Raw genomic sequence first — 144,179 nt, forward strand, 5'->3', positions numbered from 1 at the left:
AAGAGATTGTCTATCTCTTACACAAAAATATCACATTGGTGCACTACATCGATGTCATTATGCTAATTGGACATCAAGTGAGCAGGAAGTAGCCACCACTTGTTCATAACACATATGTGCATCAGAGGATGGGAAATAAATCCAACCAAAATTCAAGGGCCTTCTCCCTCATGAAATTCATAGGGGTCCAGTGGTATGGAACAGGCAGAGTTTTTCCTTCTAAGAGGAAGGACAAGTTATTGCACCTGGCCCTTCCCATCACCAAGAAAAAAAAAAGCACAATGTTTATAGGGCCTATTTAGATTCTGGAGACAACACATTCCTCATCTGGGTGTGTTACCCAAGCTGCTAGCTTTGAGTGGGGCCTGGAATAGGAGAAGGCTCCTCAACAGGTCCAGGCTGCTGTGAAGGCTCCTCTACCACTTGGACCATATGATCCAGCAGACCTGGTGGAACATGAGGCATCAGTGGCACAGAAATACACTGTTCGGAGCTTTTGGCAGGCCCCTACAGGTGAATAACAGAAGAGATCTTTAGGATATTGGAGCAAAGCCCTACCATCATCTGCAGATGACTATTCTTTTCACAAACATCTCTTGGCCTGTTATTGGGCTCTAGTGGAAACTAAACATCTGACAATGGGCCATCAAGTTACCATGAGACTTGAGCTGCCCATCATGCACTAGGTGTTATCTGACCCGTAAAATCATAAACCAGGGCGTGCACAGCAGCAACCCATTATCAAATGGAAATAAATGCTATAGACGTGATTGGGCCAGAAAGGGTCCTGAGGACACAAGCAAGTTACATGAAGAAGTTGTCTAACATCTCTGAGACAAACTAGAGACCTACGACAGGTTAGGCTCCTGGGAGGATATGGGGGTGACTCTAGCTGAGACTCTTAATAGCAGGGGTCATGGAGACTAAATAGGCCACCCTCTAACTAGACTGGATTCCTAGTAGAGGGAGGAGACCACCAACCCACCCACAAACACTTCAACCCACAGTTTACCCTGTCTACAAGATGTGCAGGGATAAAGATAGAGCACAGATTGAGGGAATGTCCAACCAATGCTTGGCCCAACTTGAGACCCACCGCTTGGAGAGAGCCAAATCATGACACTATTAATGATACTCTGCTATGCTTGCAGACTGGAGTCCAGCATAGCTATCCTCTGAGAGACTCCACCCAACAGCAGGTAGAAACAAGTGATGAGACTCACAGTCAAATATTGGGCAGAGTGCAATGAGTCTTGTGGAAGAATGGGGGGAAGAAAAGAAGGACCCAGGGGAGACAGGAGCTCCACAAGAAGCCTAACAGAGCCAACTAACCTGGGCCCAGTGGCCTTACATAGCATCAGCCAAAACCATGCATGGATCCTAGGCCCCTTTACATAGAGGTAGTTTGGCCAACATGTGGGTCCCCTAGAAAAGGGGAGGGAGTTGTCTCTGATATGGACTCTTGCCTGCTTTTTAATCACTTCCCCTTGGGGGGGGGGCTGCCTCACCAGGTCACAGAAGAAGATGTGCTAAGTCCTGATGTGACTTGATTTTACTGGTGTGAGTTGGTAGGGGGGAAGGCTCACCTTATCTGAGGATTAAGAGAGAAGGGATAGGGGAAGAGGGGGAGAAGATAGGAACAAAGGAGGAGAGGAGGGAGGGCCTACGATTGGGATGTAAAGTGAATCAATCAATTGATCGATTGATCGATTCATTTTTAAAAAGAAAGAAAAAGTTACCCAAATACCTACAGTTTCTGCTCTCATTACAATGTCATCTGCTGCCAAGCATGCACCTATAGCCTCATAGGGTGTGGCCTATGATTGGCTGACTGAGGAAGAGAAGGCTACATCGTGGTTTACTCATGGTTCTGCACATTATGCAGGCACCACCCCGAAATGGACAACTGCAGCATTGCAGTCCTTTTCTGGAGCAACCCTGAAAGACACTGGTGAAGGAAAATCCTCACAGGGGGGCAGAACCTTGGGTAGCACACGTGGTCATACATCTTTGTTTGGAAGGAGAAATGGCTGGATGTGCAGTTGTTTACTGGTTCATGGGCTGTAGGTGATAGATTGGCTGGATGGTCAGGTGCTTAGAAAGACCATGATTGGAAAGTTGGTGAGAAAGACATCTGGGGGTGGGGAGGAAGTAGGTGGATAGATCTCTCCAAATGGATGAATGATGTGAAGATACTTGTGACCTGTGTACATGTTAATTTAAAAGTTGACTTCAGCTGTGAAGGAAGTCAATAATCAAGTAGACATGATGACTCAGTCTATGGATAGTCAGCCTCTTTTCCTGACCATCCCTGTCATTGCCCAATGGGCTCATGAACAAACGGGCCATGGTGGCAGAAATGGGGGTTATGTATGGTCTCTACAACATATCACCAACTGACCTGGCTACATCTACTACTACTATGACATGACGGCCATGTCACAGACAAACACTGAGTCCCACATGTGGCACTACTCCCTGGGGTGACCAGCCAGTAAACTGGTGGCAGGTTGGCTACATTGGGCCACCTCCTCCATGTAAAGAACCACACTTCGTTCTTACTGGAGTAGGCACTTATTCGAGCTACGGATTTGCCTTTCCTGCACATAATGCTTCTGCCAAAACCACCATCCATGGACTTATAGAATGCCTTATTAACTATCATGCTATTCCACCTTGTATTGCTTCTGAACAAGGAAGTCACTTCACAGCTAGAGAAGTGTGACAATGAGCCCATGATCATGGAATGCACGGCTCTTACCATATTCCCTACTGTCCTATAGCAGCTGGCCTGAAAGGAAGATAGAATTGCCTTTTGAAGACACAGTACAGTGATAATTAGGTGGCAATAGCCTGGAGGGCTGGGACGGGGCTCATCAGAAGGTTGTGTGTGTTTTGAATCAGCATCCAATATATGGTATGGTTTCTCCCACAGGCAAGATGGGGGTGGTGTCTAGGAGTCAAGAACTGGAAAGGGAATATTTCCACTCACTATCATCCCTAGCGCCTCACTAGGAAAATTTTTGCCTCCTGTTCCTGCAACATTAAGTTCTGCTGGCCTAGAAGTTTTGGTTCCAGGGTGAGGAGTGCTCCTTCAGGGAGCCACAACATAGGTTCCATTGAACCAGAAGCTTAGATTTCTCCCTGGCTACTTTGGTCTTATAACACTCTTAAAACAACAAGCTAAGAAAGGAATAACAGTGTTAAGAGGGGTGATTAATCCAGATAGATTACCAAGGGGAAACTGGATTGCTTCTCCACAATGGAGGTAAGAAAGATTATATCTGGAAGATCCTTTAGGACATCTTAGTTCTGCCAAATTGTGTAATTAAAGTCAATGGGAAACTACAACAACCTATTCCAGGCAGGATGACAAAGGGCACAGACCCTTCAGAAATAAAGGTATGAATCACTTACCCAGGAAAAGAACCAAGACCTGCTGAAATGCTCACTGAGGGTGGAGAAAATACAGAACAGGTAGAAGAGGAAAGAGACATATTGTTGCAGGATATTTGATCCCATTGTGAACCCCAAAACTGTGAACTATAAAACACTGTTTTTTGTTTGCTGTGATTGAGCCCTAACACACACTTTTAATCCAAGAACTTTCTTGTTTATTGTAAACAGGTGATTACAGTGTAGTGCACTCAGCCCTAGCACACACCTTTAATCCAAGAGCTTTCTGTACACAGGACTTAATAAAGTTAACTCCAGCTCAGGAGGCAGAGCAAGAAACCAGCTGGCAGGGATTAAAGAATAGGAGAAACTTTGAGTTGAGCAGTATTAAGACATGGTGGAGAAGAAGGGCTTTTTGGGCTTTGGCTCTTTGGGGCTTTAGTTCTCTAGCTCTCTGGATTTTAAAGATTTATTTATTACTTACTTATTTATTTAATGTAATGAGTGCTCTATCTGCATGTACACCTGCCTTCCACAAGAGGTTATAGATGAATGTGAGCCACCATGTGGTTGCTGGGAATTGAATTTAGGACCTCTAGAAGAGCAGACAATTCTCATAACCACTGAGCCATTTCTCCAGACCCTATTGGTGGCATTTAAGCATCTGGGTTTGGGAAGATTATAATTCTAGGTGCTGATATTTGGTGTTGTCTTTGTTGGGTAGGTATTTTGTTCCTTGGATTCTGTAGTCTTCTCTTGTTCTTAGGAGACTGTAGTTTGCTCTGTGCTACCTAGTAAGAAATTCTTCTGGGATTCTGGTAGGATTGGCCACTGGGGGTTCCAGGCAAAATGTGTTTCTCGGTATTGGGAACTAACATTCATGAATGGGAATGGGTTAGGAGGAAGGGTTGAGGTGGCTCACAGGAGGAAGGAAAGCAGAGCGTTCTATCAGGATCTGTTTAGTTTCTTGGGAATGAGGGCAGAGAGTGAGGAGAGGCCACAGCAGAAGGTCTGCTACAGACTGTTGTGGAAAAGATGTTAGACTCTAGAGGGCTCCTCTACCCCAGCTACTTCCCAAATAATCTAAACAGAGACCTTTTGGTTTTAAAGCTTTAAAGCACAGTAACTGGGCAGATATCAAACCTCTAAACTATTTTGCTATTTTCCACCTATACACCCCAAGTTACTTGCCATAATTGTTCCTGCCTGGGCTCCTTCTGTTCCATCAGGCCAGCATCATGGCCATGTGCTCATGGTCCATACTGCCCCATGGCAACATCCTTCTTTCCCAGCTCCTCCTCCTCCAGTTCCTTGCTTTGTGGTCCCCATCTGACCCCAAGCCCAGGAACCTAAGTTCCACCCACTTCTCTTCTGCCCAGTTACAGGCATCTAGCTATTTTTATTAACTTTAATTTATTATTTATTATTAATTTATTATTTTTATTAACTTTAATTTACTTAACTTTAAATTGGGGAGCAAGGTTTTAAAAAACAAAGGCCAGTGTACATGAGGATGTACTTGTCTCAACTGCACCCAGATCTTGGGGGCCCATATTTAGCATTTGAATACATAGCACCAGACCAAAAACCAGATCTGGTGATGAAAATGGTAGGTTAGACTTGGCGCACAGGAGGGATAGTGAAGATCTGAAGCTCACCTACCTGATTTGCTAGCCTATTTGAAAGTCTATCCCTTCACTGGTGTTAGAGCCCTTTGGGATTCCAGCATATACTGAAGAGAAGAAGAGACATCCAGCCTCATGAGTGACTGAACAACAACTGGATTCTTGGACCATCCGTTGCTGGACTAGCTGACCACAGCCTGTAAACTGCACTAAATCCCAGATAGATAGATAGATAGATAGATAGATAGATAGATAGATAGATAGATAGATAGGCAGGCAGGCAGACAGACAGACAGACAGACAGACAGACAGACAGACAGACAGACAGATAGATAGATAGATAGATAGATAGATAGATAGATTTAACAAAAGATCACATCCAAAGAATTCAAAGACCTTCTACATCTATGTGATCCTGCTGGCAAGAGATCACATCCAAAGATCTTCTACATCTGTGTGACCTGGTTGGAATACAAGCATGCCTCTAATTCCAGGAGACAAAGACCAGCAGGACTCTGAGTACAAGGCCAGCCTGGTAGAGAGCAAGTTTCAGGTAAAGAAAAGCTTAGGTCCAGGTGTGATGGTACACAACTTAAATCCGAAACAATGAAGGTGAAGATAGTTGTTAGAAGGAAGCACCCGAGTTTGAAATTGATGTCTAACTGAGAGAAAGATTTGTCAGAATAGGATACACCCAACTCTCACCAGAAGAGAAAAGAAAGGAAAGCTACTTAGTGGACAATACAGAGAGAGGAGGCAGTTTTATTGGGACAGTAATAGAGAGACAGGTGGCAGAGAGAGAACTCAGGTAAAGACTGAATGAGCCAGAGAATGAGAAGGAGCCATGAGATTACAGCAGATTGTTGAAGTTAGTTTGAGGCCAAGGAGAACAATTCAGAGGCCAAGAGAAAAGCCAGATCAAATAAATCAGCTGGGAGAGGATTTTGAGACAGATCAGCTGAGTTGAACCAGCCAGCCAGAGCTCAGTAAGAACAAGTAAGGATGAACTTATTAAGTAGTAAGTCTCAGAGGCTGAAAACATTCTAGGCCTAGCTTAGATTGTTAGGAGGCTAGGAGCTTCCAGGGGTAGGCCTAGGTTAGCAGACAGAGGCAATAAGTTTCCAAGACAACAATTGAACCAGGAGAATAATTCCTTTTACAGAGAACCCTGACTAACACACTGCTTTAAGCTACTGTTGAAGCGGTTTGTTGCACAATGTTATCCTAATTAAAACATAAGCCTTATACAAGAATGATTAAATTTGGTAAAGCTACCCAGAATGAACATTAAAGATGAAATACTTGATCTCCAAAAGCATAATTTCAGTATAGAAATCTAAGTGATCAAAGATTTAATGGTAGCCCACTACAGAGACACTAGCTTAACATCCATGTTTTCTTTCTTGATGTCAGTGACCCAAAATATGATCCTAGATTAGCATCAGGAACTTATTAGGAACATAAATTTTTGGTCTCCTACTAAATGAGAAAGGAAGGATGTAGTCCGGTATCTCATTGACCACGTCTTATGAGGTGATTCTGGTGCATGTTATCATTTGAGAGCCTCCGTTCTACAGCAAGAAAACTGATGTTTAGCAGGCACACACGGCCACCTGGACGATGACTAACGCAAGGAGTTAGGAGAGGAAACAACCAAGTTCCGGCCGGTAAGAACTATGTAGAAATGGGAAGATGGGAGTTCTTTGCCCAGTTTAACTTCATACTGGTGGGAATTCAAACGTGATGGCTAGACCCCTGGAAACTGTCCTAGGCCATGAGATGATCCTGAGAAATGAATCCATGCATGTCTGAGCAACAAAACGGAAGGTTTCTAGGACACTGACACTATGAGCAGCTGTCACATTAGCCCTGGACTGACTGACTCACAACAGAAGTTCCATCCTATTTTGCCTGTTACTTCGAGTAATGTCTCACATAGTTAAGATGAGACACTAACAGTAAGGTAATTAGTTTAATCTTCATTCCTCTTACTTCCTGAGATATTCTTTAATATAAGAATATTATAGTTCATGTACCTCTCACATGTTATCTGTTAATTTTGTTGTTCTTGTTGTTTCTCTAGTTGTTTACTAACTGTCTCTGCACTTAACCTGGGGTTTCATGAGGGCAATTTGTTTCCTTTATCATTGAACAAGCCAACATTCATCACACGTCTATCCTCAATGAAAACGTGCCAAGTTGACTGGAGCGATGAAAGGGTGAATACAGGCAAGCCAAATTTTGTCCATGTTCTCAACCCTAATAAACTAAAGAAGCTTCAGCATGAGCACTTTGTTCCAATACTGTTCACTGACCACATCACACTTCTATTCCACGTTTTACTCTGAACATGAGACAACAAGTTTAGATCTAGCCTTGGAATATGCCGAGGACAATTGCAATGATGGAGAGGCCTCCTATGATGACAGTTATCTTTAAACTCTCAGCTTCATTATAGGAGAAAAGTCTGAGAAACTGTCAGAGCCAATACAGCCAAAAGAGACAAGAAAATGAAAAAGAACAACAATGGGACCCTGGTCAATAAAGCAATATTAGACAAAACCTGCAAACTTCTGCAGAAACTACAGATTTTAGGCAATAACCCTAATGTAATCTGAATTGATTCATTATAGACAAGTATTAGTTATTAATGAAGGCTGTTATCACTAGGGAAACTATGAGTAAGCCCTCTGTAGGGCAGGGAGAGACATATGAATCCCTATAGTACCTGCTCACCTGTTTAGGAAGTTTAAAATTGTCCTTAAAGTATAGTCTACTGGGGCAGGTGAGATGCCTCAGCAGGTAAGAACACCTGTCACAAAGCCTGAGTTTGATTCCTGTGATCCAACAGAGTAGACAAAAAGAGCCAACCCCCATAATGTGTCCTTTAACCTCCACGCTCATGCCATGGCCTGAATATGTGCTCACACACACCAATAAACAAGTAACTGTAAAAAAAAGTTCGCTGACAACAACAGTGTGTTCCACAGACTATTATATAACTTGTGTAAACATACATTCTCATAAAGGCCAATGCATGATGAATCCTATTTCACAGATACCTTCAGTTTTCTTTCCCCAAGTCCTGGACGAACATGCCTAAACATTTCTTCTGACTCAAACATATTTGATCCCGTCACTTACATGTGAGCTGATTATTATGTGCCAGCCGGGGACTGGATTTCAGTAACTCTCAAAGCAAAATTCCCAGCGTCAACATATAGAGGGAAGAGTGGTTTCGAACCTGTCCACTGAAGCTTAACAGTCACAGGCAATGTTTTTCAAGCATGTGCGGTTTTAAAGTGTGCCATATTTGCATGTTGACAGCACATGCCATCCTTCAACAACTAACTAGAAGGAATGATTACTTATAACGAAGTTAACAGATAGTACCTATTTTTAAGAACAGATAAATCACCCAAATAAGCTAAAAGGCTGATTCAAGTATGGGTTCGTCTCATCCCAGATGGCAATGTAGCAAAGGCCAAATTACACCCCTTTTCTATGCCGAGAGAACACCTTCAGTTAGCAAAATGTGTCATAGAATTCTCTAATGACACCCACTGCAAATTGTCATAATTTGTAATTTTAACTGGTAAACTAATTCTTCAGCCTCCTGTAACTTATAGTTCAGCAGGACATAGCATTTTCTTTACCAGCCACCTCCCTAAACAAACGTGTTTCACCATAGTTGGTAGAACCAAAATTCCTGGTCTCTTTCTACAGTAATGTGGTACACTCATACAGAAGGGTGTTAGTATTGTACTTTGAAGATACTTTCCTGCAAAGAATATTTTCATTGAGTTTGACTTTCAAAGTGAATTAATATCATGGGAGGTATTCATACTAAATAAACACCTGGAATAATAGACCCAAGTGTAATAGAATGAACGTATCCTGCCACCAAAATCATATGCTTGTTGTAAGTAAAGATTAATATTTACTAATAATTATCTTTTAGTAATGCTTGCTGTTAATCATAAACAGCTGTATAACCAAATCACCACACAGAGACTGGGTTTATTTAGTTAACCTAGAACACAATGCTGGGCGATAGTTACTCCCTCCTAAACCTCCAAGCCCTCATAGTTTCCTAACATTTAGATTTTACCCTTTATACTTGCTTTTGTGAAATCTTAGGTCTGGTTTATTCTCTCCATGCTGTTCTAAGATCTCTCTCCAGCTTGGTGTTCTCTCTCTCTCTCTCTCTCTCTCTCTCTCTCTTTCTCTCCCTTTCTCCTCCCATTCCTCAACATTGTGGCTAGTTGCTTTATTTTGGCCTGTTTACACAAAGTTGAGACAGGATGCTTAGAATAAGTATCACAATGCAATATCCAGATTGAAACCAGAGAGTGGGAGCGGGGAAAAATCAGCATTTGAATGAATAGATTTTAAAAGAACATTATACCAACATATGCTGAAATCCTACTTCTCAATATAATAGCATGAGAAGATAGTGAGGTAATTAAGTAAAAAAGGTGGGGTTCTTGTGAATGGGTAAGTGGACTATAAGGCACCCCAGAAATTTCTTTTTGCTTGTCAGAAAACATCATTAAGAGGGCACTCACTCTCAGATGTGAGCTCTGGAGCACATGGCTTTGGGCTCCTGGAGCCTCTACAAATGTGAGATTTTTGTTTGTTTGTTTGTTTGTTTGTTTTAAGACAGGGTTTCTCTGTATAGCTCTGGCTGTCCTGGAACTCACTCTGTAGCCCAGGCTGGCCTTGAACTCCTAGAGATACGACCCTCTTTGCCTCCCAAGTGCTGGGATTAAAGGCATATGCCACCACCACCCAGCTGAGAAGTAAAGTCTTAAGTCAACCAATCCATGATGCTTTGTTATAACTTATTATTATAGCCCAAATGGACCAAGACACAGGGAAGTATTTACATCTATGATTTTGTTGCATTGCATGGTTGTTTCACCTGCCCCTTGAGGGTTCAGCTGAGCCCCAAACACATTCAGTCCTTCTCACTTGCTCTATGTAGATCATTTTCGTAGTCTCCATGAACTTCCTATCTCCACCATTCTACAGTACGGCACCTGGCTTTTACGTGGGTGCTAGGGATCTGAACTTAGGAGGTCCTCCTGCTTGTATAGGCAAGCACTCTACCCACTAAGCAATCTCCCTATGCTCCAGGCTTCAGTCTATTATAAGGTGACAAAGGTATGTTTCAGGAAAGACGTGAGATAGAAGCAAATTTTAGAAGAAAGTAGGGGAGTCCTCATACTTACCTTAAGCTATCAACTGGACAAAAACAGAGTAACACAAGAAGGAACCTTGACTGAGGAACTAAGTCAGGCTGACCTGCGGTCACGCGGTCTGTGATGCGTGTTCTTAATTACTGATTAGTGTAGGAGGGTCCTTTCTGTTGTGGGCTGTGCCACCTGTAGGCAGGTGGGCATGGAGTATAGGAAAAAGGTAACTGAACAAGCTTGTGTGGTAAGCCAGTAAGCAACACCCTCCGTGGTTTCTCCTTTCACACCCCTGCCTTGAGTTTCTGCCTTGGCTTCCCCGGATGACGTGCTGTAACTCAGGAGGGGAAATACATCTCCTCTTCTGCAAAATTTATGTAATTTGTTTTGGACATTTCAGGAATCCAGTTAAGAGGCTTTGAATTTTTAGGGAGACCTTGAACTTTTAAAGTGTTGAGCTTTTGAAAGACTGTGGGGCATTTGAAGCTAGGCTATGTTTTATGCAGTGTTATTAACAGGAGATCTTGTAGACAAGCAAGAAAAGTTACGGTGTAAAGTGATGTGCTTTTATGCCAAAATGGACAACGGGTGGAATATCAGAGTTGGCTTCAGCTGTCAATTTGAAACAAACCTAGAGTCTCCTAGGACTCTCTGTTGAAGAATTGCCTAGATCAGATTGGCCTGCATCTGTGAGGCATTTACTTAATTACTGCCTAATGTTGGAGGGCCCAGCACCCTTTGGACAGTGCCATCGCCATGCAGGTGGGCCTGAGCTATATAGGAGAGGAAGCTGAACAAGAGCTCGAAGCCCGTTAGTCAGCAATGCTCTCTCTGGTTCCTGCTTCAAGCTCCTGCCTTGGTTTCCCTTAGGAGATGACTGTAACCTATATACTGAAATAAACCATCCTTCCTACCCTGCAAGTTGGTTTTGTCTGTGGTGTTCATCACAGCAACAGGAAGCAAACGAGGACAGGAGTTAATTCTACAGGTGCTTCCATGGAATAAAGCTTTCAGGGAAAAGGAACAATGATTGCCAAAGCCATCTGGTGGAAGTGTGCTCTGAGTTATTGAGAAATGTCCAAGAGCCCAGTAGGTGTGGAGCAAATGGTGTGAGAACTGAGGAAGAAAAGAACGGCAAAGCAGGGAGTGGTGAATTTATAGGTCCTGTGGGCCATGACCAACATTGGCTTTTGCTCTGAGTGAAGCAAGAAGTGGGAGTTTAAGAAGAGGAGAGCCACAATCTAACTGTTCTGAGGTTTATTCTGGCCACTGTGTTGAGAACAGAACTGCTGTATGGCCAAGACAAAAGCAGAAAAACCTGTTAAGGGGTAATTATAGGTGAGAGATGCTGCTGCTATCGGCTGAAATAGTATGAACAGTGGAAGGCAGATGCTGGATTTTGAACCTTGCTGGGTGGAATATGGGATGGAAGTGACAGAGAGGAGCCAAGAATGATGCCAGGAACTTCATTCTGAGAGGCTGCTACACTGGGCTCATCATGAACCAAGAAGAGAGGGTAATGGCACAAGAATGCAAATAGTGGTCAGCCCTGAAAACATATGCATAAATGTAACGTTGTATGGACTGAGCAGGCTGTATTTACATGTTTAAGAACATACACATACACACACACACACACACACACACGTAACATCAGTTAAGGAAAAAGAGACCATAAATTTGAAAGTGAGTAAGATGAGACTACGTGGATGGAAGATTTGGAGACAGGAAAGAGAAGGGAAGAAATGGTGTAATTATAACTTCAAAAACTGAAGAGTGTAAATAGCAGGACATGAGGAAAGAATACAAATGTGGTTGCCTGGCAACCTTCCATTGGCACTTTCTGTTAAGACAGAGCAAGCACAAGGAGAGTGGGTGTCTGTGAACTGAAAGAAACTCTGAGTCCAGCAGAGGGGCACATTTCAGATACGCCCATTGCTTTTTTCTAACACGTTCCTCATACAACAGCGGCATTGCAAGAAGAGAAGCATCGAGACCAACGTCTCCATCTAAGGCTAAAGGTGATTTCAAAGAATTGGACTCTGAACACAAAAGATTCCAAATTTGCTTTAAAATGATTTCCCTATAACTTGTCTTTTTATATACTGCACGAGAATAAAGTTTATGAGTCTAAAATTCTATAGAAGAATTTCTAGAAGTTTATCCGTAAATATAATTTTGTTGACGAGAACTCATGCCATAGTTGAAAAGACAATTAACATTTTCTTGATACATTTAACTGGATACGAAGGTAATGGCAATACATTCTATCCCTAGTCACTTACAGTGGGTCAGTGTTGTATAATGTATATGGGTCTTTTCATTTCACCATCGGAACAATCTTATGATGTCATTGTCATCATTTTCTCCAGTGAGAAAAGTTACACATCTTCTGTGTGTTCTATATAATCTTTGTACTTGAGAAAAAAAAAAAAACAAACATGTCAGTTGTTATTTAATAGAAAAGCCCTGAAAACATCAGATATTGCAGGTTTGGTTTCAAACCACCTAATGCTAATATTGCATAAAGCAGGTTCCACACTCTTTTTGTTTCCAAGTGCAAGTAAGAGTCATGTTTATACAATGAGTGTGTCAATTTGTTGTTTCTAAAAATAAGAGATGGACTTATCTTTAATGGTTAATCTTGGTTGACAGGATTTAAGACGAGCAGTAGACACGTCCATGGGGAAATCTCTAGATTAGGTTAGCTGGGTTGGAAAGACCTACTCTAAATGTGGGCTCTTCCATTCCCTGGGCTGGGGTAGAAGGAGACCACGAGCTGAGCCCAGCATTCATCTTCCTCTGCTTCCTGACTGCAGTGCAACCTGCCGCCTTCTGCTCCTGCTGCTATCCACACCATTTTCTCTGACACTGTGGACTGTACCCTCTATCTGAGAGCCAAAATAAAACTCCCCCACCCCCCTTAAGTTGCATTGGCCAGTTTTGTTTTCCCACAGAGATTGTTCAAAATTGCTCATGATCATCAGAGTCTTCAGCAAGTAGGAATCTTCTTGCTGATAAAACAGTTTTACCCGGATGTTGAAAGTTGCTGAAAGTGGGAGGATGCAGAGATTTCTTCAAGTAAGACGTCAGTAAAGTCTGAACAATATTAATTCTTCCTTTCACCATCTGTTCCTCTGTAGCCTTTGAGGCTGTTTGATAGCATTTGTTTGTTTGTTGACACAGGTCTTCAAATAACCCAGGCTGTTCTTGAACTGAATACTAAGTAAAGGCAACCTTGAATCCCTGATTGTCCTGTCCATCTTTCAAGTGATGAAATTATGGGAGAGTGGCAGCCCCCTCCATATATATATATATATATATATATATATATATATATATATATATATATATGTATATGTGTTGTATGCATATATATGTTATATATGTGTGTTACATATGTTATATGCATATTATATACATATATATGTTATATACATATGTTATATGTATGTTATATGCACATATAACATATGCTATATATGTGTGCAATTAAAAATAGATATTCTATATTATACAAAATATAAATAAAACTTTAACCACATACTTTTTTTTTTTTTTCAAAATAAGAACCAATTTGTCAAACCCTGTCACTGCTTTCCCAACTGAGGGTTATGTAACATTCAGATGTCTTGTCATTTCAACATAGTTCTCAACATCTTCGCCAGGAATAAACTTCGTGAGAGAAATATCATGAGACTATTTTCTTTGCTCGTCCATAATAAACAGCTTATCCGCTAAAGTTTTATTATGAGATTGCAGCAACCCAGTCCATTTTCAGGCTGTTTGCTTCTGCTGCCATTTCCAATGCATCTGCAGTGACTTCCTCCCCCCAAATTTTACCTGCCTCACAGACGTCTGTGAAGATTTTCCTCATGTTAATGGAATAAACGTCATCTTAAATTTGATGTTTTTTCTTTTCATTGGCTCTTTATTTCAGACATCACAACTTACTGATTCATCTCGTTAACACTGAAAAAGTCATCAAAACTGATAAGTGCAGTTTGTGTCTGTAACACTGCTGGTTGGTTTTGACTACAAAATAGTAGAAGACAGCTGTACATGAACATACATACTCCCTTTGTGAATAAACACAAATGGAGCACCCATGGTATCTCTATTCTTTCATAATGTGTGCTCAGCAGCAGGTTCACGGCCTTTTATTTTCATAGTTGTTACAACAAAGAGTAGCAAAATATAGCAACTGTTTTACTCTTGTATAAATTTTACATAAGTAAGCATACACATTTTTCAATTGCTACTGCCTAGATCCATCAGAGTAATTACTGTCTACGTGTATGTCTCTTAAATGGTAAGACTAGAGATCACAGTTATCCCTTGATGTATGGCTACAGAATGGCTGCTGTGTTAGCAGACATGAAAACATCATGAGCTTCTGTAACTCCCCCTGGAGCTGAGTTACAGGCAGCTGAGAGGGGTCTGATGTGGGCACTGGGAACCGTGTCCTCTGCGTTGGCTCCTGCCTCCGGGTTCCTTCCCTGTTCGAGTTCCTGTCCTGGCTTCCTCCAGTGCTGGGCTACAGTGTGGAAGTGTAAGTCTCACAAACCCTATTTTCCCCAACTTGGCTTTCGGTCATGGTGTTTTGCCTAACTAAGACAGGACCCTTCCAGTGAGAATCCCTGGTGATAGCGACCCACTTAGGGAGGGTTTCAGTTATAGCTTTTCACATCTTGTATGATGTAGGCCACGAGAGCATATGGTATTTGTTTAATCTTGAACTAAAGATGGTAGACCAGGTTATATAAAAGTTCTGAAGATGATTCAGTTCCAGCTTCCTGTGAAAAGCACAAGAAATTCTGACACACAATTACAAAGGCTTTCTACTGGCCCAGCTCAAAGCCTCTGCTAAAAACCAAAAGGCTTAACTAGATAGGGGACCATAACTTTTACAGAGCATTAGACAGTAATGTATTTGCAGGTTTGGTTCATGACTAGCCCACACTGGAAGATCACAGATCCATTTGAAAGACTCTGTTTATCACCTTCATTCATATTGGAGAACATATGTGCCGAAGGGTCTCTTATCTTAAAAGGACCGCAGAATGGAGGATCTATCTGCTCCAACAAACGGCTTGTGATGAAATAGATTTTTAAAACATTTATAGCAGGGGGTAGTAGACTACACCTTTAATCCCAGCACTCAGCAGGCAGAGGCAGGTTGATCTCTGTGAGTTCGAGGACAACCTGGTCTACAGAGTGAGCTCCAGATTGCCAAGGCTATACAAAGAAACCATGTCTCAAAATTCAAAACAAAACAAAAATAAATAAATAAAAAAGAAAAGAAGATGATGCTTCATTGAGGGCTGGAGAGATGGCTCAGTGGTTAAGAGCACTGGTTTTTCTTCCAAAGGTCCTGAATTTAATTTCCAGCAATCACATGGTGGCTCACAGCCATCTATAATAGAATCTGATACCCTCTTCTGTTATGCAGATAAATAAATAAATCTTTTTTAAAAAGACATTTTCTGGAAGAAACAACATTGTAGTTCATACAATGTATACAGACACATAACACCAAATCACGGTCATTTTAGACAAGTCTCCTTTTAAAGAATATATAAAATAGCAGAACATAAAAAAAAATCTGTTAAGCAGATGTCTTGCTAAGAAAAATCTCACAGAAGGGGGGACATTTGAACTCAAGATTCTGTTATTAGAGGTTCTTACTCCCACTTGTAGGAAAGCAGGCAGATTAAACACACTTCTTTTCGGTACTAGGAATGTTTTGCACAGCACGTTGATTAGAAGTGGTAATAATGTGTCATACGCTGCCAAGTGAATCTTCACTGTTCTCACCACCAATTTTAAAAAGAATGTTTGGTCATTTGAACGCTAACAGCTTATTGAACCAAATCACATGCCTCAGAACATCACTCTCTGCTTTGTAAATACCCACAGTTTTTATTTGTCAATTATACCTTTACAAAGATGGGCGGATCCCAAAAGAGAGGTAACGGCCTAGTCTTATTATCAAAGGAAATACAGTTTCAAACATTAACAGATAAAATATATTTCTTCCTATCATCATTACACACACACACACAAAAAAAAAAAACACAACAAAAAAAAACATGTCTTAAATCCCTGCAGAAGTGAGTATGAGGAGGAAACTAGTCCTGGTGGGAGGAGTTTTAAATAGAATGATACTCTCTTTTACCCCATTTGTAGATGCTACTGGTACAAATGTATCAGAAAAAGAAAACCTGAGAAAGTCTCACTAAGCATCTGAACACATAGGTTAGTTAATCACATACCTCAATGTGATTAATTAGAGGAAACACAGAAACTCCACCTTACAGGCTTAGCATGCTGTTACCCATCTCAAAAGCAGAGACTGGCTGCATCTTCCTTACATGGTATCCCATACCTAGGTTAGGCTCATCAGGATCTCTGCTAGGGTGTGAATCTGCTTTGATCTGTTTTCCAGTGTTACCAATACATCTTTCGTGACAATAAATCCCATTCCAGAACAGTTTTGTCTGATGCACATGAACTTCTGTGTTAGGACTGAGATACTGACCATTTGGATGGTTTTATTTATATACTGAAAGACATCTCAATTATTCTTAAATGTTTTCCGGTATTTTTGAAGTACGTCCCATGATAAACTGCAGTTTCACTTCAACCACATCGAAGCGTGGACTTAACTCCCTGCTTTATTTCAGCGGGTGGCATGGATAAAGCAACAAGACCCGAGAGAGCCATTCAGAAAGGAGAGAAGTTCTCCCTTGCTTTGTGTGGCTTACTGCTGGCCTTGGGCACCTGAATACTAGCTGCAGAATGAGAATAGCATGGTCATAGGCAGTATAAACCTGTTATCACTGCAAACGCCAACATCTCGGGGTCACGAGCACCGTTTGCTCATGGCTTCTTAGAAAACGGTAACACTTTCTCTGGTTTCCTTCCAGATGCCTTAGCAAAGGGACAAGGTAAAGGAAGAGAAGCATGTTGCAGACAACTGTATTACGAGGCTGGTGAGATGAAATTTCATTTAATGAAAAGGAAGGCTGATAGGAAAATGGCGGTCTCCTACCTCGCCCTTCCCATGCCCACCAGAAAGGCAGCCGTGTGGAACCCATGCCTGTCAGCACCTCTGAGCTCTCCTGCTTCCCACTCCATGCCAAGTCCTTTCTGAACAGGTTACACAGATGTCCTGCATATTTCTTTCTCTTTTTTGTATAAGAACTGCCTTTGGGATTGATTGTAATATTATTCAAAATACTCATCATTAATCTATTCAGGTGAATTACATTTTCTCTTCCCATGATGTCAGACTTGCCCAGGCTTTTTATGTCCCTGTCTAGTGAAACTCAGGAGTGACCATGTGATTTGCTTTAGCCACTGATGTGTCAATTCCAAGTATAGGCTTAACAGACAAATAATATAATTTCTTTCTTTCCCCTTTACTACAAAATTAGCACTGTCTCAGACAAGAGGAGCTCCACTGGCCTGGATTCCATTATGATAGAAAAAAGAAAGAAAGGAAAAAAGAAAGAGAAAGAAAGAAAGAAAGGAAGGAAAGAAGGAAGGAAGGAAGAAAGAAAGAAAGAAAGAAAGAAAGAAAGAAAGAAAGAAAGAAAGAAAGAGGGAGGTAGGGAGGGAAGGAGGAAGGGAGAGAGGGAAGAAGGAAGGAAAATTGCCTACACGATGGACATATTGGGTAAGAAACTAACACAAGTCATGGAATACTTGTACAATCTGTTACTACATAATTGCCTAGGGTAACAGATTCCACCCTTGTTTCATGAAAATATTTTTCTCAATTTACTACCTGCTTTGGTACTACATAGCTGCTAGCAGCCTCTTGAAAGGATGTTTATGAGGAGCAAGACCTCATTGTCTGAAAGTAACAAAATGTTGGACTTAAGACAGTATCTCCTGGTTCTCAAAATCCCTGGCTGTTTTCTCCTATTTCCTAATGCTTCTATTAGAAACTCCAGCTCTGGAGGGATCTAACACCCTCTTCTGGCTTAGACAGGTACCTCATGCACACACAAGTGAGTGCACATGCACACACATGCACATAATTCAAAAATAAATACATTTTTAAAAAAGTAAGGTTGGGGGACCGGGGAGATGGATGGTTAAGAGCACTGACTGCTCTTCCAAAGGACCTGAGTTCAATTCCCAGCACCCACATGGAGGCTCACAACTGTCTGTTACTCCAGTTCCAGGGGATCTGACACGCACACATAAAAGCAGCCACAACATCAATGTACATAAAATAAAAATAAATAAACAAACAAATAAATAAATAATTTTAAAGTAAGATTGGGCTGGAGAGAGAGAAAAAAAAAAGATTGGGCTAGGGAGATTGCTTAGTGGTTAAGAACACTTGTCCTCTTGCAAAGTTCCAGGGTTCCATCCCCAGCACTCCTATGGTGACTCAAAACTCTAACTCCAGTGTCAGGGGATCTGAAGCCCTCTTCTTGCCTCCTTTGGCACTACATACACATATTGCACTGACATACACACAGATAAAACACTCATACACTTAAAAGTAAACACAATTTAGAACTAATTAAGTTTAATCACACACACACACACACACACACACACACACACACAGGCGCATGGCACTAAAAAGACCAAGTAAAGATCTGTGTACATGACCAGGACTTAGCAACTGGATATCACCGAGGGTAACTGGAAAGTGAGCAGAAACCTCGATTGGAAAAACTTTTCTTCTGCCTTTCTCCTGACAGGAGGAGAGAGTGTGTCCACCCATCAGTACTTTACTAGCAAAATTCATAACTTTCAAATGAACGCTCTGTAGCCCTCCTCTTGCTCTCTTTTACACATAGGTGTGGCCTCCAGTTCCTCAGTTCCTTCCACAAGCTCAGACACTGGCTTCCTACTCTGTCGGGTGTGTCGTGCTTCCTCCATCCACTTCCTATTTTCCAAAACATGATAAATTATCTCAGCTGCTCTTCCCTGCCCCCACGTTAATGGGTGGTGGGGACTGACAATGTAACTATTTAACACAAACTTAATGGCTTAAAACAAAACCATATTTATTACTTATAGTCCTGGAGGGTCGGAGTTCAAGATCCATCTCATTATGCTAAAAACAAGGTAGTAGTGGCGGGCCTGCTCTTCTGACATTTCTACCAGACACCGTGTCTTTTGGCTTTTCTAGCCCTTGGAAGCTATCTGAAATTTCTTAGCTCATGGCCTCATCCTCCATCTCCAGTGTGAGCAGGAGAGCAAATTCTGATGTCTCCTCTCTAACGCTCCACTTCTCTTTTTCTCTGTAACGACCGTCGTGATCCCCCGAGCCACACAGCTCATCTTATCGCCTATCTCAAATTCCTTACTTAATCATATCAACAAAAACCCTTTCTACCAGATAAGACAAATATTTAGAAGTTTTGGTCATTAGGGCATGGCCACCAGGAAGAAACATTCCAATGTCAGAGTCTGAGGCAGTCATGGTGACCTTGTCCTTGGAAAGTGTTCTGCAGACTGTTCAGTAAGCTGGCGTGGGAGGAGGGTGGCTGGCTTGTTCTTTCCCTTGAAGAAGGCAGAGAGAGATAAGGCCCAGCAGGCTGCAAGTACATATTCATGAACTGTCAGCTATACCCTGGTGCACCAGGACCCTGTTCTCTCCTGGCCGCAAGGATTTTCTTGTTTCTCAGCTGCTTTGAAAACTGCAGAAGTGGTTAAAGATTCCCAAACTCCCTGTGGGGCTCTGCATCTTCTTTCTTTTGGTATCTTCACGGACAGTCTGAGGCTTTTGAAGCCTTGGATTCGGACAACAGTGTCTTTGAGGAGACCCGTTGCTCTGCCTCGCACAAGGTTTCTCTTTCCTTTACTGTGGAGTGTCAGGGGAAAGCAGAGCAAAAGCATATGATCAGTCAATTTGCTAGACCAGGATCCCAAATAGTTTTGGTCATGATTCCAGTCATGGAGACTCTTCTCACATCTATTCCATTCGCTATACTAAGAGCATAGATGTCGTCATAGGCGTAATCTAATCTCAGTAAAGCCCTCAGACCATTCATGAGGTTATGACTGGTCCCCGGAAATGTTTTTATAAGCCGCATGAGTGCTTGGGAAAGATGTTAACAGTAAAAATAAGAACATGAGTAAAAGTGGAAAAAGAAATAAGGGCACATGAAACTTACTTTTAAAAGAAAAGCATATGAAGATTACGAAAAGCACGCATCACTTAGTAATTTGGTGCTAACTGTGAACTAGTAGTCAGGATGGTAAAAGATGGAAAGAGTGAGGCAATATGTAAAAAGAAGAGATGGCTTCAAAGGCTAGAGAGACAGCTCAGTGGTGAAGAGCACTTGCTGCTCTTGCAGAGGACCCTGGTTCAGTTCTCAGCGCCCACATAGCAGTTTATAACTGCCTGTAATGCCAGTTCAAAGGAATCCTGTGCCCTCTAGGCCTCTACAGGCACCAGGCACACATGTAAAGCATACCAATACATGCAGAAAAAACATCCAGAGACATAAATTATTTTTAAAATCTTTTTTAAAATGATAATTTTAGCTGCAAGTTCTAAACTCAGATCTTAATTCTCAAACTCACAGTCAGATCTTGTACAAGTCTATTAAGTGTTTTCGTCATATAGCAGAAGTTGACACTCAAAGCCGTTAGCAATGAGGCCATAATATGAAAACCCAAGGGCTAGAAGGCAGCCTAAAGAAAAACATATTCATCGTCACTATTTAAAAGGTTGGACTGGTATGTAAAAGGAGCTTTTTGCCTATATCAATTGTTGTCCTGGAGGCCTACTGCCTCCTTCTGCTAACCTAGGTCTAGCCTAGAATCTTCTGGCCTCCCTATAATCTAACCTAGGCCTAAAAATGTTTTCAGCCTCTGAGACTTACTACTTAATAAGCTCACCCTTTCTTGTTTTTTCTTAGCTCTGGGCTGGCTGTGGTTCAACTCAGCTGTTCTGGCTCAAACTCCTCTCCCAGCTGACTTACTCAGTCTGGCTCCTCTCTTAGCCTCTGAATTGCTCTGTCTGGCCTAGACTAACTCAAACAATATACTCTATTCTTCTGCCTTTTCCCATTCTCTGGCTTATTCTGTCTTCAGCTGTGTTCTTTTTCTGCAACCTGTCTATTACTGTCCCTGTAAAATTGCCTCTTCTCTTTCTGCATTGCTCCTTAAGTTTCTTCCCTTTCCTCTCTCTCTTCTCGTGAGAGTTGGGCATATCCTATTCTGTCAAAGTCTTTCTCTGATTTGTCACTGTTTCTGCCACTCATTAGACATCACTTTCATACACAGGCGCTTCCTTCTACAACCTATCTGTACCTTCATTGCTTGGGATTAAAGGCATATACCACCACACTTTGATCTAAGCATTTCTTTACCTGAGACTTACTCTATACCAGGCTGGCCTTGAGCTCAAATCCCTTTGCCTCTGTCTCCCAGATTAAAGTATGCTTGTATTCCAGCAGGATCACATAGACCTAAAAGATCTTTGGATATGATCTCTTGACAGCAGGATCACACAGACCTAGAAGGTCTTTGGATATGATCTTTTGCCAGAGCAGCCATGTTCTAAATTATCATTCCTCTACGCTAGTCTAGCCACAGAAAGTGGGACATGTGTAAGTATGATTGCGGACATTCTATAGAAATACCCATTCATTCAAAAAGAATTTGCTAAGCTCTTACTATGTGCCAATACCACGCTAGGCATGAAGGATATGAAGAATAAGGCATGTGTACTGTCTGTTCAAACAGACTACTGAACTGCTACTACACATTAGACAAGCCATAAAAAGTAACTATGGCAGGGGCTTTGCTGGGAATTGAGGGCAGGTACCTGCTCTGGCATGGGGCCAGAGGAGGGATTTTAGGTAGGGGCCTCATTGTCACCAACACCTCTCCAGAACTCAACTAAAGAACAGGGGCTCCTGTAGCCAAGATGCAGGAAGAGCTTGGGAAGAGGGTTTTAAGGAGCCTGCTTCCTTGCTAGGAAAAGTAGCAGGGTCTCTTGGAGTTCTTTCACCCGACTCTAGTATCAAGCAGGGAAAAAGCAAGGGCTCACTGGAGAAGACAGTGTCTCAGTTGCTATGGTTCCTCCCAGTCATGGGATTACTTTGCTTGCTTTTGAAAGCAAGCTTCCCTTCCCCCATCCTTGCTGCATGTTACAGGCAGGACTTGGAGCTCACAAGGGAATGCATAGACTCTGCAGACAGACTCGCCAACCCTAAGGATCCAGACATAGGTCCTCTAGGACTTCTGGTTCCTCATCTGTAAAGTCTTCCCAATACCAATATTTTCTTTCACTCAGTTGTTATGACAAGTAAACTAGACAAGATATTTAAAAGTGTCTGGAGCAGTAGCTGGCACAAGGAAACATTCAGTAAATCTTTATTTGTTACTATTGTTGTTTTTAATTGCCAACCACGGGCCTCTTAAGTATTTTCAAGAAGACCAGCAGAACCTTTGACTTTACTTAAGGCATTGTTTTCGGTTGTAGAAACAGTAGAGAAGGCAATGGTACTGGGATGTTAGCATGTGAAATAATACTACAAGACAACCAGAATCTGGCTGGTCACTTCTGCAAATCCTGACTCTGAGATGTGGGAAGTTGAAAGTATTTCAGTGAGGTCCTCTCTTTCACATATAACCACCTGTGTTGAAATTGGGTCTTCAAGAAGGCAACACCGTGATGGTGCCAACAGGGTTCTGGGTGCAATACAGAAAATATAGACACACCTGGGCATGATCCGTCTGAGAGAGACCTGCAATTGGCACCAACTGGCCAGAAGGTTACAGTCAGAATTTCAACTGCATCCATTCAACAAATATCGGAGTACCAGCTGAGTATCAGCCACTCTTTTAGTTATTAAAGATAAAGTAGGGATTCCAGGGTTGGGCCTACCCTGGAGAATGCAAGCAACAAACAATGACTGAACAAACATATAGAATACCAGAGAGCCGTGGCACTATGAAGAAAAAGAAAGCAGGTATTGTCTAGCGTTTGAAACATAGCCTCCCAGAGCTGGGGCCAGGGAGAGGTGCGCAAGACTCGAGAGGCTAAGGAAACACAAGGCTTGAGAAATTCAAGAAATTCTACGATCCACAAGGCTGCTCCCCAAGGTTATATAAGCGGTGAACAGGTATGGGGGAGGTGCCAGAAGCTGCTTCAGGGAGGCAGCCTTTCTCAGCTGTCAGCCACACTGGAGATGGCTTTTGATGATGCAGTTGTCTTCCAGTCACTGACACTCCTGTAAGCCACCAAGTTAGGCTTGAGCGGAATCTTTCTCTCTCTTTCTCTCTCTCTCTCTCTCTCTCTCTCTCTCTCTCTCTCTCTCTTTCTCTCAGTCTGCCATCAGTGTTCTATCACGGATGAACAGACATTTGTTCACATTTTCCCAGGAAAAGTCGCATCAGCAGTGGGAAAAGAGAGATAAGGAGAGAAAATAAGCAGAAGGGTAGGGATGGGGCTGAGGTGGGAGTAAGCAATGAGGCAAGAGTTACCTCCTTATAGACTGTAAGGCAAGGGTCTTAGGAGTACAAGCTGCTTACAAAACCTAAGAATGAAGAGAGAATATTTTTAATTAACAGATAACAGACCTAGACAAGGTCAAAAGAAAATGAACAGAAATAACCAAAACATAGGACGTTGCCTTTGGGTGAACAGCACATGACCTTCTCCATGGTTGGGCCAAGGGACGTGCACAGTGTGTATGTGTCTGCGTGCACGCGCGCGTGAGCACAGCCATTGGTCTGACCAGAAATATGCTCAGAGAATCAACCATCCTGAATAAAAAATACCTCAGTCTTTGTCTATTCTGCAACAATTCTCAGAAAAGGCTGCTGTACCACACCGCTCAGTGATGTCTCTCTTGGGATCCTTTCCAATCTCCCGACTCTTTCTTGCTTTTTCTTAATCAGCCTAATTTCACTTTGTTAACTCCTTTGTCTGTTACGTCTCCTAAAAGTGTGAGACAACAAAGTCAAGAGCCACCAGCTTAGTGGCTTGGCTTGACCATTGCTCATCTGGCAACCAATGGTTGGCTTGACCATTGCTCATCTGGCACCTTAGTTCTCTGGGTTAAGCCCACCAGTGTAATGGAAGTGTTGGTTTCTTTGTAAACTCAGTTATGTTATATAAATACGTTTTTTGTTTAAATCCCAAGTGTGGGATTTTAGTTGGGCTTTAGTTTGTCCACAGCTGATAATTGTCTCTTGTGGGACATGGCCTTTGGCAGCTGGTAACGGCCTGCCTCCCTGCAACATGGAGAGAGGTGAGGTCTAGGGCTCTGAGGACATAAATATGAGAGCTCAGAAAGTTTGGCATGTTGTGGTGGTGTGTGGTGAGTGGCAGTTTGGAGACACCAGAAATGGAAGGTGTGATGGTTCGAAGCAGACAGATGGAAAGAGATGCTTCGGGGTGCAGCGGCTTGAAGGAGACCGCTGGCTGTGTTCGTTGTTGACAGAGACTGGAATGTCCCCCAAAGACCCATAGACCCTAAACAGCCAGGAGAAGTAACAGTTTCTGTGCCCCCTCTCTCCACTAACCTCTCTTCTACATAGGGCTTGGAAGTTGAAAGGGAGGTAGAGGTCTATACACCCCAAATAAAACAGAGTTTAAAACCAAGCACTATACACAAGCACTGCCCCCTCTCTCCACTAACCTCTCTTCTACATAGGGCTTGGAAGTTGGAAGGGAGGTAGAGGTCTATATACCCCAAATAAAATAGAGTTTAAAACCAAGCACTATACACAAGCACTGAGAAAGACCCCATCATTCCCAAGGATCTGTCTACTTTAGGAAAAACAGTGTGGTGGTTTGAATAAGAATGGGTCCCATAGACCCACAGATTTGAACACTTGGTCACCAGGGAGTGGCATTCTTAGGATGTATGGCCTTGTTAGAGGAAGTGTGTCACTAGGGGTGGGCTTTGAGTTTTCAGAAGCCTGAGTCCGGCCCAGTCTTGCTCTCTTCCTGCTGCCTGAGGATCCAGATGTAGAACTCTTTGCTCCTTCTCCAGCACCATGTCTGCCCATTTGCAGCCATGCTTCCTGCCATACTGACAATGGAAAACCTGTAAACCTGTAAGCCAGCCCCAATTAAATGTTTTCCTTATAAAAGTTACCATGGTCATGGTGTCACTTCACAGCAATAGAAACCCTAACTGATCTGCCTAGGCGGCGTAGGTGTCATGTGGATAGATAGAGGCATTTAAGAGGCAAGGAGGATATAGACCCGCCTGAGCAAAGCAATCAGACCCATGAACATGTGCAAAGTCCGTGGGAGAGACCTAGGAGACTCACCAGGCCTTTACAGCTGAATGGAGATTAGCTGGGTAGTAAGAACAGGAAGCAAATCGAGGAGGTAGTAAGATCTTGAAGGACCAAATGTAAAAGAGTATTGGCTTGACTGTTGGTGCAGAGGGAAGCTGCTAGAAACTTTTAAGTAGTCGTGGTATAGTGTGTGTATGGTTTAAATTTATTTATTAATGAAAGCGGGAGGCCAGGTTCTTATGCAAAAGTCAGAGCACAACTTGGGAGAGTTGGTTGGATCCACCCATATTTATATGGTTTCTGAGAATCCAACTCTGGTAGGCAGGCTTCTACAGCAATTTCCCTTTACTCGCTGTGCGAGCCATCTCCCCAGCTGTCTTAGGGTTTTATTGCTATTGAGAGACACCATGACCAAGGCAACTCTTATAAAGAAAAACATTTAATTGGGGCTGGCTTACAGATTCAGGGGTTTGTTCCATTCCATCATGGCTGAAAGCATGGCAGCATGCAGGCAGACATGGTGCTGGAGGAGCTGAGAGTTCTATATCTTGACCCAAAGTTGCCAGGGAGAGACTATGTGTCACAGAGGGCATAGCTTGAGCATGTATAAAACCTCCAAGCTTGCACAGTGACACACTCCCTCCAACAAGGCCACACCTAGCCCAATGAGGCCACACTTCCTAGTGCCACTTCCTACGGGCTAAGCATTCAAATACACGAATCTATAAGGGCCATACCTATTCAAACTACTATACCAGCCCATGCTTTTGCTTTAACACAGCCAACTTGGCTGTTGTGTTGAGGACAGAATATAGGCTCAGGTGTGGCTGGTAAGATCTTTGTCAAATGTAACAGTGGCCTGAAGCCACCAGCTTTCAGTAGAGATGGTCCTCTCTGTCAAAGAGAGAACGGGATTTGATTATAAAGTGTGTGACGGTGTGGAAGAGTGTTTGAGGTAGGAGGGGTGTGGCTCGATGGTAGAGCGCTTTGCCTAGGATGTGTGAAGCCATGAAAGAAAAAAAACAAAAACAAAAACAAAAAACAAAACAAAACAAAACAAAACAAAACAAAAAAAAACAGCTGCTAAATTAAACCCAGCAATTGACTGTGGGGGTTGCTCCTAACTGAGATAGTGGATGAAGGTGATAAGTAGAAAAGGTCTTGTGGGGAAAGTGCTTGTCAGCAATTTAGCTTAGACTGTAATAAAATTAGCTTAGGATACAATGAAATGGGTGGGCCGATTAAACATCCCAGAAGAGGTGTTAAAGTAGGGGAAAGCTAAGCCTGGACTTTGGATGAGGGAGCTGTGAGGGCATTCATAATTGAAGTCACAGGATTGAGAGCGCTCAGGGAGTGTCGAAACAGATGGGAAGCAGTTCAGAGGCGGAGCCTTGGGAGAAGCTTCAATATTAATTGGTCAAGATGCAAAGGAGAGTAAGAAGAGTAGTACAGGAATGAAACCAGGAGAGTGAAGCATCTTTGTGAGCTATGTAAAAAAAAAAAAAAAAAAACAAAACAGGGAGGACCAAGTGAGCAACGGTGACAACTTGACCTATAACTGATACATCGAGACAGACAGTAGGAACTGGGTTCTATACCAGAGAGAGCACTTTCTGTAGAACGCTCGGCATTAAGCTTGCTTGAGGATTTAACTCCAGAAAAAGGAACTAGAACAACAAATTCACTGTAAATAACAGAAAATAGTAGCAGAGCTGTAAGGGGAGGTAGATATCAAGGGCTGTTGATTCTTTTGGGAGCTTTACCTCTAATTCTCTCTCTTTCTCTCTCTCTGTTTCATGTTTGTTGTCTCAGCATGTATGTTCTATGTGGCTTGAATAAAAATGGCCCCCACAGGCTCAAACATTTATACGATTAGTCTTAAGGTGTGGCACTATTTGACAAACATTAGGAAGTGTGGCCTGTAGGAAGAAGTGTGTCACAAGGGGCGGGCTTTGAGGTTTCAAAGGCCCAAGCCAGGTCTAATGTGTCTCTCTCTTCCTCTTGCCTTGGGATCTGGGTGTAAAACTCTCAGGTACTTCTCCAGCACTGTTTGCTGCTGTGCTCCCCACCAGGATGATAACCGACCAGACCTCTGAAACTGTAAGCAAACCCCAGATAAATAAGTGTTTCTGTGGTCATGGGGTCTTCTCACGGCATCAGAACAGCAACTAAGACAACTAAGCAGTCAGTAACTGCTCCAGCATCATGTCTACCTATGTGCTGCCATGTTCTCTGTCATAATGATCATGGATTCCACTGCTCTTTAGAACTGTGAGCCCCAAATTAAACACCTTCTCTTAGAAGTTGCCTTAATCATGGCATCTCTTCACAGCAATAAAAAAGTAACTAAGACATTGTACATATAGGAGGCAACAGTGAATTGTGTGACTTATATTCAGTAGTGAAGACATTTGGGCCTTAAAGAAAAATATTTAGGATTTCAATTATTATTTTAGGACTTAAATTTTACTAAAAAAGGAGAAAATCCTTGGGCTGGGTCATGGTGGTGCAAGCCTTTAATCCCAGCCCTCAGAGGCAGAAGCAAGCACATCTTTGTGAGTTTGAGGCCAGCCTGGTCTACAGAGTGAGTTCCAGGACAGCCAAGGCTACACAGAGAAACTCTGTCTTGACAACAAACAAAACAAGACAAAAACAAAAGCAAAGGAAACAAAGGAGAAAATTTTTTTATATCACTTCATTTTGATTAAGGGAGTATAGACTCAAAACAGACAAGTTTCAAATTTGTTTGACAACATATAGAATATTTGTTTTGTCAGGGAATGATCCCATATATTGGCTTTTAGAACTTTAACAGGGGACCTCTCAACATTAAACATAAAATGCAATACATTAAATAGTATGTTTGAAGTCAGCTCTAGGGAGAGAGAGAGAGAGAGAACAAAGTAGAGATGCTAGAACACTGATGTGAGGATACCTGGGGTGTCCAGCTGCAATTTTGATTTGTATGAGAAAAGCCTCAGTAAGAATTTCAGAGAGACTCATTGGAAAGATCTGAAGGATGGGACAGTGCTGGCACTTGAAAAACCAACCTTGTGAGTAAAGGAACAGGCCAAGGTGCCAAAGCAGAATGTAACAGATGACACAGCAGGTTTCTTAAGATGCTTTGTAACAATCTGGGAAAGAGATGAAGGCCAGGCTCACTTGTACTAATGAGGAGTCTGTCTGGGGTTATACTTTTAAGGTACCTGTGAGGTTCCCTGCCAAACAGATGTGGAACAAAGAAGGACCAACATGTTTTGTTTGGTTAGTTTTTTGAGACAGGGTTTCTCTGTATATCTCTGGCTGCCTGGACTCAGTCTGTCTATCAGGTTTGCCTTCAACTCATAGAGATCTGCCTGCCTCTGTCTTCCAAGTGCTGGAATTAAAGGCGTGCACCATTACCACCGGGGTCAGGCCAACGTTTTAAGGCTGAAGCCATCTGATAGAAACAACCATTCTATTTTGGAAAGATTGAATCTGAAGTCTAGCGGCCATTTGTTATACCTTAGATGGTCCCAGCCTTGCTTGTGGCTCTGTGGGGCCTTTGCTACTGTCCTACTGTTTCTAGATAACTAACCTCAGGCAGTAGACCCGAAAGTACCCTGCCTTGTGTCTAGGTGATATGTCTTGAGAGAGTTGGACATCCACACAAAATAGAAGCCTGTGTGCATTACTGAGATGTAGGGAGAGTGCTGTAAGCATGCCTGATTATGCTCTCTAAGAAAATAGTATGGAGGCTTTTGCCTCAGGTTCTGCCTCCTGGGGGAAAGCGGTTAAACTGAGTCACAGTTTGAAAGAGTGATTTAGGAAGATGAAAATTCAAGTGCTGTGAACGTAGACACTGGTAGACATGATGGTCAATGGAGACCATCATGATTACTGGTTGAGAGCACAAAGGAATGAACATAAACATAGTTTGAAGATTTTGGTCCCTGTGAGAGCGGAGACAATCAGTTCTCTTCACGGCTGTCACCCTAAGAAAGTGCATGGCCCAAAGTTGGTGTTCAACAGTTCATTTTAGGTTGAATGAAGTAGATCATCCTGGTCTTGGGATCATAAGGAGTGATGGAGTTGGATGAGCAGGTTCAAGAAACTTGAACCCCCCCTTCCCCCATGAAGGTGAAAATTAGGTCTAACAGCAGAACCAAGTGAGGAAAATAACAGAAAAAGGAAGCTGTGGTTAGAGAAAAGCTCTCAAGTGTACTTTCTACTTGAAGCCTTTTGTAACCATGCCATGGGGTGTTCTCCTCTCCTTTGCCTCTTTGAAGACACTGCATCTTCTACAGTGTCAAGTTATGTACACATGGCCTACTTTCTTCTCTTTCTTGACCCCAAATATGGATGCCGTCTTTCAAAAGAGACTGAATTTGGAAAACGAAGGTGACTTCAAGTCCCAGAAACACAAACTGTGTGTTTGAAAGTTTGGCATTCCTGGTGTAGGTCTACAGTACAGACTGACGCTAAAGTAGAGTATACACATCAGGAGGCTGGATTTCAAATCTAGATTATACCCAAAAGTACAGCAAAATGCATTTCATTGAATGGATAAGGCTATGTGGGCACAGAGACTAGAAAGAAAATAACATGACTTAACTGTTTGAGACCCATCAGTCTGACAGTGTGATACAGGTAAAAATGACAAGACGGGCCTGCTGTTAGAATGCATTTTAGAACTGGCAAATGTGGAAAAAAAAAAAAAGTAAAGCATAAATAAAGGTCAGTGTGAATAAAAGGGAAAGCGAACATAAAAGCAAGTTTAAAAGTTAAGCAGGTGTCTTGGTTTTCTTCCTATTGCTGCGATAAACACTGCCCCAAACCCAACTTGGAGCAGCAGGAGTTTGCTTCAGCTTACAACTCCCGGCTCACAGTTCAACAAAAAGAAGTCAGGAATGCAAGGCAGGAACTGAAGTGGAGACCATGCAGGAGTGTTGCTTAATGGCTTGCTCTCCGTGGCTTGTTCTGGTTGCCTTTTTTAAACAATCCGGGGCCACCTGACCAGGGATGGCACTGTCTGGTGTGGGCTGTGGCCCCCACTCCATCAGTCATTAATCGAGGAAAATGCCCTCACAGACTTGCCTTCAGGCCAGTCTGATGGAGGCATTTCCTCAGTTGAGTTTCCCTCTTCCCAGATGACGCTCAAGACATGTGAAACACTGTGCTCAGTACACCTTACATTTATTACACCATTTTCATCATCACAACAGCATTATGAGGTAGGTGCTACTTTATTTAACAGATGGGGAAACTGAGTCATAAGACTAAACAACTCGCCTGAGTCATTAGGTAAGTGGCTGAACTAGTACAATGTATTGGACGTTTGTGTTCATGCTGAAATCCTACCCAGCAACATGTTGCTCATTGTGCTTTCTTATATAGCCTAGGACTATCTGCCCAGGAGTGGCCACACCCACAGTCGATTGGACACTCCCACATCCATCATTAATTAAGAATATGTCCCAAGAGCATGCCTACAGAGCAGTCTGATGGAGGGGATTCCTCCAATGAGAGTCTCTCTTCCTGGTTATGTTCAGCTGTGTCAAGCTGACAAATACTAAACAACCAGTATAACATCCTTAAGGATTTATTTAATGTGTCTTTGCCTACATATACACATGGATGTGCACCATGTGTGTGCCTGGTGCTCATGGAAGCCAGAAAAGACTGAGGAACAGTTGAAGTCCTGAGTGAATATGTGTTGTTGACACCGGCCACAGTCATGTCAAGGACACCAAAGCCTCAGACCCATGGGAATAGCAAGGCCTTCCCTTTGTTCTAAGTATGGATGTTGATTGACAAAAGGTTGTTCTTTAGCTAAGACCAGTACATGCAGAAAAATACCTACTGCAGCTTCTTCATGCCCAATACTGCAGCCTCAGACTTCTCCACCACTGGCCTCCTCTTTTGTGCTGTCTATAATAAATGTGCTTGCTGGGCCTAGTGGTGCATGCCTGTAATCCCAGCACTCATTGGGGCAGAGGCAGGAGGATTACTGTGAGTTTGAGGGCAGCTTGGTCTACAAAGCGAGTCCAGGACAGCTCAGACTCCACAGAGAAACCCTGTCTTGAAAAACCAAAATAAAATAAAACAAACAAACAAACAAATAAATAAATGTGCTCTTGCCCAGATGTTAGTAGTAAATCTCCTTCCAAGTGAAAGGCCTAGCCCACTGCAACTTTATGTTACCTGTACCTGTCATTTCTTCATTTCCTGTTGCCCCACTCAGGTCAACTGTAAAGCCATGCAAGGCTGAGGTAGAAGAGGGCGGGCATCAGATCACCTAGAACTGGAGCTGTTGCAAACTGCCATGTGAGTGCTGGAAATGAAGCTGGTTCCTCTGCAAGTGTTCTTCCTTGTTGACACATCTTTCCGCCCAGTCAGTACCCTTAAAACAGGAACCTGAGAGTTCCTGACCTCTTTTTCACATTGTGAGGAGAAAATGGCCATTTGCACTCCACACGGACATGTTCAGAGCCTGGCTCTACTGATAATCTGCTCTCAGACTTCTAGATTCCAGAACTGGGAGAAACTTGTTTACAAACCACTAAGTCTAAATGCTTTATTGTAACAACCCAAACTCACTAAGAGTCAGGATTTGAACCCAACCATGTTATTAAAAAAAATCCCAGACCCACAGAGAAATTTGCTGTTTGTCCAATAGTTAATGAGTGCTGCTCTATTCTAAATATGTTGCTAGGGTAGGAAATGAAGAAAAGCAGGCAGTAAAAGGAGAGAGGTAATCCTGCCCTATATACACATTATTAGAAAAATGATCAGATAATTACAGGTACAATGAATCAGAGAGAAACGTGACACATTACAACTTGATAAGAGTAAAGCATTCTAGGGAAAGGAGGTGTGCAAATGCCCTGAGGTGAGAGCCTGCAGTTGAAGGGAAAGCGGAAGAGCCTAGTTAATATGGCTGGAGAACAGAGAGTGAGGGAGACAGCTGGAGGTAGGAGAGCCAGAGCCAGATAATAGAAAGGAAACCACTGAAGGGCTTTATGAAGGGTAGTGTACATGACTAGATCTGTGTCGTTACAATTCGTTTGGCAGCAGAGAGGCAAATAAAACTGCAGTGAGGCAAGAGCAGTTTTAGAGAATGTGACAGTGGCCCTGCAGGACTTCCAGCAAGAGATGAAAGCAGTGTAGCCCAGCGTGCTGGTGAAGGAATGCTGTGGCATCCCCCCAAATTTCAGGAAGCAGACAATCAGGTGATCCTAACTTGTATCAGAAGAAGTGGGCTAAGTTTCTAGGGCATCTACTTGTCCTGACCCTTGACAACAGTGAGAGGAAGGTTAGGAGGGAATATGACAAGGAACGCTGAGGAGGACTAACACACTCTGGTCATCCATCCACACGGACCTGTAGCACAGGCTGCTGGAAAGATGCCTAAGGAAGGCTGGAGAGTCTGAGGGAGGGCATTTGAAGCCAGTAGATGAGACCACCGAGGTAAACAGACTATGGTGGGGCTTGTGGAGGATCAGGGCACAGACAATTCCAGCACAGGAGTTGGATAAAGGAGAAGCTAGTGGGGTCAAAAGGAAAATTGTCAGGAGAAGAGGGGAGAAGAGGTCCCACAGTCAACCGCTGGGGTGGTCATGCAAATTAAGGACCGAAAAGTAGATAGTAAGAATATGACAATTCAGAGCCACGGCCAATGGAGAGAGACCTACCGAGGAAGCTTTTATACATTATTTATTTATTGGCCACACACACTACTGTGTACTATGACGTAAGTGCTGAGGTCAAAGGACAACTTATGGGAGCCAGTTCTCTCTTTCTACCATGTGGGTTGTGGCAATTGACTTCAGATGACTAGGCTTGGTGGCAAGGGCCTTTTTTATCCATCATATCGGTCCCAGAGAGTATTTTTTTAAAGAATGGAAGAGGCATCAGCATAGTAGCAGTTCTGGTTAGAAACAAAAGGAAAATCAAGCTACCCTTCAGTGCAATCAATGTCCCTGGGAAAGCAGGAAGGGAAAGGGCACAGAATGAAGGCAAACTCAGCGTTACAAAAAGGCAATAAAGGCCGGAGTCCAGCAGGAACAAAAATTATAGAAAGAGGGCTGAAGGGTTCAAAAAAAAAAAAGGTGACGAGTGGGGAAACCTCAGAAAGCAGTTGCAGTAGCCTGGAGGCTACGGAAGTCACACTGTCAGGTTTCAGGGTGCAAAGCGGGGGGAAGCCGCACCGCACCGCCGCAGCAGGCCACCGCTGCAGAAAAAGCAACGAAGGACATTGCTTGGAAAAAAAGAGGCAGGCAGGTGCGGTGAGGGTGTATTTCGAGTGTCGGCCAGAGCAGACCACTCTCCGGCCTCAGCGTAGGACAACGTACCCGGGGGCTCTGGCTGTCGCGTGCAGCCACATGTACCATAGCTGTCGTCTCCCAGCAAAGAACCAACTCGGTCCCCTGCAGACAGTTCTGGGCAGATTCCCCTGGCTGGTGGCTGGCGTCTGCCCGGTTCCAGCGCCGCCCGCACGGGCTCTGAGCCCTCGCGGTACGTCAAATTTCCCGGGCGGTCTGCTTCCGCCGCAGGAGCGGACCGCGCGGGGTTTCCAGCAAGCCCCCGCCACCCCGGGAATCCCCCCATCTAGCCACAGACAAACCCCCGCTTCCTCCAAATTTCCTCAGCCGGCGTTCGAAGCCTCCACCGGCCGCCGTGAGGTCTCAGACCGCTGCACCCGAGCGGCTCTCTGCCGCCTTCCAAGATCAACCCCTCCGCCGCTCACGGGAGGGGCCGAAGGCTTTCGGCAAGTTCCGCCACTAGCACGGGGGCGGGGCCTCTCGAGCGCCTCCCGGCCGAGCTCGGCTGTTTCCGTGAGTGGCCGCTGCGCACTCGGCACTGGGCGGCGCTGGCTGGCTCCCTGGCTGCGGCTCCTCAGTCGGCGGCGGCTGCTGCTGCCTGTGGCCCGGGCGGCTGGGAGAAGCGGAGTGTTGGTGAGTGACGCGGCGGAGGTGTAGTTTGACGCGGTGTGTTACGTGGGGGAGAGAATAAAACTCCAGCGAGATCCGGGCCGCGAACGAAAGCAGTGACGGAGGAGCTTGTACCACCGGTAAGAGGAGCAGGAGGAGGAGGCAGGAGCCGGAGAGAGCCGGGGGGCCGGAGGGGGGCCGGGGAGGCGCCGGACACCCGCGCTCGGGGCCTTCCCCTCGCAGGAGGGGCCGCGGCAAAGATGGAGCCTCCGCCCGAGTCCCACAGCACCGCCGCCGCTCGCAGCGAACAAAGAATAATGGCGGCGGACTGGAGCCAGCGGCGGCCGGGCGGCAGCGACTCTGCCTCGCAGCCAGCGGCGGCGCTCATGGCGGGGGGCGGCCGGGCGGGGTGCGGGCGGGCGGGCGGCCGCGGCGGGCAGGCGGGCAGGCGGGCAGGCGGGCGCCCGCGTTCCCGCCGCCGGGCCGGGCCGAGCCGGGCGCGGAGCCGGAGCCGGAGCCCGAGCGGAGCCGCCCCGGGGGAGGCCGCCCGCCGCCCCCCGCGCCTCGCCGCCGCCCTCCCGCTCGCTCGCTCCCTCGCCCGGGCCGGGCCGGGCTGCTCGCCCGGGCCGCCGCCTGGGTGCCCGTGGGGGGTGGAGGAGGAGGAGGAGGAGGAAGAAGAAGAAGGCGACAGTTGAGGGCAGAGGAGGTGAAGGTGCTGCTGCCGCCTTCGCGGCGGTGCCGGCTCGGCGAGCGGACGAGCCGCAACGTCCGACCTGCTTTCTTCCCTCTCCGCTCTTTGTGCAATAAAGTTCGAAACCCAAGGTTTTCTCTGGTGCTGTATTTTATTCTTGCCCCTCTCCCCTGCTTCCACGCGGTTGGAGAAAATGCTGTTTTTCTGCCCTTGGCTGTTTGAAGGGAAAATTTTTATTTTATTTTATTTTTTTTAAACTATTTCCCTCACCCCTCGGTTTTGAAGATGGAGAAGAAAAACAACTCGGTAGTCATGGAAATACATTCTTTTGGGAAGGAAAGGGGTGCTAAGAAAACATTTGTAATAACTTTTTACAGAAACTGTCGGGATCTTGTAAAAGGGAAGCTGCTGTTTAAAGACAGTTTCGGTTTTAACCCTTTTCAATAAGATAATAATCACTTAAGGTCAATCATTCTGAAACCCTTCTTAGAAACGAATATTGGCAGAGGTGTTTTTTGTTTTATATCACTTGGGGGAGGCAGTCTTGCCAAGGTTTTTTGAGTCATCAGGCTCTCTCCTCTCGCTCACTCACTACCATGTTTCTCACAGGCTTCTGTCTAAACTTTAATGGAGGGTTGATAGAATTCTCACTCTAAAAATAGTCACTGAAACTATCCATTATTTGTGTAATCCCAGTCTGAGGTTGATGACAATTTAAGCCAGCAGAGGTTGTGGTGTTCCTTTTTTTACACCTTTATGTAGAATATTGGCAGAGGGGACCGTCAAAAAGTCATCCACACATTAGAGAAATTTTTAAAGGACGTTGCAGTATGACCTATTTAAACTTGCCGTATTTTCTCAAAAGTTGAGGTTTTGATCCTGACCTCAGTTTGCATCACATCTGTGCCATCTGTTAAAATCTTTTGCCCCCATTTCCCAGTTGAAAAGCAAAGCCCAAATCTTAGGCTCTTTGAAAGACACACAGTTGGTTTTTAAAACAAACGGTTACTGTACAATTGAATCGTGATTCATGCATACAAGGCTTCTGGTTAGGAATAAATATTGATTTGTAATAGAACCATTGTGTTTGATTTTGTGTATGTGTGTGTGAGAGAGAGAGATTAAGGACTGAAACGTAACATTGTTGCATTGCTAGTCTTTAGCACCTCAACAGTTTGCTATTGTCAAGAAAATTAAGGTGCAATTCCATAGGACTTGAAGAAGCTGTATATGGTAATGATGATGATAAAATATTTCTTTCAAAAGATTTTCTCCAAGTCAATAGATGATTCTTACCTTGTTAGAATTTAAAAAAAAAAAAAAAAAAGTCCTGATACATCCTTCCTTCATCTTGATATATTTTGAATTTTATTTATGGAGTCTTTTAAGAAGAACCAAATTGATTCTCAGCAATTGCAAATGAAATGTGGAACATTTTTTGTCTACATTAATTTTTAAGCATTCACTTGGAACCTGACAATAAATTGTAATTCTCCCAGAGGTCAGTAAAAATTACAGCAGCATCTGCTTCCCTTCTATTCCTTCTTTCTCCTTTTTTATAGTTTTGGGTAGACCTGTGCATTTAGCAATCTAATGAATTTGATAGAACTTACCAAGCGGACACTAAATGAACGTTTCCCTTTGGAATTTAAAATTAGTGTTAGCCACTTTTGAACAAAATTTCACAAAAGAGCTTGAAGAAACAAAAACCTGACCCATAAAAATTCCTTTTTCCACTTTCAGAAACTCATTTATCAGATCTGAAATTAGGAGAAATTTTAGTTTTCTTAGAGAAGTAGTTCTGTCTCATAAGGCTCATTGGTTTTGTTTGTTAGTACTTGTAGAAGACCAAGTATGTTTTTTTTTAAATCATCTCATATGCATCTTTAAAAAAACAGCAGAGACCATTGTTTACCTGTAACAATGTTCATACTAAGTCACTGAAAAGTAAAATGTTAATTATTCCATAAACATGTTGTAGATACAGCCATAGAAACTCAACCTGTTAGATATTCATGTAAACATCTTGCTGAGTTACTTCCAGTATTTGCTGCTTTATTTTTAATAGTGCTCAAATCTGAGCGTAAGAATATAAAGGATCTCGGAAAATAGATAGTTAGAGATAGTTAGAGTTTATCCTTTGTGCCTGAGTGCTTGTGTGTGTGAGTGTAAACTTGACTGCACTTCTGTAATACTTGACAGTAGTCCATGATAATTAGAATATTTAACACTTCCTTTGACAGGTAGTATAGTGAAAGAGCATCTACCTGATTTGGGAAAACCACAAGTCTGGGTTGAATCCTAACAGTGCCAGTCTTGTCACGTGCCTGCACCTGGGGAATTTTGTGACCAAGGGAAAGTGTCTACTTTCTCTGCCTCAGTTTCTTCATTTGTAAAATTAGAATAATAGCATGTACTTTTGGGGTTTTGAGATAAATAGAAAGTACTTGTCCTAAGGTGGGTCTTCAGCAAATTATAACTGTTCATCTTAGCTTTAACTGTCTACCTTTGAGGCTTTCTACAGTTGTCTTAATTTCTCCACACTTACTGTGTTTAATATACTGTGCCAGAAAAACCAACAAATTTTATTGTCTTTACTCTGAAGGAACTGTTGGGAACAGTTATTTGTCATTAGAAAAACAATCAAGAGAAAGCTCTCTTGGTGAGATAAAAGGGAGTGTTTTTGTTTTTTTGTATTTTTAGTTTTTTTTTTAATTATTCAGATGGTTATAGTACAAAACAAAGTGAAGCAAAATATCCTGTATTCAGTGGCATCCAGTGTTGCCATGTGTTTTCAGAAATACTGTGTCCATATAGAAGTAAACATGTATATACCTCCCTCTTTATACAAGTAATAGCATACTCTACAGACTGTCTTGAATTCTGTTCTCCCTTACCTGTTTGTCCTTCTGACATTTCCCAAGCTACTTATATGGTTTAACAGTTAGTTTGTATAAGCACATAAAGACATTTTTAAAAGATCATTAAGTTTTATGTGCATAAATATATATTTGAGTGTATAAATGGGCACCATGTCTGTGTAGGAGCTCAAGATGGTCAGAAGAGGACATCAGGTCCCCCGGAACTGGAGTTACAGTCGGTTGTGAGCCATGTGGATCTCGGAACCGATCCTGGGTTCTAACAGTATGCTCTTAACCACTAGGCCAGCTGTCTGTCTCTCCAGCCTGAACCTTTTAAAAGAAGCGTTTATATACGGATATGCTTAGATCTATTAACCTTTTAGTAAGCGGATTCTACTTCTAGGTTATACATTATCTTTTATATTGTAATGCCACCAAGCTTGGTAGTAGTGCATGCTGTTAATCCCAGCCCTGGCCCGGGAGCAAAGGCAGCTGGATCTCTGAATTCATGGTCAGCCTGGTTTACAAAGTAATTTCAGCCAGGGCTACATAGTTAAACCTGGTCTCAAACACATAATTGCATAGTCTGTGAGAGGAAGTTGACACTTCAGCTGCCTTATTTTTAGCTCCACTTTATAAAAGCTTTAAAAGATTAAGATGTATGTAGGGGCAAGCAAGCTGAGTAAACTTTGAGTTTACTCTTCGTTAAAATCCTCACCATCCTAGCTGGGTGTGGTGGTGCGCACCTGTAATTCCAGCACTCTTGGAGGCAGAAGCAGGGGGATCACTGTGAGTTTGAGGCCAGCCTTGTCTACAAAGTGAGTCTGGGACAGCCAAAGCTACACAGAGAAACCCTCTCTCAACAAAACAAAACAAAAAAGTCTTGGCTTTTGAACTTTCAAATATTTTTTTCAAAAAAGTATTGGAAGTTTTCTCTAGTGATAAGAACAGAATGTTTCATTTAGTCTGGTGTTTAAAAGGGAGGACGGATCTTTCTGTTTATTTTGGGTATTTGAGGAAGGTCTTGTTATATAGTTTAGACTATCCTAGAATTTATTATGTAGCCCAGGCTGGCCTCAGAATTTATTATGTAGCCCAGGCTGGCCTCAGACATCATTGTGCCTTGCCTTGTAGCCTTTTGTGTGCTAGTATTACAGTACTCAGATACTTTTTATTTTTTAAAAAGTATTTCTTGTGTAAAGAGAAAACAGATAGGTTGATGTAAATTTATTTCCCGACAACCACACTATACTGCTTTTTTTTTTTTTAATTGTTGCAAGTGCTTAGCTGGACTAATAAAATGTACTTGAACCCCAGCACTGAGCAGGTCTCAGTAGTTCTTTGTTTCCTTCTTGGTTTCTTCAGAGCAGCATTAAGCCATAGTACATTTTCGGTATACTTGTTAGAGATTTTCTGAACCATGCATGGCACTGTTTTCTTTTAGTTAAATAAAGCTCTCTTGATAGACTTAATTGTTTGTAGGGTAGAGGGATTAAGGTGAGAATGACAGCATTGAGACCATGCAGGCTACAGTCTTACAAGACTACTCTTAACTGTTACGTGGAGGTTTTTTTAGTATTATAAATTATTAACATGCTATTTCTACCCATTGCATAATTAAGGTGTATACAAAGCATTTATAGAGATTTGGGGTAGGTAATTGAAGTTTTTAAAGGCAGATCACTTCTGAGTACTTGCATGCTACCAGTAAGGTAAAGGATTTCTCGGTGTCTTCATAGTCTTCTTTGTTCTTCCTTCAGTTTAATGTTTAAAAAGGTTGTTGTTTTTGTTTTTTTTCCAGTCAGGGTTTCACCATGTGGCTCTGGCCGTCCTGGAACTTGTACTGTAGGTCAGGCTGGTCTTGAATTCAGATCCATCTGTTTCTGCTTTCCAGGTATTAGGATTAAAGGCATGACTGATTTAAAAGCATTGTTTTATGCACACAAATGCTGAGTTTAATTTTTTTATTTTTACAATAAAATAAGTGTAAACTTAACTTCATCTATAAATGTAGGTTTTAAAGTTTTAGTAAGGGTAGCCATTTAGTTTTTCACATCATTCAAAATGCATTTCTTCCTTTAATATGTGGGCACTCTTGTCTCAACTTCTGGTTTTGCTTGTCTTACCTTCTCATAATTCCTCCAGACAAGTTCATTTTAAAATATTTATTAAATTGTGTCTGGGTATTTTATTATCTATTGGATTACCTAAAAAAGATTGTTTTTCATATTCTCATTTATTTGAGCAGATAAACTTACCTATAGTTTATGCACACATTAGATGTTATAGCCATAAAAAATTGTCCAGAACTTTGTACTTAATTCTTGAGGCTATTTACTTAATGTCAAAGCAGTGACTCGGTGAGAGGACTTGCCTATCATGAACAGGGTTCTGGGTTTGATCTAAATGGATCAAAGCAAGGTTTAGTGAGATGATCTAGATTTTTTTTTTTCTGGAAAAGCTAAAGATTGATACATTGTTGAAGAAGAGTGAGTTGAGTGGGAAGAAAACATAGCTAAGTAATGACCTTGATGCAGTATTAAAGGGTGAGCCTGAAGGTTGGCTAATACAAGAGTGATGGAAAGTTTCTGTCCCACACATTAATAGATATTCTTTTGACACTAAGATATTTGTAATCTGTTTTAGTTGTATCCTGAAAAGCTGGGTATTTGCATATGATACTCTTTTGTAATTATGACATAGATAAAACAAAATATGCTTAATTCTACCAGGATATAGTAAAACAATTTTCAGAAATTTATCCCTGCTTGTTTTAGTAGTTGACAAAAAGAGACTTGTAAGTGTCTTATTTTTCATCATCAAAGTGATCATTAATCACAAGAAAATGTATTCAGGTAGTTAATAACATAATTCCTGGATGTTAAGTATCAGATGCTATCAGTAAAAAGGTCCGAATATCCTCCTGCCCACAAAGAACTTGGAAGCACACACTGTAGGTGCACACACTGGTGATGCAAGGACAACTCGCTGCTGTGAAGCCTGTAGAGTTTAGGAGAGAAGAGTTCATTGGGGAAACATCGGTGCCTAGGCAGCATTTAAATGAAGCACTGAAGAATCATAGAAGTAAACAGAGTATACTCTAGGCAGTAATAGACAACCAGAGGAGGACAGTAAAGTCCTTGAACTTAATAGGTAAACGGATTGGTGAGGAGATTGTTAGAGTAACTGCAGATTGACATGATAAGGGATCCTGAATATGAAGAATCTTCATGACACAAGTTTAAGTTTTATATAAGACACAAGATATACAGATTAACATACCATAACTACCTTAAAATGTAATTTCTTGACCTCCAGTGTATGGTATTATAAAGGACATCATAGCTTCTCTATCAACTTTATTGAAATGTTACTATGTACAATCTACCCATTTGGTAGCTATAATTCTGTGGTTTTTAATGTTGTTATCAAATCGTGCGTCTGTTGCCACAGTCAGCCCTGGAACATATTCATCACGACAGAATGAAGCCATCACCTCTAAGCTTCCCACACACCAGCCCTAGACTACTGCTAATCTGCTGTACATTTTATAAATTTTTCCATTTTTGGACCTTTGGTCTGAATAAAAGCATATAATGTATTCTTCATCGTGGTGAACTTCTTAGCATAATATTTTCAAAGTTTACCATATTGTACTTATCGGTATAAATTGTTGTTGCCAAGTAATAGTCCGTATTACACTCATTAGTTCATGGAGACTGGGGTTTTTTACTGAGTGATACTAGTGCATACATATTTTCATTCTCTCATATAGCTATCCAGGAAAGAGTGTTAGGGTGTAGGCTAACCATGTTGTAGCTATTTTGAGGAACCGCCAGGTAATTTTCTAAAACTACTGCACATATTTTACATTCTCACCAGCAGTGTATACGGGTGCTAATGTCTACGGGTGCTAATGTCTACGGGTGCTAATGTCTCCATGTCCTCATTAACGCCTGCTGTCTATCTAAAGATAGATAATCTATCTTTCCCATTATATCCCTTCTTGTGAGTGCGAAGGAAGCTATGTCGTGGTTTTGATGTGTATTTTTCTAATGATATTAGGCATCTTTTCAAATGTGTGTCGGTTCTTTATATATCTTTGTAAAGTGTATTTAGATCCTTTGCCTGTTTTTAAATTAAGATATCATTCTAGTGTAAGTCTCTTACCAGGTTTATGATTTACATATTTCTCTCTTTTATTGTTTTTTTCAGACAGGGTCCCGCTATATAGCTTTGGCTGGCCTGGAACTTGCTCTATAGACCTTGTTTACCTCAGATTTACCTGCCTTTACCTCCCAAGTGCTGGGATTAAAAGGGTGTGCCATTACACTTGAGGCATGAAAGTTTTCATTTTTATTTCTGGTTCATCAGTTTTATATTTTATATATTCTTATGTTGCTTGTGCCTAGAATCTTTTTTTTTTTTTTTTTTTAATCCAAAATGTGTTTACTGGGATGGCTCCCACTTGTCCTGAATCAGGTGCGTAGTGCTGCTTCCTCCTGAAAGAGCATCCTTCTGTCAGCCTTGCTTTTCTGCCTGTAGGCTGACAAAGAACAGTGGACTAGCCAACACACAAGATAACTGTTTGTGCATGGCTAAAGACTATTGATTTTATAGCATCCATAAAGTAGGAATTGGGGCTCTGCACCAGGCACTTTTCTTGTGTTTTTCCTCTCTTCTGGAGAGGGATAAAGGAGATCCTTTGCAAGAGGCATGTTCTTGTAGGGAGGGCATCATCACTGGAAAGGAATAATTTTTTTTTAATCTCACATTTTTCTGAATAACTCTAAAAGCCCAGCAAACAATAGGACTGTTTAATGAAAAACAACTAGCTGAATGTATATGAAGCTATATTCTGCCTCCTTTTGCTCTTCTCTATTACCTGTGTCCATATACTTAGTAACTTATGAAAGAAAATGAAGATGAAAAACCAAGAATTGACAATTTTGAATATAACGTAACAATTGACTAGTTTTTTTAGTAAATTTATGGTGTCAGTGGGTGTAGTGACTTACTTATAAACTACTTTATTTGGAACATTTAGTTTTAAACTTAATATGAGGGGAGTTTTAATGTTTTTGTTTTTAAAGAATAAGCTAGCCCTATGGAGTGTAAATGATGTAATCACTGTCATAGGAAAGCATTCAGGTTTTGTAGCAGTATCTTTGTTGAAAATGTTTTCAAGGCTCTTGTTTTATTAGTAACTACTAAAGTTTTTCTCTAAGCAGTATCAGCTTTATAAATAGCTTACTTGGAGAAAATATTCTAGTGTAGGTCGTGAAAAATATTAATTTCATTATTTTATTATCAGATCTGAATCACTAGAGAGGTCATGCCCTCCCCCCAATTTCCTTTTTTCTTTTATTCTTTCTTTCTTTTTTCTTTTTATCTTTTGGTTTTTCGAGACAGGGTTTCTCTGTGTAGTCTTGGCTATCTTAGACTTGCTTTGTAGATTTATCCATCTGCTTCTGCCTCCCTAAGGGCTGGGATTACAGGCATACACCACCATGCCCTGGTTTCTTATACTCCCCCAATTTCTTATAGTCTAGTCATTTCCAAATGGTTTTCAATAACTTTAAATAGTAATGCTTGTTTGGAGAGAATATTTATAAGTAGCCAGGTCATACTATTACTTTGTCCTTCTCTCCTTTGATATAATATTTCATCTCTAACTAGATTGTAAGCTCTTTGAGAGGATCTTCCTTTGTGTTAGCTATTACCTTTCTGCTGTTTAGCAGAACAGCAATTGTGCAGGAGCCACAGAACATTTCTTTAGTGACTTTTTCTTTGAGAGCCATAAATTTGAAAGAAAGGGTTAACAGCATTTTAAATTTGTACAAATTAAAGGAAACATTTTTACTGTAATTGCAGATTTTTCTTCCCCTGGGGCAGAATTTCTCTGTGTAGTCGTGGTTGACCTGGAACTTGCTCTACAGACCAGGCTGGCCTTGAACTTAGAGATACTTTTGCTTCTGCCTTCTGAGTGCTGGGTTTAAAGGCCTGTGCCACAGGTCTGGCTTAATTGTACATTTTATTATTTTTTTAAGCTAAAGAGGAAATTTATTTTTTGTAGCGTAAAAAAAAAAGTGTGTTGTGCTTTGACTTTAAATTAATTCTGATGCTTTACATAGTGGAATCTTCTTCTGAAGCCTGAGAATAGTGTTGAGGTTGACTTTGAGAGTCAGTGTCATGATAGTAAAAGTATGTCTCCCCGAAAGGTTGGACTGGGTGTTGGTTATTTCATGACCAAAGATAAAAACACTGAACTTAAATCATCTCAAAACTGTACATAAATAAAAATATTCTGTATGATACTATAATGGTAGATATGTCATTTATTTGTCCAGAATCATATTGTGTAACACCAAGAATAAACCCTAATGTAAAAAATTATAATAAAAATGGATAAAGTTTGTACCATTGTGTGTATGCAGTTTACCAGCTTTATAGACTAGAATGTCCATGGTCTGTTTTAAATAGAGTCTCCTATAGCTTGGGTTTTTCATTTGCTGACTAACTGGTAAGCAACATATAATTAAAGTGATTTATATATTTCTTTGCATTCTATAGAGTTTCATTGCTGCCTCTACAGACAGTTCTCTACTTTTGTAATTTGAAGGCTGTGGTGATAGCCCTGAAGCCTATAAATTCCTTACAGACCTCTCAATATCTCCAGTAGTTAGTGAGGTCAGAGCTGAAACCAGAGTGTGTGCTCTAAGACCCCTGCCCTAGCATGTAGTCTCACCTCACTGCTGCGTGTCTGACCTATAAACATTTCACCAAGAATAGCATTTCAAGACTTAACTCAATTCAAAACAACTAATGCTGTTATGTAAACTTAAAAAACACATGGGCATTCGGTGTCCATTGAACGTAGTTGTCTCATACAGTCACTTAGGTTTTTCTAACCACTTTGGATAGAACACTAAATATCTAACTTCAGCTCGTACATAACTTCGGAGTCCTTACAGTTTAGGAATTGACCTTAAGACAGCTTCACTCTCCTTCAGTGTGAAAACTGCTTTTATTTAAGAAGAAGAAGAAGAAGAAAAAAAAAACTACTTGTTGAAAGTATATAGTACTTTTTATTTTTAAGAAATGAACTTCAGGGTCCATTTTGTAGCACTTTACATGTAGACATTGCCAGAAGACTGGGCTTTCTGAAAAGGCTTAGTGTAAAAAGCAGGATGAGGTGGATATTTGCAAAGTTCACTGGGAAGAGGTGGGATAAAAATGTGTCAAAAGAGCCCAGTGGGTAAAGGTGCTTGCTGCCAAGCCTGATGACCGAAGTTCAGTCCCAGGAACCTACGTAGGAGAAGGTGAGAATCCTCTACATAGTTGTCTGCAGACCATCATACTTATACATGCACATGATAAATAATGTTAAAAACTAAAAGACACCAATACCACCATAAAAAAATGTTATGTCCAATGATACATAGTTATGGTTGCTTGCCAGGCAGTACTGTCTCCTGGTGACCAGATAGCAAAAAGCTTGTTTCAGAGCCATGTGTGGTCTTTCCTTAAAGAAAACAAGGCAAGAGAATGTTGTCAATACTTTAAAAACAAGACGAAAACTTTGGAGTTGATTTTTGACAGTTTTCTTATTTAAAGGAACCATATACTAAATATTCATAAATGACTGCCATAAGTTATACAGTTTACATAAATCATATAACATTTTCCTAGTTCACTCTTGCAGAATACTTGCAAGAGAACTATCTTTTTTTGCATTGAGAACTATCTTTTTCTTAAGCTTTGCTACATGTTAAACTTGTTAAAACTGCCATTTCAATAACCTGGTAATTACAAAACTGCGGTAAAGCATTAAATACTGAAATTTTCTTCGAGTTAAATAAATAAGAGAACTTATTAAGTAACACAGCAATGTTGCTGTTTGCTGTCTCCGTTTGGAGCAGTGGTTAGGTTACACTGGTGTTTACTCTTGGTACAGATTGCCTACGAAAGTATGAAAACTGTAAAGCCTTTCTTTTCATCTGGAGTTTATATAAGGATGTTTGTGTGCACACATACGTGTGACCCATATTTGGATACCTGCAAAGCCTGAAGAATGTGTCTTATTTCCTAAAACAGGAGTTACAGGCAGTTGTAAACCACCTGATGTGGGTGCTGGGACCTAAGTTTGATCATGGAAGAGTTAATTTAAGTCATTATATTACAGTCACCTTCATATTACAGTGCTTGCCTTTGTTATATAGCGAAGAAGCTTAAAGTATAAGAAAAGGCCCTTGATAAGAGCTTAGAAAACTTGAGGACAGAATTTAATAAACTTGGTATAGATAGCAGTTTTAGTTGATCAGTCTTTGCCTGTCTTGACTCCTTCTTTCAAAATACACACGCCTCCATTTTGTTAGAATATAATCAGTCTGACTTAAGCTCAGGTTTAGACAGTTGAGGTTAGTAGGTATTGAGTTGGATATGCATGTAAAATAGCATGCATATGATGACTGAATATGCCTTTTTCTTTTCTGGTTTCAATGAAAGGATGCTGTATTTACCACCAGGAGACTGTTAGCTGTTAGTCTCCGGTAGTTGGAATACATCTCAGTTCTGATAGCTTACACATAGAGAACAGATGAATACCAATGTTTCAAGGCTAACAGCTAGAAAGAACTGGAGGTGTGGGGGAATAAGGTAGGGGAGTGCAGGCAATGCCACAAAAGTTATTGGCTGTGGAACAACTTCTGTTATATGGAACCCGAGCTTTTGCAGTTCTTCAGTAACGCTTCAGAAAAGGAACACACACCAGAGGTGGAAGGATGGATAGGTTGATAAAGCTTAAACCCTTCAAAAAAAACAAAACAAAAAACTAAAAATAAGTACAAAAGAACTAGAAATTATTGTATCCCATGTAAAGCTGGATACACTTTGCGTGTGTGTGCGTGTGTGTGTGTGTGTGTGTGTGTGTGTGTGTCCATAGGTGTCAGATCCTTTTGGAGCTGAGTTACAGCTCAGTGTGAGCTGCTGCACACATGGCTGCTGGTAAACAAACACAGGTCCTCTGAATCTCTCTAACCCTAGTCAGTTTTTTAATTACATGCCCAAAAATATGCCTTTTGCTGAAGTTACCCTGGAAACTTGAGAGTTCTGTTTGTGTGGTTTCCTTAAATCCCTAGAATTTTAAAAGAATTGAAGATGAGTTCTGTTTTTATGTTGAGGAATCTCTTTCTCATTTTTAATTGAGGTTATTTCCATTTTAACAAACAGCATATGTTCTATTAGCTAGAAATAAATTTCTTTGAAATCTTACCTCCTCTTTAAAAGAATTAAACTTGTGGATTTAGGGGCTTAAATAGCTGGGTTAGGAGGAGGATGGACTTTTTTCTTGGTTTTGTTTTTGTTTTCTAAGATTTATTTCACTTTTAAATATGTTCATGCATGTGTGAGACTGGGCAAGATTGTGCAGGTGCTAGTAGAAGCCAGGAGATAGCTTTGGCTCTCAGAGGTTGGCATTACAGGTTATTGTGAGCTGCCTGTCAAGAGCCCTGGGAACCAAACTTGGGGCTCTGCAGGAGCATGTTTGCTCTCTGTGCTGCTGCACCATACCCAGCCCCCCTGAAGATGGGTTTATTTTTCAAAAACTTGTAGAATGTTGAAGATTTTAAGGACTAAGGTTCTTATGAAAATCAGAGTATTTTAGGAAAAAATAAGTGGAGACATACAACCTTCTTTGACTTAGTGTAAAAGTGGCAGCTTGGCTTTCTTTGATGAGCTTTAATTTGCTGTTTGATGACAGGTATTCCTATGGAATTTATTTGTGATTCAATGCTTCTGTGTAGGTATTGCTTAGGGAAATTTAAATGCTGCCTTGTTAGGACAGGTTCAGTGGTCAACCTTCATAAAACTGGTATGATAATTTAGTAAAGTTTTATGACCAGATTATTTCAGATTCCCCCACACACCCCATTTGTAAATACAGAGTAAACAATTCTGCCAAAATGATTGTAATTCCACATTTTTTAAAAAAGGGAGTTTTGAGAAAAAAGTCAATGGGTATCTCCAAATCACTGTTGAAATACAGTTTTTGGACCATAGCTCAGAAATGTTATTTATGATTTTTTATATTAATGAATTTTCTCTTAAACTGTACAAGCAGTATTGAATCTGTTCCTAGAAGGAAAATAATCTCCAACCAGAACTGATATTAAAGTATGTAAAAAGTATACCAAATGATGAGACTTGTCATTATATAAAAAATTCTGTAGACACCACTTCCATCTTAGAGTTTAATTCCCCACACCCTTTCTTTTTTCCGTGGACACAGGTTCACATCTATTATTTTACTTCTTTAAAAATCATAATTGGGATTCCCTTCTATTCACGTCATTACATTGTAGACAGGTTTCTTTTTACTGCATTAATTCTTTTCATATCCCTCCTAAAGATAGCATTTCTAATTTTGTGGTATTAAAAAGCAAATTCTACATCAGAAACCTTTGAACTACATTTTTGTAAGCTAAATATTGAGAGTTTCAAAATGACTTCTAGTTGCACTTTGGATGATATGGTAGCCATGGCAGTTGCTTCTCCCAACGTCTCAGGAGCTTTATGACTTTCAAATAACTATGTTGTTAAGTCTGTTGACTCTTTTACTTCGTCATCTGTGTTTTGTGGATACTTGTATTTCTAACTTTTTATATTAATTTCTGAAGAGACATTTATCTTCAATATAAAGTATTATAAATAATGATGTGTTAAATATTGGATACATTTTTGATAGTATGCAATGATCATAAGGATGAGTCAATTTTGATTATTAGTCTTAGAGTTGTGTGGTAAAAAGTTTCTCTGTTACATGAGAGATGAGTATAGATACTACTCGTGATAAATTAATTTCTTGTCTGGGAATATGTAGGCATTGAGTTGTAAGAGGGATACACTGTAAGCCCCCTCCCCCAAAAAATATGTAGAAAGGATTGCTTTCCTGGTTATCTGAAAATATACTAAAATCTACATGTAACTAACTTCTGTAGTTAGACGCTCATCTCCCTTGGCTTTTGCTGCCGAGAGATGCTAGAGCACTACACAAACATGCAAAACTCATAGCAAAACCAAGGTCTAAAAAACACGAGAGTCCAGTTTTGACTTATCCAGAATTTTCTGATCAAACATAGGAAAAGTTGTTTTGCTTCTTTGTGTAGTGCCGTGCTGGGCTCTGTGGTAGGCGAGGAGTTTCTTAGTGTTTGAAGTCTCTGATTAGGCTCTGGCCATTTATTTATTCTACCCTTTTACCTTTGTATCCCACTACATGGGCTTTTGAAACTTGGGCCAGTTTGTCCTGTTAGCAGTTTTCTGCTAAGGAGCAGCTTACAGTTGCTCTGTTTCCTGCTCTGACAGGAGGAAATGCCTAGAGGGATCTTTAGAATCTCAGCTCCTGCTTTCTACCCTCTTTTCTGCACCTGACTGGTGCAGCTTTGGGAAAATCAGCTTTGCTTCCACCTCTGCCCTCCTCCTCAGTAAAGGACAAGTTTCTGTTATAAAGAAACAGAAACACCCAAAGGAAGACTTTGGATTGTTTTTGTTTTTGAAGGTACTAGGATTTATAGCTGAGCAGATTGAATAGTTGAGTGAAGGTCAGCTGCATTCTGTTTTTAACTAGATTTCTAAGTGTGTTTACTAACCTAACCACCACGTAGACCTATTTATAACGTGAAGTTTGCCTTTAACGTCACGCAAGTACAAAGCACAGTAGTGCTTGTAACACTCTTCCATGTTATTGTAGGTAACTAAATGACCATGGAATCTGGAGCAGACAACCAGCAGAGTGGAGATGCTGCTGTAACAGAAGCTGAAAATCAACAAATGACAGTTCAAGCCCAGCCACAGATTGCCACATTAGCCCAGGTATAAAATAGAGATTCCAAGCTGTGTCTCTTCCAAGAGCATTATGTTTCCAAGAGAATTTAATTTTTAATAAAAATATACATAGAATGAATGAAAACTTCTTAATATCAGAATTCCTGCTTACTATTAACATTAGCTTATCCTTAGAAATGATACTAGTTAATTAACATATAAGTAAAATGCACCATTAAACATTAATATAGTATATGTAGTGACATGATCCAGAAATAATTACTTTTTTACTAACAAATGAATTAAAACCTTGATTACAACAGCTGTCTTTTTCATTGTTGTTTTTAATACCACACAGACTTATTTTGGGATCTGGAGGTGCAGATAATTTGAAAGCCTTAATTTATATATTCTAATACTAAAAAAGCAGAATAAACAAATAAATTGATGTGTGAATCAATCCTAAGGATAAAAGCAGCCTCTCTTTCCTGTGCATTTTAAATACATTTAGTCTGGTTTTAAGTATCCTGTCCTTAAGGCTTTCATCAATTTTTTTTTTTAATTAACAAATTTTTTCCTAGATGTTAGTGAAACAGTGTTTAGTATACAAACCAAATAAATATAAACCTGCTAGGGTAAAATATGGTGTTTCCTTCTCCCATTTTGGACACAGAATATTGTCTCTGGGTGTTCTCAAATACAGAGATCCACCCTCTGGATTAAAGGTATGTGCTACCATGCCTGGCTGTTTTCCTCTTTAAAGGAAAGGCTCCCAGACAAAAATAATCCTGGCCAAAGCTTTGCATTGCCTAGGTTCAGTTTCTCCAAGAGTTAAACATCTACAGTGGAAGTGGCTGATCAGAGTAAGTCCTGGGAAATACAGGGCTCCAACAGGAAGAGAGTCAAAAAGAGTAAGGCTGACTGTGTTTCCCCTGCAAATCTCATGAGTGAAACATAACCCAATATACTTGGAAATAAGTACATCAGATGAGATGGCAATTAGTCTAGGGTTAGTAAAACAAGCACAGAGAAATTGGGGCTCATTTGAGCATTTAGCTGAGCAGGTTCCTTGATAATGACAGCCTTTGGCATGTCTTCTGTCCTGGTTACCATATTCTGTCTGGCCTGGTTGTTCCCTGGGTTGACTTTAGAGAGTCATCTTGGAAATTTTTTCTGCTCTCATGACTTTTTCTTAGGGAATTTGTATTTTTGATAAGGTAGAACATGTAGCTAACAGTATCTTGAGAAGAAAAGATTAGCTGGGGTAAGGATCTGTTTTGTTTTCTGTGGTCCACTTAATGTTGCTCACAAATGTTGAGAAGACTTACTTTTACTTCTTATATCTTGTGTGTTATACCTTAGATCTCTACTTAGAATGAGTACTAATAAACTAGTTTATTTTATTCTCTGTATCCAATGGCTGTTTTATAGTGGAAACTGATGCCCTCTGTTTTGGGAAACTTCTGTCAATTAGTTGGTGGTGGTTTTGTTTTTCAGGTCTTTCAGGGTCATTTAGATCCAAACTATTAGGCTTCTGGGACTGTTTTTGGTAGTATTTGTTTCTTCATTTTCCTCATACTTTCTTTGCTATTTTTCAGTCTTTTTGCTCTACTTCCTTGGAGGTTCTTAAATCCCCTCCATCCTGGCTGCTGAATTTCTATTTTGCTATCATGTTTCCAAGAGTTCTGTTTGTTCCCTGGATAGTCCTTTGTTATTTTCATAGTATCCTATGTTTCATAAGACAGTATCTTCTTTTATCCTCAGATGAAGGGGTTTGTTTGAGGGTTGTGGGGTTTTTTGTTGTTGTTGTTCTATTCTTTTTTTAAAATTTTTATTACACTTTATTCATTTTGTATCTACCCTGTAGCCCCCTCCCTCCACTCCTCCCAATCTCTTCTTCCCTCCCACTGCCCCACACATGTCCCTCCCCAAGCCCACTGATAGGGGAGGTCTTCCTTCCTTATGACCATAGTCTATTAGGTCTCATCAGGAATGGCTGCATTGTCTTCCTCTGTGGCCTGGTAAGGCCGTGCTCCCCCCTCAGGGGGAAGTGATCAAAGAGCAAGCCAATCAGTTCATGTCAGAGACAGTCCCTGTTCCCATTACTGTGGAACCCACTTGGCCACTGAACTGCCATGGGATACATTTGTGCAGGGGTTTAAGGATTATCTTCATGAGTGGTTGGGGGTTATTTTATTTTGAGTTTCTTTTTATCATGTGGCCGTACTGTATAAAAGAAACTTTTATTCTCCTGTTTCAGTTGTCTCAGAGGCTTATTGACTCCTTTTGCTAATTTAGGTATAGTCATGGAAGCTTCTAGCTTCTATAATCTAGAATATTTTCAGCCTTTAAAGACTTACTGCTGAATAAGCTCACCGTTACCTGTTCTTTCTGAGCTCTGGGCTGGCTGGTTCAAGTCAGCTGTTCTGGCTCAAACTCCTCTCCCAGCTGATTTATTCAATCTGGCCTTTATCTCTAGACCCCTGAATGGCTCTGCTTGGCTTCAAATTAACTCTAGCAACCTGCTCTAATCTCCTGTCTTCTTCTCATTCCCTGGCTCATTCATTTGGTCTTCACCTGAGTTCTCTCTTTGCAATGTCTTTCTATTACTGTCTCAGTAAAAACTGCCTCCCCCGCCCCCCACCTCCGCTCCTCTCTCTCTGCACTGCCCCTTAAGTAGCTTCCTTTCCTCTCTGTTCCCTGAGTTGGGCGTATCCTATTCTCTTAAGTCTTTCTCTGATTTATCTCTATTTCTGCCACTCAATTAAATATTATTTTCAAAATGAGTGCTTTCTTCTACAAACTAACTTTACCATCATTGTTTGAGATTAAGGGTGTGTTCCACCACACCTGGACCTAAGCTTTTCTCAACCTGAAGCTTGTTCTTTACCAGTCTGGCTTTGAACTCAGGTCTGCTTGCCTCTGTCTCCTGGATTGAAGGTGTGTTTGTATTCTAGCTGGATCACGTAGACCTAGAAGGTCTTTGGATGTGATCACTTGCCAGAGCAGCCATGTTCTAATCTAAATTTCTCTACAACATAGAGTGTAGAAATGGAGATGTCTTACACTCCCATCTTAACACTCTAGATGCTTGTTCAGGATTAAAGTGGGGTGGGGGGGCGTGGCGGGGAGAGGCTAGGAAGTAGGATTGTAGCGTAATGGTAGAGCATGTACATGGCACATATAAGGCCCTATGCTCATGCCTCAACATGGAATGGTTAATAGATGTAAAATGGCTGAGAAGCTACTTTGGAATCTTTGTGGAACAGCTCCAAACCGTGAACTTCACTGTTGAGCAGCAGGTGGTTTTAGCCCTTAGTGTCTTGGGTCTTGAATTTGATTAGGTCTCCAAAAGTTTCACTAATCCTCTGTTTATATGGAAAAGGGGACCTGCGAACCAAGGGAGAGAGGGGGGCTGTGATTTCATGGTGACTTTCAGTCAACCTGGAAGTGTTAAGACCCATTATCTATATAATTCTCCACTCCTCTCTCACAGTAGGTCAGATTTTCTTCTACAGGGATTGAGAAAGGATTCATTTGTTCCCAAAGAGTTTACAATGTACCCTTTATTTATTTTCAGCGTTTCTCTTCATGTCACCTTTTAGTGTTGGAGATCCTGAACATCTGGATTTTTGTGGTCCAAGTCAGACTTTTCCAACTTCCTCTGTGATTTGACTATTTGTCCTCTTGGTTGGTTACTATTTATCCGTCTGTTCTTCAGCCTCCAAAACTACTGCCTCCTTTCCTAGTCTCCACACCTACATGATCATGTATTAAAAAGTGAAATCAATTTCATGAAATATAATTTAGAATTCAGAAGGGAACACGTTCAGCTTATTATTAGACAATCCTCCAGTATTGAAGACTTAAAAGTGGAATATGTGGTTGAACCTGGCTTTACCTTTTCTCCTTTCTTCTTGTCCAGTTATGGTTGTATTTTTCATTTGCTGATCCAAGTTCCTGAACCACACTTACGGGGGGGAAAATTTTTATTTATTTATTTTTTTGACAGTTTGTTTATTTGGATCATGTTCATCGCCTCTTTACCCTTTCATTCTGACCAGACCTCTTCTTTCCATGATCTCTTTTACTTTGATGTTCTTTTCTTGTTGTTTTACCCATTGAGTTTAATTATGGCTGCTTGCATGAACGTGAGTGGGGAGTTACTGAAGCATGGACTTGTCAGTGACTATGCCCCTGAAGACAATGTCTGTTGCTCTCCCAGCAACTGTTAACTGTTCCTCAAAGAGCTTATGAAGCCCTACTACAATCCAGTATAAAACGTTACAGGCCCCATCTTATACATGTCTTATGCAGGCTGTTGTGAGTTTGTTAGTGTAACAGCAATGTCATGTCCAGAACACAGACTTTCACAGCCTTTCCTTTCATCTTCTAACGCTTACATCCCTTCCACCTCCTCTCTTGCAGTGTTCCCTGAGCCTTGGAGGGAGGTGTATATCATAGATTCTGACAGAACTTCCTGTTATTTCTGATTTTAGATAACTTTTTAATGCCAATTTTTAAATACTAGGAAAGTATTGTAAAGCTAAGGCAAGATGATAATGATATTATTGTCAGTGAATAGTAGGAGTAGGAAGAAAGCAAAATCAGTCCAAGTAGTAAAGGAAGAAAGATAATCAACATAAAATATCTTATTTTCTTTTAGAATTTAAGGTTTAATAATACCTGTGGTTTTGACGGTGAGAATATATAATTTTAGTTTATTAAGACAGTGCATTACTGTTCCCCTAGGACTTACACTTGGTGACGCTGACTCAGCCTCCTCAGTCTTGGGATTACAGATATTTACCACCACACACAGATGAGAATGTAAAATTGTAATAAATCTAAGTAAAAAGTAATAATAGGACATTATTAAATAATAAACTTCTATTATGTAGCCATATTTTTAGTAAGACCATGCAGAGATATTTATAATAGATTTTAAAACCAAAAAATAGGCTCCATGGTAGTGTATTGTAAAAATTGAATGCATCTGTGTGTCTTGAGAAACATCTGTCAACCATGTCTCACTTGTGACCAGGCTACATACTGCCCAAGATGGTTGTAAATGTAGCCAACACATTTGTAGGTGACAGCTTACAATGTCAAGTTAGGACACCTGTGAGAGGAAAGCCCTTGCCTGGCGGGCACAAGGCCCTAAGTTTAATCCCTGGCACTGAATAAAAATAGCTAGAATATGGCAAAGAATGCTATAATAGTTCTGGTAGTAGGGATTTTTAGCCAGGCCTTGTGGGACAGGCCTGTATAACAGCTTCTTGGGAGTCTAAGACATGAGAACCACAAGTTCAATGTCAGCATTGGTAATCAATTGAGACTGTCCTAAAATTGAAAACAAAGAGGAGGATTGGTGATATATTTTCATGCTGGAGGACTTCCGCACCCATACACACAAGAAAGGGGGTTAGCCATATTTAATTAAATAGACTTTTATGCCTCTGTAAACATAAATGTGAGGCACCTTGATGAGTAACCAAATGGATGCATGGAAAAAGACATTGACAGTGTAAATAGTCAAACGACTTTCTATGGAGTTAAGGTGAGACACTCAGCTCATAGTACCTTGATGGCTGAACCCTTGAAACTTGAGGAGACAATATCTTTGATTTCTTCTTAGATTTGACGTTATAAACAGGGCAGCCTGTGTGATTCTGAAGACAGTCCTGGCACCACATTTAGAGAACCAGGGAGAGCTAAACATGACGTAAGGTGACCAGAGAGAATAGGACTAATTAATACAGAAGGGGTTTTGACTGTCCAAGAAAAGCGCCTGGTAGGGTTCCATCTGTGTGCTAAAGAGAGCTTGTCTTTAAAAGCTCTTTTCCCCAGCTTCACTGTAGTATTACTCTTCCTGTGTATCCGTATTCACATTCAGTCTACACCTTTTGCTACAACCTCAGCGACCCCAAACCTTGTTCCTCTCTCACTCTGTTTCAGTTGGCATATTTGCCTACTTTCTTTCATCTTTAATGCTCTCTGCAGCCAGTCATTCCTTAAGCCTTTCTTGAAGCTGCCTCTAGATTTTCACAAAGTTGCTTCTCTCAGCCCTATCCTTAACCACCCACTATCCTATTTCTAGCCTTCATCACCTTGCTCATGTATAGGCTTTCTCATGGTACCCCATCTCCAGTTTTCTCTCTTTGAAATGTATGCCTGTCATTTAGCCACCAAAGTGATTGATCTAAAAATGCAAACCTCACCATGCTATATAGTTCAAAAAAATCCCTTCAGCAATTCCTCTTAGAGCCTCAGAATAAGTGAAAGTTGTTTTGTTTTGTTTTTGAGATAGAGTCTTTCAAAATCACTCAAGCTGGCTTTGCTTGACAACAGTCCTTCTGCTCCAGCCTTTTTAGTGTTGGAATTATGAGCATACACCACTCATAGAATGAAATAGAAGATTTTTTGTTTTGAGACATACTTTTACTATACCGTTGGCTTACTGGGAGCTCTCAGTGATTCTCCTACCTCTACTCCCCAAGTGCTGGGCTTAAAGGCATGTGCCACTCTGCCTGTCTTAAAGTTTTTACTGGGGCATACAGAGAAGTTTGATGACTAGACCACTGAAGCCTTTTCAAATCTCTTATTGTATCTCTACTGATACACTGAGCAGTCATGTGTGTCTTTCCACCATTTTACATGCATGTATGCCCATACATAATGCACATGGGTCAGTAACTTATTTTGAAAGACCTGTATCTTTTCTATTTTTGTAGTTTTTATTATAACATTGTTCTTGGTATATGACTCCTGGTTACTATTTACTAAATGAACAATAAAAATTCTATCTTAAATATGTTGGAGCTTGGGAACAATAAATACTATTTGATAGACATGTCAGTAAATTTAAGAATTCTTAAGAATTGGATAAATTGGATATTGAGTCATTAAAATTGCCTTTTTTGTGCCTCAAGAAAAAAATAGTTGTTTTATATATATATATATATATATAATATAATTTTTTTTTTACCGGTTCTGTTCCTTTATTCATTCAAAATGAAAACACTTCCACCTAATACCAGATTAGTGCTTTTTTGAAATGGGAGAAATTGAAACTTTTAATTATACTGCATATACTTTCTTGTTAATGAAAGACATACTTGTAGTTAGTCTAAAGTGGAATACTAAAATGTATGTTTTAAAATGTGTTGTTCTAAACTTAGTCTTTCTTGTCCATATTTGAAAAGTTAAGATTTTAGAACATGGTTTAACACCAGGATATTCTGAATACATTTATGCGTAAGGCCAGCATGTCTGATGTTGACCTTGAGTGAATTAATCGCTTAGCATATTTTTGCCTTTAAGTAAAGATAATCCTTATTACTTGGCCTTTAATTTAAAGAAAAATTGGATATACAAAGCAGGCAGAGTCCGGCATAGTGGCGCACACATTTAATGCTAGCACTTGAGGCAGAGGCAGGCAGATCTCTTGACAGCCTGTTCTACAAAGCTAGTGCAGGACAGCCAAGGCTACAGAGAAAAACCCTCTCTTGGGGGGGGGGGGGGGAGCAGGCAGGAAAATGAAAAGCACCATGTAAATTAGGTGTTCTTTAGGCTTCTGCTGCATGTTTTGATGCTACATGAGATAACTGACTTTTTCTTTTTTTTCTGGTCACTTGTGATGGGCTGAAAAGTAGTGGGGAGGAAGATTTTTAGGGCTTGAATTTTTTTTTTTTTTGAGAGCATTAAATCGTTAACTTCTTTCACATTGTTGACATACTTATCAAGCAGGAAAGTCATATTTTTGCTTATTAGGAATTACTTTATATTACTTTGTATTAAACCTGAGTGGTCCCACAGAGGTTTCTGTGATGGTAATTGCTTTCCATGTTTTTATAGGTATCCATGCCAGCAGCTCATGCGACATCTTCTGCTCCCACTGTGACCTTAGTGCAGTTGCCCAACGGGCAGACAGTCCAAGTCCATGGAGTTATTCAGGCGGCCCAGCCATCAGTTATTCAGTCTCCACAAGTCCAGACAGTTCAGGTATGCATATAAAAGTTCTGCATAGACTTGAATAACTTGTTTTTAGCCATTTCTGTCTCCTTTCATTACTTGTATTAATAAGGACACATCTAGTTTAGATTTATTTTACTTAGTAAAAGTAAAGTAGTAAAGGAATATGTTGTATCTGTATAGTTCTATTGTATGTTCAAGACAGGCCGAAAGAAAATCACTTTTTTAAGCTACAGAAGAAAAAGATATTTAAAGAGATAGATAGTAAAGAAGTGATAAATGGAAATGTTTGGGAAAGACTGTAGGACTGATGTATCTCAACTGAGGAAAATTAACTTTAAAATGAACCTAAGTTCATATGGGAAAAGGCTTGATAAATATTAATTGATAATCTTAATGCCTGAGATAGGATTTACTTAGAGATCACATCAGACTTCATATTATCTGTTTAAAGCTTTTAGATAGAGTATATAACTTTGAAATGATAATATAATCAGGTACATCATAAGGATCATTGATTGTACCACATATACTATCTTGATTCTTTGGAGACTTTGCTCCTTTGGGGTACAGGGAATAAAGGCACTCTAGGTATCTGAAGGTTACTACGTATGTCGAGGTACCCAAGAGCAGTAACAGTATAATTCTTTACAGTTCAGCTGATTAAAGGAAAAAAAGAGAGAGAGACTGAACATTCATGCAAGTAGGCCATAACCCCAGCCTCCCGTTTCATATTTTTTACTTCACAGTCTTCCTGTAAGGACTTAAAAAGACTTTTCTCCGGAACTCAGGTGAGTCCTAGGTCCTAGATTTGAAGAAAACTATTTTTAGAAAGGAAGGTGAGAAATGACTTGTCTTTGTCCTTCTCTATGAATGTGGGATTTCAAGGTTTGAGTCAAACTCTAAGTCTCAGTGTTGTACCTACTCGTTACTAGGTTATTGATTAATTGCTTTATAACATTTCTTCTCCAGCTGGTAGTCCAGAATTTCATGAACACTTTAAGAGAAAGAAAGCTGTACCTTCATATACAGTTGGACATGAATAAAGCCTAATTGCTGAAATATTGTGTGACTGGCCAAAATGTGCCTTTAAAATTGTGACCTGGTGATCCTTAGAACTAAGCAAATCTAATTCTTTTCTATCAAACTACTTTCTCTCCCTTCTTTCTCCACACCCTTCCTACTTTAAAGAAAACTTCCAGATTCAACAAGCTATTTTTCTTCAGTGTTTATTATGTGGTGTATGTTGATTTCTCTTGGTCAGCCTTGGTGGTTTCCTTCTAGATGAGAGGTGTTGTGTTTTCCTTGTATGGTAGCCAGAACTGGTTGATATTTTTGCAAAGGGGAACAGTGCTTCCTTTATTGTCCCAGAACCTATTACTGTCATGGAAACTCATGTCAGATTTGTTAGTTTTATGTGGAGCTACTGAGTTACTGTTAACCTCCTCTGCTTTTTTCTTTCCTTTGTGTTTTGTTTGCTTTTAACACTTAAGGGGGTAGGGAATTGTTGCCATGTGAAATCCTGAAGTTATCAGGTTCCTGAAGATCCTGGGAATGGACTTTATTAACAAGTTGGTGACAATATATCTAAATAAAGGCCTATTTTTAAGAAACCAGTGATAAGAAGTAGTCTTTTGACATAGTTTGAATGCTACATTGCCATCCTCCATATTGTCTCATTACTAATTTCTTGCCTGAGCTTTTCTTTAGAACATAATGGAGAGAACTTGGCCTGCTAGTTAAGGGTTTTAGAGATCAGATCTACTTTGGATAGTAATAAGTCAAGTGACATTGAACACAAATGGCCCTTACTTTCTCTTTTTCACTTACAGAAGGTTTTTGTTATTAAAGAAATAAAATTTTGCTATAAAATGTTTTACAGTTTTTAATTAAGAAAATGTGATATTAAATTGTTGCTTGAATTCTTAATTTTAATCTTATTTGGGGGCAAAATAATTTAAACCCAGGTAGTAAATGTCCTTAACTTTGATGGAAATCTGTATTTATCTTGTCAAGAATACAGTTTTCATCACAGTGTGCTATATTTATAGCTTTAAAAATATGTTTTAAAGAGAAAAGTTGGGCTTCTTGAAGCCTGGACTATATAGAGATTTAAATGTGTGGTTCTTTTTCATTAAATACTCTAAACCAGGAAGAATTTGTTAAACTTTGGTTATTTGAGCCAGCTAGCAATAGACAGTGTTACTAATTAGGAAGCAGTAATTTATAAGAGGTTATCAAACAGTGAAAGTGTTCCTCAAACTTCTAGATGGTAGAATGTTAGTGTTATATAACAAAGTTTCCAAAATATATAAGGTATGTGTCTCTTATTGGAATAGAGTAGTAGGACTTCTGTTGATATATTTTAATATAGTAATATTAGAGACTGGGCTGTATTACTATTTCTTATACAGCTTCACTTTGCTGCCCTAATTCATTCTAATTTCATGTATATATCACATCTCACGAATAATGTGAGAGTCCTTGTAAAAATAATGGTAGTGTCACAGTGTTCACAGGATTGCTAGTGGCACTTAACAGTTTGGGCCACATTTCAATATAGCGCTGTCTAAGTGTACCAGAAAGGATTTATAGGTTTTATGACTTTAAATTATTACATCCATTTGTTCAACAAATGTTTATTGATCACATGCTATGTGCCAGTCATTGTTCTAGGTGCTATCAAAGACAGCAGTGAACAAACAATACATCTCTGTTCTCATGAAGATCACATTTGAGTGAAGAGAGACATACTATCAGAAAATAAAATATGTCAGGTGAGGATAAGTGTTACAGAGGTTAATAAAACAGGGGAAAGGGCAGAAAAAGATGCAAAGGGAAGGGTGCTGGAATTCATTTAAGGTGGTTGGGGAACACAGTGAGCAGAGACCAGAAGGCAGTAAGGGCAGCTGAGCCAAGCCAGTGATAAAAACAATCCAAAGATGTGGAAATGAGTCTGTTTGGAATTTGCAAGAATAACATGGTACTGCTGGTCACCTAAGGAAAGTGAGTGAGGGGGAGGAAAGCGGTTGGAGACTCAGTGTTGATGTGATGGGGACAGCAGGAAAGCTTAGATAACATGGTGGTTCTGTTCTGTAGCCATGATACAGCATATCTGTCATCTGTTTTAAGAATGGATAGTAGGTTTATCCTATATTATATGTCTGTATGAGTGAGTATATACCATTCTACTTCTGCGATAGCTCACTCAGGATCTTTTCCAGATCCCACCATTTACCTCCAAATTTCATGATTTCTTTGTTTTTTTATTGCTGAGTAATATTCTATTGTGTAGATGTACCACAATTTCTGTATCCATTCCTCCACTGAGGGGCATCTAGGCTGTTTCCAACTTCTGGCTATTATAAATAAGGCTGCTACAAACATGGTTGAGCAAATGTCCTTTTGTGTACTTGAGCCTCTTTTGAGTATATGCCTAGGAGTGGTATAGCTGGATCTTGAGGAAGCGCTATTCCTAGTTGTCTGAGGAAGCACCAGATTGCTTTCCAGAGTGGTTGTATCTGTACACCTAAAGAAACTAATCAAGAGGGAGGACTCTTGCTAAAATGCTCAGTCCCTATCCAGAAAGGCAAAGAGAATGGTCATCAGAAGGCAAAAAGAGGGAACAAGTCAGGAGCCTGACACAGAGGACCTCTGAAAGGCTCTGCCCTGCAGACCATCAATGCAGATGCTGAGACTTATGGGCAACCTTTGGGCAGAGTACGGGGAATCTTATGAAAGAAGTGGGAAGACAGTAAGATCTAGAAAGGACAGGAACTCCACAGGGAGAGCAACAGAACCAAAAAATCTGAGCACAGGGGTCTTTCCTTAGACTGATAATCCAACCAAGGACCAGGATAACCTAAGACCCCTGCACAGATGTAGCCCATGGCAGCTCAGTGTCCAAGTGGGTTCCATTGTAGTAGGAACAGGGACTGTCTCTGACATGAACTGATTTGCCTGCTCTTTAATTACCTACCCCTGAGGGGGAAGCAGCATTACCAGGCCACAGAAGAAGACACTGCAGCCACTCCTGATGAAGCTTAATTGACTAGGATCAGAAGGAAGGAAAAGAAGTCCTCCCCTATCAGTGGACTTGGGGAGGGGCATGCATGCAGAGGGTGGAGGAAGGGAGAGATTGGGACGGAGGAGGGAGGGAACTACAGGGGGGATACAAAGTGAATAAAGTGTAATTAATAAAGAATTAAGAAAAAAAAAAAGGAATGGATAGTAGGTGTGGGGGATGTTTGGGTTTTGTTAGCCCAAGACAAGTATTCCAAAGTTTCTGATCTTCTTGGTGATGGCAAGCAAGGACTTTGAATGGATATTTTGCGTAATAGAAATCCATTTGTACCATCATTTTTGGGGAAAAATGTTTTCACCACAAATGAAAGAATAATTAATTTTTAAGAAGAACCTTAAGCAGTAAGAGAGAAATTTGAGAATGCTTTCTTAACTTTTTCATTTTTGAACAGTGAAAAGTTTAAAACCCATCTTCAAAAACTTGCCTATACACTTTAAAGCCTTAGTTTTCTCAGTTGTTTCAGAAGTCTCAGTCTTAGTAGTTGCTGAACTTTGCTGCTAACTATAAAGTTAGCCGGGCATGTGACCACACCTTTAACACTGACACTGGGGAGGAAGAGACAGGAGGATGGATCTCTGAGTTCAAGCCTGGCCTAGTCTACAAATAAGTTTCAGGCCACCCAGAGTTGTATATTGTTTAAAAAAAAAAAAAAAGCCGTAGCTTCTTGCTAGACTACAATACAGTAACCAGTTTAGATCCAGAGATAAAATACACTGGCTAAATCTTGACAGCTTACCTCACTGATAGATGGACGTGAAAAAAAATTATAAACACAGCTAAAAGGCACTTCCTTTTGTTAATCTTTGCATTTAGAGTTCTCTTTTAAACTGGTAGGTATCCAGTCACATTTTCAAAAACTTAAGCCTTGGTGGACAGAGTAAGTGTTACTGCATAGGCAGCCCTCTCAGGCTCTGCCTCAGCGCTTGGGTTGAAAAGGCACGAAGCTCCATGCACGACCTGGATCACTGCTGAAAGATGTTACTGCTCTTTTTGTTTGTGTTTTGTTATTTTTGTTTTTGTTTTTCAAAACAGGATTTTTTCTATGTAGCCTCAGGTTTCCCAGAACTAGCTCTGTAGACCAGGCTGACCTACTCTGCCTCCTGAGTGCTGGAGGCCATCACGGCCTGCCTGTTAGTGATCTTTTAATGAAGCACATTTAAGGACATTGTTCTTACTGTTAGTGAAAAACTTAAGGGGGCATAGGAGAAGAGGGAGAGTGGATGGGACTGGGAGTTAATGAGGGAGGTGGCTATAGCCCAGATACAAAGTGAATAAATTATAACAAATAAGTAAATAAATAAACTATTTTTTAAAGAAAAACTTAATTCTACTTGAATAAATTAAATTATTTAATATTTAGCCTATCATAAGATTTATTTTTAGAAATAACATTTAAATTTTACAAATTAATATATATGCCCCTGTGAGATTTTTCTTATTTGTTTGCATGTATGCCTGTACATGTGTATGCTTGGTACCTATGGATGTCAGAAGAGGCTATTCTGATACTGGAGTTAGAGAGAGGTACCATTGAGTGAAAAATTATCTAAACCAGGAGTCTTAACACCAGCCAAGCAAAACACTTAAGTTTGGAAAGGGCTATATAGTTTGTATATATAGTTCTTTTGAAATTTCAGAATATAAAAATAAAGAATAGCTTGGGTTTTTTGAAAATGTCCAGACTGTTACAAACATCCAAAGGGAAAAATACCTGCTTAAGGAAATTGGGGAAGCAGACTTTAAGGGATATAGCAGGAGGTATGGAGACAGGAGGGAGGAGTTACTGGAATGTGATAATTATGGAACCTGTATTTGGGTTTTAATTTTTATATGGTCACTTTTAATTTGTTATATATTTTTTAGTAGCTATAAAATTAAATTTTGATAATTTATTAATGTAAAAAGCATGGATCCTGTGTGAGTCTTTTTAAGATTTCATTTTTCAAGAAAAGCTTGTTTCACAGCAACATTGAGAGTTTCAGAGTTTCCCCTATATTCCTAGCCCCCCACATGCCTAGCTTTCTCCATGTCAGCACCCCTACAACCCAGATTGCTACATTTGTTAGAACTGCTGTATCATAATCATCTAAGCCCGAGTATAAAGATGATACACAGCTTCTTGGTGTTGGTATGTTTCATGGCCTTGTGGTTTGGGTTTTTCTCATTTTAGTTAATCTTTCCTGTCTGAATAGACAAAATCTTTTAGGTTGGAGAAGGTCAACAAAATCTGCTGAGTTGATGAAAAAGCTGCAACTAAAAAAGCAGTATTACATTTCAAAACCAATCTGTACTTAGTTTATTTATATATTTTGATTTTTTTGTTGTTGAATCATATAGTCCAGGTTGGCTTTGGACCTACCAAATGGAATAGATGACCTTGAACTATTGATTCTCCTGTCTCCACCTCCCCAGTGCTAGGTTTAGAGACATAAGCCACCATACCTCTCATATGATGTTGGGGCTCAAACCCAGGATTTTTTTCATGCTAAGCAAACACTCTGCCAACTGAGCTACCCATATACCTAAGCCCAGTATATGGGTAACTCATAGAGCTTATTTTATTGAGTTTCAGCATGAATGAGATATTCTTGTGTCAGTGTGTGTCCTTAAGATCTTGTTAAGAGTAAGACATGGTTGTATATATCTATAACTCCAGCAGTTGGAAGCAGGACTGGAAGTTCTGTCTGAGGCCCATCCTTGGTGTCCAGGAAAGACCATCTGTCACCCTTTTCCCTCCAGGGCAAAATAACAAGACAGTTGTAAGAATAAGGCATATTATATGTTAAGAGTCAAACCAAGGTCGAAAGAAAGCCAAAGGAGAACTAAGATTAGCAAAAGTAAGTATACTTGTCATAGTAGTGCCAACTATGAATTTATTTATTGACTAGTGACTTTCTCTTGTTCTTTTAAATTCCCCCCACCCCCTTTTGATCTTCTATTTATCAGTGAGAAAATTTGTGTAGAAACACTTATGGGCTGGGTATAACAGCTAAAGCATTTCTTATTTCTCTCTGAAGTGAGTGATGCAGTGCTGTCGAAGGCATGAGTGTCCACCCTGGAGTCCCTGAGCTTAGACTGCATGTGGAATTCTTTTGGAATTTCTCATTTGTCTGAATATAGTTTTCTGTATTGCTGTTGTTGATTATTTTGAAGTGGTGCTAACTCACACATGACCTCTTATCTACTACTAATGTAGCAGCATCACGTGCACCTCGTGGAGGAAAAGCATATGAGGCCCCTGTAGTGTAGACTAGAAAAACTTGGTAGATATCAGTTTTGCAGACTTTTGAGTCTGGAGTGATCTGAAGTACTGCAAGCTTGTTGCTGTTGACAGCACTGACACTGGGACTACCAGAATGTTAATGCTGGTGAAGTCGAAAGTGGAAGTGCTATGAGCAGGGACCACACTCCTAGCTTTGTGGCTGCAGTGAGTTGCCTACCCTGCTGTGCCTCAGTTCTTTTATCTTCTTCAGTGAACATAACATCAGGACTCATTTGGGACCTGATGTTTACTGTATGAAATAGTGAAGTACATGGATGTGTTAGTAAGACGTCTGGCACATAATGTTATTAGTAAATTCTAGTTTCTGCTAGCCCACACAGTCTTCATCCAGCACCCGCATTTTTCAGTCTAAGGGCCCTAAACAGAAATGTGTAACTCATTACCTTGAAGTATTACTGAAAAATAATTGTAAATGCCAACTTTCAAGCATGTTTCTGTGTAGTAGAGGATGTTTACTGACTTGGAGGAAACAGCAGTATCTTTGTTAGTGTTACTGTTGCTGTGGAATCACCATGACCAAAGCAACTTGGAGGAAAAGGTTTATTTGACTTATACTTTGACGTCACTGTGCATCATCAAAAGAGTTTTATTGGTGCTTTTGTCTCCATTAAAAACAGAAGTGTGTATAAGATTATATATACTTTTTTTGTATTTAGACTAAAATATTTTATGAGAACTAAATTTGATAATCAAGATAAAGTTATTCTTTGTTTTCAGATTTCAACTATTGCAGAAAGTGAAGATTCACAGGAGTCTGTGGATAGTGTAACCGATTCCCAAAAACGAAGGGAAATTCTTTCAAGGAGACCTTCCTACAGGTATGTAATTTAATAGTTAGAGTCGGGGACATGCAGGAAGGTTAGTGCTTGCCAGATAAAGATGTCAGAACAGCAATAGAGCTGCTTCAGAAAGTACCTGTATTGAGTATTTCTCTTGAGTTACTTGTCAGATAAGCTGGCATTTACAATACAATTAGGACTAGTTACTCTAAACAGTAGTTCTCTGCCTGGGGTTCCGATCACCAAAGACCATTGGAGAAACAGATATCGGCATTATGATTCATAACAGTAGCAAAAGTACAGTTATGAAGTAGCAATGAGATAATTTTATAATTGAGGGTCAGCACAACATGAGGAACTGTATTAAAGAATCACAGCATTAGGAAGGCTGACAAGCACTGCTTTAACAGTTCTGGGAAAACATGTCCCCCGGCTTCTGTTTTTGTAGCTGTGCAGGCTGCTGCTTTTCCTTTAGAAAGTTTGGGATACGTTTGAGTTATAGTATTGCTCTGGGGTACACTATCTACTCAGCTGCACGTTTACACGTAATGCCATGGTCCTTTGCAATCACCTGTATTTAATAGTTTTCAGGGCAGTACTTTGCTAGCATCCTCTTGTCTGAGTTCAGGTGTGATGTATCTACCTAGTCTATGTCTCAAAGGACAGTCAGAAACACTTAGTACATGTATCAGTTAGTTCCATGTATGTTATTGTTTCTGGATAAACTTCATGAACTTAATTTTAGAATTCGGTAAACTTCAGAATTTTTGTAAGCCTCTCCTTTTCTTTATTATTTATTTTATATTTGTTTTATGTGTATGGGTGTTTTACACTGCATGTGTCTATACATACGTACATGGTGCCAACAGAGGTCAGAAGAGGATGTTGGATGCCCTGGAGCTGGAATTTCACATGGTTGTGAATCATTCTGTGGATGCTGGCAATCAAAGCAGGTCTTAGAGCAAAGCGGCCAGTGCTCCTAACCACTGAGCCAGAGAAGGAGCAAGACCAGCCTTGCTCTTTTTTTTAAAGGGTAGTTGATGCCTTTCCTTCCTCAGTGTATTTATAGTTACTACTAAGCTCTTTCACTATCCTTACCCAATTACTAATTCTAAGTATTATTAGTGAATTAATTTTATGGTCTTAAGTTTCATTGTGAGATAAACATTATAGGCATTTATATGTATAATCTTTACTGTTTATTTTATTTTGCATGTGTTTGAATATGTTTCTGTGCACAAGTGCATGAAGGACTGCAGAGGCTAGAAAAGGGTGTTACGTCCTCCGGGACTCGAGTTACTGTGTGAGCTGCCATTGGTGCTGGGAATTGAAGCCAGTAACTGCTGAGCCATCTCTCCATCCCTTCTCTTTTGTTTTAAATATAGCAAGTGTTAGATTTTGAGACATTGAAGTATATCTCGTTAGTATATAACACCTTTGACCCTGAAGCAAATCCAATAAAGTATTAAATAAGTCACATGACTTCCCCTAAACGTTGCACAAATCATAGTTTCAGGTCAGCCAGATGGCTCTAGCACATAAACATGCTTGCTCAAGGTTGATGACCTAAGTTTCATCCATGTACATGTGGAAGAAAAGAACCGACTTCTCGAAGTTGTCCTATGACCTCCACACACATCTCCTACCACATTTACACTTCAAAACAAAACAAAAACCACAAGATACCAGCTTTATATTAGAGACAATATTTGCCTGTGGGTTGTTTTTTATTTTTTTTTCTGGCCAAAATTTTAACAGATGTTATTTAAATAAACAGTGCTTTACAAGCAAATGAAAGCTCTAGGGATAAGCCATATAGAGAGTTATAAAGGAGAATATTCTCTTACCTTATAATCAAATTCTCACACTTGGGTGCTGTTTATATGAAGTTTATGGATTCATGAATTGTAGCCTTTATATCTATATTATAACAACATACTTAACAGAGGCTTACAACATGCTTGGAAGGTTGAAAAAATGAAATTGATAATCTAAAATAAGTTTTTATTGGAACAGCCCATCTTTATAAAGCGGTTAATTTGTTTGTGGCAGGAAGGTGCTCTGTTTGGTTTCATTTTGCTTGATATTTTCATCAGTAATTGATCTGAAGAAGAAAAAAAACAACAGAAGCCATGCATATTGATTTGCCAATGATAGAACCATAAGGGTTAGTAAGTGTCCTGGTACTAGGAGAATGAGTATCTTGAAAGATCATAGCAGGCAAAGGAAGTGGGCTGAAACAAATAGGATGATACTATAGTGATAATTGTAAAGTCTCCAAAACTGATTATACAATAAACCAGTTATTCAAACATTTGATTCTGGGTTAAGATTTTTTTTCAAAAACATTATCTTTTCAACCAATATGGTCTGGAGTAAACAGAACTAGAATGTGGGTAGTGTCTGTGTGTTTGGATTCTCATACAAAGGGGAGCTGGATTAGATTGTGAGACTAAATTGGTAATGTTTAAACTTCAGCCATAATTCTTATTAAGGAATATATCTTGGTGTTACAGTTTTATATAGTTATCTAAAGAATACATATTTAGGGCCAGGCATGTAGTATAATCCCAGCACTGGAGAGGGTGAGGCTATGACTTTGCCAACCTGAGATTCAAAATAAGACACTATCTTAAAAACCAAATAATCTGGGAGGTGGTGGTACATGCCTTTCATCCAGCTTCAGAGGTAGTGGCAGACAGATCTCTGAGTTCCAGGCCAGTCTGGTCTATGGGTTGAGTTCCAGAATAACCAGGGCTACATAGAGAAACCCTGTCTTGGGGGATGGATGGATGGATGGATGGATGGATGGATAAATAAATAAATAAATAAATGTGTGTATGCACACACATACATATGGCTTGTGGAGGCTGGAGAGAGAGATGGCTCAGAGGGTTAAGAGCACTGGCTCCTCTTCCAAAGGATCTGCCTTCAATCCCCAGGTCACTTAGAGTGGCTTACAACTATGTGTAACTGTAGTTGTAGGGTATGCAGTGGCCTCTTCTGGCGTATACAGGCATCAGGTATAGGTAGATAAAATTCACAGAGAGAGAGAGAGATAGAAGAAGGAAGGAAGGAAGCAAGGAAGGAAGCAAGGAAGGAAGGAAGGAAGGAAGGAAGGACAGACTATAAAGTAAATAAATAGTGTAGTTTTTTTTTATTACATCCTTCCTCCCCCCCCCCCCCGTCAACAACAACACCTAATTGAACTTTATTTGTGTAGTTCATGTGTTTAAACTTTTGTCCTATACATTCGCAGTTTTCTAATCTCTACTTATACTTAGTGTTGGTTGTTTTTTTTGGGTTTTTTTTTTTTTTTTAATTAAAACGGCTTCTTATTTTTCTAGGAAAATTTTGAATGACTTATCTTCTGATGCACCAGGAGTGCCAAGGATTGAAGAAGAAAAGTCAGAAGAGGAAACTTCAGCCCCTGCCATCACCACTGTAACGGTGCCAACCCCAATTTACCAAACTAGCAGTGGGCAGTATAGTGAGTAACAAGTTTTTCTGTTATGAAAAGTGAGAAGGAAAATGGTTAGATTCTCCTTAAGGAAATGATAAATGCCAAGGCTTTAGCTGCCGTTATTGTTTGCCCTACTGTCAGAAATCTGTAACAAAAAGGCTTTCCTTTCTTTATTAGGGGTATGTGAGTGTGTAAGTCAGTTGCATTTTCTTCAGTTTAGTGTAGGTGCATGAAGAAGTCAAGAAGGTTTTGAGGGACTAAATGTTTAGATTTTAGTTCTCATAATGTTACGAGGGCATGTTAGTTTTTGATGTTGTGTTTTCAGATAAGGAAAACGTGACTAAGGCCAAAAATAGTTCCAACAATTTAACTATTTTTACTTAATCTTATTACCTTCTAAAAATATTATTTAAAAATCTTTGTGCTTGGGCTGGAGAGTTGGCTCAGTGATAAGAGCACTGGCTGCTCTTCCAAAGGACCTGTGTTCAATTCCCAGCACCCACATGGCAGCTCACAACTGTCTGTGACTCTAGTTCCAGGGGATCCGACAGCCTCACCTAGACATACATGCAGGCAAAAAAAAGAAAAAAAACAATGTACATGAAAGGAAAAGAAATCATTGAGAGAGAAAAAAAAAACTGTGCTTAGTGTTTCAGGTAAGAGTAGTTTGGTTATAGTCTACCAGTGTATTCCGTTATTGCTTGTTTTTATATAAAGGTATATAGTGACTTACGATATTAACATAACTGGTAAAACTGACAGTCACTGTCAGTTCTTCAGTTTTAGAAAAAAATCTGTGTGCCTGCATGGAAGAACATGCCTATCTATAATCCCAGCATTCAAAGAGGTAAAGCCTGACAATCTCTTGAGTTTGAGGCCAGTTTGATCTGCATACTATGCTACACAGATACAGACCTTGTTCCCCCCAAAAAAAAGATAATAGAAAAAAATTACTGTGTGTATTAGTGTTTTGCCTACATGTATGTATGTGTACCGTGTGTGTACTTAGTGTCTACAGAGGTCAGAAGATGAAGTGCGAGTCCCCTGAAATTAGAATTATGGATAGTTGTAAGCCACCATGTGGTCCTGAGAATGTACCCAGGCCCTTTGCAAGGACAATGAGTACTCCTAGCTGGTGAACCATCTCTCCAGCTCGGCCTTGCTTTTTTGAAAGTAAAGGCCTCTTTTCACAACCATTACAGTCCTTATTTCATATCTGTCCTGCCCTTGATTCTGTCTTACCTCTTCCTTTTTTGGGTCTTTTACCTGAATCCACTAGTAAGTACTTTTAAATTGATAAAAGGTATTTGAGGAAATGTAACTTTCTTTTTTCTATTACTCTATCCTTGCCTTCCAACATGTCTCTTATATGATTCACGCACAAATTTCTAGATTTTTAATTTCAGCATAAAGTTGGTTTGTCTGCTTGTAATTTTCATTCCAGCTGTATTTAAAATAGATTTCTAAAGCAAAATTTTTAGCTTTCCTAACACTGAAACTTTTGATATTGTAAGGGAGGGCATTTTAAAAGATGTATTATTTTTATTTACGTGTGTGTGTGCGTGAATTTATATGCATCACTTGTGTGCAGCTGCTCTGGGAAGCCTTTGGATCAGGTCCTTTGGAAATAGAGTGACAGATACTTGTGAGCCACCTAATATGGGTGCTGGGAACCAAGCCTGAGTCCTCTACGGAGGATTAAGTGTTCTTAGATACTAAGTCATCTGTCTCACCCTTAGGGATGGCATTTCTGATAAAGTATTGTCTATGATAACTGAGCTAAGTAAGCTTAGATAATTTTTTTTTCCTTCTTAAATTGTTGGTGACTGTAAAAGGCACATCTCCCTGCCATATTTGTGTTTGTGTTTAGTTTAATATAATTTCATATCCAGATAATTGTAATTACTCAAGATGGTTCTTTTCTGACATTGTACAAGATTTCTTTCTCCTCCATCCCGAGGGGAATAACATTTCTGTCAGGAATAGATTTTCTACTGCCAAAAGTCTCATTTGAACGAGAAAGAATGATTTTTAGAAGAGACATACAGAAGCTGAAAGGGAGAAGTACTGGATTAGCTATCAATGCCCTTAGATACTTTATTTTTCAAACACCTCTAGCAACTGACTAATAATAGTTAAATATACTATATTAGTACTTTGAGATTTTTTTAAGCTTTATTCATTTTTATCTACTATTTTCTTTACATGCATGTGTGCCTTTGATGAAACTGAATATTATGTTCCTTTTTATTAAACTAACAGCTCTTTAAAAATATTTATTTTCTTTTTTTTTTAATGTGTTCTGCCTGCATGTAGACCTGCATGCCAGAAGAGGGCGTCAGACCCCAGTATAGATGGTTGTGAGCCACCATGTGGTTGCCCAGAATTGAACTCAGGACCTCCGGGAGAGTAGACAGTGTTCCTAACCACTGAGCTTCTCTCCAGCTCTTAATATTATGTTCTTGATTTTTTTCCACTAAGAAACAATATAATGAATACTCACATGTATTTTCTTATTTCTTTTTAATTTTTATTTTATATGTATGTGTACTTTGCCTGCTTGTATGTCAATACCACATGTATGTATGGCCTATAGTGGCCAGGAGAGGGTTTTGGATCCCCTGGAACTGAAGTTAGGGTTGTTAATCACCATGTGGGTGCTGGGAATGGAATTCAGGTCTTTTGGAAGAGTACTTAGTGCTCTTAACCGCCAAGTCATCTCTACGGTCCTGTGTTTTATAACTTGTAAAATTAACATGGTTATCAAAATTTAAGGGTTAGAGGTTTTATATCTATAAACTGTAAACCTCTTTCTCATCCTTTCCCAGTAGGAAGGATTATATAAATCCCTGCCTTCTTTTTCATTCTAGTTTTTCTATAAGTTCTATACATGTACAGAATTTCAGCAGTCACTTTAATTCTATCTACATTATTTATTTCAGTTAAAATACAACATAATTATATTTCCTTAGTTTGTAGTTCTTGGTAGTAATTATACCTAGAGATACAAGTTACAATTATCTTTCTCTTTTCATTTTAATGAATTTGGTTTTGTCAAAACTATCTTCACTTGGCTGGGTGTGGTGGTGCAGACCTGTAATTACAGCTCAGGGAGGTAGAGGTGGGTGGATCTCTGTGAGTTCGAGGCCAGCCTGGTCTACAAAGTGAGTCCAGGACAAACAAGGCTACACAGAGAAATCCTGTCTCAAAAAACCAAATAAATAAATAATTTAAAAAAAGAAAGAAAGAAGACTGTCATACAGTTTTAAAATAATCAAGTGTACAGGTAAATATATGTTAAAAACATGGTTAAGTCTTAGATGAGACATTTTCAAATATATATATATATATATATATATATATGACCTTATTTAATGTTTACAACAACTACACATCTGTTATCTAAGAACAGATGTTTTTGGATTTCCATGAAAAATAACAAAATCAAATTCTTGCTTAATGGACTATCCTATATCTTTTCATATCTAGTTTCTTCCTTCCCTTTACTTTGAGCTCATTGCTGTATAACCAAGAAAAAATTGGTGTTAAATACATTTGAATTTGCAGATTAATTCTATATGAGAAATGAAGATTTAATTTTGTTAGCCTTCTGATTCTTTCAAGCAGTTCATGTATTTTTATGTGTATGGATTATTTTTATTTATAATTATTATTAATTATTATTTATTTATTTTGTGCACCAGATGTGTGCAGTGCCTGCAGAGGCCAAAAGAGGGTGTCCAGTCCCCTAACACTGGTTGCAAATGGCTATGAGACTCCTTGTAGATGCTGGGAATAGAAACCAGGTCCTCTGAAAGAGCAGCCAATGCTTTTAACTGTTGGATCGTCTCTCCCTATCCTTTCAAGTAATCTTACAAAATTAATTGTAGAATAATCCTTAGACTTTTTTTTCACATATAAGATAGTAAAACCTGGGATTAGCTATAACACAGGAGGATTGTATATGCTAGTATGTTAATTTCCACAAATTTATCATCTTGATAAAATGACCAAATAATAACCATTAACTTAGATCTCTTGATTGAGCAGTGATTTATGAGTTTTCTATGTACGTATCACCCAGACTGCTATAATTTCCCAGAGCTTACTGCTAATCAATCCCACACTAATTCACTTCTGATAAACAGTAACCTCTTTAAGTTCAATACATTGACTCCACTTTTTTTTTTTTTTTTAACTTTCCTTTTATTACAATTACAATCCATTAGGGAGACCTAGGAACATAAGTCAGTTGGTAGAGTGCATTCCCACCATGCTTGAAGGTTTGATCTCCAGCTCTAATGCGTTCACACACACACATTATGGAATTGCTTAGCTAAAATTATAATTTTTAGTCTTTTTTGGAAAACTTGATCCTTGGAAGATTTGTCTGAGAAGGATTCAATCATAATTTTTAATTCTGGTGTTTAAAAGATTGTGTCTTCCAAGCAAGGTAATAACTTATTTTCAGTTAACTTTTTCTATGTGCTGTTGTATAAAGATGATTTACGGTTTTTTAAGAATGAAATGTCTATTAAGTATGTGTTAATTTTTCACTTGCTAGATAGTGGCAAGTGTGCTTAATATCATGAAATAATCAGTGGAAGACTGAGGACTCAAAGATGGAGCTTAGAAATAGTGAGAAACTTTATCTCAGTAATGATCTTGGGCTTAATAATTTTAAACTTCATGAGACACTCATAATAACTAAGATCCAGGAAATTTCACATCTTTAATTAATGAGGTTATTGGTGGGGATGATAGGCAGTAGGTGCTGGAGACAGAACCCAAAGCCTTGAACATTTATATCAAGCTCTGTATTACTGATTTCTTCTTTTTCTTTTTTAAAAATATGATTTACTTTGTTTGTTTATTTTGAGATGGGATTTTACTATTTTTCCTAGTCTAGTCTCAAACTCCTACGCTAAAGTGGTTTTTCTGCTTTAGCCCCTTGAAAAGTGTCCTGCCACTCACATGGGTTTGTAAATTGCAATTCACTGACAAATGGCTCTATTAATTATACTTTAGCACACATTTATTGGGTGCTCTTTATGTTAATTAATTTCCTACCTATAAGAAATGTGTTTACAGTTAAGGCAACAAATATTAAACAGTATATGAGGCAGTTAATGGTGCTGTATAGGAAAGTATTGTTGTGAAGTAGGACCTCCTTAGAGTTTAAGTTCAAAAAGAATTTGAATTTTTCACTTACTTTTTATATTGTTATTACACATTATTTATTGTAGTATAGTTTGTAGAGTACAATTCTTGTACTTGTAGAAATTATAGAAATTGGATATGGTTTCCTGAGTACACATTTACTTGAATATACCAAGTCTTTCTTGGTGATGTTATTTTCTAGAATAATTTCTCGTAGATTATGCTTTGCTAATTGCATGGGTTTAGTGTGTTTTAAAAGTCTTATGTGGTTTTAATTAAACTTGTAACAATAAAATTCATTGGGTTTTAGTTGCCATTACCCAGGGAGGAGCAATACAGCTGGCTAACAATGGTACCGATGGGGTACAGGGCCTGCAGACATTAACCATGACCAATGCAGCTGCCACTCAGCCGGGTACTACTATTCTACAGTATGCACAGACCACTGATGGACAGCAGATTCTAGTGCCCAGCAACCAAGTTGTTGTTCAAGGTAATAGAATTAAGAATTCATACGTATGGTACATTATTTTTAAAGTTAATGTATATTCTCATGAAAAGTAAGTATATTGCAAAGCAATAGTTATTTTTCAGCATAGATTTAGATATTAAAGATTTAGATATGTAATTAATACATAAATAAGTATTTCTTAGGAAATTTTCCGTTCCACTTGGACGAAAATGTCATGGCATAAAACAAGTCTTTCAACTTTAAAAGGGTAATACCTATCTTGAATACCTTCAGTAGTCAGGAATAGAAGAAACAGGATAAAGTAGAAGAAAAACTAAGGAAATCATAGCTAGGCTACATGGCCTCCAGTAACACCCATCTACTATGGGCCTTCCCCAACACACAAACACACACACACACACACACCTCATGGGTGCTAAGTTACTAGTAAAGAGTTTTTAGTGGATTCTGCTCTGTTTTGTTTTGTTTTAATTTTTACTTAAAAGAAACTTAGATCTTTTTTTTCTGAATTCATCAATTTTGATTTCAGAAAAAACATTCCAAAAGAACATTTGTCATGTAAATCATCTGCTTGTTGAAGAACAAATTGTCCTTAAGTCCTCAGTGGACTAAAGGATTTTTGTTTTTCCCTTCATTTGAGCAGTCTGGAGAGTGTTAACTATTCTCCATTTGAACAGTTCATAGTTTATACCAAATTAAAAATTTATAGACCATAAAATAGTAACATTTGTTTCTAAAAATATTTTTGTCAATAATAAATGTTGCCCGTGTTAATGAGAGTTATATCCCTTCAATCGTGGATAATTACTTTTGTATGATACCAAAACACCAAGTAGGGAGTCTTTTATTTAACAATTCCTAATACATTTATACTATATATCTTGTTATTAGACCAATGATATTTGAAAAAATATTTTGCTTATTAGTGGGAGTAAAACACCTTTTCACTTTACATGCAGGTACTCAAAAAATTGTAAAGCAGGATGTCAGTGAATTTGAATTCTCAACGTCAGTTTGAATATGGTAACATGTTTAGTATATAAATCTTTGTTCCTCAAAACAATACGATTGGTATTTTTAACTGATATGGATGATTTTATAAAGACCTTCAATGTCTTTCACATAGTGTTAGGTTACTTGTTAGGAAAGTATATCATCAAGCTGTTTTTAGAAGCAAATAAAATAGTTATTTTGTTTCTTTTTACATATGATAGATTGTATGGTTAGAAAAATTCAAAGCCGAGTGAGGTTACACACACCTTTAATCTCGGCACTTGGGAGGCAGAAGCAGGTGGACCTCTTGAGTTTTATGCCAACCTGGTCTACATAGAAAGTCTCAGGACAGCCAGAGCTACACAGTGAGATATTATCTCAGAAAACTAAAAAGAAAAAAAATCAGCTTGAGTTTATTTATTTATTATCACTTACACTAAAATCAACGTTCATTTACATATACCATGATTAACATCAAATAGTCCACTTTTTCATACTTTGAGTTTCGTTTGAATTAGAAATTTATAATAGTTGACCATATGCTTATTTTCTCTTCCATTTTGCTATTTTATGAAAAATCGTGGTCGTTTTTATGTCGTGGAAAGAGTTTACTTGAAATTTCTTAATGTGAATATATCCAAATCAAAGGAAGACACTGAGGACTATATCTAGGAAGATCATCTATGTTGGGCCCCACTTTCCTTTTAGACTTAAGGTTGGTAAGCTCGTAAACCACAGACAAGATCTCCATTCTAATACAACATAAATATAGGACACTGAGACATCCTTACCTGTACCTGTACTGATAGTACAGTAAATTGGGGTCTTCTTTTTAGCCAGAATCATGTTCCCTGCTTTCCTTCTAATCTAGTTATGTTTAGATTGATTGACACACAGTTGAATTAAATTGTAGTATTTCTGTGTCTTTTATCTTGTTCACTCTTTTTTGCAGCTGCCTCTGGCGATGTACAAACATACCAGATCCGCACAGCGCCCACTAGCACCATTGCCCCAGGAGTTGTTATGGCGTCCTCCCCAGCACTTCCTACACAGCCTGCCGAAGAAGCAGCACGAAAGAGAGAGGTTCGTCTAATGAAGAACAGGTACAGATGCTCCAGATACTTAAATGCTGTGGGTCAGCTGTGTCTGTAAATTCTGCTGTGTGCTACATCTACAGTAGATTCTTTGCGTTGATTTTCTTTTTCTGGTAGGATTAATAGATTTTGCTAAAGTTTTATTTATGAAGCTGCATTTATAAGATGGCTAATGGGACTTTAGGTCAGACTTCAATCATAAAGTAATGTTTTTTAGTTTTTCCACAAGAGATATACCTAGCTTTATTTAATTTGTACTTTATTCCAGCCAATTGGTAAGTTAATGAAAATTTTATTCATAAGTAATATTCATCAAAGTATCCTATATGTGTACTGACATTAGTCTAGTTTATTTGCATTAATTTTTTTGTAATAAATATATGATAGCCATTTTTGTTTTAATAAAGTCCTTTTTACATTTTATACACTTTTACTTTAAAGGTTTATTTATGTCTATTTTATGCATATGTGTGAATGCCTACCTGTATGAATGTATACCCCATACATACTTGGTACCTACACAGGCCAGAAGAAGGCATTAGACCTCTTGGAACTAAAGTGACAGGTGGTGGTCAGCCACCTCATATGGGTGCTTTGAGCTGAACCAGCTTCTCTGCAAGAATAGAAGTGCTCCTGACTGCTGAACTCTGTAACTTCCTGTTCTGTGTTTTTGAGTCAGAGTTACTGTGTGGGCCATGGTGGCCTGGAAGTCTTGATCCTCCTGCCTCAGTCTGTGAATGTCAGGATTACAAACCTGTACTACCATGCCTGACCTTAGGGGGCAGGTTCTTTCTTAGAATAATAATTTAACATCCAAACCCTCTTTTAAAATAGTGATTCTAAAATATATGGTATTCCTGACAAAGCCTTTATGTACAGTTAGTGTTAGTCTTCAGCAATTAAAGAGTTACATAGGAGAATCTATAAAACATAGTTAAAGCTTTTCTTTAACTTATTTATTAATGTGCAAACTATTGAGGAAAACAAAATAAATGTTCTGGGGAGGTGGTGCATTGGTTAAAGTGCTCACCATGCAAGCAAGAGTGCTGGAGTGCAGATCCCCAGGACCCACATAAAATGCTTGTTAGGCCCTGTAATTCCAGGCTGATGGCAGACATGGGGCTCTCAGGGCAAGCTGATAGGTAAGCTGTTTCTGTAAGCTCTGGGTTTTAAGAAACCCTGTCTCAAGTGTAAGCTGGAAGCAACATTAAGGAAGATCGTCTCCACACACAAAAACCATGAAAAGAATATCGTGGGGTTGGGAGGTGGGTGAACAAAACACCAAAGAGAATCAAGGTGCATATGTATAAAGATATAAACAATTTGAAATTGGTGAAATTCTTGTTATTACCCCAAGGATGATCAAGAACAATGATAAAGTAAATGAAACAGATACTGTACTTAGAAGATCTGACTTCAAGTCCTGGATTCACCCTTTAGCTATTATTCTGGTAGAACTCATTAAGTTTCTAAACTTAAGTTTCTGTCTTTGAATAAAATAAGGTTCCTCCTTGTACCCAAAGCACTGTTGTAAGAGCCAGCACATTGTAACTGGTGCTCCAGGAGATGCTGCTTCTCTTTTGGGGAATCCTGTATTTCGTGGGCCAGCTCTTTTTCCCTAAAATAGTCTTAACTGTCACAGTCACAGTATATTATATCTTGGTGTGAGAGAGCCATTTTGAGATATTTGGGGAACCTTAGAAAAAAGCCTGCTGACCTTTATTGTGCACCAAACTACTATAAGTAGTTACGTCATAATAGAAATGTAAATGTCTCTCTCTTAAATGTATTTGAAAATATTAATTGAATTACGCATTAATCTGTTTAGTTTTAAAATATTTGTTAAGAAGTGGTTGTCCTTTTCTAAAAAAGAAACAATTGTGTTTAAGAAGTAGGCTCAGGGGTTAAGAGCAATGGCTGCTCCTCCAGAGGTCATGAGTTCAATTCCCAGCAACTACATGGTAGCTCACAACCATCTATAGTAAGAGCTGGTACCTTCTTCTGGCCTGCAGGCATACATGCAGGCAGAAAACTGTATAAATAGTAAGTAAATATTATACCAAAAAAAGTCTCAAGTAAAGACCTAATTATAAAATTTAGGACAGTAGCATTAACTAACGAAAACAATTCTGAGTAGACAGCAATCAGAGTTTTATTATTAAAGGACTTTAGATTATGTGTGTGTGGTTTGGCTCTGTTGAATGAAGGCCCATATCCTTACTGAGATAGACAGATAGAGAGGCCATGCTCAGGGGGAGGCAACACTGTCACTTCTTTCCTCCTTCCCTTTTTTGCAGTGCTGGGGATTGACCTGAGGGCCATTTTCGTGTTAGGCAGGCACCTTGCCGCTGATTTATTACCCTACCCCAGCCCTTTTATAATCTTGAAAACTTTCAGGAAGGGTCTTGCTGTTACCAGGTTGACCTGAATTCACTCTGAAGCCTAGCCAGGCTACTTTCAGTCTTCCTGTCTCAGCTTCTTGAGTAGCTGAGATTATAAGCCTGTGCCAGCCAATCCTGTAGCCTCATACTTTCTTCCCTGCTCAGGACATTGCCTACTTATAAATAGGTGATACATTACTGAAGGGCACAGATTCGCTTTTTCTACATTTATTTTCTTTTTAGTTTTGTAATTTCTCTGTGTTAGTGTTCTAAAGTCACTGTGACAGAATACCCTAGACATCAATTTGAAGAAGAAAAGATTTGTTTTGACTCATTTTCAGCAGCCTAAGGCTACTTGGCATCATTGTTTTGGTGAGGCAGAGCATCATTGTCAGGAACCTGCAGTGGAACAGAGTGGCCAGCTTTTAGCAGACCAGAGGCAGAGAAAGAGAAGTGTCTGGAGACTTGTGGTGGATCTTACACGGTAGAAAGAGAATGGACTCCCAAAATTGTCCTCTGTTCTTCTTCTGTGTGCTGCAGCATACATAGGTCTCCAGTCACCTCCCCTGCACACACAAAATAAACAAGCAATGTAAAAAGGTGATAATGTAGGAAGTGATAGAAAACGACACTCATTGACCTCTGGTTTCTACAAGCAGATGTACCTGCACAGAATGTGCATATGTGAGCATTACACATGCTCTTACCACACCCTGAAATGAATGAGTGAATATAAGTTGTTTTAAGGGATTGGAAATTATTGCACAGCCTCCAAGGGCACACATTAAATACCCATTTCCCTTTAGCTAAGTTTCACCTCCCAAGTTTTTCCATACCTTCCTAGGAAATGACGTCAAGACCCTCATAACTGAGTAGCTTCTCAGAACATGGCTTTATTAGTAGCCAAGCCTTTTCAGGAACATTCCAAGTGAAACCATAACACACCCTGCGAGTGTCACTACCTCCAGCACATACCAGGTTAGGAGGAGGGCCACAGTTCGTTAGATACTTGCTTACATAAGGTCTACAAAGCTGCCTGATTTAAAAGTTGTTTTGTTTACTTTTTTTCCCTAGGTTCCTTTTTAAGCTTTACTAGAATCTGGCTTCTGTGACCATCATATCACTTACAGAAAAGTGCAGTTCCAGCTTGGTTTTCCTATGTCCAGCAACTTAAGTGTGTTGTGTTTTTAGTAGTTATATGACACTATCACACTATAGTTACATTAAGCAAATAAGAGCAGTGGTAATAGCCTGTGTTGTGTTGGGAATCTTTGAGGTCTACCTGACTTATAGGGTGTTACCTCATTGGCACTGATATTTTTAGTAACCCATGTCTTCTGGAAGCAGCATTGTCCATCCATGCATGCTGCCAGGCAGTGTGTGCCCATGGGTGTTTGCAGTAGTGGCATGACTGTTACAGGAGCAGTGATTGGATATGAGGCCTCCTCCACAAAAGGGAATTTATGCCAGATAGTTTATATAGCTTTGAAAAATACCTGTACAAAAAGTTAAAGGGGGTAGGTAGGACTTACTTTGGCTTGTGGATTTATAGATGTTAGTGCCTTGTTAGCTAGACCCATTGCTTTAGGCTTGAGGTAATATAAATGTTATGCCAGCACAAACATGTGTCCAAGGCTGCTCACCTCACGGCAGATAAGTAGCAGGAAAGGGTCAGGCCCGTGTCGTATTTTCAGAGGCATACCCAGAAACCTACTCTCTCCATTTATACCTAACTCTCCACCGTGCTTCCACCTCCCAATAGTCTATATGAGTTTGAATCCGTCAGTGAGTGAAAACATTAAGTCTGGGTCCTTGTGTTCTTACTATCTCTGGATATATCCTCACAGGTGAACATGGTTATGAGGTAGCAAACCCTCCCCATAGCCACACAAAACCAGCAACAAGGCACAATGGAAATCTCTGTGTAAGTAAATAAGATGTTATCCAACAGGCTGGTGTGGTGGTACATGCCTGTAATCACTGTACTTGAAGGCTGAGGTTAGAGGGTCAGGAGATCTGGGTTACATAGACCTTATCTGAACATTAGCTGTTTGATTTTAATTTAGTGTCATCTTTGTGTACTGTAGCTTATATAAGGTGTTTTATTTAGACCTATTTTCTAGGAGTGTCTGTACTGATTAAGGCTGAGTCTCAGGCATCTGTCCCTTTCTTGGTCTCAAGATTATGAAACTTCTCTGTCAAAGAGCTGGTCCACACAGATTTCCCTTGGCTACAGTGAGTGTTTGCCTAAGTGAAACTTCTCTGCCAAAGAGCTGGTCCACACAGATTTCCCTCGGCTACAGTGAGTGTTTGCCTAAGGCCAGGAATGTTGCCCATCCCTTTCTTTATGCTTTAAGCTTTACTCAACCAGGGCGTGGGAGCTTCCTATAATCCCAGCACTCAATCTGGCCAGAAGACAGATTTTGAGACCAATCTGGTCTACTTAGCAAGACTCTAAGGTGGAAGAGAAACATGTTGTTGCACTTACAGTTCACCAGTTTCTTGTTTCTTCTGCCCAGCTCTGTTCCTTCCTCCGTGTCTCTACCACCCAGAATTTTTAGGATTTTACATTCTTTTCTTACTGCTTGGTGGGGTTTCTAGAGAAGAAAGTATGTAAGCACATGCAAATTCCTACAGTTTCTATGCTCCTCAGAGGTTAAAACCACCCTCCTCAGAAGATTTTACTTAGTTTAAGTGAACTGTTATCCAGTTGCCTCTATCCCAAGTAAGGATGTGTTTTGTCTCCTTATATTTTAGTAACCCTCTTTATAACAATGAGAATAGGAGGGACTTTATCCTGTCACTACATCCTGGGCAAAAGCCAGGACCAGTACACGGGTTTTGTTTATGTGTGGAGGCCAGGAAACAATCTCTGGTTGTGTTTGCAGGTGTCATCCATCTTTCACTCATTGGTCTGGAGCTTATCAAGCAAGCTTGGCTGGGACCTGTTGTTTCTGCCTCTCCGGTGCTGAGACTACAAACCATGCCTGGCTTTTTTACTTGGCTCTGGGGTCAAACTTGGGTTTCATGTTTGTAAGACAAATACTACCAACCGAACCATCTCTTCCGTCCCCAGTACACATAGTTTTTAAATTGAATAATTAATGCAGATTAAGATTGCAAAGACCTATATAAATTGCATATTTTAGAATTTATGTTATTTTGTAACACTGGTTGGCCCTGGTTATAGTGCATGTCTCAGATGTACACTCTGCTTGCTTCAGCCTCATGTCTACTAGAATTTGTAGACATATATCACCATGCCCAGTTAAAAACCTATGTAAATTTGTAAGCAAAAGAGAAAAGATGTAGGTAGTGTGGAGGGATTGAAGACAATGAAAAAGGAAAGAATCAAACATAGTATACTAAGTTGACCTCTGACTCATTTCCACTATCATCCTTTTTAGATCAGCAACTTCCTCTAGGTCCTAAAGCACTCCACTCGCCTTCTGTACTGTGTAGTGGGATGTTGAACTAAATCTTATTTCTGGAGAACATTTGTTCAGTACTGGTGTAATGTCCACATCTATCACAGATGTGGTAGCACTTGAAATCTTTTGAAATAATAGCAGAACAGGCATTGTTTGTGTGTTTTACATACGTTGATTGGGAGTATTCCTTGTAAGACTTTTGAGGTATATAACATTGTCATCTCTTTTTATACTCAGTAATAAGGCTGAGCATTTACCTCTTCCTTGCATAATTCGTAAGGGGGCACACATGACCTGCTTCCATTACAGATGATGGACTGTAAAATTGCTTGGTTATTATGTTTTACAAAACTAGAATATTTTTACTTTTAACTGCTAGGATTATTGAATAATAGGTGTAGCTTTTAAGCTTGAGTTTGTTTTGAAGCTTGCTGAAGAATAAATTTTCATTGTCTTTCTCTTTTTTTTTTTTTTTTTTTTGAGTCAGGGTTTCTCTGTACAGCCTGTATTGGACTCACTTCCTAGACCAGGCTGGCCTCAAACTCACAGATGTCCATCTGCTTCTGCCTCTTGAGTGCCAGATTATAAGCATGTGCCAACGCACTGGTCAGCTGTTAAGATTTTTCTAACCTTTTAATCATTAAAAACAAACAAACAAAAAATTTAATGTCTTGACGATTAAAAGATTTCCAGAACATTTTTATCTTGCAAAACACTCAGCCTTATGCCTCATGCCTATGATTCGAGCTATCCATGGTTCACATAGGTTTGCTATGAGTTTGAGAACACCTCAGGCTACAATAGTAAGTACCAGGGTAACTTGGACTGTAGAGTGAGATCCTATCTCAAAACAGGAAACCCCCCCCCCCAAAGCTCCTCTGTTTTAAACGGTTTCTCATGACCTCATCCCCATTCCTTGGCTGCCTCATTCCGTCCTATAAATTTTTACTCTAGCCACCTCTTAGAAGTAGATGTTACTACAGTTTTGTTTTGTATTACTAGCTTACCTCACATAGCAGTATCATATTATAGCATATATCAAGATTTTCTTCATTTTAAAGGCCAAGCAATATTTTATTCTATGTAAATACCACGTTTTCTCCATCTGTCTGTCAAGAGACACTTGGATTACTTTTGGGTATCTTGAATATTGTCAAGAGTGCTATAGACACAGCTGTACTATGATTTCTTTAAGATCTTGCTTTTTATATATATATTCTTATAAACTTCTGATATGTATGTGTGTGTGTGTGTGTAAAGTTTGACTGGGCAGTCGTGGCACAAGCCTTTAATCCCAGCACTTGGGAGGCAGAGGCAAGCGATACTCTGTGAGTTTGAAGCCAGCCTGGTCTACAGAGTGAGTTCCAGGACGGTCAAAGCTACACACAGAGAAACCCTATCTTGGAAAACGAAAAAAAACAAAACAAAAAAGTGAGATTGAATTGTATGCTTGATTCTATTCATAATGTTTTACATGCACACATACACCTATTCTGTTTGGTCAGCTTGGCAGAAATTGGGCCTTTTGTAAATGCACTGCTTTCTACATGTTTGCTCAGCTTTGGCAGTTTATATTACCAATTATAGGTAAAAGTGTGCTAGTTTCTTATATCCTTTCACTTAATATTTTCTTATGATAGTGATTGTCATTTCTACTATAGCCACCCTACTCATTGTGAAGTACAGGCTTGTGGTTTAGATTTGCATTTCCCTAGTGACTGGTGACACTGAGCGCCATTTTTGTGCCTGTTGGTTATCTGTGTATCATCTAAGTCTGTGCTAAAATTTTATGTATGCGCGCGCGTGTGTGTGCGTGTGTGTGTAATCCTGAGCTTGATGTCTGGTGTCTTCTCCAATTTCTCCACCTTATTTTTTGTGAAAAAAAAAAAAAAAAAAGGGAAACCTGGAACTTGACAATGAGCTAGACTCACTACCTAGGAAGCCACAGGGACCCACCTGTCATTGCTTCCTTGTCACTTGGATCACAGGCATGTGCCCAGCAGCTATGGTGATCAGGCTCAGACTCTCTCTGTAGCAAGTGCTCTACCAACTGAGCCATGTTTCTAGCCCAGTGAAAAATTTTAAACTGGTTATTTTATTGTCAGATTGTAGTTATTATTCATTAATCATCATCCATTCTTCAAAACTATCATTTTAGACTGACTTTGCATTGATGATTGTATCTTTAGATGTACGGGAACTTTTTAAATGTGGTGAAATTCTGTTTTTATTGTTAACAGTGTTGTTCATAAGAAATCACTGCTAAATCAAGCTTTAGAACCATTCTATTTTAAAAAAGTTTTATACATTTAAGTCTTATATTTAGATCTTATGTCCATTTTGAGTTAAATGACAAGTGAACAGTTTCATCATTTTTTCCTGTGGATATCCAGTTTTCCCAGTAGCACTTATTTATTTTTACTCTTTGTATGTACGTGTTAATATAGGTGTATATACATATGCACATGCAATTGTGTGGTGGCTAGAGGGCAACAACATGCATTTTCTTTAATTACTGTTTTCTTGGTGTCCTCCATCCCCTCCGGCTCTTAACCTTCCTTCTGCCTCCTCGTCTTCTGCAGGATTCTCTGTACCCTGAGTGGAGGGATTTGATGACTGAGTGGTTCAAGTTCTGTCACATTCTGCATATTCACTGGCTGTGGGTCTCTTTGTGTTTGTCCCATCTGCTGCAGGAGAAAGCTCCTCTGATGGTGGCTGAACAAGGCACTGATCTATGAGTATAGCAAAATGTTATTAGGAGTCGTTTTATTGCTCCTTAAAAAAAAAAAAAAAAAAAAAAAAAACAGTAGTATTTGGTTTTACTCTAACCCAAGCAGTGCAGTATGGGTTCCATCTAGTGGAGTAGGCTTTAATTCAAATCAGACACAGGTTGGTTTGTGCCACCATTGTTTTAGCATATCTTAAAGGCAGGACACTATTGTAGTTAAAGAGGTTTGTGGCTGTCTTGATATTAACGTTTCTCCTTTGTTAGATTACAGAGTACCTTCCTGTACAAAAGGCACTAGAACATACACATGAAGGTTCCTTGTAAGCACCAGCTCTACTTCCATATGGTCAATGTTTAGTATAGATGTTAGTTTCAGCAGTGAATCACTACTGTAAGTTTGTAGAGAGCAGGGCCAACAGACTGCATTGTTCAGAGATTCCTATGGGGACCACTTTGGCCAACAACTCATTTAGAGGCAACCTAATTCTGGTACTGGAAGCTTCATTTAGTGATGAGATGTCCAGGTGCCTGTCTACCTCATTATTGATGATTTCATATAGATCATCTTCATATATGTATATGTATATATTTTAGGAAGCTTCTGTTAGCTTTCTGTATTTAATTTTAACTGTATCTCCCCATTTATTCACTCCCTTGTGGTCCTCTCTGCTCCCTCTCCCCACTTGATCCTAGTATTATAGCTACACACACACACACACAAACACACACACACACACACACACACACACACACACTAAACCTCCATCCATCAAAAAACTGTTCTGTTTTGCTTTCCGTATGAGATCTATTTGACCCCCTAACCTCAGATTTTACAGATTGTACCTTGGTCATCATTGACTTAATAGCAAGTGTTCATATGCAAGAAAATACATACCATATTTGTATTTCTGGCTTGGACATATCTCATGCATGATGATTTTTTATGAACTTGGGTACTCTTGTGTTGGGTGCATAGATTTTAAGCATTGCAGTGTTCTCTTAGTAGATTTTTCCTTAGAATATGTAGTATCCTTTCCTATTTCTTCTGATTATTTTGGGCTAGAAGTCTATTTTGTCAAGATATTATATACACCAGCTTGCTTCTTAGGTCCATTTGCTAGGATTGCCTTTTTCCATCCTATTACCCTGAGTTGATGTCAAGATATGTTTCTTGAATTCAGCAAAAAGAATGGTTCCTGTTTTCTCTTCAATTCTGTTAGTCTTTATCTTTTTATTGTGTGATTGAGACTACTGATATTGAGAGATACCAATGTGGAGTGTTTGTTGATTACTTTTATTTTGTTGTGTTAGGGTGGTGGTGGTGTGTGTGTGTTTACCTTTTTTTATTTACTGGACTTGGATTATTTTTCTTGTGTTTTTTTGGGTGTGGTTTATCGCTTAACATTGGATTTTTCCTTCTAGCACCTTCTGTAGGGCTAGACTTGTAAGTAGATATTGCTTAAATTTGTTTTTATCACAGAACGTGTTACTCTCCTTGTTGTGATGGAAAGTTTTGCTGGGTATAATAGTCTGAGTTGACATCTGTGGTCTCTTAGCATCTGTAGAATATCCATTGAAAAGTCAGATATAATTCTGATTAATAGGTCTGCTTTTATACGTTACTTGGTCTTTTTCTGTTGCAGCATCTGATATTCTTTCTTTCTTCTGTATGTTTAGGGTTTTAATTATAATATGCCAAATAGAATGTTTTTTTTCTGGTCCATTCTATTGGTGTTTTGTATGCTTCTTATACCTTGATAGGCATCTTTTTCTTTAGGTTATGGACATTTTCTTTCATGATTTTTGTTAAAAATGTTTTCTTTGGCCTGGACTCTTATCCCTCCTGCCAGCTTGATGTCTGGTGTCTTCTTTAAATTTATTTTTAAATTTGTTGTTTTTTATAGTGTCCCATATTTTAGATTTAACATTTTTTCTGACTGATCAAAGCCTGAGGTTCTCTCCTCTATCTCTTGTATTCTGTTGGTATGGCTTGCCTCTGTGGTTCCTGTTCAAGTTCTTAAAGTTTTTATTTCCAGATTTCCCTCAGTTTGGATTTTCTGTTTTTATTCTATTTCCGCCTTCAGTAGGCAACCTCAACACATTTATTGAGCATTTATTGTATCTACAATACTTACCATTTGCTCATTTAGATTTTTCTCAAGAAAACATTCTGTTCTAAAACTAGTGGAATGAAATTTTTTTGTGTTTTCATTATTAGGGAAGCAGCAAGAGAATGTCGGAGAAAGAAGAAAGAATATGTGAAATGTTTAGAGAACAGAGTGGCAGTGCTTGAAAACCAAAACAAGACATTGATTGAGGAGCTAAAAGCACTTAAAGACCTTTACTGCCACAAATCAGATTAACCTGGGATTTGAATGTTCACCTGTTGGTGGAAAATGGACTGGATTGGCCACAACCAGAAAGACAAAATAAACATTTATTTTCTAAACATTTCTTTTTTTCTATGCGCAAAACTGCCTGAAAGCAACTACAGAATTTCATTCATTTCTGCTTTTGCATTAAACTGTGAATGTTTCAACAACTACTTCCACTTCTCCCATCAAGAAACGTGCAGCACCAGGAATCATGAAAAGACTTCTGCTCTCCATCTCTCACCATCCTCAAGAAGTAATAATTTGTTTATTTGTAAATTGTTGGGGGGGGGGTATGAGGAAAATGAAATCTTGGCTTTTTAATTTTTGTTTTAGGTTTGTTTTGTTTTGTTTTTGTTTGTTTTCTTTTTAATGATTTCAAGGTTTGTGCTGAACTCCATGACTGCCTTAGGGACAGAATTGCCCAGCCTCTTGAGCTGAAATAATGTGTGGGGCGCATAAGGAAAGTAAGTAAGGTGCAATGTAGAAGTGCTGATTGCCAAGTTGATGTTTTTACACTCATTGTGAATTATGTGAAACTGGTCAAAGATGTACCCTCTAAATAAGGGTCTTAGCTCAGTGTTGAGGAGTAAGCTTTTTATGTATACTCTTTTCTTGAGTACTGACTAAAAGTTGTCCTTGGTTCTGAGAAGCATCCTGTATTACCCACAGCTCTTCTGTGGGGCCGTTGTTACTTCTTAATTCAGTTCTGTGTGTTCAGAAATTTGAATACATTAAAAGAAGTAACCAAGTGAGTGAAAAGCATGGTATTTGAATTTTGAGTTAAGTTAAAATCAAAGCATAAAGCTTATTTTGACTAGTACTAAATCATAATGAACTGGTAAAGGAAGCCTGCTCCTTGAGTATATAACAAGGTTTTTATAAATAAAAGCTTTTGTCCTTGCTTCCAAAACTCCTTATATTGTCACTCATTTACCTAAAAAGCTATTTATGATTCACTGTTGCATTTACATTGTGCCAACAGGAAAGTTTTCAAGATGTCCCAGAAAAGTACTAACTGACAACTTTTGCTATAGTCACATACTTTATCAGAACATGTGATTCTAAAACATTGTGTTAAATGCACATGAGAAAAATAATTTTCTTCAGGCATTGGCGTGTCTGCTGTGGTATAACATTTGGCAAAACACTTTTTTTTCCCTCCCCAGCTAAGGTGGTACTGCTGTAGTTATTCAGTAGCTACTTAAGCCCTGACTCATAGTCTGCATTTATATGTAACATTGTTTCTGATAAGACTTAGTGATAGCTCCTTATAGTCACTAAGTCTAATAAAATCGAAACTCTTAAGTTTTTAAAAGACAAAGATGAGGAAGGTGGAGCCTGGCATGTTAGATTTCTTCATGTTTGAGAATAAACTTGGACTCCAGATTGTTTTATATTTGCTCTTGGGATAGTAAGAAGGCTAGTGTTAATGTCAGTATACACATGAGCATTAGATATTTGGCCCATTTTTTAAAATAAGACTTTAGGTTACTACCTATAATTGTTATACATTATTTGTAACAAACCACTGTCTTTTTTCAAGGATGAACAGTTTGTGAAGGAGCATCATTCTAAGACTTGAGTGTTATAATCCTTATGTTTGGACAGTTTGCCAGATTCTCAAGAAGGCTTTCAAACGACTAAAGTTTGATGTTTTTCCTGCTGAGCTTACTGGGAAAGAACATAAAAATTGTCTGTATATCAGCATGTAGATATATCATTTGCTAAACTTGGTGAAACAAAAATGAAGCAAAGTCACAAATCTGTTGACAAACTGGAATTCTCATTAAGTCAAGATGTCAGATTGACTATTTTAAATGTCACAAGTGGAGAAATTGACAAGTGTTTTGAAGTTTTAATCTCTTAAGTGTCTATCTTCAAAAGTTGAGGCTTTCTCCACAATTAGGAAATCGATGATCTCCATAAACCTTCACAAACCAAGGCAGTCTCAATCACACTTAGTAGCTGGATGGATTGTAATTTGCAGAGTCCAGGGCCTTTATGCCTGGAGCATGAGTATACTGGTGAGAAATACATGGAGTTGCTAAAGCTAACTTGAAATTTTCAGCTTCTACAGAAAGAAATCAAGCCTCTTTAAGCTTTTTTAATATTAGAAAAAAAAACACTTTGTTTTTGAGCTATGTGGAGAATCTTTCTTAAGAAAATGACATAATTTTTAAAATACTCTTATATCCAAGATTGTATGTGGCCACATTACCGGTGATGTTTTTCTCTTCATATTGGCCAAAAGGGACTGAAGATGTTGTCATAGGAATCTGTACATACGCTACTGATTTGCCTAGAAAACAGCAAGTTTGGTATTGCTCACTTTGCATATGTAGGGCCATGTGGCGCTTTTATCTATAGGACAGATTAACTAATAAAAATAAAATGGGGAGGGGTTTATTTTTGATATATTACTCTTCTGAGTTTTCAAGCTTTGATAGTGTTTAACTGAAAAGTGGTTTAGAAAGGGCTAGATCCAATATGTTCATATTTAAAAAATTGATATGAGATACAACTTAAGTTCTTTATCAAAAGCAAGTACCGTATTAGCAACCATCATACTGTCTTAGGTGCTGTGCTTGTTTAGATGTTATAGAGTGGGTGGGGAAGTGGCATTTTGTAATATATGTGTACATATATACATACATACAGTATATCATCTAAACGCTCTGAGAGCTGTTATGTCAAGAATGCTGAGTATTATAGCGTATTGAGGTCAGATGAAATTCTACACTTGTGTGCATTCTCCTGCATCTCTTTTGGTGTTTCAGTGACTATTACTCCAGCACTCATAACTGGCTTTTATCCTTTCTTCCAGTTTTTTATTACTTTTGTTTTTATTTTTTGGCTTGATGCTTTTGGGTATGTTACCAGTCACTTGAAAACTAACCCCCAATGCTTTTTTTTTTTTTTTTTTTTTTTTTTTCCCTGCTTTGTTTCTGGCAGCTATAAAATCGGTAACAACATTATGAAAATAGCTTTTAAAAGATACTTTTTTTTTTTTTTTTTTTTTTTTTTTAAGAATCCTATTGGGCTTGTGGTGTTTCGTTTGAGCAGGGGTTTTTGTCAGGAAATGTTTTTTGATGGTAGGTCAGCATCAGTGCTAGTATCTAAAGCACAAAAGCAGTTAGGCAGGCTGTCCAGTCAGAAGTTATCCGGCTGGAGTTTGTCTCTCAGGACTCCTCCCTACTGTTTTCCAACATTGAGGGTGACATGGAATCATGCAAAGATTGGGGCTTAGAAACAAACATTTGTATAACCCTTAGTGCTTTTACTTACTTGAAGTGACTAAGTCTAAATGTCTTCTTTCCTGTTTAGAAAGCTTTAGTTCTCTGCCAACTCCAGTCAGCTAGTCACCTGAGTTGGTTTCTGTACCAATAGCTGCTTCATTTTCAGTTTCTTCCAGAGGCTTTTGTTTTGCCTTTGTAACACTGAAAACTCTTGGCATATCATTCCCCAAGGCCCAGGACAAAAGTTGTATATTTACTTGGGATTGTATTTACATAAATTCTTTGTAAATGTTCAGTGTAACTTGCACTTTTTTTTTAATGACCCAGCAACTTGGGAAGTTCCCTCATCAGTGAGTTCTCAACTGACCCTTTTGTCTTCCTCCTCTCTTCAGATCATGACTCCTTAATGGAAACTATTCATTGATTACAATATCATAGCTAGCCTTAAGCATGTTATAAAAGCTAAATATCTGGGAATTAGATTTGACTCGTCCAATTAAATAAAAGGTTAACTGAGACTTTTCAGAAGTAAATACTGAAAGAAAAATACTTAAAATTTTAAATTTCATCCTCACCCCAACATTAATTCTGTATAGAGTATGCCAAAAAAATTTCCAGAATATTACAAACTTTGTTACAGCAATTAGCTTATTGTCATTGTGGGAATCCATGTAATCATCGTTACTAAATCATTTTAATTTGGCTTTGTTGACTTCCAAGAAATGCTGCCTAAACTTGACTGGTTTCAGCTTTGGGGGAAGTAAAGTATGCTTTGTTAGGCCTGTAGGTGAATTATTGTAAAATAAACTTGTCCACTGAGTTGTACAAAGCACAACTAGAGTTTTTGTTGGGTGGCTTATGTGTCTTGATTACTTTCAATGTTAGTAATGTTGACTTTTTTAAGTTAACAGTCACTGTTATGTACTAGGAACTGGTTTCCTTGACTTTCTAGAATCAATGGCCAAGAGAGGCATATAATCCTTGAGGGGTTGAACGTATCATGAAGTTGAGTCAGTATGGAAGAATTCCAAACAAATCAAACAGGGTGCTGAAGTTCCGCTGACTCATCTGCTCGTGATGCGCTTACTGATTGTGAATGTAGTTTTTAAGCCTTTGTATGTGTCCTCAGGGGCAGACAAACTTTAACAAGGACCAGATAACATTTGAATGGAGGAATTATATTTCAGGTGTTTTAGCTTGAAATTTATTTTTTAAAAAAATAAAAATTAAAAAAAAAATAAGAGCAAAGTTTGAGAAGCAAGTTGGCAGTATAAAAACAGGCAGAGCAAAAGCTGGCTGCCCTATCCCCATCCTGGAACTGTGTGGGCAGGTCCCAGCTGGGTAAATGTTAAAGGAAGATGAATGATCTATAGGAAGTATCTGAGAAGGGTCAAAGAGTAGGAAACTCCTACTTTCCCAGGCTTGCCCACAGAAGGATAGCATTTCTAAGCTTCTGTCTGAGGGACGTCTCAGAGATGAGATGAAGTCTGAGATGTTGAGCTAACCAGTTGGGAAGAAAGATCACTGCAGATCATGATCTGTGTTGGCCACATGAAATGATTTATTATATTTGGGAGGTTTTATTTTCTTATGTTTTTTAAAATTGAATTGGTAAATGCTTTATAGACGTATTTTTACCCAGGTGCCACTTCAATGTGTATGTAATAAAATTATTTATATTAAAAGTGGGAAATTTTGTCAGCATTTTTCTGTGCGTGTAGATTAGGCTGGTGAAGAAGTGTGCTAGTTAGCAGTTTTCTGTGTAAAGCTGTCTTCGGCTGCTCTGTTCACATCGGTTATAATGCCCCCAGGGGAAGGCATCATCTCCAAATTAGACATGTCACTTGAAACTTTTGAAAACAAAGTAACCAGGGAAGTCCTAGAATGGTATTTGGCAGTTTGGTTTCTCCTTGACCACTGGAGTAGAGGATACCTCCCCAGAACTGTCAGCACAAAACAGGGTGTCTGTCCGCTTACCTCTGATGTTTCTATCGGAGTTGAGTACAAATAACTATGAGAAGGGAAATACATTTCTATAGATTCCCCACAATCTAGAAACAGCCCTGTTTAAATTTTTTTACCTAAATCTTTTTGTGTTTTATGTGTAAAGAATAAAAGTACCAAGATACCATGCATTTTATTAACACTGTACATACTGGCTGCTTTGTGTTCAGAATGGTAGCAGTTGCTTTGTATATTAAAGTGATCCTTGTGAATTTGTGAAATATTGTCATAAAGTGCTTTTCTTACTGTAATCTTTGTGGTATCAACTGTCATAATGCCCTTTTTACACAGACATTTATGTGCGGTCACATAAACATGCTTTTAAAAACTTTGTAAAGTCTCTTTTTTGGGCCTGGGGGTCTCTCTTTTTCCCAGCTGGTACATGTTTACCCTCAGTTTCTTGGGCTTGAGTCTTTCAATTTTGTCAGATGAGCAGAGCTTGCATTGTATATTATAAGTTTGCATTGCTTGGCAATATAAAATTGCAATTCCCACAACCCATCTAAGTCGTTTAATGAACTGCTTATTTTTGGCACTTTTTTTCAGTAAGGTTGAGCAGTGATCTGAAGAGGCACAGAGCTGCTGTCCTGTCGAGTAATGGAGACATGCCCAGCATAGTTAGGAAGAGCAATAGCTCTTTATTCTGATCACCTTTATTCTGAATTTTGTGAAAAGCAGAGGAAGGTGGGTGTGATAGTTCTTCTAATCCCACACTCAGGATGCAAAAACTCTGCGGTGGAGATCCTGTGGGGAAGGTGGGAAAGGTGTGAACAAGGGGTTTCTGGCTTGGGTGTGGTTACCATTGATAAAGAACTAAGAATAAAAGATCCCTGAAGTACACTCTGGAACTTGTAAAAAGTTAACATTTTATTCCTAAACTGTAATGTTTTGTCATTGTCAAATGTGGTCTGGAAGATCAATCGTGTTTCTCCCTTCTGCAGAGCATCCACACTTAGGGAATTACTGAGACGTTTTTAAAGAGTAAAAGGATGGAAGCTAGCATGGAGGCAGAGACCAGCCTGGTCTACAGAGTGAGTTCTAGGACAGCAGGAACTAAGTAGCCTTTGTTTAAAAAGAAAGAAAGGATGGGGACAAAAAGTATAAGCCAGAGTTGTGCCAAACAGTTCAGTCCTGTGATTACATATTACTTATAAGTTGTGTACCTCTGGAAAATGGCTGTCTCCGTGTTGGTACTGACATTCATTGAAGACACACTGAGGAACTGGAGTGACAGAATGCTTTTTCTCAAAGTCAAACATTTCTCCAAGAATATAATTGCAATAACTTTGTATAGTTGGTAGCCCCTTGCTTTGCAATGAATCCTAGACTTTCATGTTTGTTACACTTACTGGAAAGCACAGTCTCAAACAGAACTTCTAGTTTCTCCTCCAAATCTGTCCCTTCAGGCATTTTTCAAAATGTCATAAATGGTGCCACTTTCTATTAAATTGATTGTCAAGTCCAGGAAAGTCCTGTGTTCATCCATGCCACCTTGCCCGTTGAAGACTGCATTTTCTCCACATTTTAAGCATTCATCAGATAAAGACTAACATCAAGTGAAAAGCAGGTTCATTTCCAGGAATGAATATTTTTGCTTTTAATTGAGATATGAGTAGCAAAATTATATTGTAAAACGAACCAGTTAGTGATAACTGCAATTCACACATTTTGTGTAGTTCACAGTTCTGTCACCTGGATAAAGTCCTATACCCACTCAACTGTTTACTGTTTCCTCTTTTTTTTCCTGCGTCTGGCAACTCACAGTCTGCTTTCTGCTTTTTAGCAATCTCAATTATTACAAATAAAAGAAATCATAATATGTGAGTTTGTGTTTAGCTTTTTTCATTAAATGTGTTTCTGTGATACTGGAATTGAGCCCAGTATACAAGGGTTCATCCAAGGGCTCTGCCACATCCTACGTCTTCAAATATGTAGAGATTGAACCCTGGGCTCTTACATGCTAGGCAAGTAATTGATGCTGAGCTGCATCTCATCTCTGACTCCACCTTTGTTGGTTTTGGAAGAAAAATTGAAATAGCAGAGGCAGTTTTGCATAAGGTTGTTCTGTTATGGACTTCTAGTCCATTAGTTTTCCCTTCTACCTTCATAATCAGCATCCCACGTTAACAGTATTTCTTTGCTGAGACTTGCCTCAGGTGTTGTTTTGTTTTTTTAATTTATTTTTATTTCATGTGCATTGGTGTTTTGCCTGCTTGTATGTCTTGTTCCAGTCCTCTGGATCTGGAGTTAGTTATGAGCTGCCATGTAGGTGCTGGGAATTGAACTCAGGACCTCTGGAAGAGCAGCCAGTGCTCTTAACCACTGAGCCATCGCTCCAGTCCCTTCTCAGAATTTTCAAACTTAACTCTTTCCTGGCTTTGCCAAGAAGTGTTTACAATTTCACAGCATTAAGAACCTTTGGGCAATAAGTCTTCAAATGTTGAAGCACAACTAAAGACTGCCCAGATCATTTATCCAGCTTGTGCGAGTGCAAGAACACTCCTGGCTGGCTAGTGTAGCCTCTCACTACAATGATATCCCTCTTCTGTGAAGAACTTGAGTGCTACTTTTCTATGGGGCGGATATGCGTGCTTTCTACCAACTCTTAAGTTGGCTGCTGGATCCAGCACAACTTATCAATACTGTGTACATTGGTGTTTTTTGTTGTTTAGGGTTTTTTGTGTGTGTGTGTTTTGGTTGGTTTTTTTTTTTTTTTTTTTCCTATTAAAAAGCTAGTAGAAGCCAGTCTGTGGTGGTGCATGCCTTTAATCCCAGCACTTGGGAAGCAGAGTAGGCCAGCCTGGTCTACAGAGTGAGTTCCCAGACAATCAGGCAACACAAAGAAAGCCTGTCTTGAAAAACCAGAAGAGAAAAAAAATTTTAGTAGAAAATGCTTCCAATACATAGAAGTTATCTGGGGATATAGAAAAGTGTGCAAGAGACTGAGACAGGAGGATCAGTTTAATATCATCCTGGACTATATAGGGAGACCATGTCTCAAGAGGCCAGGGAAAGCATAGCAGCTAAATGGTATTGGTTATTGGTAAATTTTATACAACACATTCAAGTAACTTTGTTATTGAGAGCATGCTTTGCTATTTTAACAGCCCGAGACTCTATTTCTTGAGACATACCTTGGGTAAGGAGAGAAAAAAGGAAACAGAAATGAAGTGATAAATTTAGGTAAATCTTCCATAATGGATTCATTTTTTTTATGCAGCAGTGTTATTGAGCTGCCTTTATGACCACCTAAAAGTTAGTGGTGTGTTGTTTCCAGTATAAACTGCATTTGCTAAAAGAATATTGCAGGCAAGAGGTAAGCTGGAAGTGATGGCTTACCTCTGTGATCCCATTTTTGAGGAAGTAGATGAAGGAGTTGTTCCTGGTCAGCCTGGGCAACTTGGCTTAGACTGTCTAAAATAGTAACAGGCATCTATCATTCAGGGACAGGAGAGGTGGAGCATTTGCTGCTCCTTCAGAGGACCAAGTTCAATTCCCAGCACCCAGGCGGTTCACAATAACCTGTAATTCTAGCTCCACAGCATCCAACAACTAACTCTAGCTTCTATATGCACTACATGATTATCCTGCACAGGTAATTAAAATACCAATTTTAAAAAACTAGTGTTTAGTTCATTGTAACGGTGTGAATTACAATTCTGATTACTATGTAAAGGAATAAATTTTCTGACAGTTGCACCTCTCTACAGGTATTTTCTTCAGCTCAAGGTTGTGCCCCTTATAGCCAGTGACCAGAACCCACAGATGTAAAGGCCAGTCAGGGCATCCAGCTCTAAAGAATTAGACTACTTTTCCAGATGCAGCCCAAAACTCTCCATCCCAGGCCTGCTGTTTTCCCTCCCTTGGGACATCATCTTGGGAACATTCCCACTTACCCTAATTCTAGATCCCCCCCACCCATTCTATTCCTTTAGAGAAGGCTCTGACTAATACAACTACAATTTTAAATAGATGTAGAAAACATTATCAAGTACTCTTGTATCCAAAATATTTATTTAAAAAAAATGAGGCCTTTGAATAGTCAACAAATACAGCACATTTCTATTACCAAATACCACTGTGATTAAAATATGCTATGGCCTAAGCTGCTTAAGTTTTTAGTCAAAACTTTAAAAGGAAAAGCTTTTACATTAAAGTATTAATAATATTATTTATAAAGTCTACCCAGAAAAAAATCTCAAAAACCCGTAACCTCTGGCTAGGGATGTAATAACTCAGGGTTAGTGTTTACCCAGTGTGTGCAAAACCCTGGATTTGATCCCTAGCACCACAAAACATCAATGACCTTGATGTTTTTACCTTGATGACTTGATTATATACTTTTACTGGACACTGGGGAAGCAAAACGAAAGAGGCCACCCAGCCAGCAGCTTGCAAACCACCAGGGATCCTGGTATCAACGAGTGATTATAGGTACAAAACAGTTTATGCCTTGGGAGCTACCTTTTGTGAAGAAATGAGATTTATCTTTTAAAAATTGTTATACTAAAAGGAGGCAGAAAAAAAACATCCAAGAAATAGATAATAACACAAAGAAACAGCAAAGTTGAAACAAATCTTAGTTTTGGAAGAAAATTTCAAGCCACAAGTTTAGGTAATTTCAAATGTAAAATTTTTATTTTGCTTGTATACTTTATACTTATCTACATACATACATACATATACTTTGCTTATATACTTACTCTTGAAATCTGGTATAAAAAAGTATGAGACCCGCAAAACTCACCCTCATCTTACAAATTAAATGGTAAGTCAGGTGGCATGGCACACACCTGCAATCCCAGCACTCGGAGCAGAGAGAATTGAAGTCAGCTTGAGGTCCGCCTGGTCTATACAGTTTCAGATCCAGCTGGGGCTATGGTAAGGCTTTACCTCACAAAAAGCAAGAGACTCCAACAGCACAAGCATTTCAGGGAACACATGTAGTAAAACACACAGCAGACAAGGAAATAAAGACAAACTATATAGCCCAGAATGCATGACTGACTCTCACCAGTTTAAAGACACTTACACCACTCTATCAGCTCATCAGTGGAAACTGCTTACAAAGCAGGCACACAAAGTAAGGAAAGAACATTAGCCAAACTTGCACATTTATTGCTCAGCAGTGAGTGAATCATGACTGGCATTTACAGCAATGGGACAAGGCATGAATCTGTCTGCAAAGCACACGTGTGCTTTGTTCCTTGAGCAGCTCTGGTTGAACGGCCTTGCAGTCTGCCATGCCATTAACATGGTTAGAGTTCTAGCTGTGCGACCTTAACTGACACACTGAGTTAGAAAATAATGCCACTACAAGTCCTCCCTCTGGTTTCTCTTCTGTGCTTTGTAAATGTGCACATCCCTCTCAGGATCGTAGTGAACCTTACTCACAGTAAATTGCCTCTCCAGCATCGTTAAGAAGTTACTATCCCGTTCATAGCGAATTCGGCAAGCTAAAAGAATCACGGAGTGGTTGCTACAGAGATGCTCCAGTGTTCGAAGAAGATCTGTGAAGGTATCTTCCAAGTATATAACATCAGCTCCGAGTATGAGATCAAATTCTCCAGGCGAAAAACTCTCCAAATTTTGTCCCCAAGTCAGTTCCTTAATAACAACTTTGGGTTGGATATGGAGAGGTAAGTTTGCTTCAACATTTGACTTAAGAAATTCTAATGTTACTTTTCGGTCCGTGATAGTCACATGAGCACCTACAATGTGGAACAAACAAAGTAAGGTGAAATCATACAACCACAGTAGATAGGAAAGGTCTGGCCTAGTTAACACAGGGCATTATCTAAATATTCCAGCTATTATGCAGAATACCACACCCTTCTGCAGGCAGGTAACCAGACCAGAATGGGACTCCTTGTATGCTGCATAAATAAAAGTAAACCTTCAGCCTGCTTCTGTGGCACACCTCTTTTAGAGTCACAGAATGACACAGCTAATGCTCCTGGATAGAGCTGGCCCAACCATCAGGAGCATTCACCACTCAACTTGTTTCACTGGATCGTAACTTTCAAATAAGTAGAGCTCAGAATGAGAAATCAAGAAGCAGAATATGAAGATCAAGATGAGAAGATAAAAATACAAACTTAAAAAACCTCTGCTTTAGAGGAACAAAGTTAAGACAAAATCACAAAAAACAACTCAGCTACTGAGAATGTCCAGGCCACCTCCGTGCTTTTTTGAAGCAGCTATGCCACCTGTGTGAGCCATCTGTAATTACTGAGAACCTGGCCTTGGAATTAGTGGACAGGCTTAGTGTATACCAGCTGACACGTCAGAAGGCCAGTTCGAGTTCTCCAAGCACCACCCCACATGCATATGAGGAAATTAACAGCATGCATATGAGGAAATTACTCGTCTGTGCTGATGGGTTACTGACACTGAAAAGGTCTATTTTTTTAACCAATGTGTGTAGAAGACCAAACCACAGCCAACTGTATCAGCTTAGTCTTATTACAACTCATCATGAAGTCTAGTTTTGATTGAAAATTGTTTTATTCCTTCATAATACTACCTTTCTCGTACACTTTTTTCTAATCTCTCCCTTCCAGTGGCAGCTCACACCAGGTGTTTCTTATCTTGAGAAAACACTGAGGCAGTATGCAATTAAATGAGTTCCAGGTACAGATACTGATAAATGCCCAAGCTGTCTTGAAGCCTGGACCTACCTCTCTAATGATTCACTGGCAGACAGTGTTGCCCAACAGGCAGAACTCAATGACTGTTCTCTGACAGTAAAAACCGCAGTCAGCCTTCCTGGTTTGAATTAGTTCTTATCTGCATATTTCTTAGTACACAGAGTGATCTACTCCCTTAAGCTTCATCCGATAACTTCTCTTATGCCTACCCTGGGTAGAAAGGCAAGTAGATCTGTACCTTCTCGGTACTGCTAATTTACTAGGTGTTTCAGAGCTGGCACAGGATCTTCATGTCAATTGAACATTACCCTAACATTTACCAATTCTACCAATATCTAAGTGACTACCGCCAGCCAGAGGAGACCAGCATAGTGTTCACTTCAGCCACACTCAGCTGAGCCAGCACAGGCCCTGGTAGGAAAACCTGCACTTTACCTAGGTTGGTTACAGCTTGGTGAATAAGATAAGGTAAGGAAGGGCACAACGTTGGACCAAACAAGAAGACAGTGAGAAAATGGTTTCCTGTAAGATATATTCTGCTAGCAGAAAAGCAACAATGGCAATGGAAATGGACCTAGTAAAAACACAGTGTGTGTCACTCACGAATGAAAAACAATGTGCACTGCTTTACTTGTGATTAAACATTCAAACATACACTATGTGCTAGACAAAGCTGAGCAAGAAAATCCTTACTGGTCTCCTGAGTGAGAGATCGCAAAGAATTACTGTGGTGCAAGGGCGGCAGAACAGCTAGAACATGGTGTGCACCAGAAATTATGTGTTCAGAAAGATATTCCTCAAGAGAGAGGCCAAAGGAAAGGGAACCTGAATTTACATGTAATATAAGGCCAGGAGCTGGGGAAGGAGAAAAGGTCATTCAGTGTGGTCCTGGGAACTCAGAACATGGAAGACACTGATGAGCTGTACAGGATGAGATTACACAGTCTTGCCAACAAGCCTGGGATGTAGTCCGAAGCAACACGAAGAAAGGCATGTTTAAACATGGATCACATTATCAACTAATTGCACAATGCAGATAAGTATCTGACAGCTACTCTAAGAAGTGAGCATGAGAAAGCAAGAGACTAGGTAGGAGGAGGCTATGGTCATGCAGGGTACAGAGGGTGAAGGCTCAGATCAGCACTTAGAGAAACAGAGTTCATGGGGGTTGAATTTGAAATCTAACTGTAACCTATGAACTCTGTGGTCCCATGCCTTACACCACCTGAAGAGAATTGTAAGCTGACTAGGTCTGCTTGTCATGTGAGGCTGTTATAAGAATGAGACTAAACACACAGCCTATCCCTCAACTCCTGGGTGACTACTGGAACAATGATGGTAACTCAGAAGCACGGCGGGAAGAGAAGAAACACTGCGCTTTTCTTGTGCTGCTTGAGGTACCAGACAACAGCCAGGGAGCAATGCTGGTGTTCAGAAACACGGGTCCAAGGCTCAGCACAGAATTGTGATGGAGGGACAGTGAGTCAACAGGTAGCACCTTCCTAAGCCTGGTATTTTAGGACAGGGGTCTCTAGACTTACCTGAGCATCAAATTACACAGATTCTTAAAATGCAAATTCTCTGACTCAACCCAACTCACTGAATCCTATCTTCAAAATCAGATTTTTATTTCCATCTAGAAATAGTTCCCAACCAGCATAAAGATTCTGGGGATTTGCAACCTAAAACCCCAAGTTTGAAAGTCAGAACTAAATTTAAAATCTCACCATGAGATTTTGTAACCTTGGGCGGGTTACTTATTAACTCTTTGTCAGCCCTTGAGGAGAACTCATGATGGAGCATACTTATGACACAGGTCCACTCTGAAAATAACACTGTGAATACAAAGCCCACCAACACAGGAACTGCTCTTTTACTGAGAAAGCCTCACACCCAATACTACCATTCTGCAGAGCATCATTTACTTCTCTTAACCTTTTTCTGTAACTTGTCTTTCCCTGTCCTTCCCTCCACACTTGGAACATAAGCTTCCTAAGACTCTGCTACTCTGCCTGCCTGCTCACCATGTGCTACCCACACTGGCCCAGCAGGCACTTTGTAAGTGACCCCTGGATTCAGAGACCAATGACTAAGACTGCCAAAACATGAACTCTAAAAACTCCTTTCCAATGTTTCAAAATCGGGACATGTTTTAGTTCTGTTTCTATTTTTTAAACTTTTCTTACGCTCAGGGGGCTGAGAAAAGAGAACTACAAGTTCAAGGACAGCCTGTCCAGAACTTAAGGTACTATCTCCAGCAAGAAAAAAAAAAAAATCAATACTTGTATCAGATGAAGGCTGATAGATTGGTGTCATCTAAGAATTACAGACTATCAATATAATTTCTTGAAATAAAATGTCAGTGTACATTTGAGGGACCCATCTTTCCTAGGGGGAAAAACCCAGCTATCTCGTCAACAATGAAGGACGAAGACTGTCTGTTCCACTTACTTCACAGGATTAAGTCTGGTAGTCTATGGACTTAGCATTTTAAGCCAAACTGGATAAAGGTTATTGTCCAATTCTGTTGTCTGCATCATAAAATCAAAGGGAGAAAGGTGACCTCTCAGTAGAAGTATGAATAAGAGGATGAGAGAAAGAGAAGAGGTTCTTGTCAGTCCCAGCCTGAGGGCACCAGCAGCAGGCCAGCAACTCATAAACACAGGAGAAAGAAGTTAACTCAGTAAGGGGGAATCTGAACCACTCACTCTCTGCTAAGGAAACAAGTGTACCTCTCGGTGAGTTCTGCCCACTTAGGAGAGAGCTAGCCCATTGCACTCACCCAGCAAGGCAGCCACTATGCCCACCAGCCCTGTGCCAGCACCCAGCTCCACAGCAGAGCAGCCCCTGAGCTCCACAGCACCCATCTCCAGATACGTGGAAAGAACGATGGCCTGAGTCAAAACACAATGTGAATATAAATAAGGTCAGCAAGCGTTTGAAGAGCTGTATAGCTTCAGGATGCTAAATGCTGGCAGGAAGACACAAGGGACAAACACATGCATGTTCTCCCTTTCCCTCCCTCTCTCCCCTTTTCTTCTTCCCCTCCCTGTTGGCAAAGTATAATTCCCAATGCACAGGAACTTAGATGCAGCTGCAAGGCAACCTACTAGAGCAAACACAGGCTTGATGTGCCAAAGTCCTAGTACAGTACAAGCTGGCTAGGAGCCAACTGCATCTTGGCAGCTTTTTTTTTTTTTTTTTTTTTACTGTGTCACAGCACATTTGCATGATGTTTACAAAACTATGCTGGAAGAAATGATTTCAGGGACTTTTGATTTTCTTCAATGAGCTTTGATTTCCTGAGCCAAGCTAGAAACATTTCAATGCCCACAGCTCCCTGAGCCCTGCTGAGTCGCTGTCCCATGGAGACCCTGGGCATCAGAAGGTAGGTTTTCATCACAAGTTTTGGAATTTCACCCGTGGAGTGAGCATTCGTTCACAATCTCGTGATTTTTACTTTTTTCCCCACAGCGATATCCTAGGAATATAGAGGACTTCATGCCAATCACTGATTTAACAGCGGATTGGACTCATCATCTTTTTGAGCTATGGAAAACTTAAAACAGAGTGTTAATTCCTGGCTCTGGCTCTACACATTCTCTGTGTGGTGCTTGAGAAACTAACGGACTGAGTGCTTGGTGCAACCCGGCTCCTGCTTTCCTTTCAGTCTTCTGATACTCAACTAACTACTGGCCAGTCATTTCACTTCCCTCAGCTTTTAAAAACGCCACGTGCCAGCAGAGGGAATTCAGGGACGATGAAAAACTCATACATAAATTGAGTTAGTAATGGGCTCATTGCCATGAATGTGCTGGGCAGCCCAGTGTTTTTGCATATGGTGGGGCGCATATGTGAATCCTATCTCAATAAAGCAATCCATTTTCTTTCTAGAGTAGTCACGACTGTGGATGTTTTCAGAGGCCCCGCAGTGCCGACTTACCGCATCCCAAACCACTGCTGCGACTCCCAGTTGCCTCCAGTCCTGACGGATCTGGATGGTGTGGTTTGCAAAAGAGAAGGTGGTGAGGGGTTTATGGAATTTCTGGAGCCCTATTTCTGAGTTCTCCTCATAAGGTACCAAGGCCATTTCTTCTGAGTCTAGCTCTCTCTTGAGACCTGTCATGCAAAAAGAATCCTGAATGACACGGGAGTCAGAAGTTGCATTGTGTCTTTAGTAACCTCAAAAAGCTGTTGAAGCTCTTCTACAAGTTCAAAGTAAGAAACAGGCTGTGAGTTCCTGTCAACTGATATTTCCAAGGGGGAAAACACCTAGACCTCTCCAACTCCACGAGGGGCACGCTCCTGCTACTACTTGGGTTTGGAACTGCATGAAGGTACACGAAGTGACAGTGACGGCCCTGGGCAACTGACCTGTCTGGACACGAGTGGACAGCAGCTCCCGGGTTTTGTTTTTTGGTGGTGATGGTGATTTTCTTTGTGATTCTCCTGCTACACGCCCACGTTCAGCTGGGACAATGGAGCCGAAGGTACTCTTAAGCTGAATCTTAACGGTTCGCCCTGCCTTTGACCCTAGATGGCAAGTTATGGCGGAGTAGAGTCACCCTTGAGACCGGTAATCGGCAATACTGGTGGACAACGCGTGGGTCAAGAGAGCGCCGCGGCGGACTCCCCGTCCCTCCTGCCACCTCGGGGCCACAGACGGGCCTTCCTCGAGCCCACGAAAAAAGTCCCGCGAACCTGCCACGGCTGAGAACGGGACTCCTTTGGGATCCCTAGGTGGCGGGAGGGAGGAGGCTGTGGCACACAGAGGCCGCCAGGCCGACCTGCGGGGCCTCCACGTGGATACTCACGCTTCCCGGAGACAACCCGTGCTGCGCAAGCGCACAAGCCTTCCCCCGGCTGTGCCGCGGTCTGCCTGCCTTAAAAGGCCAGAGCGGCAGCAGGCGGGCGGAAGCTGGTTCGGGGGGGCGGGGAGGAGACGCCGGTTTCCGGTCCGCTACCCCGCAGCCCTCCTCTCCGCTGACCGCGGCTCTAAGGTTCCTGTCTACGTAGTTCCCCGTCTGGGGGCCCCAGGAAGGCACGGCGAGCGAGGGTTCTTGTTCTGATCTTCGTCTTTCAAGTGGACAGCCGGTGAAGTTGGCTCCAAGGACGCGTGGCGAAGTCCAGCGCTAAGCGGAGTCACCGTCCGCTTCGGTGGCAGTGAAGTGGGACAGTCACTCCGGAGCGTCTCTTTCCCGCGGCCTGGGTCGGGAGCCGTCGGTGCCTGGTTTTGAGCCGGACCACGTGCAGGCCACTCGGGCCCTCCCGTCGCTCCTCGTTGACACCCAGCGGGGCGGGGCGGCGCGGCCACCTCTCTGGATCCTGTCCTCCAGCCTAGGTTGCAAACCCGCGTCCCCCGGCCTCGCCATCCGGGTGTCCACGCGCCGCGCCCTGCCGAGTCGCGGCTGCCCTCCCCTCTCCCAGACGGTAGGGGGCGTGTCTGACCTCCGCGTTTCTAGCGCCAGTCGGCGCGTGGCTGGGGACGGTGGCCTGGGGTAAACTGGACAGCTGTAAGACCCTTTCCTCCAGTTACTGAGTTTTCTATTCAGGTTTCTCCATTTTTCTCTTAGTTCTTTCTCCTTACTTGCTCCATGGCTCTGTGCTGTCTCAGCCTCCCTTTTCCCTTTTCTTATTAAATCTCTTTTTTTCCACTGGAAGAATTAATCCAGTTTAATCAGTGAATACTTACATGCATAAGTGAAAAGATCACACCCGATTGATATGTACAGCTATTAAAAGAAGAAACCCCTTTCTTCTGTGTATTTTCTGTCTCATTTCTTTCCTTTGGAGACCCAGCACTCGGCACAAGAAAGAGTATGCTGTGAGGCCAGAAAAACATTCAAAAATTTAAATAGGTCGACCTCCCCAGATTCCTGTAATCTGACTGGCCATTCTGCCTCCCTGTTCTCCATCTTCCCACTGAAAGTGTATCCACACAGGGGAGGATTGTATACATTTGTAGATGACCTTAAAACTTCCCCAACCTCTCCAGCACACTGTTGAGGAGCAATTGCAGTATTAAACTTACGGTATTCCTTTGCCCTGTCCCTGGCTCTCACTGTTGTATTATCGACTTGCTCATAAAGCGCACACATATGCTTAGGAAAATGAAACTTATACAGCAGTGTAGACATTAAAGAGAGTTCAAACCGAAACAACCAGTGGTCCTCTGAATATCGGAAAAATTCCTTAATCCTTGAAAAGAAATGAGCACTTGAGAGACTACATATTTAACTGGTCAGTCTGCTGCAGGCCTGACTTTAATGCCTCTTCAGGGTGTGTTCCTCACATCCTTGGTTCATACGTGACCATATAAATCGTCTGGCCATCAGAACATGGGTGATGTAGTTGTTCTTTTCTCACTACTCCAGGAGTTTGCCTTATTTTTTGAAACAGGATCTCTCTTCTCTACATAGCCTTGGCTGTCCTGGAACTCACTATGTAGACCAGGCTGGCTTCAAACTCAGATTCACCTGCCTCTGCCTCCCAAGTGCTGGGATTAAAGGTGGTGTGTCACCATGCCTAGCCACGCCTTGTGTATTCCATTCAGGAGCTTTTTTAGCACCAGGTTCCCCAGTTGGAGCAGAACTGAAGCAGAAGCGAGAAGGAAACCTTTGTTGTAGTTGTGGAGATCCGGGATGTTGCAGCATTGCGTAGGTGACAGCAGAACAGGGGTGTGAACAAGCTAGGAGACTTCAAAAGAGAGCTGAAGGGGGCTGGAGAGACGACTTGGTGGTTGAGAGCACCTGCTGCTCTTGCAGAGGACACAGGTTCAATACCCAGCACCCACATACTGGCTCACAAACACCCAAGACTCCAGTTCCAGGGCCCCAATGCCCTCTTGAGACACCAAGCTCACATAAAGCACACAAACTAAGTGCAGCCAAAAGAGCCATACAAAATTAAAAATTGTTAGGAAAAACATTTAAATGTTTTAGTGTGGGTGTTGAGCTGTTTGGCAAGGAAGAAATTTTTCTGGAGACCAGCCAGGCTTGTAAAAATGTCCTTGTTTTCCTCTTGATTCCCAGTATCTGCAGCAGCTAAGAGAACTCAACTCCTTAATTCAACTGTAGTTCTAAGAACTGAGAGGACACTTTACTGATAGCTTCATTTGGTTGGGTTTTAGATGTTTGGTTTTGTTTCAGGCAGTCTCTCTATAGCCTGGCCTTGTTTTGAACTTATGGCAGTCCTCCCGCCTTGGCTTGTTGAATAATAGGAAGGTATATGTGAGCCACTATACCGGACCTTTCAGTCTTGCTGGAGATATGCAAAAGGGTCTAGGGGTGATTCTAAAGAATATTTAAATATAATGATTGTTCTTTTTCCTTCTGGAAAGATGTCCTGCGCTCCTTTCTGTGGTCCTCTCCTGGGACATTACAGAACAGATAGGGAGCAAGCTTGGTGCCTCCTCCACATGTGCATCCTCACTGTGCCCCTTCACACGGTGCTGGCTGGCCACCTCCCTGCACATTCAGGATAGGCTAGTGTACAAATAGCGCAGAGGCAGTTAATAGACAGTAGGGCTCAGGGAATGCCGCCCTGACATGGAAGTCTGAGGGTGCTATTTTCTACTAAGGTTGGTAGGGGCTTTCTCTTTCCTTCATCACTTTGGATAGCTCTTTTTGAAAAGGAACTGATGGTCATGTATGGTCATGTACCCTCTTTCTTGAGAAGCTCCTCAGCTATGGAAGACAGAAGCACAGGAGGTCATTATCTTGCTCAGATGTTCTCCATCACAAGGCAGAGTCCACTCTTATCCCAGAGACAACTCTGGTTACTCAAGAGCTTTTGGGCATAACAAGATACTGATGCACCTCTGCTTTAATCCCTTCTCTCTCTCCTAGCTTGCTATCAAGACTTTCCTCAGGAAGGCCCATGCTCCTGTTGCTCTCTGCAGTCCAGGATTCCCTTTAAGTGTCCAGATCTCATAAGGCTTACGGGTGTTCATGTTCCTTTCCTCTGGTTCACACACATATATATAATAAAACTGCCTTTTGTTTTGTCCCATACTCTGTCTTCTGTCAGTTTATTCAAAGACACAATTATTAAACCTAGATGGGTGGAAAGTTCCCTCCCTCTTGCAATAGCTCTTGCTTGTTCTTTCCTCCTCCTCTGTGTGTGTGAAAAAGAGAGAGGGAAAGAGGATATGTATGGGTACATGTATGCCATAGCACCCTTGTGAGTGTAAGTCCTCACTTTCTTCATTTGGGGCAGGATGTCACTATTGCCCACAGCTTCTTATGCCACCTTAGCTGGCCTGCAAGCTTCTGGGGTCTTTTCCTGTCTCCCTGTAGGAACACAGAGGTGACAGGTAGTGGTCCTGGAGATCCCAACTCTGGCCCTCACACTTTCATGGCAAATGGTTTGCCCACTGAACCATCCAGTCCCCAGCTCTGCAACACCTTTTTATTTTTATCAACAAAACAAAAACTGCCTACTCCCATCATGTGGCAATTTCCATAAGAATCACAGAGAAGGGCACTTCTTTTGTCCTTCTTGTTTTCTGGAATTTGCCCATGTTTGAGGCCACAGAAGTGGCAGTCAACCTTGCTACAACTTGCTTCCTTGCTCTTCTCCTCACCTCCCACCCAAGTGGAAGCCGAGCCCAAGGCTTTATGTAGAAGAATTCAGAGCTGCCGTGGGCATCTGCTGTTGCTGTCTGCCAAGATCTATTTCCTGTTTTCCTGGAGCAGTTCTCTCCTGCTAATGGTCAAAACCGCAGCTTCTAGGGTCCAAGTTCTGAGTCAGCTCCCAGTCTACAGTTTAGAAATGTCCCTTTACTTACAAAGTGGTTACATCCATGTACATTGTCAGGGAAAAATACTGTGAGTTGAGAGGGCACAGAATACACTGACCTAACAAACATACGGCTTAGCAACGCAGAATGCTGCAGACAGCTCTTTGTTCCTCCTTGTGAGCTTGCTGCTGACTGGAAGCTGGTGCCCAGCTTGGCATCCCAAAGGAGGTTCATGCCGCATATATCACCAGCCTGGGAAAAGCTCCAAGTATGGTTTCTATTAAATGCACGTCATTTTTACACTGTTGTAAGGTCAAACTATTATGGGTTGGAGACTGTATTAGCTGTGTGGCTTATTTCTCAGTTTTCCATCTATAGAATAAGGATAAGATGATTTATACAAAGAGGAAAGGACTGAGTTTCTGCTTACAACTCTATCCCCAAACAGGACACCACATACAATAGTTGCTGTTACTGCTTCGTATTTGGGGTGTACCAGCTTCAGACGTCGTTCTAAGACCAGGTACGGATCCCAACCCTGGCTGTTGGGCACATTCCTTCCATCCAAAACACACATGGCTTAGAAGTGAAAGTGGGGCTAAACCAAGGCTTGACCAGAGCCATCCTATGGCTTATTGGCATCTCAGAAGACTACACTGTTGGTGAAGGAGAGAGGCTTGAAGTGGTTCAGTTGTTTATCTGCTCCCAAGAGAAACAAACCAGTAGAAAATGGTCTTGACAGAGGAAGAGGCTGCATCTGTGAGTGACCTCTGACCGCCTGGATCCAACCAGCCTAGAATTTTCCATTATGTAAGGCATTCGATTCTTTAATTAGATTAAGCCCTTTGTGGATTTTTGTTTTGTTCTGTGTTTTGGTTTGGTTTTTGTTGGTTTTTTTTTTTTTTTTTGGTGTTATTTTCTGCAGAAGGAAAACAATCCTAATACATTCAGGCTGGCTGATCCCTTGAACAAAGAAGATATAAAATCACACTTGTGGGAGCTGTTGTCAGAGTGCTATGCACACAGAGAAGGAGATACTTGCAGAATATCCAGGGGCGGAGCTGCCGGCTTCCATTTGTCTCTAGTCCTAGGCCCTTCATGCATGTGTGTGGACTCCTGGACCCCATGGGTACCAGAGTAATGGAATAAAGTGCCCTTTTTTGGTTTATGTTGCTTGATTGTCTGACACGTACAATCCACGAACCTAGTGACTAGGTAAATTGTGTTCTTTTTAGTAAATCATGGAGACAGAACACAGCCATTGTATCAGATCCTCATACCTGATTTAGTGATGCTAAGTGGCCATCATGTTTGCCAAAACAACCCTTCCTCATGGTGACTGTGTGTTAAGAAGACACCTGGTTCCTACCAAAAAGTCATCAAATGCCTAGTATCAGAAAGACTCCATAAATATTTATGGCCTCACAGGCCAGTGTAGTGGCACACACCTTTAGTCCCTGCACTCAGGAGGCAGAGGCGGGCAGATCTGTCTATATAGTGAGTTCCAGGCCAGTCAGATCTCACCTGTACAGAGAGACCCTGTCTCCAAAGAGGAGGAGAAAAAGGCATGATCTCTATTCCATCTTTCAGTCCATTCTAGGAAAAAATAGTACACCAGCACGGATGCCCTTTGGTCCTGTCCCTCCCTGGACCTGAGGATGTATACTCCAACTCGTTTCCTGTTCCCTTCAGGCTCCCTGGCTTCCTCTCAACCTTCTCTCTATTGTGCTCTTTTCCTTTCCAACATGGTCAGGATTTAAATGGCCCAGACTTGCCTTAGAGTTCTTGTGGCCTGGTGCCCAGCCTGCAGTCTATCTTCTGCTCTCCGAACCCTGCTCAGATTTTTTTTTTCCCATTGAGTCAAACCCACAGATCCTGGCCCTGCCTCATCCCTCCCTCAGTCATTTTTTTACAGCACTTAAAGGCCTTTCTGGCCTCACGGCTTTCTTCCTGAGACATTTGGAGCAGCTGTCTTTGGCCTTGCCTTTCTCCTGCTTCCTCTGCACTGCCTCAAGGTTTTTCCTAGGCTGCTGCTGCTTCTCAGGAAGCTTGCTTTTCATTTGTTCCTACACCCCTGCAGACCTGGCCATTTTACTGTAATCTCGACTCCAACTTGTTCAAAGGTACCTCTTGAAACAAGCCAAGCTCTCTGCAGCAACCAGTGTGATGCCATGGAAAGGACCAGGGATTTGATATGATAGGACTTGAACTGGTATTGTTCTTTAATGGTGTAATCTCGACAGTCACTAAAGCTCCTTCAACCTGTTTCCTGTTCTGTAAAGGGGGTTAGTGATGAGGTCCATCCTACAATGTATGGAAAGCCCACTGGACAGCACAGCACGTACTGATTCTACTCCAGACCAACAACAAGGATTAAAGAAACACTTTTTAACAACTGTCTTTTTGTCATTGTGCAACCTTGACTGAGGACTTTGCACCTCTGTGTGTCATCTGCAAAACAGGGACAAGTACCAGACTCCCCGCTGGTGTGTGAGGAGGAGGTGATTTGCAAGATTAGAAGAGTGCCCAGCATGTGACCAGCATTTACTGACTCTTGGCTGTTGGGCTAGCTTCCCCCCAGAAAACAGGATTGGTAACCCGAGAGAGAAACACTTCACCCTTCTTCCCTTTCAGTGTCCACATGTCACATGTGCTTAGTGATGCTTACGGAATCCCAAGTGGCTGTGGCTGTGAAGCCCATAGTTTCCATCTTCCTTTATCTTGATGCTTCCCACAGGCCTGGCGTTGGAGTCCTGAAAGTCCTGTGAAGAACTTAAGTTATTTACCAACTTTGGCTTCTTTGAACTTGACACTTTGGCATGGCAGTGTTCTTGCCTCTCCTTAATCCCATCTTTTCACTTCCAAGGCAGACGCTGGTGTTTCTAGAGTGGCCGCCTACACTCTGTGCGGCAGCCTCGGCAGCCTCTGAGGGGAGCGAGCTGACACTGCTCTGAGGTGAGCTGAGGGTTCACTGCGGGGACTTGCAGACCATTGGTTAGTATTTTACTTCTCTTAGGTCTTCCCTCTAGGTCACCCTCTGTGGTCCTCTCCTTATTGCTGGGGGCTGCCCTTCCACACCTCATAGCAAACATTGCGCCAACACACCCCCAGCCCCAGCCCTTCCCTGTGCCTGCACTTCATCCCTACTGCTGGGTTTTTTTCCCCAAGGGCTCCTCATTGTCTTCAAGTTTGTTTTGTCAAATTTAAAGACTTGCTGTATACCATTCTTTACCTTACACCAAACAGTACCCAAGGCAATATCTCATTACTCTGTTTTAAGATTCTCAATGACATCACTCTATAACTACACCATTAAAATCTTCTCAGAGTCAGGACCAGATGCTGAGAGCCGTTTCCTCCAGATTGGAACATTACCTCCTGGGACCAAGAAAGACCCAGAAAGCAAACAAAACTTACAAGATTAGTAAAGGCCCCTTCTCAAGGTTATAAAAGCAGTAAAAAAAAAAATAATAATAATAAAAATAAAAATTGCTGGGGTGAGGAGCTTCTCCCAGCAGGGAGCCGCTTTCAAGCTAGACAGCAAGCTCTAAGGGTGTGGCCTACGTGAATCACCACTCAGGCTGGGGTGGGCTTTCAAGGGATGCAGCTGTCTTTGAGTCATCCGTGCTCCTGTGAGTAACCCCAATAAACTCACTGCTCCACCACACTAGATTTGGATAGAATCATTCCTTGGTTCTGTTATCAGTGCCTATCTGGGGTGTTTACGTGACCTCAGAAAAGTTAGACAGCAGCAGACTATGAGTTCAGCTCATTCTAGTAGCTGCTTGTTCCACGACAATCTCTCCAAAAGAATCCACTTGTGCCTGCCACAGCAGGACAGCGATGGTCATCCCTGTCCTCCAGACCTTACTTCAGCTGGCTCCAGGCCAGCAAGCTGCTCTATTAATTCCCAGGGCTACCACAAAAAAAGGACAACAAACTAGTTAGCGTAAAATAATGCACATGTACACAAGGAGAACTGTGGAAGTCGCAGATCAGCAAGGCCATGCTCCCTCCACCGATTCCAGGAAAGGGGAATCAGTGCCTCTGATGGCCTTAGATGTGTCCCTTGGCTGTAGCAAGAGAAAGCCAGGCTCTGCCTCTACCTCGCATGGCATCTTCTCCCTGTGCATCTGTCTAAGCCTGTTCCTTTTACAGCACACCAGTTAGCTGGGTTCTAGACCCGCCCTCGCTCCACACTACCTCATCTTTACTTGGTTATGTCTGCAAAGAAGTATAAACAGTCCCTGACTTCCAATGATTCAGTACAGCAGTGAGTACAGCAGTGTGCATTGGGCAGAAACTGCAGTGTGCATTTCATCCTTTCCCAGGCTGGCAGGATTTGGTTGAGCACCAGCCAGTGTCTCACAGTCAACCTCCTGATCTTATGGAGGAACTATACATGCTATAGTGTACTATGCAGCTATGACAATCTGTAGGTTAAGTACTATTTAATGCCTCCTTTTTTTTTTTTTTTTTTTTCTGGTACTAGGGATTAACCCTATGGCTTTAAGCTTTCAAGGCAAGCACACTTCTGCTGAGCTGTATCTCCGCCCTCTTTTCACTTTTTGGAGACTTGAGGCAAGGTCTCACTGAGTTGCCTAAGTTAGCCTTGGACTGACTCTGTAAGACCAGGCTGGCCTTGAACTTCTTGCCTCCACCTCTCATGTAGCAGGGACTCTAGGCCTGTACCACCATAGCATCTCTCCAATGTATTTTGACCTAAAAACATTTTCAACTTCTGATTGATTTATGGCGAGAGAACTCCACGTTACAGACCATCTGTATTTGCAAATAACGCCACATTCACAGGTTTGAGTGTGCAGTGGTTTACATGAGAAATTCCCCGTGTAGGCTCAGGAATTTAACTTGGCCCCCAGTTAGTGGTGCTGTCTGGGGGTCCAGACCTTGGAGAGGAAATAGGTCACCTATGCTACCGAGGGCGGGCTTTTGAGTTTAGAGCCTTGTGTCACTTTCAGTTTGCTTTCTCTACTTCCTATCTGGCTGAGACGTGCTCTGTCAGCTTCTCTGGTTGCCAGCTGCCATGCTTTCCCCACCATGATGGACTCTCCCTCTGGAACCATAAGCCCAAATGATCTCTTTCTTTCAGAAGTTGCTTTTGGTCATGATGTTTTATCACAGCAACAGAAAAGTGACGGATACAGACTTCTTAGGACTTCACCTTATCTCTGTGAGGCCGAGGGAGAAAACAGCCAGTAACCCAGACTGCAAAGACAAATAATGGCAAGTCAATGAAAATATTTGTGAACTGTTAATTTGTTTAAATTCCCCAATTTTATACTGAAAACAGGCATGGGCCAGTGTTCAAGCACATGGGATCAGTGTCAGGGTTTAAATCCTCAAGATCAACCTCTTCCCTTTGGAAAACATGAAACAGTAACATCTACATCACTGAACATCTACATCACTGAAGAACTGGAAAGTGATGGCAAATCAAATAGAACATGTCAATTGCTACACAGAACACCTAATCACAGTAATTACTTACTCCATTGGACTTGGCAATTATTAACTCACAGCATTAGTGGATAAAAATTCCGATTTAGTGTTTTATTTTGCTGGTTTTTAGTTTGCTTAGAACACTGTAAATAAACCCCTTGCTAATGCTAAGTCAGGCATCATGGTTGTACTTCGGCAAAGCTCAGTTGTTGTGTAAACGGTACACTTTGCACCGTAGCTTATTTTCTAGGTTAAAGTCACATGATTATAAATGTCAGGCTACCATGGCAAGCTAAGTCTGAAGAGAAAGTTTAGGACCAAATCCTGAGAACTCATATTCCTCAGAAGCCTCTCCCTTTGAGAGAGGAGTTTCCACTTCACCACCACCCAGTGGCTCCAGAGGGAGGTAAGTCTGGACAGCCTGTGACCGAGGCTGGATATCCTTGATGGCACCGACACATAGTCAGAGTTGTTCTAGGGATAGTCAAGGAGCCAGAGGAATCTAGTTCACGTTGCTGCCGTGTGAGAACCCTAGGGGGCCCGACTATAACAACGGGCCCGCTTCCTCCTTCCTTCAGTGCTCTCCACACAGAGAAGACAAGTGCTTCGATTCAGCACGGAAGATACGCACGTCATCAGCAGGGACATGAGGGCTCTTCATTTTGTTGATAAAATCAAATCTGTCCACAGCTGCCTGACGACTCCCACCATGCCCCAGTGCTCTTCAGCAACACAGTGGGAGCAGCCACTCGGGAGTTTCTGTGCTTGTGTGCTTTACCCCAATACACCCGTGGCTTTTAGATGCTCAGTGCTAAATAAACATTTGAGTGGATGGATGGATGGATGGATGGATGGATGGATGGATGGATGGATGTTCTAATAAGCAGCCATCATACCAAGTTATTACTTACCCACTGCAAGAGTTTTGAAATTCAAACTGTCTATGTCCAAGAAAGCAAAACTGTGAATAAGGGTCCAGCATCAGACTGGTGGCCAAGCAAAGTTTAACTGAATTCCTGGCTCAGCCCTTCCCACTCCTCACCCTGCAGAGTAACATAGTGTACGGGTACAAATGACAGAATCAAAGCTTACTATGATTCTTAAAGGCCAGGGGAAGGATCCCAGGACAGTACCTCTGGCTCTGAAGTCTTTTCTTGCCTTCTAGCTTGCTCTTTCAGACAAAGGTAAGTGGCTTCCCTGAGATCAGGTGGCCAAGGTCCACTCATTGTCCACTCATTAAAAAGCCCAGTGTGTGCTCCTCCCTGGAGAAAACTAGTTCTCCTGCTCTCAGCATTCCTTCGTTACCTGTGGTTCTCTGTGTAGGGCTAAGGCCCCTGGGCTTTCTCTCAGCCACGTTAGCCTGTCTATTGTTCTTGTCATCTTTATTCAGCTTATGTTTAAGCAGTCATCTTGGTGAGATTTTATGGGTGTAACTTTTGAAATTCTTAAGAGTCACAATCTCATAGCAAACTCCCTCATTTTCTGGCTCTTCCAGCCCAGGTCTAAAACATACACACAAGTGACTTTATACAGACTGAGTAGGTTTTATTTATGTACTTAGGAACATAATAAATATGTACATATATGCATTCAGCAAAAATCAATAGAAAAAATAAGCTACGGGTCTGAAAGAGAGCAAGGAAAGGTATATGGGAGGATTTGGAGCGAGGAAAGGGAAGGGACAAATGATGTAATTATATCATAATCTAAAAAAATAAGAGAATTAAAAATAATAAAATAAAATGAGGAGATTAAGAACAAAACAACACATCCAGTGCTTGGCAGCTGGCTTTTGCTGGGAACTCCAAATTGTATCTCTGCCCTGTTGAGCCCAAACATCATGGCTTCTCTCTACCAACAAGAGCTTATTTGTCTCTTCCTGCTCTCCCTCGTTCTGCGGTGCCTTCTGATATCTGGCCTCTCCACACCTCACAGCAGAGCAGTGCCCGGCCAGTGGGTAAAGCTAATAAATAGCTGAGCACCCAGAAAGATGAACTCATTTTCCTCAAAGAGTGTGGTGGACCCTCCCCAGTCATGGAAGGATGGGCGTGAGAAAAGAAGAAAGCTGTGTGGCAGAACTTCCTGAGGTATCCCTCCAGTTAGACATGATGCCCTGGTAACAAGACTAAAGCATGACCCACCCAGGTCATGTTCACTCAGCCTTGCTCCAAGAGAGCAAAACTGGAAGTTCCTTAATAGGAAATGTTTTTAGAGGGAACATATGGAGACTGCAAGCGGGGCTAAATATAAACCTGTATTCACAGGGCTGAATCGGGAGCAAAGAAATTCTCAACAGAAAGAGCTGGATAGATAAGCTTTCTCTCAAAACAGGCTATTTCGTGGGAGTGCATGTGTTTTGCTGAATATGTGGATTTATACAACAGGAGAGGTACCCATAATTAAAAGTGGAAAACCAAGAAAAGCATCTCCTGGAAAAGCAGATCGCATTACAGGAGTGCTGTGGCTGCCTCAGCAGAAGGCTTCTTGCTTCCATTATGGGCCTGAAGCTGATCAGTGAGCTCAGACTGTCCTGATACCCACCCCAACCTTAAGGCTGCCTTCAGCACTAGGCAGAATGCTGTCCACCTGAAAGGCAGCCCCCAGGAGGCAGAGAAGGTGGGTTACAAGTTTGAGGCCACCCTAGACCACAAAGTGGGTCTCAAGCCAGTGGGTTACAGGGTGAGGCCCTTACTCGGAGCGAGAGCAAGGGCTCGATTTTTGTCAAGTGAAAGACAAGAGGAGAGATCTCTCCATGGTCGATGACGAGAGGACCTCACCAACAAAAAGCAGGCTGAGGATGGAGCTCAGAGTGACAGCTTTATAGTACTTGCTTATCATGAGTAAGGGCTTGGATTTGATCCCTGCCATTACACACTCCTGTGCGTGCACACACACACACACCACTAATTAGTAGGGAAGGAACGTGCTTCAATATGATCTTAGGACTATGAAAAGTGTTAAATCTTACATCTCTGTTCGTTCTTCGTGTGTGAGAGATGAGGTTGAATTTATGAAGTAGACATTTAGACACAATAGAAAAATTCCAATATGCCGTAATGACATTTATCTGCAGCACTCTTGCCTTCTACCTCAAAGAAAGCACCCTGTCTTCTCTTTGTCATGTCAGAATTGCCACCATCACTACCTTAACACCCTGAGGCAATCATTCCACAATTATTCCATAAAGCACGGGTGGCCTTCACACCTGCTTTACAAAACTGTCCCACTGAATCTGATCATTGACGATGCAGGGTTTTTGAGAGTGACGGGGTCTTTCATGGTCACGCAAGAACATAAGAAGTGCAATACTCAAGTCATCAAAGAATGACCTGCTATGTGGCTCCTACACTCACAGCCCACGCCAGTGAAAGGTAAAGGTGTGGAGGAAAGCAAAGTGAGAGGTTCATGAAGAGAAACTCCTGAGAGGGGATGCAAAGACAAGAAAAAGCCATTGAGTTTCCATAACCCGGGACTCTTATATAACAAGGACAGAGGCTGGACAAAGACTGAAGTAATCTCTACTGAGACTGGGTAATCCTCTGGACTTTCATGAGCCGAACCAATGGAGGAGCCACACACTCTAATCATGTGCCACACCAAGCCGGCGATCATGTACTGCTCATGCGTGGCCAAGCAGTCGGGGTAGGTGGAATCACTTTCTATCCGTCTCTGACCCAGCTTTGACCTTGACTGTCTTCTACCTGTCAAGCACTTAGCTAGCTTGGATGCCCTGTGCTGACAGGTGTCTCACGGGGTGTTAATTATACTGACCATCCTGTGTTCTCACCTTCAGTGATCAGCCTGAAGCTTCACCACCGAAGAGAATTAACTCTATCCCAGCCACCAAGACGTAGCCTCAGTCTTTCTTCATTGCCTCTCATATTAGCTCCTTATCTATAGGGTGGTCTAGGTCGTTTCCTCCATGGAAGTTCTTTGTTAAAATCCATCCTTACCTAAAGCTATTACAATTAGGTGCACTAGAAACAATGCCGTATGAAGGACAGGCGTGCCTCATTTATGTTCCTCAAGGTCTGGGGCCAGGGCCTGGCAGCCTGCCATTACTGGGTGAGAGCCCTGCTCTGCTCTCATCTGGCTAGTTTGGTTATCAAACATCCAGCCATAGTCCCCTCTTACTTCATCTTCCTCAGTGTCTCAGGCCTTGCCATGTTAACCCTTTATCCTCCTTTCAGCCGTGGCTTCTGTTCGCAGTGCAGCGTGCATAAGCAAATTGCAGTTTTCACCACAGGCCCCTTTCCTTCTCTTCCTACAGAGGGCTAGATTCTGCTTCACCCCGATGATTTCTCAGTGACTTTGGGTGGGTACTGTAGAGTTTGGAGACTCTGGACCTAGGAACAATTCAGGTCCTGGGTATGCATATTCTGGGTGTAACAGAGACAGACTGAGTGAGATTTTGCCATAGTACGCCAAGTAAATTTAAAGCACATATATACACACATATATGTGATATATGTGTGTGTGTGTGTGTGTATGCATTTTTTTTTCTAGAACTTTCAGGGGGTACCTGGAACTGTAGAAAGCAAAGCTGTAGGTATGGAGTGTGACTATTGCTCTGAGGAGATGCTTGTTCTCTCTTTATAAACAAACAAACAAACAAAAAAATCTCAAAGTCAAAAATCATGTTAGTATGCAAGTGTAAGACCCAAGTTGTCTCCAAAGAGCTTTGATCTTCTCCATGCAGCAAGCTTTTTCAGGGAGGCATCTGGTGTGCCCTAGCTCAGACATCATTTCCCCCTCCTTAAAAGTTCTCAAATAAAATCTAGTAGAGGATTTTCCTTCTTTGTTTAGAGAAAAGTAGAAAAACTTGGCTGTAAGTTTTTTTGTAGGTTTTTTGTTATTTATTTATTTATTTATTTATTTTGAGACAGAGTCTCACTGTATAGCCCTGTCTGGTCTGGAACTCACAGATATCCACCTGCCTCTACCTCCTGAATGGTGGGGTTACAGGTGTGTACCAGCACACCTGGCTTGTGTGTTCTTATTTTTTGGGAAATTTGTTGTTCCCCTCCAACTTGACGTATTACTTCTTGGCTTGTAAGATCCAGGAAGCAATGCCGTTTACAAGGCTCAGGAAAAATATAAAAATTACAAGACTCAAAATGTACTCCTTAGGGCTGCAGAGATGGCTCGGCGGTTAAGATCACTGGTTGTTCTTCCAGAGGTCCTGAGTGCAATCCCCAGCAACCACATGGTGGTTCACAACCATCTCTACTGAGACCTGATGTCCTCTTCTGTACATGCACACAGAACATTGTATACATAAAAAATAAATCTTGAAAAATGTGCTCCCTAGCATTGTATAAGCAGTACTAGTTGCTGGGGAGAGGAGACTTTGGGATGGGCTTGTTTCCCTGCAAGTTCTTTAAGGAGCTCCAGGGACACAGCTTTCCTACATAACTCATGCAGGGCGAGTTCCTTAGTAATGCAGCTGGCTTTAAGTCATTCGTGCCTCGTAAGCAATTCCTCCCATATAGGTCTGTAAGTGACCACAATAAGCTCACTGGTTCACTAAGCTAAACTTTCTTTGATCTGTCATCAAGGCCCACATATGGGGTGAGTAGCCCTTTGTTCCCTCTCCCCAGGTGAAGTCATATAGCAATTTTAGTTTAAGTGCTTACGTTACTTTGTATACATTTTTCTTGTTCAGAGACCTTACATATTTATATTGTGTAATGGATACTCAATTGGATCACCGTCAAGCAAAATCTAATGCTCAGCACAGTTCTACACTGCAAGACTAGGCCACCCTGCTAGGCTGCTTCTTCAGCGAGGTCGGTGGGATTGAGAAAAACCACAAAACAGCCCTTTTATTCCTCAGTAGCACCAGGCTGTGGTCCTCAAAAACCAGACTCTGACATTCCCATACTGACATGCTCAGTGGGGCAAGAAAGAAACGTGGTGGAAAACTCAGAAAGTTCAATGTATTAGTTCTACGGGGCATGTAGAACATTCAAGCTGCAAAACCACCAATTTCTTCATTGACCAGTCCATATGCTTAATGAAATCAGTACTTGGTTGAGGTAAAGACCAGAAATTTCCATATATATTCAGTGAGGATGGAAATTAACAAAACCTATTAGTAATTTTAAAAATATTGACTGAAGGTCCATTATCTCCATCCATCATCAATTTGTCCTTTTGGGATTTTCCACAAATTTATGTACAAACACATTCATTTTGCACACATTCTTTTGTGTCTCTTCTGAGGAAAACTCTACCAGACGCTAATGCAACCCAATACAACAAAAAGGCAAAATCAGCCAGGTGATAGTGGCTCACGCCTTTAATTCCAGCACTCCGGGAAACAGAGGCAGGTGGGCCTCTGTGAGTTCAAGGACAGCCTGGTCTACAGAGCTAGTTCTAACACAGCCAAGGCTACACAGAGGAACCCTGTCTCAAAAAACAAACAAAAAACAAACAAACAAACAAAAAAGGCAAAACAAACCAGCTTTGTGACTGCCCAGAATGTATTAATAGGCATGGAACCCAGGATGTCATGCTTACAACAAGAGCTCAACCACCCAGCCATGTCTCCCCAGTCCCCGAGCCCATACTTTTTTGGTAGTAACCAGGCAGCCTTGGTTTTGGGTTTTTTTTTTTTTTTTTTTTTTTTTTTTTTTTCTGTGTTAAAACACTCTGACAAAGATGACTTACCAGAGACGAGGTTTATTTAGGTCACAGTTTGGTGGAGGTGAGTCAAGGTGGCAGGAATCTGAAGTGTTCACACAGAAGTGAGCAACGAATGAATGCATGCTGCTGCTCGGACCCCTGCCTCGCTTGCATAGTCTAGGCTCTCCAGCCTGAGGAATGAATGGCCCTGACCACAGTTAAGATGGATACTCTGAGCTTTTGTTGTAAGCATGGGTTCCATTCCTAGAACATTTGGGTTTTTTTGTTTGTTTTGTTTTGTTTTTAAAGAGCCAGGTGTGGTGGTTCTCCAGTGGGGCTGGGAGGCAGAGACAGACCAACTCCATGTTTGTCCATTTGATCCCAGCTGGGGGCAGGCCTGGAATTAGGGATGGTCTGGAGCAAGTGTGCCACTGGGAGTGGTCTTTGAGAGGCCTTAGTTTGCCCCACGTCCTGTCTGTTCTCTGCTCCCTGCTTGAGGACCCAGCACTGCCTCATGGGCCTGCTACCCTTGCCTGGCCAGTCATGACAAACTAGACCCTCAAACTATAAGCCAAAACAAGCTCTTGCCCAAGTTGCTTCTTAAAAACCTCTCTAAACTCTACTCAATGGAAGCTTCTTTACTGGGCCAGAAAAGAAATAAAGTGAGTTAGTAAGGTTAAAAATATAGAAGAGCTCTCCAAAAGGATTAAAAAGTACCTCCAACAAAAGATATGAAGAAAAGGAAAGAAGGGAGAAAGGGAGAAAAAGAGAAAGGAGGGAGGGAAAAGAAAGGATAGATGGAAAGAAAAAAGAGGGAGGGAGGGAGGGAGGGAGAACAGAAAGGAGGGCTATATGCCAAAATTCTCCTGTTGTCTTTTCTTTCTTGCTTTTCATGTTTTAAATTATTTTTTAAAGATTTTTAAGATTTTTTTTAATTACATGTATATGTGTGCGTATTGTTCTGTGTATGAGAGTACAATGCCTGTGGAATCCAGAAGATGACATCAGATCCCCTGGAGCTGGAATTACAGGCAGTTGTGAGCCTCTGATGTGGGTGCTAGGGACTGAACTCAGCTCCTCTGCGATAGAAGCAAGCACTCCTAACCACTGAGCCATCTCTCCAGCCCCAGATCCTGGTATAAAATACAGTATTCAGTCATACTGGATTATCCTAAACTGGAATTGAAGGTCTAAAGACCCAACCTTGTTGTGATGGAATATCGTTCGGGGCTAATGAATAGCTCTCCTTTTTAGGCCCAAGATCAACCTCTGAACCAGTCCCAACAATAAACACACTCTCAGTTTACAGTGAAGAAGTTGGAGTGTATGTGGAAGTGCTGGTTAGCCAAGGGCTCCTGTTTACTAATCATGCTTCGGCTGGAAATCTGACTCAAGAGCCTGACAATCAGAAAGAAATTCCCTCCATCCTGCCATTACTACTCACAGTGACACCATCTGGCTTATATAGCCAGAAAAAAACGGTGGCACCCACATTTGCCAGAATGACCGCCAGTTTGCAAAATGTTTCCTTTTTTCTTTGCCAAGAACAAAGTGACAACTGATTTCAAAGTGTAAGTATGTAAGTACTTACAAAGTAAATTACTTTACACCTCATAAAGCGAATCACTTGGAGGAGGATGGATTTTTCCTTTGGAAATACTCTTTAAGAATAAGGTGGAAAGAGTAGTTTGATGTTATCAGATAATCTCAGTACTTGTATTTGTCACCAAATAGCCAGGTGAATTTAATACATGCCTCTTGATCCCCATTATATGAAATGGCATGAGTACTAAAAGGACACCAAGCTGTATTCATCAGGGAAAGGGCAACAGTGCAGTAAGAAGGAGAATGTTAGGTTTCAGCAGTTTAACCCAACGGGCATTTATTTCACTCACTTCAATGGAGCAACTACTACATTCTCAGGCAAGCTCAGTAGAACAAATTTCTCTCGTGTGGTGCTAGTGATCTTGAGGTCCTGTCCTGGAGGGTATGAGAACACATAGGGCCATGTGTGTGTGCATGCGTTCCTGTGTGTGTGTGTGTGTGTGTGTGTGTGTGTGTGTGTGTACACAAGTGAAAGCTGAAGATAATCTCTCATGTTATCCCCAGAAACACTTTCCACTTCCTTTGAGGCAGGGGTCCCCATTGACTTAAAGCTAATCAAGTAGGTTACACTGTCCAGGCAGCAAACCCTAGAGAACCTCCTGTGTCCACTACCCCACAAGCATGACACCAGGCTTGACCTGGTGTTATGTGGGTTCTGGGAATCAAAAGCAGGTCCTCATACCCACAAGGCAAGTACTTCAGTGGCTGCTCCATTTCCCAGCTCTCCAATGATTTTGACAAAGGAACAAAGATAAATTAATGGAAAGAGAAAAAAAGAGGTAATTTTCCACAAGTGGTTCTATGGCTAGATATCCTCCTCTCCTCCAAAAGGAAAATAAACCCAGACACAGGCCTTTTAAAACAAAACAAAACCCAACAACCTCAAAATGGTTAAAATTTTAAAACACAACACTATGAATCTCCTCAAAGATAACAGAAGAAAAGCTAGCTAGATAACCTTGAATGTGGTGATACTCTTTACACAAACACCAAAAGCACAGTCTACAGAAAAACAATAGACATGCTAGACTTCACCAAAGTTACCAATGTTTACATGAAGAATTTGAGAGGCCTGACTGGCAGGAAGTGTTCTCCTTTCCTGCAGTGCTGGGGACTGAACCCAGTGCCTCTAAAATGTTCCACCACTGAGCTGGAAGCTGCATCTCAGCACCAGAAAATATTTTCAGAGCCCACACATGACAAGTGATTATTATGGAGAATATGAAGATAACTCTTTAAGTCGCTAAGGTAGAGGGGCTGGAGATTACAAGGAACTCAGAAACAAAATAAGAAGAAAAAAGAAAAACAGTCCAAAGACCTTAACAGATACCTCACCAAAGAGACTACATAACCATATAAAGTTTGTTCCGCTTCATTAGATATAAGTAAATGTAAATCAAAACAGCAGTAAAATACCATTACTAACATATTCGAAATTCTGAACAATGACAGTAACAAATGCTAACAGAAGCAGAGTGACACTCCTGGTGAGGGTGTAAAATGACACGACAGTCACTTTGGGGGACAATTTGATGACATGAAAATCCATATATACTCATCACATGATCCCATGATTATACGCTCTAGAATTTCTCCATAAGATCTAAAAACATATGTTTACACAAAGCCCCACAGATTGCTCTCTGTCACCAAAACGTGGAAGTAATCTTCGGGGGAGTGAATTAATAAGCTCTATTATAACCAGACAATGGAATATCAGTCAGAACTAAGATTTTAAAAGCCTTGAAGCTCCATGAAGGAACACTGGCTTCCTGTTACTCCTGAGAGCAAGAAGCCAGTCTGACGGAGTTGGCAGACACTTCAGCCGGTAAGTGTTCACCGCGCAACCATGAGAATCTGAGTTCACATCCCCAGCATCAATGTAAAAGGCTCATCAGGCATGCTGGCATGAGCCTGTTATCCCCGTACTGGGGAAGTGGAGACCGGAGGGTCCTTGGAGCTGACTAGGTGAGTCTTCCCATATTGGTGAGCTCCAAACAGTGAGAAAGCCTGCCTCAAACTAAGGTGGAGTGTGATTAAAGGAAGATGCCTAACTTCGACCTCCGGCCTCCATATGGACGCACATTCACACTCACACATGTACATACTCACAAACGCGTACACATGCATAATACATACACACACACACACAGACAGAGAGAGAGAATCTAAAAATGGTGTGTGCTGTGCAATTTTCAACTACTTGGCGTACAAGAAAAGGGAAATCTATGAATACAGCAAAAAGATGTATGGCTGCCAAGGGTAGGGAGGTTGGATATACTGACTCGGGAACACAAGAGATTTTTCAGCACAGTGAAAATACCTCCAAAGAAGCTGTAATGGTGGGTCCCAGCCATCCCACATTTGTCCTAATCCACGGACAGTACGACGCTAACAGCAGACCCTAACATAAACCGAGGCCTTTGGCTGCTCATCATGTGTCAGTGTTAGCTCACTGAACGTGTGGACCAGCCTGGCAGGGGATATACATGGAGAAGACCATGCAGGCATCAGAGAAGAGTTCGTGGGAGGGAAATGTCATGGGGCTCGTGACTGACAGCGTTAGCAAGGGGAGCACCGCAGATGGTGTCACTGAGGACGCTCGGCAAATGGCCGCAGGAAGGAGTGCCGCACACCTAGCTTCCCCGGAGCAAGGCTCTGCGTAGGGGAGAGCTCAGGCTTCAAAGGCTGCCGCGTGACCTGCTCTCCAGGCCTTTAATGTCAGGAGGGTGTGACAGCCACTCTTCTGTTATCACGGTTTTTGTGCTTATATTAACACGGAGGCTTCAGAACAAAGCCCGCATTGATGGCCGACGAGCAGCAGACAGGCGAATCCATTCAGCACGAAGGAATTCCACTTCTCAGACGACGGCACCAATGACGGCATCATGTCTAACGGATTCCAAAATCTTATACTTGTTCCCACGCATCTCGATGTTTACGAAACACGACCCGGAGATTTCCACTCCATGCTTGCTCCACTTCTCCCAGGGCTCTCAGGGATCTAGAGGTGACAGAGGTAACTTTGCATGCTGAGGGCGCACACCAGCCGTGCCGCCCCTACACCAGGGAAGAGAAACCTGCTGGGGACTGCAAACCCTAAACCCTGCCTCCGCCAGCATTCCGTGAACAGGACTGTCCTTCCTCCGACAGTATTAGTATGCATAATTCACACCAGATATTCATTCCACATTAACATGTACTTAAAATCATTTAGGCAACGAGTAACAAAGGCAACACGAGCATCAGCACTGCGGAGCTGCCGGGGTCCGGATGGGAATGGTCCCCATAGGCTCCTATGTTTGAATGCTCCATCGCCAGCCAGCGAGTGAACCTGTTTGAGAAGATTAGAAGGATTAGGAGCCTCGGCCCTGTTGGAGGAGATGTGTTACTGGGGATGGGCCCTCACCAGGCCCTTTGTCTCTGTGCCTGCTGCCTGCGGATCAGGATGTAAAGTTCTAACCACTGAAGCCATTGCTGCTCTCTAAAAAGGGTGTAAGCAAGGCCCCAGTTAAGTGCTTTCTTTCCTGGTCATGGTGTGTCTTCACAGTGTCTAAGACAGGCAAGCCTTAGGAGGGCAGTCAGCGAACTAAGAAATAACGGCTTTGTAAGATTAACTTCAAAATCCTGGTGCTATGAGGAGTCTGTCTGTGTGTGTCCCTCCAAATGAGCCGGGGCTTCAAAGCGCACCTAAGTGAAGTACTTCAGGAGTCACTGGGGGCTGAGAGCTTTGCCCTCGACCCTGCGGTCCATGTACTCTGCTGTGGGTTTTCCCACTCGAGAACAGAGGAAATACAGTCAAAGATACAGGAAACTAGATTACAAGCGATGCTGTCTCCATCTCTGCTGCCATTTTCATTTGAGGCTCTATTGAACCCGACACCTCCTTATTTTTTTAAATTCCGTTTAATATAATTTTGCAAAATCGTTTTTGCAAAAATGTGAAGATACGATGATAATCATTCTCACTCGATGATGCTAATGAGTTTGAATTAGAATAAAACTACAAAATGATTTGGCTGCATGTCTTAAGAACTTAAAATGCCAATTCCAATGGTTCAGTCACATACATTTTCACAAACAACAAAAACAACCACCAAAATTAACATGTTAGTAGTGATATTTTACAATTGAATTCCTTTTTTTTAAATTTATATACTTTTTATTTTTCAAGACAGGTTTCCCTGTGTGGCCTTAGCTGTTCTGGATTAATTTTCTACACTAGGCTAACCTCAAACTCACAGAGATCCACCTGTCTCTGCCTCCCTGAGTGCTGGTATTAGAGGCGTGTGCCATCGCATCTGGCTATCGCTTTCATTTTTAAAATTAAAAATTATGAAAAGAGAATTTGTGTTTGTGTGTGCCAGGTATGGTGGCACACACCTTTAACAGCACTCGGGAGGAAGAGGCAGGTGGATCTCTGTGAGTTCAAGGCCAGCCTAGCCTACACAGTGTGTTCCAGGTCAGCAAGGGCTATGTAGAGAGACCCTGTCTCAAAACAAACAAACAAACAAACAAAAAATTGTGCGTGTGCATTCAAGCACATGTTTACGTGTGTGGAGGGCAGGGATAACAGCAGGTATCTCCCTCCGTCTCCCTCTCCACCTTACTTTTTGAGACAATGTCCCTCACTGAAACTTGAACTCACGATTGGCTAGACTGACTGGAGAGTAAGCCCCAAGAATCTGCCAAGCTTACCCTCCAGCACTGGGGTTGCAGGCACATGTATGTAACCATGCCCTCTACATGAGTGCTGGGGATCCAGGTTCTCACACGTGTGCACTGGGAAATTCACCCATGGAGCCAACTCTATTATCTGGAATCCTGTTCTTTGTGTTTCCTTTCCTGTGAGAAAGCAGCAAAGCACTGATTACGGTAAAAACCATCTCCACCATGAAAGAAAATATAGAGAGTTTTAATAAAATAAAATACATTTCACAAAGACCTAGCACCATTCATTTGTGTGTGTTAACATTTAAGTATGCAAACCTTTAGCAGGCAAATACATCTGTTTACTAGAGCCTAAAATAAAGCAAGAGTGAGCTGTCTCAAGCTATGGATCAATGTGACAGCATTAATGAATTATAAAATATAGATTAACTTGTATTTATGTGGTGTTGTGTGTGTCTGTGTAGTTTATGGGCATGTGTATGTATCTGGGTGGGCATACCTGTATGCACACATTCAGAGGTCAGAGGAGGATATCAGAGGCTCCACTCTAACTCACTCTACCCTCTTCCTGTGAGGTAGGATCTCTTTGAACCTGAAGCTAAGCTGGCAAATGTCAAGCCCCAGGAATTCTCCTGTTTTCCACTCCCCACACTGTGGTCATGAATGTGTGTGTGTGTGTGTCCCCATGCGTGGCTGTGTGGCCGGGTCTGCCATTTTATGTGAGTGCTGGAGATTATAGCTCAGCTCCTCATGCTCCCATATTAAGTGTTCTTCCCCAGAGCCATCGTCCCCAGCCACGGGTATGATTTTGATTTCTAATTTTACTTGATTTTTAATTTTCAAGAGCACTGAGCTCTTGTTATTCTGATATTCAGAAGGGGGAAAAAACAGATTGTTAAGTCAGAGAAAAATATTTTTTTCCTCTACTCATACCAATACCAAATACCGATAGAAATGGCGTTCTGTTCTAGTCATTGTTACACTTACAGACCGTGTCGTGCTGTCACCTTCTAGATATATGGAAGTGTCTGTGGGCCACACAGACACTAAGACACCTCCCAGCTCTGAACGCCTCGAGGTCAATGGACTGCCCACCTGAGGGCTGACAAATCCAGCCGTGCTTGGTATGACGGTGTCTCAATCGACGACAGATGGCATAAATGAGGGCGGCCTCGAAAGACCGCAACGGAGCTGAAAAAGTCCTACCACTGAGTGACATTTGAGGCATAACATATCTCCGCATGTCTGTGCTGCTATCTAGACCAATGTCCCATTAGTCAGTGTTGGTTTATGACATGTAAGCATGTTTTTGTTAAAATTCCAAGTTGGGGGGCATAGTTTGTCCACCCCTGTTAAGTGTCTCTCGCAGAGCGTGATCTTTGCCAGGTGGAATTAGTTGAAGTCTGAGGACTCTGAGGGGTGTAAATGTGAGGGCCCAGAGGATGAAGGCGCCGCTGCTTGGAGGAGGACTGCTCGCTGCTGGTTCGTCCGTCCTGCTGCTGCGTTGGCTGTTTGCTCGTCTGCTGGTGACCTGTACTTCTGGACGACTGACATTGGCATTGGCCCCCAAAAGAGTCCTATGGCCCTGCCCAGTGGGAAGTAGCAGAGAGAACTCCACCCCCTGTCCCCACTAACCTTCTTTCCCTCCTACCCCGAGCTGGGGGGTCGGAAGGGAGGTAGGAGCGTTTGATACCCTAAATAAGGTAGGCTTGTTTAAAAAAAAAATCAAGGTCAACAAGTCACGGCACGGATCGCTTGATGGCAGCTGACTACCTTCCGGATTCCCTCACTGGGTTGTTTGCTGTTCTTAATGTATACTGCTTCTAGACGGAAACAGGCGCGTAGCTGGTTAACCTGTTAAACTACCAGCGTGTTAAACTACCGCAGCCTCGTACACGCAGCGTCTACTGCCGGTCTTGGTGACTGGCCCGTGCTCTCCAGGCCCGTGAGAATACCGTGACGTTCCTCCACAAAACTGCCTAGGGATGCATTTCTGGGAGCAGAGCCCCGTCATTAGGAGACACATGACTGTAATTACCCTGGCAGCCGACCGCATTGACTGGAAATCTGCAAGGGCTCCAACCCCGAGGTGTCACGATCCGATCGCCAGAGCGCCCTGGCGGTGAAGACACGGGGCGGGAGTGCTGAGTGGAGGGGCTGCTGCGCTCACCGTCTGAGGCTTCTGTGGGTCTCAGCAATGGCAGCTCTCTCCGCAGCGCCTCCAGGCCCGATTCAGTTGCCGGGCTGTACTGGAGCTGAAGCAGTCCTCGGGTCCAAGGTCCCCTGTGGGCCCTGGCGTGGGAGTAGAGGAGGGAAGGATATTGAACTCTGGAGGGAGAGACAGGAGGTTAGATGAGGCTTCCGTACAGCTGGCTGGAGGCCAAAGGGAAGAGGAACCCAGTCCTGTCTTCCACATTTCTTGTTTGATTTCCTCCTTCCAAACTTTCTTATTTCCTTCAGAAGTTTTGATGTCTTTGGTGCTTCTGGTGTTTTTTTGAGACAGGGTAGTGCATTATAACTCACATTGACCTAGGACTCATCATGTAGCCCAGTCTGGCCTCCTGCCTCAGCCTCTCTAGTGCTTGGAATTACAAAAGTTGAGTCGCCACACAATGCTCCCTTCAAAAACTATTTAACCCTAGCAATCCCCATGCTAAACTGCAGGGTTTGAAAATGAATTCTGGTGTCTCTGACTCAGGGGAGTTTGTAGACTAACTGAAAGACTGAGGTGCAGGGGAGAGAGAATCCCTATCTGTTTGGGATTAAGAGATGTGGAACATAACGAGAGAGAGCTTTCTAAAGGCACATCCCCTTCAGGCAGTCTGTCTTTCTGGCTGAAATCGGCTTTTCCCTGACCCCAGATGTCTGCGAAGAGACACCGGAGACTACCCGTGGAGGTGTGAGTAACATGACTGTTAGGAAACTTCAGTCCTCACTGCTGCAGAGAAGCGCGAGGCAGAGGAAGGAGGCTCAGGACCAGAGCGTGGGGCGCGCAGAAACACAGTTAGGAACCTGTGTGCGGTAAAGGCTCCAGGCCGGCCCTCTGCAGCGCTGCCAGGGGCATGCGCAGAATGGCACCTTAAACAGCGCCTCAATGGCAAGGGTTTCACAGGGCGATGAAGGACCTGGAGACTAGAGAGAGGCCTGGGACAGCCCCGAAGAGGGCTGAGGAGGGTGCGACAGGCTCAGAGGAGAACAGGAAGAGGTATGACAGCGCTGAGGAATGCAGGAGTGGCCGTCATTACCTCTGAGCTGTATAATCATGGACAACGAGTGTTGTCTAGCTTGGCGGTTACTGACCTGTACTAGAGACTGGAGACAAAGGACTCACTGTCAGAATTCCCAGGAACTGGCTTATAATTGTTGTTTTGCATGACTCTGGGCTGGGTCCTCATCTCCTTTATTTTCTTTCTCTCATCCTTTCCTTTTTCTTTTTGAAGTAGAATTGATTTCCTTGAATACCATCCTCTATATTCCACACTGTGTCTTCCCTAAACCACTCAGACCCTAATGTTTGTTCTCAACCCTCCTAATGCTCGACCCTTTATTTAATACAGTTTCCTCATGTTGTGGTGACCTCCAATCATAAGATTATGACCATGCTACTTCATAACTGCGATTTTGCTACTGTTAATGAATGTAAATATGTTATGCAGGGTATCTGATATGTGAGCCCTGTGAAAGGGTAGTTTGATTCCAAGAGGGGTCGCGACCCACATGTTGAGAATCACTGAGAGGTCCTGGTTTTGATTCTCGCCAGGAATTCATGAATTTTGCATTTATCTTTATTCTCCTTCCACAGTAGTTTCCAAGAACAATATTATTGTTCCCTAGAAGTGTGTTGTTGGTGAGATGCTTCTGAATCTCCATGTTTGAGGAACCTTGCTGTGTTTTCCTTTCCTTCTGGAAGTGGGGAAGGAGACCAAGGTGTTGAGGTGCTTGGGGGAAAGGGGGGAACTATAGTTTGCATGCTTGTGTCTTCTCCCATGATTTGAAACATAGTTGCCAAGGTGATAGCATTCAGAAGTGGCCTCCTGGGGTCATGAAATCGTGAGGAGGGAGGTGGTGAAAAGTCAGACACCATTAATATGACTCCACAGAGCCGCTCTCTGCTCTTAGACACACTTCTCTGGAGGAGCCGTTCACGACTCCATCCTGGAAACAGAGATTGGGCGCTCACCAGCCGTCCAAACTGTCTGTGCTCTGACCCTGGACTCAGCCAGGATCAGTTTTCAGCGCTACGAGAAATAAACATTTTTTTAAAATTAACGTATTATTTTATGTGTATGGGTGTTTCTCCTGCATGTACGTGTGTCACGTGAGTGCAGTGCCTGCGTAAGCCAGAAGAGGGCATGGGATCGCCTAGAGCTGGAGTTATAGATGGTTGAAGTTGTCGCGTGGGTGCTGGGAGCCAAACCCTAGACCTCTGGAGAGCAGCTCCTAACTGCTAAACCATTTCTTCACGCCAGAAAAATAAGCCTTTTTTCCTTATAAATTACATAGTGTGAGACATTTTGTGTCAGCAGAACAAATGTCCTAAGCAGAGTCAGAAGGGAAGTTCGGCTGGTGGACTCTGTCAGGCATAGCCTGCTCTGGTCACACCTCAACTCTTGACTCAGAATCCCAGCATTAACTTCAGGGATTACCTGTGAACGGCGAAAGCTGAGAATTACTTTTTTCAAAACTAATCATGGATGATCTTTGGCAAAATAAGGATGTTGGATATTTACTGTTAAAATTTACAAATGCCCAAATCTCTGGATTTTGTCCTTTGACATTTGTTTAGTACTTCCAAGTTTAAACTAGTGATAATTCCTCTGTGGACTTGGTAATTGCCTCTATTTGATACGTTGCTAGGAGTTAATCAACATACTTAATTATTAAATCTGTCTTAAGACTTTTTTTTTGGTGTAATGTAAATGAACTTGTTTTCAATATTGCTAGCACTGAGAAATTCAGAAGGGATTTTATTTCGCTACAAGGCAGATAATTTGCATGTTTTTTAAACTGATTAGCAGGCATTAAATGTTTGGTAATTTAAACCAAAGATAAAGATTTGTTTTGTTTCCCCTCACTCCCCCTCTCCCTTGGGAAATGTCTGCAGAATGGTAGCGATATTTCTAATTTCTTTTTGAAAGTATATTTTGTGGGAGAGTCTGGAAAAATGCTCCTTCATGAAACACATGGATACTTTATTAGACAGTGTGGTCCACTTAAAAAAGAAATAACTACAGAGCATGTTCAAAGTGTCAGGGTTACTCTCTGGGGTGCGAAGCATATTCAGTGAAAGCTCGAGAAAAGCCACCAAGTGCATAACACGCATACATTCACTGTGATTATTTTCTTCAGGAGCTAGAAAATAACTACTTAGGAAGAGTATGCCTGAGAGCAATTGCTGTTTGATGGAGAAAAACTGGGGAAATAATTATAAGAGTGAAGTAGATATTTCCTAACCATCTGTCATTTTAAAATAAGAAACAAAAAAGGGAAACACAGTATTTTTTTTCAGAAAGGCCTGGAAGCCGATACAAAAGACAACGTTCTGATGGTGTGTACACAGCGATGCTCCACGCTGAGGTGCGTGGTGGTGCGCACAGGACGTGAGACTGTGACGTCGTGATGTCCACCGAGGTGTGTGACGGTGCACCGGACCTCCGAGACTGTGAGTGTCTCGGTCCATGGGTGATGGCTTCTTTTGCCTTTTGGGTTATCACGGCCTGCCTTGGAGAAGACCGTGTGTGGAGGGAAGGGACAGCAGAGCTGTCCTTCAACCACAGAGTCGGTACCACAGCAAGCAAGAGATGTGAGGAGCGGGAGGCCATCGCTGTGTTTCCAGAGCTCTCCTCTGTGCCCACACAGCACTTCCCCTTGCCTCTCTCCTGCCTGGCGCATGAGCACCGGGGGTGGGGAGGCTCTGTGGCGACGCTTCTTTGATCTGGCCACTGACCCGAGCCTAGGCCTGCCAGGCGCCGCCACGGAAATACTTCTTACTGGAATCAAAGGAGAGGCCTGAGGAATACATGTTCTGTGCGAAGAGAATGAGGGAGGAGTGCGCATGACTATGAAGACTCTACTCTCACTTTGTAAAACAGAACAAAAAATGAGGCGGGTCTATTGTTTTTGTTTGTATGCATGGTTGTTTTTACTTTTTGAACTTTTACTCCTTCTGTGTTTTTGTCCTGTTTTCTGGTTTTGTTTGTGTTTTTCCTGACGACCACTCACTCCTCAATGAGAACGCCTTGAAGTCTTGAGAGGGACTGGCACCAACACGTCTTCCCTCTCCGACCTAAACAGACATCCTGCCATGGAGAGGGAACTGGGGCGCAATTGGGTGGAATCTGCCTGGGGCAGCCTGTCCACTGGGGTCACAGAGATTCTCCATTTGCTCTTCTGTCCTTCCACAGATGAAAACTGACTCAGTGTTTCACATCACTCTACCCAGTGAGAGGCAGAGCCTGTGCTCCTCCCTTCAATCTGGGCAGACTGCTCAGCAGAATATATAAGACGTTTAGGATCTAAGAAAATGTTTTAAGGTCTAGAAAGATGTTTTTTAAGTTGATAAATACAAGATATGATAATGATTTAGGTACAAAACTTTAGACTCACCAAGATACAGGATACATAGTACTTTCTTCAAATGAGCTAAACATTTTGAATGTAACTTTTATATATGGCTTTCTTGACTGTCTCGTAACTGTTCTTACCTATGTAGTTTATTATAAATAAATAAAAATTTAAAAAATTAGATAACCATATCCATGTTAAATAATTCTTTGCCCATCATTCAAATAAATAAATGGCAGCTTCCGGACCCAGCTCTAAGGCCTTCCTCCTGTCTCTTCTTGACGCCCTAAGTCACAATTCAAGTCCAACTTCCCTGGAGCCACCATGTTATGAGGCTGCTCAAGGTGCCTAGAGAAACAGGCCCCCACCATATCAGCTATTCTAGACACCTTGCGTGAAAGAGCCTTCATGTGACTCTCGACTCAGCTGTCGTCTGACTCAACATGGTCGGCTACCTCAGTAAGGATTAACTAGATGGTTCTAAACCTCAAGAGATATCACACACTTGACATAATCCACTGTGGCTTAGTTACGTGGCTCTATTAAATAACAGGCTGCCATGAGCGCTGGATAGTTTTTATGTCAAACTGACACAAGCTAGAGTCATCTGAGAGACGGGAACCTGGATTGAGATTAGTGATTGATGGAGGAGGGGCCCCCATTGTGGGCTGGTGGTTCTAGGTTCCATAAGAAAGCTGTGGGAACAAGCCAGTGAGCAGCACCCCTCTGTGGCTTCTGCACCAGCTCCTGTCCTGTTTGAGTTGCTCCCCTCTGAGTTCCTGTCCTGACTTTCTTTGATGATGAACAGCTACATGAAAGTGTAAACTAAAAAAGAAAACCCTTTCCTTTCCAACTTGGTTTTTGGTCACAGCAATAGAAACCCTAAATCACCATGCTTTCAGAAATGTATCAGGGGGCTGGAGAGATGGCTCGGTGGTTAAGAGCACTGTCTGCTCTTCCAGAGGACCTGGGTTCAATTCCCAGCACCCACATGGCAGCTCACAACTGTCTGTACTGCCAAATCCAAGGGATCTGACACCTTCACACTAATGACCATAAAATAAAGTTAAAAAATGTATTAGAATAGGAATTATAAATAAAAATATATAATCTGCACAATGACATGATAAACTTTTTAAATTTGTTGAGACTTTCTTCGTGACATTGAAGGTTATAGATTTTTATTTTTTATTGTTTTGCTTCTGTAAAAAGTGGGGTTTCTCTGGCCTGGAACTTGCCAATGTAGACCAGGCTATTCTCACACTTACAGAGATCTCCTTATCTCTGTTTCCCAAGTGCTGGGATTGGAGACATGAGCTACCATGCCTAAAGTTATCGATTTTTATAATTGTTCCATGTGTTTGTGCTAAAGATGTTGTTCATCACTGTGGGGATTCTTTATATCCCAATTAAATCAGTCTTGTTAATTACATTCTCTCTTTTTGAGCTTTTAGTTTTATTTCCTTTTTTATATTTTTAAATTTTTTTAAAATTAGTTTATTCATTTTGTATTCCAACCGTAGCCCCTCCCTCATACCCTCCCAATCCCACCCTTCCTCCCTCTCCTCCTCCTATGCTCCTCCCCCAGTCCACTGATAAGGGAGGACCTCCTCCCCTTCCATCTGACCCTAGCTTATCAGGTCTCATCAGGAATGGCTGCATTGTCTTCCTCTGTGGCCTGGTAAGGCTGCACCACCCCCTGGAGGGGGAGGTGACTAAAGAGAAGGCCACTGAGTTCATGTCATGACAGCCCCTGTTCCCCTTACTAGGGAACCCACTAGTAAGATGGGCTACATCTGTGCAGGGGTTCTAGGTTATCTCCATGAATGGTCATTGGTTGGAATGTCAGTCTCAGAAAAGACCCCTGGGCCCAGATTTTTTGGTTCTGTTGCTCTCCTTGTGGAGCTCCTGTCCCCTCCAGGTCTTTCTATACCCCTTATTTCATAGGATTCCCTGCACTCTGCCCAAAGTTTGGCTGTGAGTCTCAGCATCTGCTTTAATACCCTGCTGGGTAGAGTCTTTCAGAGGCCTTCTGTGGTAGGCTCCTGTCCTGTTTCCTGTTTTCTCCTTCTTCCAATGTCCATCTCATTTTCCTTTCTGAATGAGGATTGAGCATCTTACCCAGGGTCCTCCTTCTTGCTTAGCTTCTTCAGGTGCACAGATTTTAGTATGATTATCCTATATTATATGTCTAGTATCCACTTATAAGTGAGTATAAACCATGTGCATCTTTCTGCTTCTGGGATACCTCACTCAGGATGGTCTTTTCTAGCTCCCACCATTTGCCTATAAATTTCATAATTTCCTTGTTTTTAATTGTTGAGTAGTATTCCATTGTGTAAATGTTCCACCATTTCTGTATCCATTTCTCAACTGAGGGGCATCTAGGCTGTTTCCAGCTTCTGGCTATTACAAATAAAGCTGCTACAAACGTGGTTGAGCAAATGTCCTTGTTGTATGCGTGAACATATTTTGGATATATGCCTAGGAGCGGTATGGCTGGATCTTGAGGTAGCGCTATTCCTAATTTTCTGAGAAAGCGCCAGTGAGAGGCCAGCATGTACGCTGATGCAAGCCTGTGACGACTGTTTCCATGACACTGCAGTATTTACATTTATGCTTTTTAAAAGCAATTACATCACTCTGATTTCTCCTTTTCATATCTACGGATTATTGTTTTGTATCTGGAATGAATGTAGAACCGAAGTACGAGGAGTGTGCTGGTTGTCTTATGTCAACTTGACACACAAACTAGAGTTATTTTAAAGAAGGAAACTTAGCTAAGAAAATGCCTCCAAAAGATACAGCTGTGAGGCATTTTCTTGGTCAGTGAGTGAGAGGGGAGGGCCTGGCCTGTCGTGGGCAGTGCCATCCCTGGGCTGGTGGTTCTAGATTCTGTAAGAAAGCAGGATAAACAAGCTTTTGGTCAGGTTTTTCATCACAACAATAGCATCCCTACTAAGACACAGGGGACAGGGTGTGGGGGACAAGTTTTTTGAGGAAAGAAGCTACAACATAAAGGTTTGGGGCTTGAGCTGGAGATGTAGCTCAGTGATCACACTCTTGCATGTGCAAGGCCCTGGGTTCAATCACTAGTATCACACACATACCACAGACACACTTGTGATACAAATATATAATTAATGTTTATATTTGTAGAATATATTTCATAAACATATTAATATAATTAATTGATATGTATCATTAATGATATAAATAAATACTGTAAAATATTTTGGTCAAATGCTACATTACTTTTGGTTCAGCACACTTATAACCTTAAAGAACGCTCTAGATAAGAAAAAAAAAGAACGCTCTAATGTTCGAGAGTCATTTTTTTCTGCTTTGAATTTTTCATTGTTTTACTGTTTGTTTTAACATTCTGCTTAGAACATTTTTAAGTGAAGCGCTTCTTTCTAAACAGTTAAAATCTCTCAGTACCATTTATTAAAAGTGTTTCCACATCTCATTATCATTCACTAAAGGCCTGTACATAATCGGATCCACTTGTGGGCTATGCCCTCTGTCCTCTAATTTCATTCTTATCTTCTGGCAGTACTGTGCTTTATTACTGCAGCTCTTATATTTCTTAATACTAGGGAGGACATGTTCTCATGCATTCTCTTCTCAAACTGTCCTAAATAAGCCTTTTTTTTTTTTAACTTAAAACACCACACTGCAACTGCCTAGTATCTGCATTACACTCGTGTATTGATTTGAGAAAAACTGACAGGAATACGGCATATGTTAATTTGAAATTTAAAAATCTTTCATTGAACACATTCCCCTGTTAGGTCACCTTTTTTATTAAAGTAATTCAAAGTTTCAAAACTTTTTGTCTCATTTTCATTATTTAAAAGTTATTTGTAGCCAATAGGAGAACCTCATCTATCTTGTTAGTAATTCTTGCATTGGTTAGAATTAGAATTTCTGTATACTCTGTCCATGTGTCTGTGTGCACGTGTGTATGTCTGTCTGTCTGTCCCTCCTCTCTCTCTCTCTCTGTCTCTATCTGTGTGTGTGTGTATTTAGAAGTACAAACACGTCTTTTTGGTTCTGAAGAAATTTATTTCCCTTTTCAAAAAAAGTATGTTGATATTTTATCTAGTGAACTACTGAGTAATTTTTAGTTTCATGTCTGACTATAGTAGCAATTGTGGTATTTCAAGTGTGTGTCACTATATCTTGTTTTGTTTCTCAATTACAGAAAATTATGAATGCTCAAGAAAGGAAAATCTTCATTTGGAGAATGGGGAACAGAAGCTTTATGTAGGGTCTTCCTTGGAGATATACAATAGAATTTTGGCAGGAGGACAAATGTTCTCTCCAAAAGAGTATGGAGATGAAACATTTTACATGGTTCACAGAGCGCAGCTGGGCATGGAGAAAGAATGAATGTGAGCAACAACGGGAACACACTGGTTTGCTCCTCATTCTGTCCGGAGTGAAAATACAAGTTTCAGATTTGTTCTTAAAATCTCAGCTCCCAGAATACACGGAATTCCTGTAAGGTTTTTGTGGCATTTTAGCACAGAGAAGGACAATGTCACATTCGAGAACCACTATTTGTTCATTTCCTGTACAACGAGCCTGAATGGAAAATGGGAGGAAAAGCCTTGTGTTTAAGTTCCTTCCTGAATCTCCCCAAAGGGACAGGGATAGTTAGGTATTTATTCTCCACAAATAGATACAAGCAAGGATCCATCCCCTTGCTGAAGTGCAGGACACTCACAGCAGAAGCACTTTAGCTACAAGCACTAAAGTGTTTTCTGTTGCTGCAGGAAAGTTTCTCATCAACAAAGGCTCCTTTCAATGTTATCAAAAACCTGAGAAGGCTGGTTTGGGACCTTTGCCCACTAAGTTGAAAGGACTATTTTCCTGGTAATTTTTAGTCTGAAGATTTAATTTTTCTTGGTATAAGGCCCAATCTATCACCAGCATTGAGTCTGGAAGAATGTTTGAAATAGTTCTTGTGACGTTATCTCTGCCTGTGCATTGTCACTAAGGATGCTCAGACCTATTTCTCGTGCATCTAATTATTTTACCAAAACCAGAAAAATGTTCCCACATTAGAACACTTTGTCAGATTACATGAAAAAAATGCTTAAACTGTCAAAAACTTGAGACAACAGATAGCATTTTATAGCATCTACCAATGAGAACTTCAGGTCTATGGTAAAAACTACAAGGCCTAATGTGACCCAGCAATTCCTTGATCCCTTTTCCCTAACCAGGGAGATCTACCCAATGGACACTAATCACTAATGAGAGAGATGTTCTGGTAAGGACACTTTCTCCAAATAGCAAGATAAGAGCAGAACCATTCATAGCCTGTGGCCGGGGGACAGACTGTGCTATGTTCCCCAAGGGAAGATCAGCAGGCACCTTTTATATGGAAGCTCCACCTGTCTGGGGGAACGTGGTTAGCGTTAATTAGACTGAAGGCTACATTCAGAGGCTGTGTCCATCTTACCGTGGAGGGTGCAGTAGCAGAAGATATACCTGATTCCCCTACCTAAAACCCTAAAAAGTAAATAAGAACAGAGTCCGATAAACAGCATGCTTAAACTAAGAGGCCGTAGCTCTTATGACGTCGGGGGACGACACAAAGAGGTCCCGTGAGACAGTTTGGAGTCCCTTCTCCAGTCTGTTCCGTGACTGGAAGGCCACGTGGCTAGAAGGGTATGGTGGTGGGTGGCTCTGCACTGCAGGGTGACCATGAGGAGGTACTGCTGGTGTCCTAAGAGCCTGCCCGTCCTACACATGGTATCATCCAGAGAACACAGGAAGCTGGACAGGAAGGGCCCAAGGCAAAAACGTCACTATACGTCATCACTGACTTTGGCTTGGAAGGAAACGAGATCCCCTGCTCTTGGCATATAGGGTGTCTTAATATGCTTGAGTTGCTACAGCAAAATCCTATTGACTTTGTAGTTTATAGGCGACAGAGGCTTATTTCTACACTTCTGAAGGTTGCTGGAAGATTTGGTGCCAATGAGGGCTCACAGCAACCCAGCCAAAAACCCTTTTATATACCATCTGTCCTGCCTGCAGAATAAGCTAGGGCAACGGTGGCACAAAGCTTGTGGGGTAACCAATGTCTGATTTGACCTAAGGCCCACTCCATGAGATGGAACCCATACCTGTCACTGCTTGGTGACCAAAAACCAGAGACTGGATATCCCAGAGACCTAGGATGAAACCAAATACTGCTGGTCTTAAAAAAACAAAAACAAAAAAAAAAAAAAACCAACAACAACAATAAAATAAAATGATTCCTAATAATATTCTGCTATACTCATAGATCAGTGCCTTATTTAACCATCATCAAAGATGCTTCCTTCTGCAGCAAATGGGAACAAATACAGAGACCCACACCCACAAAGCCCTCCCCTCAGAGCTCAGGGGACCCCACGGAAGAGAAGGCAGAAAGAATGCAAGAGCCAGAGCAGATGGGAGACACCAGGAGAACAAGGCCCTGTAAATCAACTGAGCAAAAGCTCCTATGAGCTCACAGAGACTGAAGCAGTGAACACAGGTGCTTCACAGATCTACACCAGGTCCTCTGTGTATATGCTATTGGTTTCACTTAACATAATATTTTTATCAGCTATTTGGGGATTTCACATCATGTACCCCAATCACTTACCTCCCACTGTTCATTGGTCTGCTCGCCTTTTCAAAGCTTTCCAGGGCTTCCTGTCTAGGTTGTTTCTTTGTTTTCAGGGGGTGAAGACAGGGTTGTCACATATGCCTTCTATGTCTTTCCTTCTCAGTTGTGAGTCTGCAGTCGTTGGTCGACTGACCACTGCAGAAGCAGCTTCCTTGTCATTTGCACTCAGCAGAAGGACAGATCATGGACTTCCACCTGGTATCTGGTAACTAGGATCAGCACATGGGGACCTCAACATGGCCCTCAGCAGCATCGTGGCCCACGTACCCCAACCATGGCTTCAGACAGCAGCACAGACCACAGACATCTGTATGGTCTTTGGAGGTATCATGGGCCATGGATATCAACACGGGCCCTGGCTGTGGCAGGATCACAGACTGAAACATCCACATGGCCTTTGGGGCTAACATGGACCACACAGACACGGATGCTGCAGCCAAACCACGGACCCGGACATGCTCCCCAGCGAACAGGCCAAGGACATTAGCATGGCCTCAGGAGGCAGTACCGCCCATGCATATCAACGTAGCCTCCGCTGGTAGCTCAGGCCTCAGACATTGACATGGTGCAGCTTCTCTCTAGAGCATACTCATTGCTCCGTTCCTCCATCCTTCTCAATCTTCCATCACAAAACTATACTGAGTCACTCAGTGTATTTTTTTGCCCACACAGGTCTACATGCAAAAACTCACTGCTAAGAGTCATTGGTCTGGCTCAAGGCCTCTGGTCTCTGAAGCACCACAAATACCAGACCATCATTGCGACTTCTTTAATCCCAGCCATCCTTCAGGTTTTCATCTTCCGTGGCGATGACATGCTCATGATTCTGGTTTTCGCGGCACCGGCTTCTCCTCACGGTCCAGCAGTTTGTAGATGGAGTTGGCATTGGGCTTGACCAACTCCGTTAGCCCAGCAGTCGGGACACCCTTGCTGCATGCTCTTCCAAGTGCAGCGGGCTCTTGTTATGTTTTGTTATCATTGTTTAGAAGCCTGTTCTTTTCTAACGACTGAAAGGGAGGGGATATGGATGGGAGGGTAAACTGTAATCGGGGTATATTGTATGAGAAAATGAATCTATTTTTAATAAAAGGAGGGAGCCTACAAAATCAAAAGAGAAAAAAGGAGGGAGGGAGAATGGAAGGAAGGAATCATAAATCATGACTCTCAGTTTGCTTATGACCTGACAATGTATTCATTCAACCCAGATGCAGTATCTAGAACATAAGGCAAGGTGTTTGCCAAACAAATAGTATAGCCACTATACGTGACAGGACTTAGGAGGCTACCTCCAGATCAATGGCCTGGGAAGACATTACCAAAGAATCCAGATCCATGAAAAAAGAGAGTTTGGATTGAAATAAGGGATGATAGTACTGGGAGCACAGAAGGATAAGGAGGCTCTGAGAACTCAAACTGAAAGAAAGCTACCAGCTAGGCTGCACACTACCTAGGAGATAAGGTATTCATGGGAGGAAAGAAGGCTTTGAAGGCTGAATAACACTGGCCCTCTGGGTTCCAACCCTAGAACAATGATGTATTACTTTACACAGCAAAGGGACTGGTGTGGTTATGGTTGTTGAGAGGGGGGAGATGGTCCTGTATCTTTTGGTCCTCAATCTAAGTGTCCTTGGAAGAGACAAACATGTGTGTGTGTGTGTGTGCGCGCACACACACACACACAGACACACACGCACACGCATACAGAGAGAGAGAGAGAGAGAGAGAGAGAGAGAGAGAGAGAGATCATGTAGAAGCAGAGATTGGGGTTCTGCAGCCACAAGGAATGTCTGGGGTGATCAGAGGCCTAGAAAAGTAAGACAGGATTCTCCCTCCACCCTTAAATGATAGCACAGACTACACACACTCAATGTCAGTGTTCTGCCCTTAGAGCTATGAGAGAATAGATTACTATTCTTATAAGGAAGCTCACCTATCTGCTACCCACCTCTGTGTCCCTGCTCTCCTTCCTTTTACAGGTATCTCATCTCCCAGATTCCCTCATCAGCCCTCCTGACTCAGCACATCCTTTGTGATAATAACGTCCTCATTGGGTTGTCAGACAAAACACAGGATGCCCACTTAAACTCAAACTTCAGATAAATGATGCATGCATGATCTGGCATACATTCTTATGAAAAGTGGAACGAAATTCACCTTAAATGAGCATCTTATTTTGTTGTTTTTTTTCTTTATTCACTTTGTATCCCCCTGTGGTTCCCTCCCTCCTCCTTTCCCAATCCCTCCCTTCTTCCACCCTCTGCATGCATGCCCCTCCCCAAGTCCACTGATAGGGGAGGACTTCTTTTCCTTCCTTCTGATCCTAGTCAATTAGGTCCCATCAGGAGTGGCTGCGTTGTCTTCTTCTGTAGCCTGGTAATGCTGCTTCCCCTTCAGGGGGAGGTAATTAAAGAGCAGGCCAATCAGTTCATGTCAGAGACAGTTCCTGTTCCTATTACAATGGAACCCACTTGGATACTGAACTGCCATGGGCTACATCTGTGCAGGGGTCTTAGGTTATCTCCATGCATAGTCCTTGGTTGGAATATCAGTCTCAGGAAAGACCCCTGTGGTCAGATTTTTTGGTTCTGTTATTCTCCTTGCAGAGTATTTTATTGGTTTTTATGCCCCCAAATCTGGTGTGATAATTATCAATTGTTATGAAGAGCCTCAGAGAGGATAACTTATAGAGAAGAAAATAAATCTACCTTCACAGTTCTGAAGGCTAGGATGATCAACATCAAGATGCTAGTATCTGGTTAGGGCTGTCTTTCTGTCATAGCACGGCAGAAGGCATATAATAGCATGAGTGAGGGAGAGAGTGTATATGTACTTAAGTCTCTTCCTCTTCTTGTAAAGATACTCATGTCATCATAGGGGCCTCAGCCTCATGATCTCATCTAACAAGTTGCTTCCCCAAAGCGCTTCCTCCAAATGCCACTAATATATGAGTCTGTGGATCACGCTTCCCACACATGAACACTGGGGCACACATCACGCCCTGATCGTTTTATTCCTTATTAGTCTGGGATCCCTGCCTGGCCATTTTCCATGAAGATGACCTCATCTCTGTCTGCTACTTCCCAGTTCTCATGCCCTTAAAGCAATCCTGTTCAGACCCTTCTTATCAGCACTGTGGCAATGCCTGTTGTGATGACCTTTAATGACTTAATCTGTATAACATTTACAAAGTTGCAGAATAAAAGCATAAGCCACACTTAATCTTAAAATAAAAATGGAATTGGAAATTCTAATGTAGGGAATTAGTTCTTTGCTGAGTACTAATTGTGTGTTTTGATTTACTGTCCAACCAACTGTGATCATAAACCAAAGTGCCATGGTTAAAGGGCAGGATTCTGGTCAAATAAATCACAAATTCAAGTCAGCCAGTGAAAACATGATAAACTCTTTTGTTTTTTTATAGCCCTAGAAAGCAAGACATGATAAGGCCTAGCACGCAACAAAGCTGTTATCGCAGTGTGAGAAAAATTCCATATATTAGTAGTTACATTTTTGCTCTATCTGTTTGATAAATTCAGATGCCTTTTGAAAGATTAATCATTTTCCCATCAGAAGTGAGGTATAAAGTAATGTTTTTTTCCCCAAGGATGTGTCTTCCCATTCCTTCGTGAATCATGCTGGTCCATCTGTTATAACTCAGAGCCCAACCTATGGTCAGCACAAGCCATAGTGATGAATGTGTTATGGGCTCATGTGAAAGTCCATACAGACTCACTTCAGGAACAAGAGGAGAGATTCATGGTGAGGAAATGTGTGAGAATGTCAGCACTGGCAGAGCAGAGGCGTGGAGGAAAATTTAGAACAACTAGATTAAGATTATGGTTGCAATAGGAGAAACTGAGTCAAGGTTTCAGATCAGCATTCTATGAGCTACCTGAAATTCAATCAATGGAGAAGCTGTGGGTTCTGGAATACAGGGGAGCCTTTAAGCACTGTTAGTAAAATTTCAGGTGACCACAGTTTCCCAAATC

At 41.3% G+C, this 144,179-nt stretch overlaps 2 protein-coding genes and 1 long non-coding RNA gene across 9 annotated transcripts; 1 reads left to right on the plus strand and 2 right to left on the minus strand.

Annotated features, from left to right (window-relative positions):
- The first annotated feature begins 34,295 nt into the window (after positions 1–34,295).
- Positions 34,296–93,531, plus strand: Creb1 (cAMP responsive element binding protein 1). Of its 5 annotated transcripts, none has more exons than XM_060368491.1 (9): positions 34,296–34,395; positions 49,670–49,791; positions 57,601–57,747; positions 58,467–58,508; positions 65,802–65,902; positions 69,211–69,353; positions 74,797–74,979; positions 76,904–77,054; positions 87,804–93,531. In XM_060368491.1, the coding sequence occupies exons 2-9, from the start codon at positions 49,678–49,680 to the stop codon at positions 87,946–87,948; spliced, it is 1,026 nt and encodes a 341-aa protein (XP_060224474.1). In that variant the 5' UTR covers positions 34,296–34,395; positions 49,670–49,677; the 3' UTR covers positions 87,949–93,531. The 5 variants fall into 5 exon arrangements, with proteins under 5 accessions (XP_060224474.1, XP_021497692.1, XP_021497693.1 ...); XM_021642017.2 differs by having other exon boundaries at positions 34,376–34,511; XM_021642018.2 differs by lacking the exon at positions 58,467–58,508 and having other exon boundaries at positions 34,376–34,511.
- A 4,279-nt stretch (positions 93,532–97,810) lies between these two features.
- Positions 97,811–105,276, minus strand: Mettl21a (methyltransferase 21A, HSPA lysine). 3 transcript variants are annotated; one of them, XM_021642030.2, is made up of 5 exons: positions 104,665–105,276; positions 104,225–104,383; positions 103,794–103,969; positions 102,633–102,744; positions 97,811–98,911 (listed from the first exon to the last, which is right to left on the minus strand). In XM_021642030.2, exons 3-5 carry the CDS (start codon positions 103,938–103,940, stop codon positions 98,514–98,516), a joined length of 657 nt encoding a protein of 218 aa, XP_021497705.1. In that variant the 5' UTR covers positions 103,941–103,969; positions 104,225–104,383; positions 104,665–105,276; the 3' UTR covers positions 97,811–98,513. The 3 variants fall into 3 exon arrangements, with proteins under 3 accessions (XP_021497705.1, XP_021497706.1, XP_060224476.1); XM_021642031.2 differs by lacking the exon at positions 104,225–104,383; XM_060368493.1 differs by having other exon boundaries at positions 104,225–105,276.
- Positions 105,277–123,638: 18,362 nt separating this feature from the next.
- On the minus strand, positions 123,639–129,211 carry LOC132648075 (uncharacterized). Its single transcript, XR_009586454.1, has 2 exons — positions 126,981–129,211; positions 123,639–125,286 (listed from the first exon to the last, which is right to left on the minus strand). It is a non-coding gene; the product is annotated as an uncharacterized LOC132648075 (long non-coding RNA).
- Between the last annotated feature and the right edge of the window lie 14,968 nt (positions 129,212–144,179).

This window comes from Meriones unguiculatus, chromosome 15 (assembly GCF_030254825.1).
Source record: "Meriones unguiculatus strain TT.TT164.6M chromosome 15, Bangor_MerUng_6.1, whole genome shotgun sequence".
Classification (NCBI taxonomy): Eukaryota; Metazoa; Chordata; class Mammalia; order Rodentia; family Muridae; genus Meriones; species Meriones unguiculatus.

Bases quoted from the DNA above. Each gene is read 5' to 3' on its own strand.
- Creb1 (XM_060368491.1), top strand. From the start codon at position 49,678: ATGACCATGGAATCTGGAGCAGACAACCAGCAGAGTGGAGATGCTGCT. The intron at 57,748-58,466 runs GTATGCATATAA...TTTACTTCACAG, and splicing joins CACAAGTCCAGACAGTTCAG to TCTTCCTGTAAGGACTTAAA. The intron at 58,509-65,801 runs GTGAGTCCTAGG...CTTTGTTTTCAG, and splicing joins GACTTTTCTCCGGAACTCAG to ATTTCAACTATTGCAGAAAG.
- Mettl21a (XM_021642031.2), bottom strand. From the start codon at position 103,940: ATGGCCTTGGTACCTTATGAGGAGAACTCAGAAATAGGGCTCCAGAAA. The intron at 102,745-103,793 runs GTAAGTCGGCAC...GTTTTGACTCAG, and splicing joins CAGCAGTGGTTTGGGATGCG to GCCATCGTTCTTTCCACGTA. The intron at 98,912-102,632 runs GTGAGTGCAATG...TCCACATTGTAG, and splicing joins CATAGTGGCTGCCTTGCTGG to GTGCTCATGTGACTATCACG.